At 29.7% G+C, this 144,179-nt stretch overlaps 5 protein-coding genes across 5 annotated transcripts in view; 2 read left to right on the top strand and 3 right to left on the bottom strand.

The window, feature by feature from the left end:
- Positions 1–59,338: 59,338 nt before the first annotated feature.
- On the bottom strand, positions 59,339–60,466 carry LOC148234254 (general transcription factor II-I repeat domain-containing protein 2A-like). Its single transcript, XM_088188386.1, has one exon. It carries the CDS (start codon positions 60,464–60,466, stop codon positions 59,339–59,341), a length of 1,128 nt encoding a protein of 375 aa, XP_088044512.1.
- Positions 60,467–63,377: 2,911 nt separating this feature from the next.
- On the top strand, positions 63,378–64,185 carry LOC148234255 (uncharacterized). The gene is made up of 2 exons (XM_088188328.1): positions 63,378–63,410; positions 63,545–64,185. The coding sequence occupies exon 2, from the start codon at positions 63,559–63,561 to the stop codon at positions 63,916–63,918; it is 360 nt and encodes a 119-aa protein (XP_088044454.1). The 5' UTR covers positions 63,378–63,410; positions 63,545–63,558; the 3' UTR covers positions 63,919–64,185.
- A 16,092-nt stretch (positions 64,186–80,277) lies between these two features.
- On the top strand, positions 80,278–81,000 carry LOC148234256 (uncharacterized). The gene is made up of 2 exons (XM_088188288.1): positions 80,278–80,310; positions 80,447–81,000. Exon 2 carries the CDS (start codon positions 80,461–80,463, stop codon positions 80,842–80,844), a length of 384 nt encoding a protein of 127 aa, XP_088044414.1. The 5' UTR covers positions 80,278–80,310; positions 80,447–80,460; the 3' UTR covers positions 80,845–81,000.
- A 13,743-nt stretch (positions 81,001–94,743) lies between these two features.
- LOC148234257 (uncharacterized) lies at positions 94,744–95,425 on the bottom strand. Its single transcript, XM_088188332.1, has 2 exons — positions 95,394–95,425; positions 94,744–95,257 (listed from the first exon to the last, which is right to left on the bottom strand). The coding sequence occupies exon 2, from the start codon at positions 95,241–95,243 to the stop codon at positions 94,884–94,886; it is 360 nt and encodes a 119-aa protein (XP_088044458.1). The 5' UTR covers positions 95,244–95,257; positions 95,394–95,425; the 3' UTR covers positions 94,744–94,883.
- Positions 95,426–142,492: 47,067 nt separating this feature from the next.
- The window catches only part of LOC148234258 (uncharacterized), an 8,964-nt gene continuing 7,277 nt past the window's right edge, over positions 142,493–144,179 (bottom strand). The window contains exon 6 of the mRNA XM_088188142.1: positions 142,493–143,300. The gene's annotated coding sequence lies outside the window, so the exon portion shown is untranslated. The remainder of the gene's footprint in view (positions 143,301–144,179) is intronic.

The raw sequence follows: 144,179 nt of genomic DNA on the forward strand, positions 1-144,179 counted from the left end.
AAAACCGTTTAAACTAAAAATATCCAAAAATGAGAGATTTTGGACTTTAAATCATTTCTATGTCCGGGAGTGCATACATTAAAATATAGAAACTGCGTTTAAGATTTTACTTTAAAAAAGAGGTAGCCAACCCGCGGCCCGTGGGACGTATGATTCATCACTCTTTTACAAAATATATTTATTTTATAATGGCCAATACACTATAGACAATTTTTCACTCTAAATTTTCTAAATTTAATATGGGTGTATATAATATTATATGTGGCCCGCGGAATTATGATGCATTTCCAAAGTGGCCCACAAGGTCATTTGGGTTGGCCACCCCTGCTCTAAAAGACAATATATAATGCTACTTGCAACAACAAATAGTAACATTTAATCAAGTATCTACCGGTTTCGTCCACTGATGTTAATCGACGGGACCACTATTAACTACCTTTTATGATTTCTGACTATTAACGACGGGTCCATAAGTATCTCATTTCAAGAAACTAAAGTGTTTTGAACTACGAATGAATGTTGTATTTTAAGAAAAAAAATATTTTAATGCATAATATTTTTATTACCCCAGCTGACTTCCCATGTGAGGGAGAATCAAAGAACTCTTTGTATAAACAAGAGATGATAATAAACCTTGACCATAAAATAGTTTTAAAGCGTGACAGAGCTATAAGCATACCATTTTTAACCCATAAAAGACCGAAATATAATTTTATATATGATAATTCACATATTTCCGTTTAGTTCAAAAGTTATCAATTTTTTTTGTTATAACTTTGTATTGCGCAAAGTTCTCGCGAAACAGCCAGTTTTCGTAGATCACGCAGGTAAAAAACGACCCGTCGACATAAAAAAGTGTGGCCTAACAATTAATTACGCCCATAATGCTTCCATTGATTCAAATTTTTGCTTATTTATTATTATTAGTAGTTATAAATATAAATATATTTAGTTTATTTCTTACTTATTTTATTGTATATATGATATTTTATTCGTATAAATAAAATAAAATTTGCAAACGAAAAAAATGGCCCGCGGACTAAGAGAAGATGCACAGCGCTTATCTAGTGTATTGACTTTTTATCTGTAAATAAATTTACTAAAAGCGAATTTGAAATTAAACTACTATACCAAATGACCTATATTTTAAAAATTCTGCATAATGGTAAGCGATTTCTTAAATATTTTTATAACACTGTCTTGGGGCACTCGACACGATTTTTTTTTTCACGAAAGTTTGAGTACATAAATTTGAATAAAGCCTTTAATTTATAAAAAAAATATTTGTCTTATTATATTTTATAAAATGTATAAAACAATATTTATATTGAAGTTATGCAATAAATGCATTCCACTGGAAAGAATCTCAACGAGCCGCGTTAGTCATATTCCCTTGTGTTTATTTTTAGCTCCGTTATTTTACGACTCAATAAATTTGTGTGAACTTGACACATAAGTGTGAACTTGACACATAAGTGTGTCAAGTTCAACTTTGTCATTGGTTCATAAAATTATATATTCATATGTGTATTGTATACCTATATACATATGATATAATAAAATATCTCTTTTTGTATTTTATTACCCTTGTACACTACTGATGATAACTGCTATGTTTACATATATTTATACGGTGAAACATTTTGAAAGCACATACGGAATTTCATTTTAATTTGTTTGCTATTAAGAGTTGCATCGTTTAACCGAGTCTGTGATGTGTTTATAATATTCGAAATTAGTTATTTCTAATCGTTATTCAACTTTTCACATCACAATTTTTTTTATTTATTTATGATAATTGGTAACTATCATAGACTTATTTATTTACTTGTTTTTATCTGTTATTTTAATCGTTAAGGTTTATTATTATTAAAAATACATTTATGTTGTGGACCAGGAGAAGAAAAGGGCTGGATGAACGATTTGGTAAATGAGTAGACTTTTGTATTGGCTCTGACTGTCTGAGTTTCAAGATATACATTCAACCTGTGACGCATTTCCTTATGACACATTCAATATGGTAACAAGTACCGTACCGTTTTCGATATCGAGTACACCATCGATTCGTCGCTTCGATCAAATGAATGATATAACTTGTGACGACGCATTCCTCTGTGACAAATCGAACGACTGACATTCGAGCAAATGAAATAAAAATTAATACCTTGTTTGCTCTGATTGCTTCACTATAAACAAACGCATTTATAACTCGATTCTGGCGATTAATAAATTACGTCACAGCAAAGCAATTGTGTCTCAATCATATTGAAATATATAATATTAGGAATACATACATATATTATAAATCAGAGTATATAACATTTATAAGTTCAAGGAAAATTTGTGAGAAGTCGTATATATTGATTGCAATAATACCGGAATTAAAAATATCGGTAATACTTAGAGAGAAAACAGTCAATAATGGTATTACCAGTAATGACATTATTGTTATATTTTATTTGACCGAAAAAGTATCGTTAGCATAACCAAAGCATTCGAATACCCAGGAAAATATTGTTTCGATGTTTTAAGTAATTTAATTACAAATTATTTTAATTAAAACACTTTCATTAATTATAAAAAAAAAATATTTTTGAAAAGACGGGCTGCAAATCTTTCTTCTTTTGGAACATACATCTAGGACAACTTGTCTTTGATCGACTGCTTCTGAATGTATAATATTATTATACCAGGAGCAAGAGCACCACTCGCACAATTTATTCTTATAAAATATATTGCTTATTATTTTTATTAGGGACGATTATCCGATTTTTTTTTAAAAACATATATAATTATGATATTTATGTGATTTAGGTGTGATTTATTTATAATATTTTATTTTATTTATTGCACATTTAATATTTGTTTTAGATATCTCAAATTTTAAACTAATAAGTAATATCTCGTATACTTATTTATTTATCTATATTCATATATAAAAAAAAAATTATTTAAATTTAAGTTATTATTGTTTTTGTAAATTATATAGAATTAAAAAATACGTAAATACTGCATAACCATTTTAGTCCCAGACATGTTGACCAAACATATGCGATTTTTTCATTGAAAAATCATTGATTTATATGCTTTAAATAAATTATGTAATACATATGTATGTGTTTTACGAATCTTAAAACTTTTATTGTGTACTTTCAATAATGTTCGATAGTAAAAAGCATTAATATTTTAGTTGTTACTACAATAAAAAATATTAATAATAATATTTTTCATATTTATTTAGTACATAAGATAAATCAAGTTTAGTGTAAGAAGAACACCCGTTAACACATATGTATTATTACTTATTTTAATTATATTCTCACATATACATATCCGATATATTCACATATACATATCTTGAGTTTTTAGATTTATTAGAATGGCCCGATCAAACAGTATACAGGCGGCCCTCGACTTTCGCACAATTCGCTATTTCGCAAATTTAAAAAAAAACATTTTTTTTAAATTAAAATATTTTTTTAATTAAAAAAATATAAACATGCTTGAGAAACAGAAAAACTTCAGTGTTGATACCAACAAAAAGAAATCAAGGACCCATAAACTTCACACGATTCGAGACAAAGATGGAAATTATTAGACGTTCTGATAGCGGTGAATCTTTTGTTTCAATCGGACGTTCGTATGATAAAAACAGGTCTACGATATGTTTAATTTTGCAAAATAAAAATAAAATTAAGGAATACGTTCAAAATTGTGGAAATTAAAGATATATTTCCACAATCTTTAAAGACATGTTTCCAAAAAAAACACGACATAATGGATAAAATGGAAAAATCTTTGTCATCATGGATCGATGACCAACATCAAAAAGATGTCCCTCTGAGTATTTCAATTATTCAAGCAAAAGCTCTTAGTTTGCACAAAGATTGGAAGGATAGATTAAAAAATATTTTAACACAGTTTTTCAAGCAAGTAACGGTTGGTTTTACAATTTTAAAATGAGGTATTCTTTTCATAATAATAAATTTACTGGAGAATCGGCTGATGCGGATAAAGATGCTGCAAAGGAATTTATTTACTAATTATCCAAAACTATTGAAAATGTAGAATATTTCTCTAGCCAAATATTTAATGTAAATGAGACAGGTTTATTTTGGAAAACTCTTTAACAATGAAAAATATGAATGAAGCCTTCACGCATCTTGACAAATTTTTAAATAATATGGAAGATTGTGATCCCAATAGAGAACGCATATCTAAAGTGCGTAGGGCGATCAATAAATACATAGCATGTTACAAAATACTATATGAGGAAAAGAAAAAGAATAGTGGAAAACAGTTAACTCTTGATAACTTTTCAAAGGAAACACCCGCAAACTCCACTTAAACATGTATCTTAAACGCCTTTTAATAATCTTATATATACTTGATAAATACATATTTTAAGATACTCACAATTTCAATTTTTTTTTACTTTCCTCTACTTTCGAACATTCAACATTCGCACACATTTTCAGGAAGCAATTATGTGCGAAAGTCGAGGGCCGCCTGTATTATAGAAAACTTGTCTTAGTGTACATACATGGATTTGTTCATTTAACTGATGTTACAAACGTATCCCAATTTTAAAATATGGCATTAACATTAAAATCGTCTAGAATTGTCCATCGGAGATTTAATTAATGAAGTACAGAGAATCAATATTTTATATGGTTTATGGATAAATTATTCTCAGTATGTATTCAATCCAAAAAATCAACGGGAACTTGAAGAGTGTTCTGTTAATTTAGGACAAGAGATTGGCAGTGTTTTTTGAGTATGATGGGTAGCGAGTTCATTTAGTACTGTATCAGCAAAATATTGTTCATTGTGTCTACATTTTGAAGTAGCCAGTATAGATAACATTCGGTGCAAATTTATCAAGTTGGTCTTTTAAGGCAAACTTCATTAAAACAATTTTTGATGGATCCCGCTTCAATGTTTTTATTTGAATTGTAAATTATTTTGAATTCCCTTCAAGAAAGAGATATGACTGTCATACACACTGATCAATTTATTCGTCGTACAAAGCGTCTTTTAGGAAATATAAAAAATAAAAAAGGGGAAAAAGTCGTAATAGTTGAGGACGCCAGTGCGAAAATGAAATTTGAATAGATACACCTTACGGATAATAAGATTATTATCCCCATTTATTCAGGTGAATTTCTTACAACAATATGAGAAAGCGTTGGCTGGTAACGAAAGAGGAATCTCCCGATATTATGGCAGAATTCATGATATTAGATCCTAATAATAGGTCATTAGATATACCTTCAGATTTTGGCGATATTGAATTAAAATCACTATGTAGAAGATTTTAAATTTCTTATCCCAAAACTCATAATGCGTATAGAGATTATGATGACAATAATGGATGGTGTTCCACCAGATTAAAATTCACTCAAGTGTTTAAAAACAATGCCATGTAGTTTTGCAGAAAAGATTTAGTTGTATGAATTTAATTAAATCAGATACTTGATCCAGCTTAATTATTGAACATACTGCAAACCAAATGTTTATTAAACTCCATGGTCAACCGATTACGATCTGTGTACAAAAATTGAATCAGAGACACGCGTGTTGTTGAAAAGGATGCAGTATGAAGTTTTATGAATTATGAAACACCATAATTTCAACATGTAATAATATTTATTAAATAGCATTTTATTTTTTATTTAATTTTTTTCATAAATAATAAAATTACTAGAATATGTTTACATATATATATTTTAAATAACTAAAAAAGTGTGAAAACGAAATAAAAATAAAACACTGCCTTAATACTCTTTGACTTATCCAGTTGGTACAGATTTACCCTGATGTAACGCATTGCGCTTTTGCCTGTCAGATTACAACGAAAGCTTAAAATAAAATATAACGTATCTATTTTTATTGCCTCTAATACTAGAGGAACTTAAACTATTTAAAATATAGATTAGACCATCAGTTCAATTAAAAGAATTTTGATAACTTTTACACGTCTCTGTTCAACCTGCCGATTTATGAATTTTCCTCTAGCTCACATTTACCAGAATCCATTATTAATAAGCCTAGATAAACATAGTTATACAAGAAATAATATGCTCGAATTACCCATTGTGCATTTAACACGGCAGACAAACATAAATATACAAAATATATATTCAAATGTCAAATTGTACAAAGATAAGATAAATCAATTTATCTTATCTTTGTAGTAAATATCTTATTGCACTGCGTTATTGTGTAATCGATATCAATGATATTAGTGTCTTAAATACTAATTACATTTTTATCTACAATAGCCGTTTATTTTTCAGAAGTAACAATAATATATACACCCTCACAAATAACAAGAAAATTACGTTCTTCAAAAAAAAATATTTTATATTATAGGATTATAAACAAGAAGTTATTTTTTTACATTTAATGCGTTTGGTTTAATCCAAAAAAAATACACTTTGCTCGTGTAACGCGTTGGACACATCGAATTTCTCGTCAGATTTTTTCCGGTGTCGTCGGACGATGACAACACTTTATGTTTAATAAACGACACCATTAATCAATATGACGCGCAGTGGACGCTGCGAATTCTCCTCGAAAATGTGTATCATAATTTAACAGATATTATCTGAGCTTATAGCATATGACAACTTCAATTAATTATATTTTTATAGCTGCTTATGTATTTATATATATTTTTTATAATTATTATTAGTATTATATTTTAATTGATGGAATTAGGTCGCGGTTGACAAACGCAAAATTGAATATTTAACAAAGGGAAATTAAAATTCGTGATTACAAAAGAAGCAAGTTAGGCGAATTAAGTTTGACACTTTTGTACATTTTTCTTTTCCTTATAATTCGTGTACAATTTGTATTCTTTCGAATTTATTAATATACATTTACAGGACGATTCAATAGGAAGTTTACATTTAAAAAAACAGTAACTTTTTAAATACATTTGATATTCATTATATTTGCAATGTATTCGGTAAATCACAACTATTATAGATTATCTGAGCTAATTAATGCTGGAATAAAATAGCACTGATAATTTGTACTATCCATTTTTACTTGGCTTTACAATATGTATAATATTTACAATACAGATTACGATTACTTTTATGTATTTAAAAAATCTGTGATTCTCGTTTGGTTTTGCTTAAGAATATTAGTACGATTTTTATCTATGAGCTATAATAAAATATTATTATGTTCGAATCCCCTTTGGTCGATAAGGTCCAGTAAAATTTCATTAGAAGTCATAAACAATATTCGCATCATTTAAGCATTAAAATATATATAAATCAACGTTCATTTTACATTCATCTGCACATTTCAGATATATCACTAGCCTCAGCCTCTTTAGAATCCAATACATAGATTTCTAACTTTTCTTACTTGTTCAATCTTTTCCAACGATTGAACAAGTAATGATTTTACTATTGACCAAGATTGTTGTATTCCATGTATCTATGTCATTTATCAATTTATTATCTTCTTTAGCAATAGTTTAGAGACCAGCAAACCACCTAGATCCATTGTTTAAATTAATTAAACAGCTACATTATACCGTTAATTATTGTTCCAATATATCAAATTTCATAATTATATCATTATCTCTTTGAATTTTTACTAAGTAAGTTTTGTTTTGTAGAACTTTGTGACTTACGGATTTTTTGTTTGATTGTTAATTATTTTTTTTATTTGGCAATTTTAACTAATTAAATAACCATTGTTCATCAAAGATGCGAAACAAAAAAGATCAATCATCGGCTATGGAACTCACTGTGTTTAATATAAAAGACATGCTATAAATATATGTAATAAACACTGTAATTGATAGAAAAACATAGAATAAAAAATACGTAAATACTGAATAATATTATTATATTTTGATAATCATACATCGATAACAGTTTTAGGTTAATATCCCTATTATGAGCAATATTATATTCTCCGTTTCTGCTTTCAACCGTTTCTGTTTTCGTAATTCTAAGCCATGTACATTTAAAATATATAGTTTTAAACAAATAAACACGGATTTGTAAAAATGGATTGTTTTTTCGGTACTACCGGTATTATAGAAGATGGTTTTTTACATTAATACCAGTATTACACACAATCCATAGCAGTGAAGTCAGCATACATTACGAATAGCGAATTTTTAACTTATTAATTATATGCGTCAATTTAATAATATTCTTAGCCAAATTAACTCAATAGTGGTATTCTTGAGGTCACAAAAGCAAAGTCAATCTATGTGTAGAATATCTTATAAGACAAGGCTTTGCATTAGCTAATCGGATCTTAACAAAAAGCATAAATATATCTCAACGAAATAACAGAATCCAAATATTTTTTTTTCTAAGTGCTTTTACGTACTAAAATAAACTACATTTTTTTATTACTTACAAAATCAAGGTAATAAATTTTAAATATATTTATTGAATTCTAGAGATATTGGTTTTAAAAAAATATAGCTTTTATTCTATAAGTATTTATGTACATACGTAACGTATGTGCTTTGAATTCGTACGGAAATTTTCAGAATCATAAATCACGTGAAACAAAAAGGCAAAGGTGCATGAATATTACATTCCCTGGACAAACAAAACGAAAATAAGATTTTCAGTTTTTCTTGGATCGTAGAATATTTTTTTTATATTTCTGTATTTTCATAGAATGCATTATTGTTTGTAAGAGTTAACTACCTGCATAATTTGTTATAATTTAGAGGGCATTCCAACGATCATTTGAACAAACGAAGAGAGATGAACTCGTTTTGAAAAAAATTAATACGTAACAAAATAATTGCGTTAATAATTGTAAATGTTGCACATACCACCTAGCTAATAGCACATCCGTTCCACCCATAAAAACACTGAAAAACTACTTTTTGTTTTGGCTAGACAATACATTCTACCTTACGCATATTACTATTGTTCTTCGACTCTAGGTTATTGATCGCTGGAGTTGCTATCTAGACAATTTCTGTCTCGAACTGGAGCTATCTGGAGCTGTCTCAAACCAGCATCATAAAATATGTCACAGAAAAAAGATGCTATGGAGCAGAGACAACCCAAGCAACTACATAGGCAATAGAAAAATCAGCAGATCCCGACAGATTCCAGCTGCTCCGCCGAAATCACAACCGACAAAAATACAATTTGACACGCCAGCGAAAACTCTTCAACTTTCGAGATCTGCCATTTCAAATTCACCGCCTGATAGTAACATATACATTTTTTTTATACATGAAATAATTTATATATGTTCATAAAATAATTTTCCGGAGTCTATTTGGCTGCAAAGTTACCCCTTCGGCATCAAAACCCGAAATTATTATTTTGCTGTCAAACGTTATAATATAGTTTTAGACGTCTTCTTTCTTAATCGAGCCTTTGATTACGTTTATTTAAATAACGAAGTGCCTTAAAGTTTCATTTTTTAAATGTGTAAATGGTATTGTTTTTATTTAAAAAAAATAATGAGTAAGTAATTACATGTCTTAAATGTACATAAATATAAAAACTGTATTAGCGCCATAATTAAGTCATCTCTTAAATTATTTTACAATTTCATTACTTTTATTTCTCGGTTAGGTTTTATTACGTCTTCTCCTAAATTATATTAGGTTGCTGTACATATTTTTTTAATTAACTTTTAGAATAAGTTAATTAAAAAAGAAGAAGCTTTATACAAATAATTTATCAAATTATATTACTGAAAGCTGGTACATTATGAAATAGAATTAAATATATTTTTTCAATAGCAATAAACATGGGGAAATTTGAAAAGCAATTACTCTTACGTAACTTACCTTAACAGCTGACGTCACCTAAAATAGAAATATTGATTGAAGTATTTTTTTTTTAATGAAGTCGCACTTCGAGTTGGGAATCAAACATCGTTTTTTCTGTTGTATTTTTAGTCGCTGTGCACATACTAGCTGCAGTATCTTATCATATTGAGATACTGAATACTTAATATGTAAATATATATAACAAGAATAGCTCTCTCAAACTGATAAACTTATAAGTTTATTTGCATTAATCTTTATTACTGGCAACTCTAGATATGGACTACCATTAAGTATTTATACTACAATGTACTCTAAATTAACCGGGTACAGATAATCAATGTTTGAAATAATGTTTTTTAAATTATTTTAAAACATCCAAAAAGTCATGTGGTAAATGCAAGTATAATTCTAAAATTCATAAAATCAATTTGATATTAGTAAAAGCAAAAAACCTAAATTATTTAAGGGGACTGAAATAAAAAAAGATATTGTTGAATATTTAAAGTAAAAATAAGCATAGATGATAAAGAGATATTCAATTGGTTCAAAATCAAATGTGATCATGAAGTAAGAGTATTGTTAATAGATAAAGTGTATAGAAAATGAACGTCAAAAGTATTCAGTAACACTTGTTCGATCGTGGAGAAAGTTTATTCTTTACTTGGAATAAGTGTAAGTGATATATCTGAATTATTGCAGAATAGTGAAAAATTTAAGTGCTTTGAAAATATCGATCGAGAAAACAGCAAAGAGTGGTTTGATCGTTTTTCAAATGATCCGAATTTGCAATGCTTGATTGATGCGGATATCGTTTCTATTGTCAATCAAACAGAATAGGAATAGAACGATGATGAGAATACAAGTAAAGAAGATACTAACAATTACATTAGTCTCAATACGGCATTGACTTCTATTGAAACTTGACTGGACTACATCGATCAAGGAGGATTCAAATATAACGATATAATAGCTCTTAGTAAAATTCGTACAGATATTAGTCAATTTTGGAAAGATTCTTAAAATCATACAAAAATCGCAGATTTTCATTATAAATAAGAAAATTAAAATATGTGTTGTATATATTCTAAAACCAAATTAAAATTGATAGTTTGGATTTTCCACGTTTTTCAATTAGCCTGGCTCTTCGAGAGGTTATATAATACATTGTTTCATATTGTTTTATATTTATATTTATATTATAAACACGTTAATATTAATAAAAATACCATAACAATATTGTGAATAACCTTATAACATAATCATATGTTTATATTGGATGGTTTGTTTGTATTACTTTTTTTTTTTTGGAAGATGGACGCGGACGGAACGGTGTCACGTTGTGGCGGAATAGGTTGATCCAAATATATTTTAATTAGGCCGGAAAACTATTGACCTTTATTCGCATATCTCATAAAGCATGTCTTATTTGCATATGATATTTAATTTGATTTTATAATGCGCGACCCAACTCAACCTAGAATTCGTGTTTATAGTGTTTACGTTTTGTATAGTTTGCTACTGCAAATTATTTCTCAAGTATCTTCTGGCCCATCTTGAACGTAAACACATGCAACCTATACACGCATCCGCTCTAATCTCTTCTGATATAATACAAAATTTATTATTTATGATGGGAAAGTGGAGAAAATATCAAATTTGCCTAAATACACATAATCTCGAGCCTCGCGATACACAAAACACGGTTAGTCGGTACATATTTTGACAAAATTTTATTTATCGTTATTACCGGTTTGGTGTGCCTCCGTGCGCGGGGTATTGTTTTATTTAGGTCCTTTTATGACAAAAAAGTAATATTTTTAAAGCTATATAATGTACTAAATTGGGCAGAAAAATTATATACGCCTCAAAGCTTGTGCATTCTTCGGAAAATATAATTCATTTATGTGAACAAAAATTTTGTCCGTCGTATTATTATACCACAGGTACATATGTATGTATGAGTGCGAGGGTGAATCAAAAAGTTTCTTAGATTGTTTGAATTCCATAAAGTGAAACAATAATATATTTTTTTGTATTAAATTTGCATTAAAAGTATACTGATTGCATAATTATTCAACAATTAGTTGGAATTTATTCCTCAAAAAATACTATAAATAAGTTTCCTAAAACGGTGCTTAATTATTTCAAGAAATTTTATAAAAACATAAGGTGACACTATAAAATAAAAAATATTGACAATTTCAAACGATAAACAATAAATTGTTCACGAAATTTGTACTTTCATTTCTTCTGCAAAATTAACAAAATCAGAAGAATACTTTTATAATTTCTTAATGAATAGTTTATTTTTTTATTTAATTGCATTTAAAGAGATTTTTCTTTAATCGATTTTAAAAAGAATATAAACAAAGTATCTTCACAGATAAAGTAAAATATCTGGGAACAACATAGATAAACCCAGCCACCACCTCTCTTAAATGAACAGACCAGTAACGTAAAATTAAAAACAGTATATAAGCTAATGCCTGGAGTCCAATCTTAAATATAATAAGCATTTTTTGGAGCCCTATATTATATATTTAATAAAAAAGAGCGCGGTAACTATAAAAATAAGTAAAATAAAAAAATATATATATTAATATATAGATACAAATTGTGTATGCGATGACCCATACATAAACAACAACAAGACAACTTCATTTGGTACAGAACTCAAACAATGCCCCTGATGAAATTTTATAATTTAACTTTTGAACCCATCTCCCATTTCACACAATTACTTTATTTGTTTAACGGGTTTGCGTTGTTTACTTTGCTCCGCGTGCTAACACCAGATTCGCATATAATTCGCGACATTTAATTTTGAAATAAACATACGTTAATATATCGAGTCCATCAGTAAAACGAATACACTATTTATTGTAGATTTTCTGCCTTGATTTTCAAACATAGTCATTGTTTATTTAGTTAGTTAGTTCCCAATAATAAATTGATAATATAAGGGCAAAAAACCTAAGCGATTGCGTGAGTATTTAGTAGTTGCAAAATCAACTTTATGAGTAAATTTCGTACTGCACTGTCTCAACAAAAACGGTAATAAAATAACAGTTTTATTAAAAAATATGTATAAATGCCACCTAATACAGTAGGTTCTCGAGTTACGCGGTTTCTACTTACGCGGATTCGTAGTTACGCGGTTAAAAATTTCGAAAATTTAAAATTTGTTATAATATCGATATTGATATAGATTTGCGCGTAAATTTTTGTTCCTGGTTGATAATGCACCGGGACATCCACCGTGTGATCACGAACATATCAAAATAGCATTTTTGCCCCCAAATACGACCTCTATAATATTATACAACCTATGGATCAAGGTCTAATACAAAGCTTTAAAAAATATTACTTAAGGACAATTTTTAGAAATGCCATAAAGGTAACTGAAGGGCAAACAGTATATCACTCACACAGTTTTTGAAAGAACACTATATTTATGAAGCTGTTAAAAATATTGGTGTTGCCTGGAATGAAATTGTAAAGTCTACCATGAAAAACGTTTGGAAGAAGCTTACTCCTCAATTTTTTGAAGTTGTTGAAGACCCCATGCAGGAAGATAACATAATTAATGATCTTGTTGAAATGACAAACCAATTAAATTTAAATCTAAATGAAAATGATTTCATTGAATTGTTAGAAAGTCATAGAGTGGAATTAAACAATGAAGATTTAATAGAACTTGAAGAATATAGAAACAACGGCGGTGATTCAGAGGAGGAAGTCAAAGAAACAAAAGAATTTGAGTACAAAAAATGAAAGAATGCCTCAATTTGATAGACCAAGGAATGGCTGGTTTAAAAGTACAAGATCCCGACATTTATCGGTTTGAGAAAGCCAATAAAGCAGTTCAGGACGCTATTTCCTGTTATAAAAATATCTATTATGAGAAAAAAGATCTAGTGTACAATCTTCACTGGATAAGTACGATTTCTTATTAGATAAAAGAAATCCAACACCTAAAAATATTGAAATGGAATAGTATAGACATTATGACATGATATTTTAATGAATATGTATGTATAAATATTATTTTTATGTTTCTCATTTTATTTTGTTAAAAAAGTTAAGATTATAATGTATGTAGACATTTTACACATAGAATAAATTTTTATAATGCTTTTATTTTCATTTTAACCTAATGTATACATACAAAAAGACGGCATTTAGTTATTTTTAAGTATCGTTCGGATGATTGGGGGTATGTATTAATATTTAATACATATCGGATGAGTATTCCTCTACTTACGCGATTTTCGACTTACGCGAATTTTTCTGGAACGAATTAACCGCGTAAGTCGAGAACTTACTGTAGTTTGAAATGGTTGTCGACTAATTTTCTATCGTAACCACCACCAATTTCAATTATTCCGCGTTGCTGTATATAATTTAGTTTCTGAAGTGAATTTTTTTTCATTGAGCGTAAATTGGTATTAATAATATAAAAAATGCAAACAAGCAAGACGTGAATATTGGCACTGATTAATTAGTTTTTTGTATTAATTAATTGCAATGGGGTTGAAGCACGCAATCGACCTACCACACGAACCTTCAAAATCTCAATAATTTTAAAGGCTTTCGAATTTTAATCCGGCTTCGAATTAATGGTTCGCCATCGCGCTGCAAAAATACGTCTTCGCCCATTAAGCGTTTATGGCGTAACAATTTAGATAATATCACTTTACGACGCTGCTATGACTTTTATTAAGTTCAAGGGGACTGCTCGTAATATAACTATAAAAATATATATTCATTAACAAAACAAGAAGCTTCTTTCTATGTTCTTAAGTATTTTAACAATTTTAATAGATTTTTTTTAATAGTTTTTTTCTGGTTTTGAAGCCAAATGGGCGACCTTGCAACTAAAATTGACGGCAACAAATTTGATAACAGTTTGTTTTATAAGCATATACAAATTACCATATATGTATGTATATGGAGAAATATAGATGCCTCTATAATGGCAGCTCTTGGAAGTCGGAGAGTCTGGCGTACTATGATTCTATGGAGTCAATCCTATGTTTTCAAATGTAACATCTTTTATAAAACTGTTTTGACACAACTCTGGCGAATAGCAGATGATAATGTTTGCGAGCGAATTGCATCACATCCTAAACAAACACAATAAATGTGTTTACGGCTTAAAATATAAATAATCAAGGTCCACTCCGGCAATCGGCAACAAAAAAAAACAATAGTATTAAGGTAGAGTTGAACGTGTAATCTAGAACGCATTGTTTCTATAAAAATATATAGTTTTTTTAACGGTACTTATGCTATTAACTTCTTGGGACGGATGTGTTATTAGGTGATATTTATTACTAACGCAATTGTTTGGTTACGAGATCTCTCTCATTATTATGTGAATATACTATGCAGTTCTGTGTGTTTTCAAGACTTTTCATAAATCTTTTCGTTTAATTGAATGACCTTTAAACAAAAAAAAAATGAGCAGATGGTTGAAACCTCCATGGCTTGGTAAGGTAAGAGATGGCTTATCAATAAAATTTTGATGAATAATCCAAATCTCGGTTATTTGTGCCACAGTCGCAGTTGCGTTGCCCTCATAATAAATGCATACCCCCAATAAATGCCAACACAGCAGAAAGGGATTTACTGGGATTTCACTATAAGCCGGTTGCCCTTCTCTTACATAAAACTACAACACCACCGGGGCTCCGCCCTTGGTTGGTCTTTCCCACCACAGAACACACACACACATATTTATATATATATATATATATATATATATATATATATATATATATATATATATATATATATATTTATATTTATATATATATATATATATATATATATATATATATATATATATATTATATATATATATATATATATATATATATATATATATATATATATATATATATATATTTACTATATATGTATATTATTGATACCTCTGAATTATGCTATTGATTTTGTGTTTTTATGTTGCGTTGGTGGTGACTGAATCCCAGCACATACATTTACAAAACAAATATACATATCTCTTGAAGAAATCTTTGAAAATAGTTTAAAAATACACTACATTTGCTCTTATCAAATATGTGTCTCGGTCCCTTACCCAATTGTTGAAAGATCGGCAAGGCAGTTTTTTTTGGAATATATTATTTGATGACGTCCTCTCGACACCTTTTTCAGTCACATACGTAGACGATATTTTGCTGCTCGTTTGCGCTAAACGTCGATTGTAATAGAAGGCCATAGTAATTTAACCCTTAAATCTCTTCCAGTTTTGTGAAAAACGAAAAAGTGAGTTTTGCTTTGAAAAAATCGCAAGAGATGATTCTCAGGGGTACTCTCAATCTATTTCGGAATTATAATTTCAAACTAAATGTTTTATCGATTGCTTTCGTGTAATATATTTTAATAAGGGATATTCGCTATTTTATAAATATAATACTGGATTATCCGTATCTATATATAAATTTTATAACAAGTTGAAAATATTGATTACATAATTAACTACACAATTTTAATTATTCAAATACACAAGAAGTAAAATTAGACATATTTACTTTAAATAATCTTAAAATATAGCTAGTCAACAAACCAAAATAATATGATCTTTTACACAAAATACAAATAATAAAATCAGTATATTTTTATATCACCCAATTACTATTAACATACTTTTCGACCGGATAAGATTTTTTTCTCATAAAAGCCATCATAAAATAAGTTACAGAGATATTTAAATTATTAAAATACAAGAGTGTGTTTTACTAAGCTAAACTAAATTTGTGGTAACAGTGCTGTGGTAACATAGCTAAATTCGCAATTTTTTCTGTTTGTCCCAAAATATAGTTTAAGATCCTTACTTCCGATTATATAATATCAGCAGATGTCTGATTGCAATAAGTCTCTCCACATATATTAAGTTGAATTCCTATCTGTGCAATGAAATATATATATGTATGTGCTAAAAATTACAACTTTGATAACAAACACATTTAATAAAAGTCAATGTAAAATTCATCAGACTTGCTTTTAATATAAGCATTTTTTAAATTTCTAAAAATGTATTAGGAGAAAAATGAGAAAGATATCAATAATTGCGCAATTGTATATTCTGGCTTCATTCATTTTAACACCTGGTATTTACCAGGTGTTAAAATGAAGCATATTGAAAACTCTATCCAAATTTAATTAGTCTCGTTTATTATGCCATTTTAACCACATTGATGTGCAACTTATTAAAATTTCACAATTGAATTTAAATCAATCGTGGATTTATAATATTTTACCTGATTATATGATGGTGTTTGTTGTTACAAATCGTATTTTTATTGGCATATTACATCATACGTTTTTTTACTTTCTTGTTATATTTTACCTCCGTTGCTAATGTTCGAAAAAATTAAAAGACAAAAACGTACAGGTACACTTTCAACTTTTTACAGAACATATGTTTTACCATTATAAACTTAGATGGAAAAACTTGGTCAATATGGTTAGCTTTCCCCCGTGACATTTACATAAGGACGTCAGCTGTTATATAATATAAATTTTAAATATTAACCTTAGATTCGGATTGTGTACCGTATATACATAATATAATGATAATAAAAGTCTAAATATTAATTTTTTTAAATACTATTAGTACAAAAAAATATAAAAAAACATACATTTAAAAATATGAATGTTTTACTTATGCAACTGAAAATATAAATTATAATGTTCTTTGTAAATATTTTTTACGCATATATTAAAACTTTTAACAATTCAATAATCTTCAATCAACGAAATTATTTTTTCATATAAAGATTTATTTATGAAAATTTCTATATTATTTTACATACATACACATGTCAGTATGCCGCTAAGACACAGGTGGTTATAATTGGAAACCACTACTATTCGCCTCTCAGCCATACTCCGTGGGGGTGTTACCCTGCGCTTCTAAAGAAATATTTACCATTTTATTTTTTTTATATAATAATGCTAATTTTTTTTAATAAATACAAATATTTTATAGCTTTTGTAAACAACAATTAGTAGGAGCATAGTTATTAATGACTATAATAATTCTATTTATTTAAAAGCACTTTAAAATTCTGTGCAAAATTAAAAAAATCAGACACATAAATAGCAAAATTATGGAATGAAGTAAGTGGTATTGTAGGTTTATAAAATTTATTTATTTAATATTCCAGAACTGGCGCTAATCCCTGAGAGAGAGAGAAGTGAGAGGGGTGTCATATGCAACAAAGAAAGAGATGAAACATGCTATTTCGTGTAACTGTACTTCGTCCAGACGACATGGGAGTCTTATGAAGTCCGTTCGTAGTTTTGTATTTTTTCGATACTTTTTGCGTACTTACTTGCATAAACTAGAAATTTTATCAAATAGAAGTTCACACAAAAAATTCAGATAATTTTTTTTAAATAAATTTATAAAAACTTCAAATATGTCAAAAAAAATGCTTGGCATTCCTAGCATACACCGCCTAATTTAGCTTGGCACTAAAAGGGTTTAAATGTACACTGCTGATCAATTAATAAATAAAATTATGATGAATTTGAAAAAATTTAAATATATAATTTAAAAATATAGGGATGACACAATAAATTATTATAACGCAATCATTGAATCAAAAATATTTTATAATCTAAATTAAGAATTAAATTGCACAAAATACATTAGTTAATTCCTGCGAGAAATTAAATATAAATAGAGCGAAATATTTTAGTATTCTTCGCGAAAATTCTAATATCCTGACTGCCCCCTATATTATTTTTAAAATAACACGCCCCCTAAAATGTTTTAATTTTGAGTGCCGTTGGCTTTTTGATGTCTGAATTAAACCTCATTTTAATGGACTTGTTTATGACTAGTAGTTTGTGGAACAATGTTAGTTGTGTGACTACAATATATTTATTTTGAATAAAAAATATGTTAAAAAATGTATCAAAGATAGTAATATACTAAATATATTTAAAGAGCTTATTTTTCATACGTGCTTTTGTCGGTATTCTATTTTGACCGCGCATTTTTGTTGGCGGGGTTTTGTCCTGCGCGCTTTTGTCGAATCGCTATATAATCTAAAAAAATATTTTATATCTGGAAAGTCTTATCATAATAATAATGAAAAAATAAATGACAATATCTTAGCATTAATATTATTATCCATTAAGAAAAGCTATTATGGTATACTTTGCTAAAAGCTTTTCAATATAAATAAATTTATATAATCAAAAAATAAAAGCTTTTAGTAAATTATAAACATAATAACTATTAAATAACATATTAAGACGACCACTGATATTATTATTTTAAATATTTTATGAGCAATTAAATACAGAATTTTTTTGTTATAGATGTGGTACAAAAGCGTTTTTCAGTCAAATCTCCAGAAATATCTAAATAAGATAAAATAATACAAATATATAAAAGTTACCTTATTAGGAATTTTATCATTTAAGAAAGGGTAAACAATGTTAAATCATCCAACTATTAATTATTTATATACATATGTATATCCTTGCCTAATTTAATGTATAACCATATAAAACGATTACGTTTACGAAACAAGAGATAAGTACCTATTTAGTTAAACAATTTAGATGTGTGTATATATTTAGAATTCAGTTAATTTGGTATTCGCATTGTTTGTCGTAATGGTGAATTTATAGCTTTAATAATTAATGCGATTAAGTGTCTAAGCGACTATGAAAATTCATTTGTAACGCAATATCGCAAAAGCGTAATTACTTGACATAAATACATATTATGTACAATATACATACATAAATAATTAATTTTACTTTTGCAGTGCAATATCAACGATATTAATTAATTGTTAAGATATATTGCAAATTTTTCATGGCAAACAATAAATTGTTAATATACAAATGATTATTAAAATATTCCTTTTTATATTTTATTTAAATATAAAGTAAGCATATTTAATAATTTAATCGTGCCCAGTGCGAGGGAGCCGAGAAAAAAGAGAATCATTGCTATGTGTTGGCTCATCATAATCTTCTTATTTTCGTGCGACTTGGACCACTTAAACCTATCCAATGACAAGTGCAAAAATGTGAGACTGCATTGTCGTTGAATATGTTCATTGCACGCACTGCTAAAGGATTAATGAAAAGGATTCCTCCGTATTTTTCTCATTATTTTCAGAAGAGATTTTTTCCATACCCATACGTACAATTTCATTTACAACTGGCGGCTCCTGTTTATGAGCAAGCCCCAATCACCCAAGCTGAGTTGAGAATTTTCTTGCTTACTCCATCCCTCTCTATACCGATGATCTTGAGGCAGTTTACGGTATGGAAATTATTTTTATAAAACTCTCGGAGGAGTATTTCATCGTCTTCTTCGAAGCATCACTGAAATAGCACTTTGGAGTAAAGGAGTTGTGTTGGAAAGAAGGAACTTAACCCTTCATGAAATCGAATTCTTTCAGTAGGACGTCATCCAGATCTAAAGGAAGAGTAAGAGCATTATCCATATCCAACAAAACTTTGAGTGAAAAATTATCCACTTAACGTGAAGATACGGACATAACATTTACCTGATTCTTCTGCAACTTGTATTTTTTAAAAGCACGTATCATAGATTATCGCAACGATTCACGGTCAGATGCTTGAAATTGAAATTACCGACTGCATTAACACACAACAAGAGAGTAAGACTGTTTTTCGATACAGTTGTGATTAGAGTCTCCAATTACTCGAACCATCAACTACTCGAGTATCAAATATTAAAATTTTAAAATACTCGAGTACTCGAGTACTTTCGAGTATTTACCAAATGTACCAAAATAGCTATTATTCAAATTCGTGCACATATAAATAAATAAATAAAATACTTAGTATGTTAACTTTTACAATTATTTTAACTTCACGAACATACTTTTTAAAAACAATAATGCAAAAAGTGTCTCGAATTTAATATTACTGCTAATTTTTGGTTTTATTATTCCCGTTATGGAAAAAACCCTTTCCGTTGCTGTTGATGTTGGTCTTATTGTCATTAACGCGTTGGATAAGGCTTCTAATTTATATCTGTTCGCTTTTTATAGATATAAAATTTTTTGAACTCTCTTTTTATGTTCTCTTCTTCATTCCCTTCTCTGCTTTTCTCTTATTTCCTTCGACTATTGACAAAATAGCATTTTATAATTCTTCTTGAATAGATTTTTTTTCTTAACAATATACAATATTCTACTCCTTCTGATTATTGCGAAGAATTTAAATCTATATCCTTCGAAGATGTATTTGGGTGAATCCCTTTCACTCTAGAGCGTAACGGTTCGCAAAGAACTAACTTTACTTTAAATGCCTTTAAAACACACAATTGTTTTGATTTATATTTTAAGCTGAGGGATCAGTATAAACAATTGACAACACTTTACGCTACAACTGCATAGTCATAAAACCTAAAAAAAATTTTGTTGATATTTCATATTGTTCATTGCCATAAATTAGATAAGTCGGGACTGTCGGACAGAAAACACAAAATAAATTTCTCTGTCGTACCCACTAACATAGCCGACGACCGGAACTATGCAACTATGGAACTATGAAAAAATTATACCTGATAGTAACCGCTCTAACTCGGGACTTCGGGCATAAACGCCAAATAAAAGCAAGACGTTAACCTTTACCGGACCGAGTTAAAGTTATTTTTGTTTCTGAAATATTTCAAATTTTTTTAATTTCGAGTATTAATCGAGTAATTTTCAAAATACTCGATTATCAAGTACTGGAAAAATAGACAAAAATACTCGAGTATCGAGTACTCGATTACTCGAATTGGAGACTCTAGTTGTGATGTCGCAACTTTTTTACTTACATAAACGTACATATTGTTTAATGATTTTGGTTCACCATGACACTTTTTTCGGAAAGGTTATGTTTAGCGTGTATGAATTTTGTAGAGATCTGTATTTTCCTTTAGTCTTATATTACATTTTAGTTAATATATACATTCAAAGTCTCATTTGCTAGGTTATATACTACGATAATAATACATTATTTTATAGATTGATTAAATATATTATTGCAACACATTTATGTAGTATATATGTATGTATGGGAAGTATACAAAAAACCTCAGATCAAATTTATCTATTTTTTTATTAAATATGATGATGGTAGTTTTATTCTTAAGATTTTCTCACAGTTTCATAAATTCTGTAAAATCTGTCAGAGGAAAACAGCTGTAATATAATTCTTAATATATCAAGTAGGGTATTTAAGAGAATGTAATTTCACTCCAAAGTAGATATAATAAATTTATTTTCAAATCCCTCTAAATTATTTTTAAATGGTGCTTAGTTAATCTCTGAAGTTTCTTCAAATTAAATTGTAAGAATATATAATAATTAGGTATTTTATATTGGAACGAGTAACTTCACACGTCATGATGATAGACTTCTAAATGAAACGATGAAATGAATCAGTAATAACGGACAACTTTTTTCTACTGCTTAATCATATTATTTTATCATAATGCTATTACCAAGTAACCGATGAATTTCATTTACGTACAGATTTTTTTACGCTTATAATTCTAGCACGTCATATGGATTCTAACAAAAACAGTAGTGTTAACAACTGAGTAAAAATTACATTTTTATTAGCTTTGTATGTGTATATTATTAACGTGCTTTTAAGAAAAAAACGTTAGTCTTTATTCTGATTTAAGCATTTGCCCCAAAGGTACAACATATTTTTTTCACAATATCTTTCGTGCATTCAAGGTATAAAATGGCATGATATAACACGCTCTTCTTTTTGAATAACGATCGTTGTTGAGCACAGTGTCGTCCATGTTCATTGTGCGAGCGTTTAAGTGCAGAACGCCCAAATAATAAACATGTTTTTATCATGCCATTACGATCGCTTTACATAAATTAACTGTCTTTTAAAACAGAGATGTTAGTTCGCGGGCCGCATGCGGCCCATTTAGCGATTTTCTGGCGATGCCGCAATCTCCTTTATATTATACTTTTCTTGCCGAAAAGCACCACTTTTATCTCGCAACATTTACAATTTTAAACCGTCCACGTACAATGTAATAAGGTCGATTACGATTATGCATGTATGTGTAATATGTAAATATACCCACGTAGGCTGGTCCAAAAACGATTATAATAAATGCTGATAGTAGCATTATGAATTATTTTTATATAATATAAAAAATAAGCCTATACCAATAGAAGTTATTTTTAATAAATAATTACAAAAATTCTTAATTCCGCCTAGTATATTCAGGAGAATTTAGTAGAGTGACAATTCACTAAGAAGCGAGTACATTCTACGTATGTATCATACAAATACTATGTAAAAAATATGTCTTAAATATTATCTAAAATACTAAATAATAATAAACTGATCCTAAATAAAATAAATAAAACCCAACAATCTGTATTTTTGTATTGAAAATATTAAAAGTTAGTAATTTTGTGAATCGGTTTTATTTGCAGGTGATTTGCGTTTTATAACTTTCTGCGAAGTACGAATTGTCATTTTACTAAACTAGAATTGTAATGTTGATCTCCCCTTAAAAAAATGTAAGTTATGGATCAGTTTAATTAGGGTGTAATAACCACCTGCTATGAATATTCATTTACGTATTTTATAGAATATTTTCAGTCCGTCCGAAGCTCATTTTTGTATTGAAAATATTAAAAGTTGGTTATTTCGTAGCACTGTTTTATTTGCAGGTGATTTACGTTTTATATCTCTTTTCGAATAATACAATTTTACAAGTAGTAACACAATTTTACTTGTAAATTTGCATTGGCCCTCTATTTGAAAATTTTCTGCTTTATCAAAATATATTTGTTTTTATATTCGGGCAAAGGAAATACATATAAACATAGGATTATGTTGAATAAGGATCCTTGTAAATCGTACTTTGTTGTTTAAGGGAAACAAGTATATTATTAAACTCCTTACTTTGAAATTAATCTTCATATTGGTTTAGGTTTTGATTTATATTGTTTTCTTGTAATAATTTTTAGATTCTGAATTAGAGTATATTTTTTTTAATTTTAATAATATGTAAATGTGTAGCGAATATAATTGATTTTAATAATATAATAGTTGTAGTATTGTTAATTAATTTATAAAATACAAATTTACTGCTTTTTACATAAACATTAATGTCCTCTATGTATTTTATTTAAACGTATGTTTATTAATTTGATATTTATACTTATATAAAAGACACTGAAAAGTGGGTAAAAAAATGTTATACTAATTATAAAAAAACGAAATATGGATTGTAAAAATGGAAGAAAAATGTAATGTAACTAAAAATTAGATACATATTTTTTTACGTTCAAAATAAAATGTATTATCTGACTTTATATGAAATCACACAATAAATAGTCTTAAAATGTCATTTAAGATAAAATTGTATTTTTATTCCTTATTTTAAAAAACATTCGTAGCATTTAAACTGTGTATTTTTTTTATTAATAGCATTGGATTTTAAGTAGCTACTTACCCTAAAAAAATACTTTTAATTATATGTTCAATACAAAAAACTAATGCACGCAAAATGAAATCAAATACATTTTCCCTATTTTCTAAGACATTTTAAACGGGTTTTTTTCTGTTACTTTTTATCGACTATTTTAAACTTTTTATCATACCTGCTGTAGAAAAAATATAATTTTCCACTTTTAATTTTATTTAGTACATACCAAATAAAAAATATAAAATAAGAATAAAATTACATATTTCTCCTTTCTCCTTAAAACATTTTAACCATTTTCGTAAGGTTGCTTATTATTCATATTTGAATTTAAATGCTTCATAAAAGTTTCCGTAAAGTATTTCTTAAGAATAAATCCTATAATTAAACATTAAAAACTCACAATTTTGGTCGAAGTTCTAGCAGATTCGACAAGCAATCACATTTATTACGTCACTTAACAGCAGTATCACGTTTTGTTGAAAATATATTTTTTCAATAGACACTTCACAAACTTTTTTATTTATTTATATTTATATCCATTGATATCGACTTTACACAGAGTGCGTACGCTTCGAACCGCGTCGGCGAGAAGCTTTCCCAGGGGGCAGTTCGTTTCGTTTTTCGTAAGTTAGCGTAAGTTTTCGCGGCTTGGTAACGGAACAGCAGCACCGCGACAGACCGTGGCCCGAAACGGACTAGCGCCGTGCGGGTTGAAAACGAAGAGGGTGTCTTTATGGCGCTTGCGCACACGGAAAGGCTCCCCCTTTTAGAGGGTTCTACCCTCAGCCAAGGTGGTGTGCTTAGTCAGGAGGGACGTGTGCGGAGGTGACGCATGCTTTGCCTCTGAACGAACGGACCGTGACCGTCGGTAACTTCGGCCCGAACTTTCACACTATGCACTGCTTGCTATATATGAGAGATGGACAATTACATTATATCATTACATAGGAAAACAACTTAAAATAAGAGACGTAACTCAAACAAATGTATTCTCAATTATCTGGGCGCAGATTATCCTTACTGAAAAAGAGCTTGTGTTGCAAAAATTAATCTGAAAATCATAAAATAAAACCTTTTGTGATTGTAAGAAAAAAAGTAATTTAGGGGACTGGTCGATTAATGGATTGTTACATGTAGATTATTTCAACCAAAAACGACCATTAATAGATAGAGATCTTGTAGCATTGATTCAAAAGCAATGGGTTACTGAGAGATTTCTTAAAAAGTAAAGGGTCGCCACATAAAGCAGCATTGTAAATATATAATGTTCCTTCTCATCCGAATGAAAGTATATAGAAAACGAACTATTTTTTACCGCCTAATGCTACAAGTTTAATTTAACCCTTGGACCAAGGTGTTACATCATTAATGAAATGCCTTTACCGTGCCGGTTTTCTCAATACTCTTGTTGAGAATAATGATGGTTTGAGCAATTTCTGAAAAAATAACGACATTGGATACTATTCATAGAATAGTTTAATCTTAGTCAGAAGTTAAACCAGTAACACTTTTCCACAGAAATATATGTATTGGATATAAGTGAAAATATAACTTAGTCCAGTCAAATAAGGCGAAATAAAGGCTAAACCTCGGAATGAAAGATACCAAGCTGAAATTTTGCACAGACCTTCGTTTTGATGTTTTAAGGACAGGGTGAAAAGTCTCATAAAATATCGTGTCTGCTAATCAAGATATCAAAGGTCAAAGGTCACAAAATTTGTTTTTATGCAAATATCTCGCGTTCTATGCGTTGCACGTCATTAGATGCTTCACAAAACTTGTAAACCATAAAATTATCTACAAGTTTAGTTATAATATTTGTTTTGTATCATTAACCGTTTTTGAGAAGAGTGAAGCGCGAAGAGTGGGAGGCGTACATCTGTTTATAGAATCCAGCGAGTATTTCTACCTGCTTAACTTGGTATAAGCTTTGAAAAAGTAAACAATCGTGAAAAAAGTGGTCTCGGCAAGTCGTTTGAACCATAATTTTATTACTTTCTTCATTGTATTATTAGGAATTAAAAATGAAATATTGCTCGACAAGAAATTTGTGCGAAAAAATTGAAAGAGTTGAGAGATGTCCTTACGGAGTATGTACCAGATGATAAGAAGATCATTTCCAAATTAAGAGAAAAATATTTAACTGATATTATAGTTATAACGAAGATTGGATCATTCCCTATTTTTTCTTTTCGCGATGCTCAAGCTTAAGTTTTATCCATAGCTTGGTATGAAAATAAAAAAGGCACTTCGGAAGAAGAACACTTGCGCGTAGTGGAAGCTGCTGCGGCGATTATTAGAGAAGATATTCGATCTTCTGTTGTTGAGACCAAGTCTTATCCGCCCCGAGTAAAATATTAATGAAGAAATTCCGAAAACTTTATTACATTTTCTGCAAGAAGTTATTATAAAGAACAGAAAAGGAAAAACGGGGCACTTTAAAACGAAATACACAGCTATAAGTCATGCTATAATGACTTCCATACGAAAACGGTCCTTTTCTTCGCAAGTGCCTTAGTACAGTATGCAGCAGATAATGCAGAAAAATATTTATACTCTTGATGGCTATAATACTGTTCATATAATGGGAATGATAAAAATAATAACTCCAAAATCTGAAGTTATATCTGATGACTGCATAAAGAAATTTACAACAAAACCAAGTGCAAAGGAGTTAGCAGCACTATCACATATACCCCTTCTAGTGTATGAAAATCATGTCGTACCCGGATTGAGCAAGAGATTCAAGTTCAAAATTTTAATGATGTAGAAGAACTAACCGAACAAATATTTAATGTAGTCGATTTGTTGTGGAAGTACGGAAAGTGGAAAAATATCTCACTGTTGCCAGGGTGGAATGGATTTATTGAACAACTTACAAAAAACAATGAGAACTTTGTAAGGATTCTCGGATTCTGTTTCTTACTTTTATTTATCATCCTGTGAGTAATATGGACACAATTTACACTACATTACAGTGTGCTATAAACACTGCCAAGAAACATGAACAAAGAACATGCTTAATAACTTTTGATCAGCCGTTGTACATAAAAGCACGTGAAATCGTAGCAGCTTCAGATGCTAGCTCAGACTTGTCCAGAGTAGTTGTGAAACTAGGAGGCTTTCATATGCTTATGTCTTTTATTGGATGCATGTGGTATATAATGAATGGAAGCGGAATCAAGGAAGCTCTCAGTACAATTTATGCATCGAATTCTGTCGACAAAATGTTGGATGGTCCCGTTTTTGCAAGAAGTATCAGAGGCCATACGTATTAATTTTTGCATTATCGATGATGATTTTTGAAGATATGGAGATTGAAAGTTATAATGCTTTAGATGGGTTCATTCAGCAGATAACAATTTTTTCTACGATGTTTTCTACGAAACTGTGGAAGAATGTACAGGTAACTCTGGCTCCGTAGTTTACATAGCGTTATCCTATAAACGGATGCGCGCTTCCCACTCCCCGCACTATATCTCGAAAACCATTAACCATACGAAGAAATAAATTATGACAAACTTGTAGAAAATTTTATTTTCTATAAGTTTTGTTACACATTTAATGACATGCGACGCAAAAGAGGCGAGATATTTGCAAAAAAAACGATTTTTATGACCTTTGACCTTTAATATATTGATTAGCAGACACGATATCTTTTGAGACTTTTCACCATATATTAAGAACGCCAAAACAAAGGTCTGTGCAAAATTTCAGCTTGTTATCTTTCATTCCGAGGTTAAACCCTTATTTGACTGGACTAACTGTAAAACTATCGAATTATTTTAAGCTTAAAAAGTGAGATCAGTTACAAATTATTATATGCTATGAAAATCCAATTCAAGAGTGAAGACTAGTTGGATCAGTAACTTTATTATATATAACACTTACAATTGCAAAATCCACGAAATATTACTATAAATAGAACTATATTATTTTCACTTGCTTCGTAAACTGAAATCGTTAAGTTAACTAAATATATTATCTAGAATATATACGAATCTCTGTTTACAAACATATTCGGTAAATGAATGTTTCGGAGTAGGGACGGTCAATCGGAGCATTACTCTTAAAGGAATCGATTAATTAGTTTCTTGTGTAGCCTTAACTTCTAATTCGATAAAACTAAAGGTCGAATTTTCCATATATTAAAATAAGCAGCTAAAGAGTTTTTCGAATTCAGTATTTTCATCCCTTAGTGAACCCCAAATAAAAATTTAAAAAATATATATTATAGAATATTTAGTTTATTTTTTGTGTTTTAAGCAATTTAATATAAAGTTTAATCAATCACTTAATTAAATTTTGTTTTATTATATTTTTCATAGTATAATTTTTATAAAAAATAAACGAAATTAAAATATTATTCGTTATTAAAACTTCGAAAATTGGGAAAAACGAGTTTAATAAAATAATGAAATTCGAAAAGCGGCTTTTTAAAAGTCGGTTTTTCTATAAGCCCTACACTATACCAAAACTACAATAGCCACAGAACGGTACTAATTTTGTTGAAACTTCATTAGACTACATCGACCGAAGGGGATTCGAATATAGCGATATAATAGCTCTTTGAAAAAAATCGTACTGATATTCGAAAATTATTGAGAGATTCTCAAAAACAACCGAGAATCACAGATTTTTTAATAAATGAAACAAATATAATCTGTATTGTAAATATATTATACATATGTAAAAGCAAATGAAATTTAATAGTTCAGATAATACGTGATTTTATCTGTGCCCTTTCTACTTTTGGCATTAGCCAGTATAATCGTGAGTATTGTACTATACTTATATTATCGCAATTTAATTTCCGGATTGACATTGCAGAATTGAAGTCATATAAATAAGTTTTATCAATACTCCTTAGTTTATTAATGCCTAAATAACTTTTTGTGCCTGAGCAGAGTGAGTGATTGGGGTTTAAATAATTTAAAACCTAAATTTATCAATAAATTAAAGCAGGGGTGACCCACACCTGAATTAAAGTAATCTAGGATACGGCATAAATGGAAGTAAAATATGTGTGTATTTATACATGTGTATATACATATGTATGTGTTATATGTTAAATGACTATCATCTGTCAAGTCATAATAGTCAGTTTGTAGCTAAACAGCTAATAAACTAATAAATCAATTTGGGGATATGTACATATATAAATTTATTTATAACTACTAATATTTTAATTTATCAAACACTTGCCATATAATTTTGTACATTGTTTATTGTTAGTGTTAATAACGCGTAGCTCACATCACACTTGATACAATTAATTAACACAGCGATGTTTAATTTTACACTAAACGATACACAAACAAGCAAATTATCAAAATAAATATGTTAAAGAGCAAATTAAATATGGAAAGATATTTAATTAATTTAGCTTGTCAAATTGATGGAAAATTATTTCGAAGAATTTCTAATATTGAAAGGTGCCTAAAACAGAAGTAATTGTAATCGAAGCATATATTTATAAGTTAGTGTTCAACTTATGAATATTTTTAAATAATAACATTGCAATAGACAATCTGAAAATATTTTTATGTCATTTTAATAAGTATGTTTTATATTTTACATTTTTTACCTACTGTAAAGTTTTAGGGCACTGAAAATCTAAATTCTAATGAACCGACATGAACTTAACGATCAAACATTAAACCGTGACTTATTATATTATAATGATTTTTCTGTCTACAAACTTTCTTAAGTGTACACTACAAGCAACATATTATTGAATCTCATTTCACTGGCATCGTTAGCTTTTCATTTATATAACAATACAACGACTAACTTACCAATCAAATATCCAAATTGTTTCTTTTATTTAAAAATATATTATGCCTTACAATTTTATTATTTTTATTTAAATATTAAATAAGAAATAAAAAAATATACATTTAACATATAATACTACTTTATTTTTGAATTTTTGTGATACATCTCAATAATGTACAAAATTAACATGTCTGGTTTATACAATGATCAACGTCTGAGCTTTCTGCGTAAATTTAATCAAAGATGAAAAAATCATCATTTATTATTTATATTATGTATTTTGTATGAAACGCGAAGATTAAAACCACAGAGATGACACTGATAAGTAAGCTGATTATTAACCAGATCACTGAAATCAAAAACCACGACATTTCAAACGCTTATGCTCTTGAATTATCGTATACTGTGGTTGTTGGTGTTTCATTTGATGTCGGTATATGTAAAAATAAAAATAAGTTACATACAGTATTTTAAATATAAATAATTTTAAAGTGAGATTACGTGCACAACAGCAATGCAGCTTCGGCGATGCTTTGGAGCAGAATGACAGAATGTTATAGGTATGCAGTTAAGAACAAAGACCAGCAAACTTAACTAATAATATACCGTAGAAAAAACTATTCTTCCGATAACATTGTGAAACAATTAAGTAAGAGCTAAATTTACATGAATATTATCCATACATAATAACTTTTCCAGATGTGATTGTATACGTATGTACAATATATACATGTATTGAATTAAAATACGTAATAAAATAAGTGAGTTGTAGGAAAAAATAATAATTTTAGTCATAAATTACAATACACCTGTTATTAGATTCTCGAGGTGCATTTTGTGTAATTTCATATTAACGCAGTCAGCATGAAAATGAAAAATATTAAAAATAGGGCCATTTTATATGTTGTTTTTCAATTACGAAACAGACTACTAAGAATTACTATTTTACATATTTTTTAGAAACAATTCTACATTTGTCACATATAGAAACAAATATCGCAAAATTCCAAATAAATATCAAAGCAAGGATATAGGTTCCCATGATTATTTAAGAAAGGTAACATACGGTGTTTACGAAACTTTCTTGTTGAGCTTTTAGATAATATTTTTTTTTCTATTCTACATACGTAATTCCAACTAAAGCAGGTGTAATAAACCATTTTTTTCAATACACCCTTTCATCGTCGTTTAGAATATATTTTCCCTAAGATGGTCTAGTTTTTGCTCTTAAAATAGAAGCACCACCATAATGTTTTGTGTATTATGGTGGTGTTTCTATCACGAAAGAAAAATTAACATTACAACAAAATTTCTTAAGCCACTTAGATATTAATTAAAATCGGTTCTAAATCCTTCCCTGATAACTTAAAATTCTTGCTTATTACCGATTGAGATCTTAACCTTGCATTAAGGTTAACGTTTTATACCGATATAAACATCTTTTAAAGCTTGTTGCTTAATGAAATGAAATAATTTTCATTATCAGAAATATTTACGAGCTAATTATATGAAGATATAACACAACCTCAAAGTATGTATTATTTTTAGTAATTTAATGTGTCTTATTATTATTATCAAGGTTAATTTACCATCACAATATATTTATTTTAGTGCCTTATTGATAAATAATGCAAATATTTTACTCGCATTTATCTAAATATTTTTCAGATTCGCATATTTAATACAATTTATGTTTTAAATATAATGTATCATATTATATTTTATTTATAAACTATATGAACGGCATTATTTTCAATGTATAGATTTCTTTGCCTAATAATTGATCAGTATAAATTAAAACTGGTGGCAAAATCTGGGGGTTGTAACCAGCAATGAACCGCGGGGATTCAAGTGGTTAAGCCCTTAGATACGATAAAGTTCAGTAAACCCTATACAACGCTAAAGTGAAACTAGCATTATAATAACACACTTATTTTGTTCACAATTTAATTATACTGTTTTTAAAATTATAAATACTGTATAAAATCAGTAAAATAAATTTTGCTAATATAGAATGATGCACGTAAAACAAATAATAATTAATTAGCTACTGTCATGTTTATTAAAGCTTTTAAAGTATGTTTTACGATCTATGGGTCATATGTGTATTCATAATAAATAATACTATTTTTATATTTTCAATCAAGATATCTTATTAAAAGATAAAATTAATAATTAAAACCTGGACCAACGCACTTTTTGAAATTGGATAAAAAAGTTTTATCTAATATGATCATGAGTGAAATATGCTTTTTATTGTGAAAAAACATTTCACGTACTTACACAAAGATTTAATATATACATACATATAACATGTGCTCACATATATAGCATGTATTATATTATAGCATATTCGTAATGGGTAACTCGTTTTGTCATAAAATAAAAAAATATTTTGCGATGTCATAAATACTGCAATTGAAATCATATTCATATAATAAAGTAATGGTGGCCGTATATTAAATTTAAAAATAATAAGCGTTTGGTAAACCAATATGGATATAAATACAGAGGATGTGATAATTTATGATACAGATAAAAAATTATTTCCTAATGAATATAAATGAAACAGATTTTTTCTTATGAACTTTATTTTCGTTTTATTTATTATTTATTAAAGCGCACTTATGACCTATAATAATTAATTTAAGTACGTGTATTCATACTCGTACTGTAATTCTATATTGTAATATTATAAATGTAACTAAATATTAATGATTTTCTACTTGAAAATTAAAATTAAATTTGAGATTAAAAAAAAATGTCAAGATCCTTTTCAGATGTATTTCAATTTTTTTTTCAAAACCGCATTAAATGATGTTTTACCCAATCACATATTTACAATAAATCGAAATCATCTTTGTAAGCATATAATAAAAAGTCATTGGTTAATATAAAAACCACATTTTATATTGAAAATTCTGAATAACAAATAGAAGGCGATTTTCAGAGTTGTTCTGAAATGACTCAAAAAACCTAGAAGTAATTTTTTTTTTAAAGATTGAATGATTTGTTAAATGATTATGTATCATGCCATGTACGCTATTTAGACCTACAAATTATAATCTTCAAAGAACTTATATCGCCAAATTTTTAAAAAAAAATTTTGAGTTTTAAATTGTCACATGTGTATCGTTGATGAATTAAAAAGAACAGAGGATCAATATAAAATCATTGTGGTACTTTTGAGTGAGCTAAATACTAATCAAAGCAACGATTACTATAGCTCAAATACTGACGGCGACTACGCAAGAATGTTGACCACCGAGATAAGAAAATATCTTTTAAGCGAAAGTGTTGGCATTTTACCTATATTTTATTTACTTGATTATCCTGAATGTCATACAAATTTTTATATAGATAATAATTTATTTTAATCATAAACTTTTTATAAATATTTTATTTATTAAAAAAAATCCTATATGCATTAGAAATGTAAATACATATACTAGCATGTATAATTTTAGGCAGTTTATTGCTCTACGAGAGTTTTTTTCCTTCATTCTCGTAAAACGTCCGAGGCATCTTCGTGTCGATGGCTTCTCGAAACGTAGAGAACTACCGTAAAACAATAGTATCGTAAATCATGCGCGAACGTGGTTCGTGATAAATTCGAAATTGTGCTCTAACCGAATTTTCTGCACGTGTAAACGTCGCTTTTCCACTATTGCGTTAATAAACTGACGGAACGACATGAATCATGTCATTTTTACATGCAACTTCTGACAGAAAACCCAGATATATTTTTGTTAGCAAACTAGGGCTTTATAATCAAACTTTTGGCATTTTTGGTATTAGTTGTGAAAATCAATATTGTCGTATTATATATAATATAATAACTTTGAGAGCTGCATCGCGCTTACCAGTGCGATGCATTAGTGATATCAGTCATTCATAATTTGATTTATTTACATCCATCGCTGAATTAACCTGATACGCTGCGAAGAGAAAAATCAAATATGTATATACTGCTATCCTTTACAGATCATTTATTATTTAATACACTTGGCTGAATTTCGGTCTCTATATCATATTTTACTTTATTAGTATATTCTCAGATAGATCTTATTTATGTTCTTGCCAGTAGTGTTCTCAAATAAATATGTACAAAAATATTCCAAAATGTACGAAACACAATGCCCGATGTTAATTATCATATAATAAAATAAATTATTTTGAATTATTATATTTTCAATTCCAAATGACCGTAAGCACTAGTTGAAATATCTGTATCGTCAGCGTACATAGATAAACGCATATTTTTTTATTTTTTGATGTCGTTCGTATACAATATAAAAAACAACGGACCGAGCAAACCTCCCTGAGGATATCCAGCAAAATTTTACGCGGTATTTAATGTTCATTATTTAGTACAACAACACAGTTTCTATTTCTAAGTTATAAGTGTAATAATTGAACGTATTATTATTTTATTATTTATATAGTTTGTGAATCAAACCATACTTTGTCAAAAGCTATTTATAAATCTAACATTAAAAGGCCATACTCTTTTTTGTATTAAAGTTTACTAAAATCAGCAGGAACCATTACTTTATTTCTAGCGAAGTAAAGCAACTAGCATTATTTATTGGAAAATCGCTTAAATAATATTTAGTAATATTTACAATTAAAGTATGATATATTTCGGATATTTAACATGAACAGGATTGCTACCTCTGCATTTGTAATGCAACTAGTAACAAATACTAAAATACAAAGAACATTATTTAATCGTAAAGACAAACATTACCTCTTTTTTTCTCAATTTGTTTAAAATTTAAAGTTATTTGCTTCTAAATCTTATTCTGATTGTTAATTTAATGAAAAGTATCGTATTTCATAAAGATAGAATAAGTTGTTGGTTGCATATTGTAAAAATTAAACCAATAAAATCTATTGTTTAAAATAATTGATAAAACACAAAAAAAAATTGTGAAGCACCACATTTTTTCCATTGATATTATGATTAGTGCCTATGACAAACAATCGCTTTTGAACAAACATATGGCGTTGAGTCATACATAACTTGTGGGGTTCACTTTGTGATTCATATGCGTGTTACTTACAGTTACTAATACTAATTAAAAACTATTTGGGGGCTAACAACTTTCACAATAAAATAATAATATTTTTATAGAAATAAATTGCATTTGGTTTTAATATAAACTTATGGGTTCATTTAATATTATATCTGAACAAATATTTATCGAGCCCGCTTGCTTTTTCCTGAACACATAAGCCTTCTTATCGTGAACGTGATATTGTTTTTCAACGAAATATAATCTCAGTTATTCAATTGTATTTACAAATATTTATTATTGGTTAATATGTACTATTCTTTATACATTGGTAATATATCTACTGTAGTTTTATATTTACATAAAAATATATAACTGGTTACATTAAAAATGTTAAATAAAATATTTCAGGCAGAATATTTTAAGTAAGCTGCAATCAGGCAACCGGGGTCCGACTCTGTAAAAAATCATAGCAAGAATATATTTATAAAAATTAACCTCAAATAATGAATCTGGACTAAACTAATGGTTTGAGATGTATGTACTGCTGTATTTCAGATATAAATTACTTCAGCTCTTTTTATACAAAGGAGCAAAACATTGCCTTCAAAAGCACCCACTTTCTAGGTAGTACTTTCACAATAAACATTTTTTCAAAGGGACAGATTGTAGTTTTTTGACGCGGCTCCGTTTGTATTAAAATTTGCTTGCAAATTATTGTTGACTTTATTGTTTTTTGAATGTTTAAAAAATATTAGACATGAGAGGAAATATTCAACGAATTTAAATTAGTAGCAGTGAATTTAGGTATTCGATTAGAGTTTTCAGATCAAATACATAAGAAAGAAGCAAAAAAAATAACAAAAAATCAATAACAGTACCAGCTGAATTATATAAATTTAATGTATTTATAGATGATAATATCAGTAATTTGACAACTGGATTTAATGCAACAAAATAAATAAATAATACATTCAGTTTCATGTGGTTATTTCTAAAAAAAATCTATAAAAAGGTCGCGAATTTATCCCCAAAATAGTTTTTTATAATATGTCATTTCAGTAAAATCATATTGGAATACATTTTCATCAGTATATATATATATATATATATATATATATATATATATATATATATATATATATATATATATATATATATATATATATATATATATATATATATATATATATATATATATATATATATATATATATATATATATATATATATATATATATATATATATATATATATATATATATATATATATATATATATATATATATATATATATATCATTATTATATAATGATATATACATACATAAATGTTATAGTGATTGTGCATTTTTAGGTGAACTTATATTTTCACTAGTTAAGTCAAAATACATTTTCAACAGTAGATATATTTCTACTAGCGAAAATATAATTAATCTGATAGGCTGCTCTAAAATGTCTGAATCTCAATTTAATAGTTGCGAAACGTTCATTTAGGTCAAGTCCAAAATACAAAATAAGCCAACTCATCTCTCAGGGAAAAATAAGCGGAAGAATAAGTACAGACAAACATTGCATCTCACATATTGCTCCATAGTTTTTTTGCATTTCTATATTACACTATGTTTTAAAAATATGATAGGTATCCTTATCGATATTACTATGATCAAAGTATATTAATTCGGATAATATATTCATATGCTGATCAAAGTATATTCTAGTTTTCTTTACTGCTCAGTGTTGCCATATAATGAATTTCCAGTCTAGATAAAAAGCAATAAAATCGTGCCATCGCAGTGAAAGGGTTCATTTAACAAGCGTTTTAATTAAAACTTCATAGCAATATTATGAGTTAAAATCAAATAAAGTACATCTAAATCAAGTTTTGACCAATAGGAGAGCGCAAAAAATAATTATCATTTCCCAGAAGTCAAAAATCCACGTCAAAAACATTTTTTTATTATGCTTGATTGTAATTTTAAAAATTATGATAATATTTTTCAACGTGTGTATTTAAAAATAGTCATAATTAATAGTGAAATAAATCATATGTAATATGTTTTACGACTCAATAGGCTTTCGTATTATGTATTTCTAATTAATGTGGCTATACATAGTTTTATAGTAGTCTCAGGGTTAGGGAAATTGTTTTATTTACAAATTCGCGTTGCGTAGTCTAAAATAATCGCTCGTTTGGCTCGAGTGCTTTTTGCGCGACCCCTTAACTAACAGTTTAACCGGTATGTTGAAGCAAAAGCCCCAACAAACTACTAGTGCGTATTATGTAGGGGCGTGTTATAAGTTTGCCCCTATATGTATATTTTTTATATTATTTTCTATACACCCGAACTCCTAAACTGAATATGACACGTGCCACGTACACACTTTTTTTACCTCTCGCTTAATAATAGGATAAGCAGTTTGCCGTCACATTAACATTAGCGTAGGGATTAGAAAATGAATTTAAATTATTGAAAATTTATATTATTTCATCCTTTGGATATAAATATTTACACTTACCTTCGATAATACGTCGTGTATATGTACAAGCAAGGATGAAAAATTGTTGCAAGGGACATTTTAAGATTGATTCGATTTGACATTTGGATTTTTATCTTTAATGTCCTTCGCCCATTCGAGGGATAAATAAATTAAAGTTACGTGTCTAAACTTAAACTTTCTTTGTATTTTTACAAGGAATCCAAAATATCATTAGGCTGCAAAAGCTTCTTGCTCGAACCGACGAAGAGCGTGATTTTAGCGAGCCCGGTTATTCTTCGCCTCGACACTTAGGCAACAAACGACGTCATTAATACATTTACATACAACAATCAAACCATGTATTGAATTTGTACATCTGTGTAATATTAATATAGTAATTAGATTAAAATACAAATTTAAGAACGATGATAATGGAACGAAAAATGACTTTATATTGGGAGGGCTTACATCTTTCTCAATTGCTCACTTGTACTCACTGCGCTTACATCATGTCTTAAATGGCATTTATAACTTTTATCTATTCTTCTTGATCTATTGACATATTTAGAGCAAGGTAAAAACAGTGTATTGGAATGGATTGTAGTAGATACACTGCAAATTGGCGAAGAACAAGTGTTGATTTTCCTTTCTCACCGATAATCAACGTCACGTCATAAATACGTTATATTAAAGACAGCGATTAAATTTACAGAAGTGGTCTACTACTGACTTTTATAGGATATATACACGGCGCTTGGTTGAAGTATTATATTGCTTCTTGTATCGTCGGAGGTCGAATGGTCTAGTGTTGGGTGTTGCTCCCTATAATGTCTTTTGCCGATTGCTCTCTGTATAACCCCGTGTATCTCAACCGCGTCCAAAACAGTGAGTAACAGTCTTTAGAGCCTAAAGAAATTGTAATAGAAAATAATAAACAAAAAAATATTAAATTGCTTAGTTTGAGCCATTTTCTATTCTGAAAAAACATATTTTTCCCAACTGGAGAGAAAGGAGAGTTTGTCGCAGTATGAGTCATTGAAAGCACAAACCATTCGACTAAAAATGCTAATAAGAAGCAAAACACGATCAGAATAAAACACAGTAAGTGATTTTGTAAACTAAATTCAATGCTATGTCAGTCTTAAAAAATAATGCTTTACTTGAGTTGACAATAAAAAATCTTAGAGGCGTTGTACGAGGGTAGTTTGAAAAGTTTTAAGTCTTAACTAGAGTCTCCAATTCGAGTAATCGAGTACTCGATACTCGAGTATTTTTGTCTATTTTTCAAGTACTTGATAAACGAGTATTTTGAAAATTACTCGAAATTAAAAAATTTTGAAATATTTCAGAAACAAAAATAACTTTAACTCGATCCGGTAAAGGTTAACGTCTTGCTTTTATTTGGCGTTTATGCCCGAAGTCCCGAGTTAGAGCGGTTACTATCAGGTATAATTTTTTCATAGTTCCATAGTTGCATAGTTCCGGTCGTCGGCTATGTTAGTGGGTACGACGGAGAAATTTATTTTGTGTTTTCTGTTCGACAGTCCCGACTTATCTAATTTATGGCAATGAACAATATGAAATATCAACAAAAAAAAATTTTAGGTTTTATGACTATGCAGTTGTAGCGTAAAGTGTTGTCAATTGTTTATACTGATCCCTCAGCTTAAAATATAAATCAAAACAATTGTGTGTTTTAAAGGCATTTAAAATAAAGTCAGTTCTTTGCGAACCGTTTAGCTCTAGAGTGAAAGGGATTCACCCAAATACATCTTCGAAGGATATAGATTTAAATTCTTCTCATTAATCAGAAGGAGTAGAATATTGTATATTGTTAAAAATAAATCTATTCAAGAAGAATAACAAAATGCTATTTTGTCAATAGTCGAAGAAAATAAGAGAAAAGCAGAGAAGGGAATGAAAGAAGAGAACATAAAAAGAGAGTTCAAAAAATTGTATATCTATAAAAAGCGAACAGATATAAATTAGAAGCCTTGTCCAACGCGTTAATGACAATAAGACCAACATCAACAGCAACGGAAAGAATTTTTTCCATAACAGGAATAATAAAAACAAAGGTTAGCAGTAATATTAAATTCGAGACACTTTTTGCATTATTGTTTTTAAAAATTATGTTCGTGAAGTTAAAATAATTGTAAAAATTAACATACTAAGTATTTTATTTATTTATTTATATGTGCACGAATTTGAATAATAGCTATTTTGGTACATTTGGTAAATACTCGAAAGTACTCGAGTACTGGAGTATTTTAAAATTCTAATATTCGATACTCGAGTAGTTGATGGTTCGAGTAATTGGAGACTCTAGTCTTAACATGAAGATAGCGTTACTTGCCAAAAATATTCTGGTAATATAATTGTGCATGTGTTGAAAGATACTTAAATTTCAGCCTGTATAAACTGATAATTGTTTTCGATTATCGTGGCGCATTGGGGTAACCTTAACAGGCCACGATGGTCTTAATTTAATCTAAAAAATAAAAATAAATATATAAATAAAATAAATTGTACTTTCAGTTTCAACTACCTAATAGAGAAAGTCTCGAAATATCTTCACTTCATATCTTTGTCAAGTTGCTTCGAGGTTTGAACAATAATTATGGGGTAAAAAACAACAGGATTTTGAAATAGGCAAAAAGTGACAATCAGTGAACGATTATTTTAAGCTATTGTCATTCTTTTCAACAATCGTTCGCCAAACAAGATAACAACTGTTTTCGAAAAAACTTTAAAACTGCTTTTATTGAAAGATAAAGGAGCTTGTTCAAGATTTTCTAAGAAATATAGACAACTTTGGCTTATCTTAATAAATTTCAATTAAGTATTTTATATAATAATTTAATATGAATTTGGTTACTTATAACAGTTAATATAATTACTTAATTATTCAATTGTACATTGATTTAATTTAACTTTTATATAATATAATATATTTTTACAAATTATTTTTCTTTGTGATACCTTTAAGTATTTTTTTATAAATTTAGGAAATGATTTATTTAATTACGTATAGATACCAATTATTTATTTACATAGGAAATATTAAATAAGAAATTATCATTATTATATAGGAAATATTATTGTTTTAAATTATTTTTCAATACTTTTCACTAAAATGCGCATTCGAGATTATATTTTATTAAGAGAAAATATCCATAAATACAAGATTGAAATGTATTATCGTAATCCATGAGAGAATTTGTGGTTTATTAAAATTCATCGAATAGAATTTACTCAAAAGTTAAACGATATGCATAATTCTGTCGATTTGTTTTTATTGTCAAATTCTGTAAAACTAATAAAGTCCCCTTGTAAAGGGTTAATATATATTCTGCACATCGTCGGCACTTTTGAACCTTGGAATGCGTGGAGTTGATACAAAATATTTCCCATTAAATAATGAAGTATATTGTAATACTTTTTCAATACAAAATATTATAATAAATTAAAGTAATTAAAAATTATGAGTGTGAATATATGTAATTAAACACATAAGTTGTCTTAATTTATAAATAAATATACAATGAAGCAAACGCTTAAAGACGTCTTAAAGATCAATTATGATAATCAACAAATAAATTAAATTAAAGTACAATTAAATATATAACTAAATTCATGTATATGTAAATCTGATTAGTATTATAATGAAATTAATTCAAAATAAAATACATAACTAATTATTATTTATTGGTGCTATTTATAAATTGTGATATATTCTTCTAATAAAATATGAATTGGTTGCAAATAATTTTTAAGAACATTCTCTAGATTTGTATATTTCAGGATTTAAATACGTTGTACAATCATACGTATGTACATCGACTGCCGTGTTTAAACATTTTTTACCAGAGTTGCAGAATGTACAGAATTCAGCCCTTTTCGAAATAATAGAGCGCCACTGTCGCAATTAAGCTCATACGAGTACGGTATTAAGATTTTCTAGGTGGCAGTATGCGGCTGGCGTGTGTAATTGACAATGTTCGCATGCGGATATCGCCCGGTTGAAATTTCGTTAATGCAGCATCTGCATGAAGCAATTTCAAATGTAGATTACAGAAGCGCCTGGGAATGTTATTAAAACTAACAATGGTGTCTGTAGGTACTATTAGTTTTATCGGCCACGCTTATGCGAGACGTTGACGGAACTCGATGGAAATCGAGATAGTTACTTTACTCCGCTCTACGCTATTTCATTTAAACTACATAAATTAGCTGTCTTAAGGTCAGCCAGTCAAACTTCAGTATATATCAAAGGGGTAGCGAAACAGTGAATAACACAATATTTGAAAAAAATCGGTTAGATTATTTTATTTATTAAATCTGACAAGTAAAAAATGCTTTCCACGGTTAGGTGTAAGAAATTGAATTAAGTAAAAATAACGAGCATTAAACAAACTATAATTATAAAATTAAACATTTAAAAAACATGGTATACACCCATAGATGAAGCATATCCAGCTATGATGAGCTTGATAAACTTATGTGGACATTGCATATGTTCGATATGTTACAGAAAATAATATAATATAATAAAAGAGATTGTGATTTTAATACCTCAATTTAATAATGAAACATTGAATGAAAAATTAAGTAAATTTAAACCAGTATCTTTTGAAGAAATTCACAACCTACTTTGTAAATTAAAAGAGTAACCAGTATTGATGAATTAGATGTAAATATAATTAAAGAAACTTGAAAAATACTAGGAACTGAACTACAATATTTAGTAAATAATGCAGTCTCCGAAGGAGAAATACCTGATAATTTGAAGATTGCTACTATTATACATATACCTAAAATAAAAAAATAGTAGATGGGTTGAGGAAATGAGACCAATTAAAATGGAAATAAAACTATCCACTGAGAGTTAAAAAGGATGAATAAACGATTGGAGCACTTTTCTTGGATTTCAAGAGAGCTTTCGAAACAAGAGACAGAATAAAAATGTTAAAGAAATTATAGAATATCGATTTAAGTGAAATAGTTTTAAGATACTTTATTAATTATTTAAAAAAAAAGATTATATAAATTATGCGTATTCTAAAGAGAAAAATATATTTCACGGTGTACCTCAGGGGTCTAAATTGGGACCATTGATGTTTATATTATATATTAATGATATAGTTAGTAATGTAAAAATGTATAAGAAACATCTTACTGTTATTATTTTTTTTTTAAATATATTTTTCTATTTTAAAATGGGCTGAAATTATTTTACACCACCGAGATTTTTACTAAAAATGTGAGGCATAGTAACATAAAGTTTGGGAACAATCGTTCTTGAAACTAAATTTTCAGCTCAATAATCTACGGAATATTGGTAAAAATGTATCGCTGGTTATTTAAAACAATGTTCTTGCGCATTTATGAACATTTTTATTAGCATATAAAATAAATAAAAATAGCATTTAATTCAAAAATACCATTTAATTCATACAAAACGTTTTTTAGTCAAATATTGGTCAAAATAGTTATTATTATAATATAATATGTTACCTGAAAATATTTTTAATTTAATGAAATGCAACCCGAACCGCAATATCAGTATCGATGTTGGAAGTTTGTTTCTATACTCTGATTTCATGTATAATAAAACCAAAAAAGTCTGCTTACATATATATGTTATGCAAAACGAAACAAATATTAGAGTGCTTAATTTTTAAATGCAGGGTAATAAGATCTGAGAAGTAACCAAAAATTTGAGCGTAAAGTTTTATTGATATGATGGAGTTTTACACCGCAGATAATTTAAACCTATTCCGTCATAATATAATACTTTCTTTTGGTCAAAAAAGGCATATATAGAATGACGTACTGAATTATTTATTTATTTATTTTATTAATTTATTTAGCTTAATAGCTAATCTTTACATCTAACAAATTTAGTAAACACATATAAAAATATATAAAAAATACATAACAGAAAGAAAAAATAAAAATATACAATAATAAAGTCTTAATATTATAATTTATTTCTATATGTACGAAGGTGTATTTTAATTACATTTATGAAACCCGTTATATTTTTGAAGACTATTATATAAATCAAAACCTCCGTACATAATTCCCCTAGCCGTACTCGTTTTCTTATACTTAATTATCTTTAAATTTTCTCTATTTCTAGTATTATATTTATGTACATCTTTATTTATTATTAAATACTTATTAAAATATTTTGGTAACATATTATTTTCTAACTTATATATATTAATATTATATTTCTTGAACATTCAACCATTCTAATCTATCAATCATACTTTTAAAATTAGTTAATCTATTTTTATTTAAGATTACTCTCATTGCCCTATTTTGTAATTTTTGCAACATTTGTTTATCTAATTTATTTAACATATTTAATAGTGTTGCACAATAATTAAAATGGGGCAACATTATACTATTGTAAATTATTTTTTTTGTATTTATACTTAATATATTTCTTAATCTAGATAATAAACCTATTTTTCTACTAATTTTTTTTAATATGTAATTACAATGTTCTTTAAAATTTAATTTTGTATCAACAATTACTTCTAAATATTTTATATTATCCACTATTTCTATACTAGAGTTATTTATTACTATTTTGGTACTATTATCTGACACATTTTTATAATTAATAAACATACATTTAGTTTTATTCTCATTTAATTTAAGTACATTATTCTTTAACCATATTTCTTATATACTTAATTCATTATTTAAATTATTTACAATTTCTTTAATGTTATCACCTATGCAATACATTAATGTGTCATCCGCAAATAGATGAATTTTACATTTTTTCACGTTATTAACTATATCATTAATATACAAAACAAATAACAATGGTCTCAATTTAGACCCTTGTGGTACTCCATAAGACACTAATTTTTCTTCAGAATATACATTATTTATTTTAACTTTTTGTTTTCTTTTATATAAGTAATTATTAAACCATCTTAAAACTATTGTATATCACTTATACCTATACTCTCCAATTTTTTTAACATTATTTTTCTGTCTATTGTTTCGAATGGGACACAAATTCACTGGGAGCTGACTATGCCTGTAAATTTTGTAAGAGTAACAAATACAAATGACAGCGAGGAACCCGTTTCTAATGACCGAGGGAAAATCGGGAATGTATGGAGGTCGTGTCGCATATTACAACGGGCGCAATTAAAGACCGAAGAATAATAAAAATATATTTTTTTATATAGCACAATACTTTTTTAATAATAGTAATTTTCTGTGGTAATGTATATTATTGTTTGTAAATATATTGCCTCAATTTTTAATTAACATAACTTGTACTCGAAACGCATTTATTTATTTTCATAAATATTTTTTTTGAAAAAAATATTTTATTTACACAAACACTTACAAGTGTTTGTGTAAATAAAATATTTTTATTTACACAAATTTGTATTATTTGGTTGTATAGTGTGGCAGGCTGGTGTTTCTGTGAAAAGTAAATTTAACAACCAGCACATCATAATTTTTCCTGCCTCCCTTCTTTCAAAAAAACTTTTTTTACCACAAATATTCATAATGGTGTCTGTTGCGGAGGCTTTACTTCTACACTTTTGCTACGCTACTGGTATTTATTTTTATGTTTTAAATATAAGCAACTATAAAAATTATAAAAAAATCGAATATAATTTGTACAATGTATGTAAAATGAACTGCTTATTGCAAACTACTGGCGTAGTACCTTAACTTTGGTAAATTTTGCACATAAAAAACGATTCTTGATGTAACAATAAGTAAAATGACAACCCTGATTCAAATAGTTACAACATATACGTAACATTGCGTATGTTGTTGTATTATTTTTACACTGTGTGTAAAGCACTAATAATTTATTTAATAACATCTTCTACAAGATATAATCTACCTATGCAAGAAAACTAACAACAAATTTGATCTAATAGGATAATATGAAGTATTGTTTCGCCCTTTATTCCTATTTATAATATAAAATATTTAGATAAAAAGCCATTACGAGTATAATTTGATTTTGTAATTAAATATTTACGAATAGCCAATTTTTATTTGAAGCTCTAAAATATCAACTAAGAATGTGTAATAATTATTAGTTAATCTTTTTAGTTATTATTATTTTTTAAGGCATTAGAAAAGTTTACAATCATCGAAATAAAATTCGTATTTAATATTTAATGGTAAATTAATACTTGTATTTAGAAAAATTTTCATCCATCCAATATCTATAAAAAAATAGCTTCGTTAAACTATCATCGTTAGCTAAATAGCACTTGATGGAACTCGGTCTACTCTAGTTGGCTAAATTACAGATTTTTTATGGGCTGTATATTGAGATATGAAACCCGAAAATAAATTAGTCAATATAATAAGCTCTGTCACCGGTTTTATAAAGTGTTCTATACAATAAAAAAAAATGTGTTACGCGTGACCTTACGAATTCGGCTGATTTTGATTTACTGCGTGACATTTTTTGCAATCAATCACGCGTGCACATATTACAAAAGCTAATCGGATTATCTGCAAATTACATATGGTTAGAATTAATTGGATCAGTGATTTACTATTTAACGAACAGGCATTAATAGTTAAATTACTAAAAAATGGACAGTTGGTAAAATTATCAATTGTTTAACAGTGAATAATTATTAAAGGGTTTGATTTTATAATATTTGTATGTTTTAAATTCAATGGATAGTTTTATTTTAACTGAATGTTGTCACTATAACAGATAATAAAAATATACAGTGCAATGAACATGAAATGAAATAGCTACGTAAAAATACAATAATAAAAATGACTTAATCCTTCGATAATATTGTAATAAAACTGCATCAGTTTTGGTATTGTTGGGCGGATCTATAGACTGGCAACAATGACATGGCGGTAGCGAGAGCAACAAATGGAATATGACAACCGGCGGCGCCTCGTCCGCTAATTTAATTACTATTACCTTCATCTGTATCTAATTGCTACCTAAACTCCATATCCATTTAATCTGATCTCCAAAAAATTGTCATTGACACAATCTAATTAAAAAAATATTAAGACTGTTTATAATAAATGTTTAAAAGTAACTCAGCATATATTTATAATAAACTAAATATTTAATTTATTACCATAAAATAATACTTACTGAGTTTATTTTTTAATAATTTAAAAAATATATATTATGTCTGGAATGTTTCGTTTAAAATAGAAAATTAAGGAAAGTTTACAGAACAGTGGCAAACTAGAGACTTAAGAGCCTCTGCTAAATAAATATTGCGCATATTTTGCAAAATATCTTCGGCTTTCAGTTCACAGTTTTAATCCATTCATTAAACATTGTTTGTATTGCAACTATGTACAAACAAAACATAGTTAACCAGTAGATCTTGAAGAGCAGCTGCGTATACATATGGATGTATAAAATTAGTTCACCACGCATCTTTATCTTGTGTAATATACAAGATAAAGAATATACATATACCTACAAATAATGGCAACGTCACAAATGAGCGCGGACAAAGGAGCGTGCGTCAAAAGAGCGCTGCATTATAAGCGCTGCGTCATAAGAGCGTTTACCAAAGTAGCGCTGTAACAAAATAGCGTACGTCAAATGCGCAGACAGCCATATGAGCGTTTGACAAAAGAGAGCACGTCATAAGAGCGCAAAAATAATCAAGTAATGAATATTTTAGGAATTAGGTATACAAAATGTATGTAAATTGTGAGAAATTTCAAAAAATAAAAATTCACGAGATATTATTATTTTATGTACCAGAGCGTTATGACTATTAAAATGATTAATCAATAAAAACATTATTATTTATTAATTATTACGTACCTACTCAAGTATGGCTCCCCATCCCCATATGTACGATATACATATATTTTTAATAAAATGAAACGCTGATTTTGAATTTATCATTAGATTTGTTCTGTAATGTTTCATTAAATTGACAAATAATTGTCGACTCGACTAGCAATAAATGCGTACAGGTATATTAATTATATGCGATAAATAAAATATAATATTCAATTTTCACAGCATCGCGGTTGGATTTTGGGGTCCTTCGGCTTAAGAAATTGATGGAAGGAACACGAAATTCACAAAAAAATAGTTTAATCGTAATCGCGAAAAACTTAGGTCTCTAGTAATAACATATTAAAACTAAATATCAGACTAATAAAAGAACCATAAATATTCACCAATTACTACTTTAAGTCTTATTATTGTAAACATAATTTTAATTTTAATTTTAGTATTAAAAAAAATCGTAAGTAACTCCCTTTTTGATAATTATACAATATGATTAAATTGAATTCAGGAAAAAGAGTGTTTTAACTATTTTTAGATTTTAATAATATTTTTCATATAAATAAACTTGAAATCTTCGACATTATACTTTAAATAGGTCAACAACAACAGCAAGGTGACCTTCGCGTCACTCTCGCATTAAAAAAACAAACAACTTGTATTAAAATAATTCGAATTAGAGATAAATATTTTAAAAATAGACAAAGAGGTGAATGACCTTTGTTATTTTTAATGAAGCATAACCTTGAATTGTCTGGATGCATCTAGAAATATTTAAAAAAAACACCAGTAGCTATGCGACCGCGTTCGTAAACAGTCGAATAAATTGTTTTGTTACATTTTTATCGAATAAGTGTTCTCGTTCATATTTTTTAAAAATAATATCCGTTTCGATGTTTTTAATTATAAAGTGATAGTGTAATTGAGTGTATGTGTTAGAATTAAGCAGTGTATAATTGAAATTAGTGTAGTGTGTATAATAGTGTTTATTGCATCGGCGCGGCGCGTGGCGCTGGCGTCGTTACAGACGCCGCGCCGATGCCCCCCCCGCACGACCCGTCACGCCGAAGGGCAAGGTAATGTCTTTGGAATTTTCTGTGTCTTTCGAATATATACTAGTTAACCCTTTGTGCTCGTAAGTCGACATCCGAGTGTATTCCAATTTACGTCGACAAAACTTGAAATGCATTTATTGGCTTTGTGTTGGAGCTAATTTTGCCAATTTTAATTTATTAATGGTAAAAAAACTTCCGGTAAACACATTTTAGTAATATTCAATTTTTAACTTATGCAAATAACTCAATAATAAGTTTATTGTAAAATTTTTAATCGGAATATGGTCGTTTCGCGTGGTGTTAAGACCAATAATTGACACCGATAATTTACGGTGTCAATTAAACTCATTTTTTCCTTCGAAGGGTATCTATATTTTTATCATATGGGATTATATGCTCTAATTGTGCATAATTCTTACTTAATATTGTGTGTCTGTTATCAAATAAAAACGATTGTAGTATGACGGAAAAAAAGAGCGAGATGCAAGCAGAGCTCGTTATTTCGCTCACACTATTCAAATCAGCGATTGACAACTATCGACAACTCAAATAATAATATTAATTATTTATAAATACATATATTGATTTATTTTTACAAATTATTCATATAATTAAGAATGACGATATAAGAATGTTATTACTGTGACAGTAATAGTAGTAGGAACGATATCTAACCACTTAAAACAAGATGGATTATGCTTATTTTAATCTTGAATATTATGACAATTAATTGGTATGGTGCGCCAAGTAAATATTGTTAACCTAATATAATACCTCTGCACCAAGAGATCCATTTACCCGAAACTATAAAATATATATCGCTATCACTAATTAAATAATCACTAATAAAAATCACTAATTAAAATAAATCAATTTTCTATAATTGAATGGGGATACAAATACTTTGTTGTACATTAGTGCGCCTTTTCTTCTTTCTGTTTTCCATCGCTAATGGACAGAGCACGCTCGTCGCAGATTAGCTAAATGCATTTGTGGATGCGGTCAGCAGTTGCAATTTCCTACGGATTATTGGATTATAATAAAAGTTGCAGGCTGCTAACAACTATAATTGCATTACGGCTGCACAATTGCACACCAAAAGACGTTAAAACTATCGCCGTTTGCTCGCCTCATCCGCAAGCTTGTACATAATTTGAAATAATTACGTCAAAATTAACCATGAACCCCGAAGTTACGGTCATTAAATTATGCGTGGAAATCAGACGACTGCACTGTTTTAGTAATGGTATGACAATTTAATTTAGTATGATATATACAGCTTAATTTTAAAAAAGATGTAAGAAAAGAAAGAGTAGGACTGGGAAAATGAGTACAAGGAAATATAAATATTAGAAGAAATACATGACAATTTTAACATGCATCACAAAAATAGCAATAAAAATAGCTTTCTTGCTAGTGAATGAAACGCTACCAAAAAAGCTATTACTTTAATACATAAATTAGGTTATCGTATAACGTGTTGTATAGTATAATTGAATGAATATATAACAGTTAGTTAATTTGAAACATTATTGTGTACATCTACTACATATACGTCGTTATTATTAAAACAATAATTAAATTACAACACATCACATGGCTCATGTGTTGTTATAACGTGTTTAATGTGTAAATGTAAATCTTGCAGTAAAGCAGAGCCCAGGTGCTAAGACTTCAAGATCCTTTCTATAACATTAACATGAACTTAAGCGCTTACGTTAGCAAGCGTTTGATTTGTTGACTAAGTCAGGTAAAGTTTCGAAATTAACTACTTACATTAATATTTATAAGTTCGTTTTTGCTTTGCAATATCTTGGATTTTTTATCACTCGATCAGTGAGTCAGCCCGAGGTTAATTTCATAAATTAACAGTCATGGGAATTAGCCAGGGGTGTACGAGTTCACTTCCATTTTATTAAGTGTGATTCATAATTAAAAAGGGGAGAGGTATATCACTCTCAGGTAGGTTTAGGGCGATAAGGGTAGATAGAAAACGGACTTGATTATTGAAATGTGATATTAACGAATAGTGTAATTTATAATTTATTAAATATCGATAAACCTCGTTCGTCCATCTTTATATATCATTCTTAAGAAAATTATCTAGTGGTACTGTTAAATATTTTTGTTAGATCAAACTTATTTTGTTTCTTATCGAATTTTTAATGCATAAAAAAAGTAGAGTCCACAAAGTACAATAGTTTGTATATTTCGTTGATTATTAATTGGAAGACCTAGGAACGAATTCCATATGAACCCTAATGATTTTTTTTAACATTAGTGTCTCGGAGTTCAAACATAGTGATTTTTATATATAATACTTATAATTTCAAACGATCATCACGTTCTATATGAGCTCAATATTCTATATGATCTCGTCATTACAATGACGATGAGCTCATATAGAATATTGGTATAGATTTGTGACTACCCAATGAAAATCAATATTATCAGTCAGATGAGATTCCTTTATTTATATAATTATGCTAATTAGTAGAGACAGCGTCACGCAAAGGAATAGTCGCGTCTCTTACAGTCTAAAAATAAGTAAGCTGATCAAAACTCATATTCATGTTCATTATCATTTATTTTTATGTGGAGGTTTCAAACCCCTGCATTATTTGTTATATTGAGGTGATTCTAACGACCATTTCAAACAAACGAAAACACGTTTTAAAAGTGGATCATAAATAGTATTCTGTACAACAATTGAAAAGAGATCTTGTGACCAAGTAATTGCATTAATAAATGGAAATATTTCACAGACCACCTAATACAGCTAATAACATACTCTTTGTTTGGAAGGGATGCACGCTTGACAATATATTGTGCAAAATACTATTGTTCTGCCACCCTTGATTACCGATCACTCAAATAGACCGTATCTATTTTTAAGTGCAAAAATATTTTGTGATTGTGTTCAAGAAGCGATGCTATTAATGACGCAATTAAGCCTCGAATTGTAAAATATTTAATTATTTATATGGAATTAAATGCTTTATGAGAAAACTGTCGTAGTTAAAATCATATTTACTTACAAACAAAAAATATAATGTAAATAGTAAAAAGTCATAACTCTTTAAAAAAAATTAGTTAAAAATATATAATAATAAAAATTTATTATTGTTTTATTTTTTACGAACTAATTCATTGATTTAGCGATAAAAAATTTAAGATATTGCAAATCAAAAACTAATATATATATAAATAAAATTAGTTACTAAACTTAAAAAAACAGAGGTAAAAAATGTTTTATATTATATAAATATATATATTAAAATAATGAATAACTTCTTTTCACACGTTTATATTATATACAGAAATTGTTTTAATTATTTGTTCCTTTTTTATTTACTTTTAAACTAACAGTTGCTAACTCTCATTTAATTTTATTGTGATAGCAATATTATCTATAAAAATTATGATTTGTTTTATAAAAAGATTCAGCACCCACGAAATATGAATAAATTCTCCACCAGCCGCAAAGTATTTTTAATAAATTGAGGTATAAATTTGCAACCAGGATTGAAATTTACATCAAATTACATATGAAAATTGTCGGTCGAAACTGTGGTTTTCCACATAAATAAAATATTTTAACCACCACTAATAATATTAAAATAGTGATATTATTCATCCGTTATATTTATGTTAGTCTTTGGATAGTATACATGTCACGCAGGTAGTTATCATGATACTAGATAACTAACTGCGTGACACAATATTTACAGTAGCAATCAGACAGGAAAACTCCTCTTCGGGAAAAGTACAATGAGAGTCCCGTAAGGCAGCATTCTGGACCCCATCTATGTCGTGACGCATTGTGTCCTGACGCCGATCGCAATCGAGCGACACACGGGTACACAGTGATGTGCTTACTCATATAAAATGTATGAACCGGTACTATTATGACGCATCACATCCCGTCACCACACAATGTTGTGTCTCTCCGATCGCCGTCAGGACACAATGCATGACGAGCAAGCGCGTACGGTGAGCTTCATAAGATTCTCATGTCATCTGGACGAAATACCGTTACACGAAAGAGCATGCTTTATCTCTTTCTTCGTTGCATGCGACACCACTCCCATTTTTATTTCTAGGGGATCGGCGTCAGTTCCGGATTGTTAAATGAATAAATTTGATTAACCTACAATACCACTAACTTCATTCTATAATTTTACTACTTATGTATCTAATTTTTTTTAATTTTGTGCGGAATTTCAACGATATATTTAATAAATATAATTATTATAGTCATTATTAAATGTATTCCTACTATTTTTGTTTCCAAAAGCAATAAAATATTTATATTTATTATAAGAAAAGAGCATTATTATATAATAAAAATAAAATGGTAAATATTTCTTTAAAAGCGCAGAGTAACACCCCCACGGTGTATGGCTGAGAGGCAAATAGTAGTGGATTCTAATTAGAATGTAACGGTAAACCGTCGAGCTCGATAGGGAATCTTATGATGCGTACGGTGAGATACTTTAAAGGCGTGCGTTCTGCGCGCCCTTATCTCTCACTCACTCTCGTCACTTAACACGCGAGCGACCGAAAGGTAAAGTATCTCACCTACGCACCTGGTCACGACACACAGATCTACAGTGATGCGCTTCTACCCATATAAAATGTATGAAACCAATACCATTCCGACGCGTCACGCCACTACACGATGTTGTGTCTCTGCCTTTTTTTATTCACGACATTCCTATATGCGGATGACCCAGAAATATTTAAGTATACGTGCTCACTGAGCAGTAAAATAATTACCAGAAGGCTGAAAAATCGCTCGCGACAACTGCTCGATTACAACAGCAAATAGAAGATTTTAATAAACGACCCCAAAACTTAGAGAATAACTGTCTGAGAAGTTTAATAATCTGCACCCCGGCAATTACTGCTGGGACACCTGTAAATCTCCGGAGAAAATATGAATCGCTGGTCGTTAGCTCCCGAACATTTCTTATAAAACATAGGTTTTAATAGCAACGTTATTTGTAAATAAATGTTAATTAGCTATAGGTTTTTTGATTCTTTCGAGTTAAGTGTAATTTGAAAAATATATGCATATAAAAATATATTTATAAACAAGGTTTTATTAAATTTTATTTTTAAATACAAGTAAATTAAAATTAACTAATATCTATATTTATATATATATATTCATAATTATAAATTAAGGTAATTTTGATTAAGCGTACTTAATATTAGAAAAGTAGATTTGTTGTAAAAACTATATGGAAAAATATGAAAAATAAAGAGCTTGTAATAATAATTTAAAATTAAAAGTTTGTTATACATAAAGGGATTGTTAAATACAAAGTGATCCACTTTCAATCAGTCAAAAATAAACCGCAATCAAAATAGAACGACTACGTTATTAAAGGCAAACATAATGATTTAAAATGCATCCGTTGACCAGTCTAATCTATTTTTAAAATTCAGGTATTTGCAGTCGAATTTAATTACAATACAGAACTGTTTTAATTAACAGGATTGCATTTATATAGCTATGGATATAATACTAATATACATAAAACACAAGTGGAAGTAATCAACTATTCCTTAATTTACAGACCACTTAAAGTGGAGTCCAGCGCTTGAATTCAACGTTTTGGTTTACTTAGTTAAAGGGTAGCTCTTGCAAACACCAACTTCACACTTATATTTATCTCCATTAAATATGTAACGTTTTCAATGCAACACAGTGAGAATTTAAAGCATTTTAAGTTTAATAACAATCATTATTAAGTAACCACTGTGTCAAATTTAAATCTGTTAAAATGTATTTCGATGGAAATTAAGCTAACATTGCGAACGTAATTTATAATCACTTAAAGCAAAATAGATTATTAATAGTTCATATAGTTTTGCGTTTTATAAAAACGCAAAATTGTATCTTATATAATATTTGATCATACAAAAAATATATTACCATCCTAATGCTACAATAATTCAAAATAATAGGTACAAAACGATAGAGGAAATAGCAATTTTCATTAATAATTTAACTTTACAATTTGTCTTATTTTTTGTGTAATAAAATAGTACGAGTTATTATTTTCGACCATTGTGATGCATTGGGGTAAGCTGTTTGGTCACGATGGTATTAATTTAATTTAATTAAATAAATATCATGTGAGCAATTGTGCGATTATTTGTTTCGATTTATATTGTATATTGTGACACGACTGTGTTTTTGTACAATATGATAGAGCTACAAAAAAACCTTCATTTATTTCCTAGCTATTTTTTTGTAATTTTCTCCTTGCGACATAAAATATCTAATATTTAATAATATGTACATTTTATCCACGATACTGCATATATCTGAAATATTTTTCCATAACCAAATGTGTTTTTTACTACTTGTGTACATTTATAAATGTATGTATATAAACATAGATAGATCGTAAAAGAAAGGCGATTGCATATTCTCAGGGCCGTTATAAAAGTGACTCGAATGAGGGTAAAATTTAGGGGTTATAAACTTCAGGGCCTGAAAACGATAGCGAATATATATTGAATTAGAAAGGTTTATTACCACAAAAATAATGGCGATTAAAATAAATAACCTCTATATAAAATATAAAATCTACTTTAAAATCTTGCATTGTGTCAGGGACGGTCCTACCATGGAAATCGGTAGGAACTGCGACTGCTTCAGGCGCTGAATTCGAGAGTAAACCAACATTTGTGATACCAAAATGTGTTTTGATATTTTATGTTCATACTTAAATTCAAGTTTAATCTTGTTGTAGTCGCCGATTTGTGGAAATTTTATTTTTATAGTATTTTTAGGTAATATAATAGCAATGTTAGTATTAGAATTTTTCTATGAAGTTTTTTAAAGTAAGTATTGCAAGGTGTTTTATATATTAGTTTTATCGCTTTATTTTCAATGACTTAATGAAATTATAAAACCAATTACTTTCATTTTTTTGCGCTCCGCAATATTGTTAGTGAATCGAAGCCTCATTGTAATAGCTATACCGCAGTATAATATTAATATTTAAGCGCTGTTTTCCTTGTAATTTTAAGTTAAATCTGTTTAAAAAAATATTATACGCAGCAAGAGAACATTTAGTATGAGATAATAGTAGCTGAGGGTAGGTTTTTCTGTTGAGAAAAATATCAATTGCTCCTTTGAATGCAAAAAGTCGGCTTAGTCATATAATTGCTGTATGGTATGGCAAGACAGGACATTCGATTTCTATGTCTGATAATAAAAGTCCACGAGAGCGAATAATGCTCACCGTTAACACAACCAATGATGGTTTTATATATTTATCACAAAAAAACCTGGTGGTTAATATTACAATATATATTCAAAGGAACACATTGAATTTTCACAAACCTCATAGTTTATTCAACCACTCGAAATCATTTGCCTTGCCATTTAATTTTCCTATTGACGTTACTCACAATGTGCTCAATACTTCTAGCAACTATTTTAAGGGTCTAATTAAAATAGGCAGCGGATTGTAGTTTCCGACTCGCGCCCTAATGTATTGCGATCTATAGTTTGCGCATCACTATATACTATACGAAATAAACAATTTAATGACGTTTAAATCTTATTGATTAAAAACTACCATTAAGATATGCTACTTGTTTCAGAATAGACATACATTTTAAAGCAAATTAATAACGAAAAATTAAGGTGGAGTTCAAAAAATGAATGGATTTCACTCTCTAAACTAAACACAATTTACCTTTTCGAGGTAGTGTTGACACTTTGTACACACCATACAACGGGAATATTTATCCTTTACACAAAATGTAAAAGATAAATATTTGATATTGTTATGATAAAGCATCTGTAGTGTGAAGGAAATCATTTCATCCATAACAATTTTTCTTATGATTTAAAATTAAAATATATATATATATTTTACGATACTCTTAATTTTAAATTCGACATAAATCTAAGAGGGTCATTAACCATACAAACCTAAGTCAAATTCCAGTGGACCTAATCTCATAGATTTATTTATGGACAAAATCATTATTTCAGTCAATACTGTTAGCAAAGCTATGCAATCAGAAATCATAAATTAGTAATTTATATTATGATGTTGACGGTCGGAAGATTGATTTTATGAATTCGTCTGGCAGTAAATTAATTTTATTTTTATTTTTACACGAATCCCCTGCTGGTAAAGTTGTCCCACATGGAAATCAAGCCGAAACCACTTCCTTTTATTATTTTTTACACATTGAATTTAGGTTTTCCCATGCGAATATTCACATTTAGGTGGTCGCTACCGAATCAAACTGTATATTAAACGCGTTCTGTGCGGAAAAACGTTTAACCGCTTCATACGGTTGATCGTGACTAAACTACCAAACGGCGCTTTGTAATCGGAGCGCTTTTTTCCTTTCCTCTTAAACACCGTGTCGAATCTGGCCGACCACAATCGTTTCGCAGTAAAACAAGATTCAGCTCTCTTTATCAAAATAAATGGATACGGACCCGTTTTCTTTTCACACGCGGTTGATTTTGCCCGCATCGAATAAATCCTCGTTGAATGTAACTGGGGGCGTTCATCACTATTTTGCAACAGTAGTAGCAGCCGAACCAACCTTACTACAACTACACGGGACTATAAATGTTGTATTTTGGATAGTTATACTCCAATATATTCAATCCCGCGTCTTTTTTTATATTGATATTATACACTTGTTAACTATTCATCTAGAATCGTTTCCTAACTTTATATAAATACACCTTTATACAATATACTCTTGATTATCCGGACTTCACGAATAATTTAAAATCACAGATAATCAAAACTGTAATTTATTATTTGGTTTTAAAATATTTTCAATATAATGTATGAATTTATAATACAGATCCTTATTTTTTTATTTACTAAAAAAATATGTAACTCTCGTTTGCTTTTGATTATCTATCAATTATATAAAAATATCAGTACAATTTTTTCTAAAAGCTATTATATCGTTAAATTCAAATTCTCTTAATTATTTTATTAATATAGATATTTTTACGCTAAACAAATTTAAACAAAACATAAACAGAATATAAAAAAAAAATTTCCTAATGCAGGTATATGTTTTTTTCCATTTCCTAAATGGAATAAAGAAACTAAAAAAGAAAAAAATTCCCGCTACATTTTTATTTTTGTAGATTTTTCTAAAAATATTATACAAATTCGCACCTCCGTACAATATTCTCCTGGCATATATAAAAAAAATATATATTTCTTATTAAAAACTTATTAAAATACTCTGGTAACATATTATTTTCTCATATATAATTACTAAAACATTCATCCTCAATATTTCTTTAATATCCAACTATTCATATCTATCAATCATACTGTTTCGACTAGTAAATTAATAATATATAAAACTACTCTCATTGCCATATTTTGTAATTTTTACAAAATCAATTTTTTATAATTTATTATACATATATAATATTATTGCATAATTTGGGATAATACAATATGATTGTAGATTATGTGATTAAATGTCGTATTAAGTATCAAACAGACGTATTTTACATTTTTTCTTTTAATTAAATATCTCATTAATATATAAAACAAACAGCAATGATCTCATTTTAGACCCTTGCTGTGCACCGTGAGATATTATTTTCTCTTAAGAATATGCAGAATTTATTTATTTATTTTCTTTCTCTTTTTTAAATAATTATTAAACCATCTTAAGACTATTTCACTTATCAGTGGCGTAGCTATGGGGGGGGGGGGGGAGAGGGCGCCAGATATTTATTCAGTCTACATCTTTGAAGATATATTGAAATCGGCTTAAAACACTAAAATTATGTGAATTTTATTTAATGGCCATATAGTGATACAATCTTTTGATAAAGTAGAAAAGCACTTTGTTCTCAAAGAACTAACTTATATTTTAAAACAAAAAAAACTCTTATGTAAAAATCTATCCCTGTGATCTTGATTCCGAGGGTAGTGAATAAGTTGTTATTATCTTCATTAATAATTTTATAATTATTATTATTTTTTATTGCATTAGCATTGTTAACATTATAGATTTTTCCTATTCAATTTAAATTTGACATAATATGATCTTAAATGAATTGGTATTAGTGTTAATCTTTGTATAAAAAGATCGGAATAAAATATTTAAATTATAAGATTGTATCATTGTTATATAATCATTAACCCATCCTGTACGGAAGGTAGAAAAATCGCGAGCGTTCCGAACCGGGGTCCTTTTTGTCCCCCAGACTATTCTCGAAATTATGATACTTTTTCAACAGAAAATTGTTTACCTAATCATCTATCATGTGTTTCCATGCATATTTACTTTCATAAAACGAATAAAATATCTTTTTATTAACATTTTTTGCAAATTATAGTCATATTTTTCGGCGACATTTCTGGCCAAAGAACGATCGGCAATTGAGGGGCGTCTACAGCAGGGGTGTCAAAGTCAAAAGGCACCAAGGGCCGAATAAGGTATTTTGAGCACGCCGGCGGGCCACATCAAAAAACTTAAGAATCACGGTAACATTTTGTGTTATATTTAATTAATTTACATACTTACTACAACGGCTACATTAAGCTATTGTCTCTTAACGCTAAGTATAATAATTTTGATCGAAATTTTGAAGGATGGGATGAAAATAATATAACATTACATTATCAAAAAAAATACAATTTATTTATTACAAATACAATTTTTTATTTTTGCCCTGAGGTTTGATGCCTCTTTTTCATCACAATTGTTTTTAAATTTGGCTTAAATGTATTTGTTGTTCCCACCTTCATTAGGGATGACAAATGTTTATCATTAAGCCTTGTTCTTTGGGATGTTTTTGTTAATTTCATAAATGAAAATAACTGTTCGCACAAATACGTGGAACCGAACATTGCCATAATTTTTATTGACAGTTTTTTAAGTTCGTTTAGCTTTTGGGAAGGTATGAATAAAAACCAGGTATCCCCACTTCTAAATACTTAGCTCTGAGCGTAGAATCTGACTGCATTTCTAATAATTCCATCTGCAAGTTTTTTTTTTTTGCTTTTACAACGTAAAAGTTGAACGGTGCTGAGAATAATGAAAATTGTTCATCCAAAGATGAGAAATTACTAAATCTATTCTGAAATTCTTCCAACAACAAATCTAGGTGACTTTCGTATTTAGAAAAGGTAAATATGGATTCAGTATTAACATTGTTTTTGAGTTCTTTGCAGCTAGGAAAATGAACCAAATTTTCACGTGACAACTGTGTCTTCCATAACTTTAGTTTTGTAATGAAGCATTTGATATCATCGTACAACTGAGTGATGAGTTTGTTTTTGCCTTGTAATTTCAAATTAAGATCACTTAAATGTGCAGTAATATCTACAGCAAATGCTAGATCATGGACCCAGCTATCATTCTTTATTTCATCCGTATTTTTACCTTTAATCTCCAAAAATAAAATGATTTCTTGTCTTAGCAAATAAAATCTTTTCAACACTTTATGACACGATAACCATCGAACTGCCGTGTAGAATGGAACATCTGTGAACTCATTATCCATATCTTCTAACAGCTGACTGAATTGACGATGGTTGAGAGCATTTCCTTTGATAAAGTTCACTGTTTTTGTAACCAACCTAAGCACGAGGTCCAATGGTAATGTCTTTTTACACAAATTTTGTTGATGAACAATACAGTGAAAATGGACAAATGATGAATCTGGATACAAGTTGTTAATTTTCGTTCGCAATTTGGCAGCAACACCATTATGCCTGCCAGACATATTCGCTGCACCATCAGTAGATAAGCACACAAGTTTACTCAAATCAAAATCATAGTCATCCAAAATCCCCTCGACTTTTTCAAAAATGTCTTCGCTTTTCGTTGTATCGTGCATTGGAATCAATTCGATGAGTTCTTCGTAAACATTGAATTCAGTGTCACAGGCCCTGATAAACACTGCGAGCTGTGCGATTCCTGTGATGTCAACAGTCTCGTCCAACGCAATAGAATAATGCTCAAATTTGCATGATGCAGCCTTCAATTGTTGTTTCAGATCATCCGCCATTTCATCAATACGTTCAGCTACAGTGTTTCTAGTTAATGATATGTCCTTAAATAACTGCACAATTTCGGCTGAAATATTCGCGGGCAGACGGGTCGCTTCTAATGAGACTGTTTTCGAGCGAATAGCCCTTAGTTGTCGAAATCGTCGCGAACTATAGTAATTTGAGGTTAAAAACATAGGGATGTTCAAGAGCGCGCGCGCGCGCTCGCTCGCTAATTATTGTAACGCGACTTTTACTCAGTTTTAATTACAAATTACTAAAAATCAATATACTTAAATAACTCTGATCAAAAAAACCTTTTGCGTGGACAATTAATGAAAATACCGCGGGTACCCGCGGGCCGCAAAAAAATTGCTTACGGGCCGCGAGTTTGACATGGCTGGTCTACAGCGTTTACTTATCGATGCATGTTGCAGCGTTTCTCAAACACTGACTAATAAAATTATTATTATTTAATTATTTTTAAATCGATTAAATTTTTAACAAATTAAATCAATTAAAAAATTAGTAAAACGTTATATTATTTATATATAACTTATTATTGTTAAAAATAATAATTGCACAAGAAATAAAAATAATTCACATTTTTTAAAATAATGTATTTTTAATATAAAATACAAAATAACAATAATAATATATTTATATTTAGGATAATAATATAAATATTTCATTTATTCTACGCTTGAATCTTGTAAACAATTTGGACATGACAATATTTTCAACTGGTGTTTGTGAACTGTACATATCGCTTTTTTTTGCAGGTGGTGCAAAAAATCGAGTCTTTCTGTCCTAATTTCTAGGGCAAAAGCTGCACCTATTTCTCCTAACCTGTTCAACGCGATTTTCAGGGAGTATTGTCAGTGGAGTAACAGTTTCAACGTTAGTTACTTGATCATAACGTGTGAAACCATATTGAATATGTTTATGAAACGATATCCCACTATTTTTTGAAAATTTATGTTCTCCTTGGCAAGTTTCATGGCTAACTCTGTTGACAACAGTGTGACCGATTGTTTTTTTTCGGAACATATGAAACCAATGTGATGTCATCGGTAAAGTCAAAACGACTAAATAATTCCTCTCACTAGCGTGAACGCAAAAATTCTTGCGGTATTTCACGCTTATTTTTTCTAATTGTTCCTGTTAATGTTGTCTTCCAAAAGTCTTTGAGCAAGGGGCACTGACGAAAATAAGTTGTCAGTAATGACACCACGTCCAGTTCCAATATAAGGACTAATTAGATCAGTCACTACCCTTTCACCTTGGTTTCTCTCTCGTACTTGCTGCTTTCCCATGTATGGTGGTTGTCAAAGCGAATTTTACTGTATAAATATACGAATGTGTCCCTTGAAATTACCGTAGAAAAAAATAATTACTTAAAAAGCTGGTTAGGTGTCCATATTTCCTTTAGTGGTAGTCTACGGCCATTGCATCTTCTAGAAACTATCAATACGCTGATGAATGCTTCTATTTCCGGTTGGTTGGTGTGGTCTTGATTGTCATTTCTAGAGACCCGATTAGTCTCCACTACTACTTATTTCTTGAATCATCGCTGCAGTCATGAAGAGAGCAAAGGTTTCCTTTATTGTAGTCACATTGCTAGCCTCTGTTCCAAGTCCTGAAGAAGATGTTACGATATTCTGGATTCGCGTTCTGAAATTGTATCGTAGAGTTGAATGCCATTCTAAACCAGATCTTGACATGAACGTGGTGTCTTCTGGTGTAAATTCATCATCTTCGGTTTCTTCATCTTTTGATGATGAATCGTCAGCTTCGTTATCGATTACATCATTTACGTCAGTGGCATCTGAATCCAACTCTTCAAAGTCGATATCACTGTCAAAAGATTCATCGACATTGACATCATCTTCACATTCGTCTAAAAGTCTTTCTGTATCTTGTCTGGCCGACATATCCCAGTATTTTATCACAATTTATACCGCAAAAAAATCACCAAATACGTATAATACAATATATAGAAAATAACAAACTGTATAATAATACTTCCTACATGAAATAAAAGGTATAGGATGATGGAATTACAAAAATAAAAATAATAAATCAGCTTTGCAAACAACGAAACACGGCAAAAGATAAGGAAACACTGATTTGCCAGCACGTGGCTTTCTCCAGACAATGATTCTTCTGAGAAGGTGATGGTATACCAACAGCATATAGCTTTCTCGTTCTAACTCATGTACACAAATTGGAGCAGAATAAGCAACGTAAATATTTAACAGCGATCAATCTATCCCTGCGATCTTGATTCCGAGAGTAGTGAATAAGTTGTTATTATCTTTATTAATAATTTTATAATTAGTATTATTTTTTATATTAAAACATACTCTTACGCCTCTTTGCAATATTGAAACAAAGACAGATCGATAATATTCTATGTTACAAAAATATTCCCTACCATCATCATAATCGTATTCGCCATATTATGTGTGTTCAATATTTTAATTATATATTGAATATCTTCAATTTTTATTAATTAACCATAACTAATTAACCTAATCGAAACACAATAATACAATAAATTTATTTTCATAATAATTGTTATCTTTCTTTTTAAATTAAATCTTAGAAAACATAATCAAGAACGTTCCGTGGCACACTGCACTTCAAAAATAAATAACAGTGATGACGAACGACGAATGTCCTTAAAAGAGAAAACGAGACAACGGCAACGGCCTATATCTTTTTTCCTTCTCATATACACGTGTACAATACATCCCTTATCCCGAGCAATTCTACTTGTAATTTCGTCTTCGAACAATGATTGTTTTGACTGACCTATCGGGCAAAGTGGCCGTCGTAGTGGGAACTAATCGTCACCGCCTCATACCCCTTCCCGTTCCATTTTCTGCGGTAAAATCATCAGAACTCGATCATTCAGAAGCTGTTCGACGCGCGAGGTATTAACACGTGCGCTCTGCTTTGGTAAATGATTTTAAAAAATACTACATATAGTTTAGCTCTGTTTCTTTTTATAATTAATGTAGCAAATCTAGGTTCTAAATTATTTAAAATATACAATTTTTAATTTATTTCAATCATATTTTTTATATTTTCAGATTTGTGAGCAAATATGCCGGGGCAATTCAAGGGTAAAAATTTTCCGCAAGAAGAGAAGGAGGGCGAAGATCCAATTGAAGATGTGGATCCCATTGAAGAAATAGAAGAACAACATCGTCGATTAATCGATTTGATTTTAAACATCAATCGATTACGTGCATTGCAGCAGCAAGGTGTACAAGAACCACCACTTCCTACCGATTCATTGGAAGTACCTGCAGAAAACATACAACCAGAACCTGAAGTCATCATTGAAGAAGAACCGCAAATTCTTCCGCCACACCACGGTGATGAGACTGAAAATCAAGTTGTGCAACCGTTAGATGAAGAGGTGGAATCTCCCCATGCTGACAATGGTGAAGAATTAAAATAATATAAAATGTTTCAGTTAACAACAGTTAAAAAAAAGTTTCAATTGTTTATTTTTCCTATACTTTGCGGTTATTTTAATTGATTTGCTTAATATTTTTAATTGTATTTTTGTTAATGGTCATTTAATTAATATTTTTCTCTTTATTTGTATTTTTGTAATTAACGTAATTATTGTAATATTAAATACTTAAAACTTGAAACTATATATATATTTTATTTGTATTGTTATAATAAACCATTATATCTATTGTAATGTAAGAAAAAAATAAACGATTCCTTCTTAAAACTGTATATATTTTGATTTGTCAATTGATTTTTTTGTGGAAAAGACTAATAGTAAACTATTTAATAATTTTAGTACACCATTTAATAAGGTATAATATCAATATAACATAAAAAAATAATAGTAAAATTTTACATTCATTTCTTCCGCGGAATTAAGAAAATTAGGGGAATAATTGGTTTACGCTAATTTATTTTAATCTCACAGAAACTTGAAATTTATTAAGGAAGGTTCATTTCTTATTTCAATTTAATAAACCTGTTCTATGTTAAGTTTTATTAATTGCTTAGAAATTTAACAAGCAGTAAAATATAAATTACATATCTACTCGTACATAAACCTATATTGTTTTTCTAAGTCGGCTGACACCGACGGATTCGTTGTGTCTGTTACTTTGGCCGCATTCATCAGGCAATTATGTATTTTGGTTTATTACCTCGCCGGTGGACGCCGATTAAGAGCACACGGTTTCTCACTTGACCGGAACCCTTTTGCAACTTCGATACAAATGGCCTCACAGTGGTACATACACAATAATTAGAGTAACCATATTTCACAAGACTCAAAACGGAACGCTTCGCAAAAATCCCTCTATATAAAAAAGTGTTGTACGTTCAAATTTTTTACAACTTTACCCTCGAAGAACCAATAATATCGCCAAGGAGATATTTTTTTAGAAAGTACATTCAGCTCGAAAATAATACTTATCGAGCTAATTTGTTTAATGCTGAGCACCTGGATCAATGGATGATGGGATATGCCGACAATTCCAAGATCGCTTGGACGATCATTCGAAAGACGAATACTTTTCGTAATTATTATTCTCCAATTTTCTGATATGGTGCGATTTGCTTGAGGTACCGTTTCTCCGACACTATTATTTAAATTGCCTATATTCCACCTTCGATTCAAGACAACAAGCCTAATTTCATCATTGGAAGATGATAAATCAATGATGAAATCCTCTTAATCACTATCATTACAAAACATATGATCAATAAAATCATTATATTCAGCGATAGCGCTGTTTTATCACAATAAAATTTAAAAAAATAATTTCACCATAAAATTTAAAAAATAAGTAATTAAAACAAAATTATCAATCACTATAGTCTTACTTAGACACAAATTATGGACACCAGAGAACTGTCGAAAACACAATAGGCAATAAAAAATTCACCGGCGCGTGTCTACCGAAGGACGATCGCCAACCATTGCCTTCAGGTGAAATCTACGGCACATCTGATTTTAAATTTAATCATCTCTCCGGTTTGATTCAAGTAAAAAAGATATGCTTCTTGAAACTCTTGTCTGCAACACTGCAAAAACGCCATTCAAAACATGCTTAGAAAATACCCAAAAATCGACGTTATATTTCATTAATAGAAATGGTGCGTCTGACGCACCGAGTAATATAAAGCCAAGCGCTGGTGAATCCCACGCACCTTACGATCGGAAAGGGTTAAAATTGTCGCAAAATAGTTTATAACTTATTCTAAATGTAATGAGCAATTTTATTACAATGTTGCGTTAAGATCCCGAAACACAGTTATTATTAAGTTAATCAACTTAAAAAAAAAAAAATGAGTGAACACTGTATAGGGAGCGTTACAAATTCTGAGAATAATAAACGTACATACATATAACGAAACAGCGTCGCGACGCCTTGACCTTGGCCATTATTCGCCACGCAAGCGAGACGATAGTTACAGGTTTCCGGCACGTGCACAAGAACGTGGTGCTTTACCAGCTTTACATATGTATTATTTTAGATTTTAATTTAGATTATTATGTTTTTTATACATACAAATGTATTTATTTAAGACGTTTCATCGCCGACCGATTAATTATTTTTATCGTAGCCTTATTTTTTTAAATCGTTATTTATAAATCTTTAAACTGTTTTATATTTTTTATGTTTAATTTTAAATTTGATTCATCTAAATGTTTGGCATAATCTAAGATTTAAATTTTCCCCATAATAATGCAATGTTCAATAATTGTACATGATATTTAAATAAACAATAATGCAAAACCTTTCTTTCTTGTAATATAAAGAATTAGTTATCTATTTGTCTACAATCTTTTAAATTTACACAAATAATGTGTTTGTGGAAAAATGTCGTAATTCTATACCGAAAGGATAATTTAGTATTTTTTAATAAGCATTGTTTTTTTGTATAAAATCAACTTGTGCATTGAATATAAATGTTAAATATATACACTAAGAGATCTTGTTAAAACTCAAAGGACCCTAACCGCCCCTTCCTGACCGATGCTCGAAATAATTGTCTTTGTAATTCAGAATTTATGATTATAGCATTGACAAGTTATGAAATACTAATACAGTATACCATAGTAAATTATTAACAACCTACGCTTTGAATACATAAGTTAGTATTATTGTAACAGTTATATTAAGAGTTAATAAATTTAGGTTCTAGTTTATTTCATGTAACACTTTTCTTAACATTTTAATAAAAATATTTTATTTTATTAATACAATTGTGCTACATTTATTTTACCATGTAGTAGGTATATCATAATATAGAGATAACGAGCAACCGTAAGCGAGCAAATTTATATTTATTATACGTATATATAATATATAATATACTCCTACGCCTTGTACTAATTACTATTAGGAAATTGCACGATCGTTGGATAACCGTTTTATTAGTATTACAATATTTTATGTCATTTATATTTTTTAATCTTAAAATAATATATTGTACATAGTGTGTTCGTAAGATGAAGATTTTCGAAATGATACATTTATTACAATTTGTTAAGACGCTTCTAATAAACATTTGTATTACTTTATCATAAATCTAACCATTTGATACTTCGATCCAAATGTCCATTTCGACTAATCGAAACGGCAATTTAAAATTATAGGTTTTTTGCTGTTTGTTGTTTACTTTCTGAAAAAAAAACAACATAATAAACAGTAAAAATTTTATGTTCGTTCGCGTTTTGGTCGCTTTTGACAGTGATAAAGCATCTTTATGGGTAACATGAATTACGGCACATGCTGCTGCACTGTAACGAACAGTCTAATTTGTGTGCGTATTATTAACGAGGTTTAATATATTCGATTTACCTGATCCCTGAATTGTCCTTGTGATGAATTGTGTGTAATAACGTTTGCTGAATTATGCATAAACACACACATTCGTGAACATGTTAACGTTCATAATGGAACAAGAAGAACACATATGTATTATATATAAAATATAATGATTAAAATATTTATTATTTAAAACTTTAGTAATTCAAAATAAAACCATAATCATATTTATTTATTATATGTATTCAATTATTAAATGAATTTATTTGTTAAATAAAATAGCAATCTGATTCAGATTATAATCTGTTAACTGAAAGTAAAAGTGGTGCGGGGTTTTTAGAGTCTGTACGTCATATGATAATTTCACCCATAGAAAAGGTTGACCTTGATATATGCAAGTGTGACAACGTAAATGCAACAGGATATATAATATATAGCACTTACGATGCGACGTTTAGATAAGTGCAATTATTTTTTTTATTTTTAAATATACTTTTCCGTAAAAAAATGAAGATGAAATAAATAACACCACTGTACGAAAAATAAATAAAAAATAATTGTTTTGCTTTATAATCGAAAGCTTAAAAATCCTTCAAAAATAACAATGTACGACTAAAGAAATATCAGAACTAGTCAACAGTCGTAGAAAAACTCTTTGTTTTAGTAAGATCAATGAACTCTCATACGAGTTTTGATCCAGCAATTCTTTTTAAGGACGACGACCCCCCTTAGTACCGATGTTCATCGAGCACACGCAAATATTTAACAATAACATAGAGCAATTTATTTCAAAAAATATTTCCTAAAAATTATACTTTTTTTTTATTTTCTTCATTGTAATACATAAGATTTGACATAGAATTAGCAAAAATTGAAGAACTAAATAAATGTATGACTAATTTCTACCGCGCGACCTTGAAAAACCAAAGGTTAAGAACTACTGATCTTGAGAATGCTACAATTTAGGCTCCATGTATTTGCTTCAGATAAAATTTGGGAGCCAGGGGGGTAATTCTGGCCTCAAAAGCAGTAGGGTCATTAAGATTATGTAATAATATTCTAATGCCTGCACTTCACTCTCCGAAAGTAGGCGACGGTTGGCCAAGGACGGAGAATATAATGTGTTAATTCGGAGTTACTTCGGTCGAGTTCGGTTCTCCCCGCTCTAAAATCTCTCGGGAGTTCTCCGAGGTTACCGCGAACGGGAGGTAAAGTACGGGTAATTTAGGTCGACTTCGCCAGCTTCGAGCGCCTCCGAAAATTCCGAGAGCAAAGAAATAGTAGTCGGATGTTCTTTCGAACGCAAGCGGCGAAATACTTCCCCTTTCGCTCTCTCGCGTGTTAAGTGACGAGAGTGAGAGAGATAATGATATGGTTTTTCGCAAACTGAGATAGAGCGAATGTCTCGGTTCAACTTCAATATGAGCGTCTTCACGATCGCTGCACTGTGTGGTATTTTCTCGATCTGGACGGCCAAAATTATTTCTCCACTTTAGTTGATTCCATAAGTGCTCTTAGTCAATTATATAATATTATTAGTGTTAAAAAATACAAGTATTTAAAGTATTTCTTTAATTGTAGGCCCGAGAAAGAGGAATTCCGTGTAGAACGGTCGTGCGAATTTCGCCGCGTAGCGTAAAAAAAAATTGTATATGTCACAAATTTGCTGTTTTTTATTAAGAAAAAGTATTTGACTAGCATTTTATCATACTCAGTATCGTGTTTTTTAAATATGTGTATATTTGGTGATTCTAAACAAATTTTTATTTTATTTTATTAGTACGCGATCCACAATTTGACGTTTACTGATTTTACCACGGTAACCATATTATTAAAAAATTACAATCATTACAAAACTGTATTTTAAATTTGACGTTAACATTTCTTTAATTGTAGGCCCGAGGAAGAGGAATTCCGTGGTGAACGGTCGTGCGAATTTCGCCGCGTAGCGTAAAAAAAAAATTGTATATGTCACAAATTTGCTGTTTTTTATTAAGAAAAAGTATTTGACTAGCATTTTATCAAACTCGGTATCGTTTTTTTTAAATATGTGTATATTTGGTGATTCTAAACAAATTTTCATTTTATTTTATTAGTACGCGAACCACAATTTGACGTTTACTGATTTTACCACGGTAACCATATTATTAAAAAATTACAATCATTACAAAACTGTATTTTAAATTTGACGTTAACATTTCTTTAATTGTAGGCCCGAGGAAGAGGAATTCCGTGGTGAACGGTCGTGCGAATTTCGCCGCGTAGCGTAAAAAAAAAATTGTATATGTCACAAATTTGCTGTTTTTTATTAAGAAAAAGTATTTGACTAGCATTTTATCAAACTCGGTATCGTTTTTTTTAAATATGTGTATATTTGGTGATTCTAAACAAATTTTCATTTTATTTTATTAGTATGCGAACCACAATTTGACGTTTACTGATTTTACCACGGTAACCATATTATTAAAAAAATTACAATCATTACAAAACTGTATTTTAAATTTGACGTTAACATTTCTTTAATTGTATGCCCGAGGAAGAGGAATTCCGTGGTGAACGGTCGTGCGAATTTCGCCGCGTAGCGTAAAAAAAAATTGTATATGTCACAAATTTGCTGTTTTTTATTAAGAAAAAGTATTTGACTAGCATTTTATCAAACTCGGTATCGTTTTTTTTAAATATGTGTATATTTGGTGATTCTAAACAAATTTTCATTTTATTTTATTAGTACGCGAACCACAATTTGACGTTTACTGATTTTACCACGGTAACCATATTATTAAAAAATTACAATCATTACAAAACTGTATTTTAAATTTGACGTTAACATTTCTTTAATTGTAGGTCCGAGGAAGAGGAATTCCGTGGTGAACGGTCGTGCGAATTTCGCCGCGTAGCGTAAAAAAAAATTGTATATGTCACAAATTTGCTGTTTTTTATTAACAGCTTAACGACCGGTATTTATTTGCCGAACTTTGCTTGGTGGCCGGGCGATTTCTCACGGAAAAATCGCAAACAATTATCTTTTTCAGTAAATTCCCTATAACTTGTAAACCAATTAAGATATTGTATTCAAATTTAATATGTAGCTTCCTTATGATTTTTCGCATAAATACCTGTCAAGTACGTCATTTAACCAGTGTTTCTAAACCTTTGGGTCTAATTTGTTTGAAATAATAGTTTCGAAAACAAATTTATATCATTGGCAAACATCTTACAAATACAAAGTAAGTGAGACTCTTCAATAGATTAGTATTAATTACCTGATTTTTTATCACTTTTTAAATTTAGAAATAAAAATTTTGATTTGTTATTTCTGGGCCACCAGGTCTAACCATTTGTATGCCCATACTCACGAAATGAATTTACGGTACACTTCACTAAAAATATTTTGCTTATTGCACTTTATTAAATTAAAAGTAACATGTATGCTTTCAATATATTTAATATTCATCATTTCTATTATTTCCATAATAATAATTTGGTACTATATAGGTGATATAAACAAAAAACCAAACATTAATTCTCAGAACAGCTTCTTTCTAATTATATTGTATGCCCCGCAATTTCTTTGAGCGAAGGCCTACGCCCATTTCTAAAAGATTCATTGTTGACAATTTACTACCTGCACTTGCGATAGATACATTGGCTCTAATCTTAGGAAAGATATTTTCTACTTAATTTTGTATTGGTTATTTACATGAAACACAAGTTAGATCAGCCCATAATATTCGCATACACTACCAGGAGTTTAGCAATTCACCAAAATATTATGATAATATTTTATTTAAGAAATTATTATTAAAAAAAATAGTTTACGATTTTATCTATTGTTATTGTTAATTTATTATTCTTAATCTTATAACACATCTAAGCACTATATTTTTGACCAGCTTAACGCCCGGTGTTTTTTTGCCGAACTTACCTTGGTGGCCGGGAGATTTCGCGGAATAATAGCAAAAAATTACCTTTTTTAGTAAATTCCCTATAACTTGTAAGCCAAATAATATATTTTATCGAAATTTAATTTGTAGCTTCCTTATGATTTTTTGCATAAATTTATTGTAATTACGTAATTTAACCAGTGTTTTTAAATCTGTGCGCTGCATAATTAAGTGATATAACAAAAAAAAACTTGTTTACAAATATAATATTAAATATTTACTATAAATTACAATCAATGTTATTCTCAAAGGTTAAATCGCCACTACCTGGCCCGTTTTATCAGCTTACCTTGTGCATACCTTTTAAGAATTCATCTATTAGGGTATTTGACACTTTTTTTATTGTGGAATTCCCAAATTCGGGAATTCCACACAGATAAAAAAATGCATTTTATAATCGAAGTAATGCAATATATTTAGTCTCCTCTAAACTATCGGTCGAAACGTATCGCGAAAATTGCTCTTCTCTCTGTGATCCTTTGTGATTGTGATTTTGATTTAAAAATTTTATTTTCAATCCCGGCAAAATGGACGAAAGAAATTAAGCCTTTTTCGAAAATTTTGAAGACGCGTTGTTTAACGCCCCCAGTGATTGTGAACATAGTGAATTGTGCGAAAGCAATTCTAATTCAAGTGTACGTGAACATAGACCGCGTGTGACAAATTTGCACTCATCCAGTTCATTTTCTTCATAATGACAAATGTTTTTACGACGCCAAAAAATTTAGTGAGTGCAAATTATTATATATTATAAATGGATATTTTTTATAAATCGTTTATACAAAAAATTTTAGAAGCATTTAAACATACATGTTATTAATTTAATTATCACATTTTTAAGCTAATGTGGTGTTCAAAAAAAAATCGTGCACTAATCAACGTTGTCAAATTTCAAAAATTTCCTTAATGATTATTTAACTATTTTTGTAAATACGCAATTCACTGTTTTTATTATTATTAATTAACTTTTACTATAAATTATCACTTATTAATATCAGCAACAATAAATAAAAATATAATATTCCATAATGCAAAAAATATGGTCACTGTAAGTGGGAGCGGCTTGGAGAACCGTTACCAAACAACACACTAGCCCAAAAATATTAGAATATAACAAACTAAAATAAGCGACGACTCGTTGCATTGCGACGCAGTGGGATAAAACGACTCTTTTTACGAAAAATTAAAGTAAAATATAATTTATTTTATATTTTATATTAGGTAGAAATAATATACTACCATCTCGCATTATAATATAAGGGTAAACTGTATTGTATCATAGTGTATTTTTAATAAAAGAAGACGCGTGACGCAGGACGCATGGGCGAGTCCTCGGCCGCTGCAAAAGGTTCTCTCAGGACTCGTGGGTGAGTCCTCGGTCGTTAAGCTGTTAAGAAAAAGTATTTGACTAGCATTTTATCATACTCGGTATCGTGTTTTTTAAATATGTGTATATTTGGTGATTCTAAACAAATTTTTATTTTATTTTATTAGTACGCGATCCACAATTTGACGTTTACTGATTTTACCACGGTAACCATATTATTAAAAAATTACAATCATTACAAAACTGTATTTTAAATTTGACGTTAACATTTCTTTAATTGTATGCCCGAGGAAGAGGAATTCCGTGGTGAACGGTCGTGCGAATTTCGCCGCGTAGCGTAAAAAAAAAATTGTATATGTCACAAATTTGCTGTTTTTTATTAAGAAAAAGTATTTGACTAGCATTTTATCAAACTCGGTATCGTTTTTTTTAAATATGTGTATATTTGGTGATTCTAAACAAATTTTCATTTTATTTTATTAGTACGCGAACCACAATTTGACGTTTACTGATTTTACCACGGTAACCATATTATTAAAAAATTACAATCATTACAAAACTGTATTTTAAATTTGACGTTAATATTTCTTTAATTGTAGGCCCGAGGAAGAGGAATTCCGTGGTGAACGGTCGTGCGAATTTCGCCGCGTAGCGTAAAAAAAAAAATTGTATATGTCACAAATTTGCTGTTTTTTATTAAGAAAAAGTATTTGACTAGCATTTTATCATACTCGGTATCGTGTTTTTTAAATATGTGTATATTTGGTGATTCTAAACAAATTTTTATTTTATTTTATTAGTACGCGATCCACAATTTGACGTTTACTGATTTTACCACGGTAACCATATTATTAAAAAATTACAATCATTACAAAACTGTATTTTAAATTTGACGTTAACACGTTACCTATTTAAAAAGTTATAATGGTTTAAAAGGTTTAGGTCCTAGCTTTCGCGACTAAGTCCCGTCCCATTTTTAAGAATAATGCATTTTTAAGGTATGCAATGTGTTAATAACCGCATAAATCCGCAGTCAATTTTACATGTATCATAAAGAGAAAGACCTAAGCTATATATTGTATATAAAATCTAGATTATAAAGTGGTGGGAAATATAACTAATGAACTCAAAAAAAAAAATAAAGGAAAAAGTATTAAAAAATGGTACTTATTCAAAATAATATTGTGTGTTTAACCCTTTGGACGCGTTAATCAAAAATAAATATAATTTTTTTTTTTTTTTAATTCTAATTTTACTTTGGTTTTGTGTTTAAATGTTCTGATTTTTCAACTTTTATAGATTTAAAATGATATTTTATGTTTATTCACAAAAAAAAGTTTTTTCTTAAAAACATTTTTTTATACTGATTTTTGTGTAAAGAGATAAAAAAATCAATTAAGCGACTGTAGTCGACTATCGCGTCCAAAGGGTTAATATGACAGATATTGCAAGAAAGAGCTATGAAACGTAGAAACAATTATCTGCTTTATCACAATCAATGGTTTTTTTTATCTGCGCTTAAATTTTCATAGTCGATTTTAATCGAAATACCACACCGTGCGCAATTTATACATTTTGGGGGCAGTGTGGACGCTACTCGGAAGTCAGCGACCTTGACCACATTCGGTAGACCTTTGGGTTCGGTAACTTCCAGAGAGGGAAGAGGTACCATAAAAACATGTAGTATAAAAATGTTTGTGTCAAACACTTATTTGCTGGATTATACACAGAGAATGCAATACCAGTTGTATCGATACCGATAATACCGATATTGGGATAAAAAATCTACATTCGATAATACTGGTATTAGAAAATGAAATACTGTTTTTTACATTTCTATTTTTTTGCGATCCGTACGTTTAATGCCGAAGCATTAGTAGAGGTAGAGAATAAAATTATGCTGATTGTAGGATGTTAACCTATACCCTGTGATGAAATGGATAGCTCTCAACTGATATATACATACGTATGTAACATTTTGTTATATATTATATCCTTTGTTTCAGAGATCAGAGCCCTTCACACGAGTTTTGATCCAGCATACTTATTTTTAGACTTTAAGACGACGCGATTACCCCTTTTAGTGATGCTGTTACTACTAATTAGCATAATTTTATACATAAATAGGGGAATCTCCTTAGTTCGTCACCATTCCGACAATTAACTTTTAACCACATGGTCAGTCATCTGATCGATAAATACCGATTTTCATCAAGCCGTAGTAAAGTAGCCGCGAATTTATAATAATATGTATACATGCAGCTCTCGAGTTACGACCACCTCGACTTACGACCATTCGGAGTTACGACGAAAAAAAAAGTTTTTTCATGTCATATACATAATTTCAAGACTGTGGTTTGATAACTGTTTCATTCCAGAAGTAAAGAAGAACTGTGATGAAAACGACATAGCCTTTAAAATTTTATTGATTCTTGACAATGCTCCAGGCCATTCTCCACACTTAGGGGAATCACATCCAAATATAAAAGTGGTTTATTTACCTCCAAACACCACCAGCATTCTACAGCCGATGGATCAAGGGGGTATTGCTAACTTCAAAGCCCATTATTTAAGAATCACTTTTACCCAAGCAATTGCAGGAACAGACAAACATCAGACATTGAGAGAATTTTGGAAAAATTACAACATCTTTCATGCAATAAACAATATCTCAAAAGGATGGTCCAAAGTAACGACGAATTGTATGAACGGCATATGGAACAAACTCTTAAAAATATATAATGACAATATGTATTTTAATAAAGAAGGGGAAATAGATGAGATAGCAAATATTATTGTAAAATGTGCTCAACAACTTAATATGGAAGTTGATAATGAAGATGTAATTCAACTTTTGGAAAATGATGTTGAGGAACTCACAAACCAAGATTTGATTGAGATTGAGGAACAACGAATTGCAGAAAAAAATGTAATGGAGCTAAAAGAATTAGATGAGCTCGAAGAACCACCATCAAAATTTGTGTTAAAAGACATGGCTGCAGCTTTTAGCCAAATCAATGATGCTATTAAAAAATTTGAAAATATGGACAAAGACATCGATAGATCTTCGAGAGTACACGGCCTTATTCAGCAATCACTTGCGTGTTATTATGAAATTTATAGAGAAAAGAACCAACAAACTGTACAAACAAACCTGGACGTTTTTTTAAGAAAAACAAGCACTATCACTGCACTCGCTGAAAAATCTCAAGAATTACCAATGGATATCAGTAGCACAGATGATAAAAATACTCTAGATCAATTCTTGTGATTAAATTACTTATGTATATATTTGCTAAAAAGTATTTAGTTAACAACTTGAAGTCAGCAATAAAAGTGGTTTTTGTATTTCGCATATATGCATTGTTTTTAATTATTTTTTGCATGATTTTCGACTTACGACCTTTTCGAGTTACGATCAAGGTGGTGGAACGGAACCCCGTCGTAACTCGAGAACTGACTGTATATAAAATAGAGGTAAGTATTTTTCAATGATGGTATTTCTTTTCACAAGTAAAATACAGTAAACTTGACAACATGCACAGATTATAGCCACTTCGCATTGGACATGCTTAAGTCGGACATGCGCGTAAATAAATATGAACATACGAACAATCGCTTGAAACGAAAAAAAATCCGAGAAATAAAACAGTCAATAATGGTTTTACACATTATTGTTTTATGATAATAAAAAAACCATAAAATATTTCGAGTACCATGTATAGTGCATTATTATAAATTAGCAAAACCCAATCATTCGAATAACCCAGTAATTATTGTTTGAATATATCACATACTCCTCTTTATCCCTTTCAATGTTTACTAGTATCCAGCAAGGGTGATTACGTTTTATGGATTATTTTGTTTGACTATGAATTATTTTGTATTACTTTACAACTATATTTAATTTTCATAATGTGTTAGGTACCTTTAAATGTTGCTTATTCAGTAAATCTTATAGATGACCTCATTTAAAATCGAACTGAATGCTTTATTGCTTAGTTTATGCTCATATGTGTGTATGAATGTGTGTAGTAATTGAACTGGTAACAAATATACCAAAGTTAATTCTTTGCGCTCGTAAGTCGACATTGTATTTCAAGCGTTGCATTCGAATGTCGACACCGCCGACACAACTTTTAATACTGTTTATATTATATTTTTTGCTAGGAAGATGATCGTATGAGTTTTGATTAGTATACTTATTTTTTAGTGCAAGATTACCCCTTATAATTATATCAATAAGGGAATCTCCTTTGCTCGGGATCATTTCGTCAAATAACTTCAAACCATATGGTCAGTCATCTGACTGATAAATATCAACTTTCATCGAGTAGCCGCAAATTTTATAATCATATATTTATTTACTTTGTAATAATTTAAATTTTCCCACTTTTAATTTATTAATGGTAAATATATTTCCGCCAAGCACATTCTAGTAGTATTTAAATTAAAACAATACTCTTAAATTTACGAGTATAAGTTAATGTATTATTAGGGGTACTAGAAAGAAAACCATTATTTTTACATGTTATGCATTTGAGTCCAGTATGTGTCCAGATAGAATGGAGCAATTCTTATGATTTTTTCTAAAATACTGATCCTTGGCTTTTTTGTGTCGTAAATTGTATTTTATTGTTTAGAGTAAAATGTCGCAGCCCGAAGCATATGAAGACCACGTTAGGCATTGTATGCTGCTTTATTTCGATCGGGGCTCGAATGGCCACTGAACTCTTTACATAACTTTATGAGGCAGTTCTAAGAGTAAACATGTGTCAATTTTGGTTTCGAGATTCAAAACGTCGAGGCATAAACGCGATCCGTTTTTGTCTCAAATCATAACAGGGGATGAGAAGTGAATCATACACAAAAAAACAGTGTATATGAAGACCACCTTTTTTTACAGAAGAGAGTAAAAACTAATTTTGTTCTTCGAATTAAAAAATACTTTTTTTAATACGTTTTAAATATAAGCATCAAGTATGCAAACATAATGAATGTATATTAAAAATAAAATAATACATACAAAAAAAGATATAGAATAAAAGAAAATTTGGACATCGTTAATTTTTTGGGCATGTTTTACATTGACTGTTTTTTCCTACATTTTTTTTAATATATTTATTTACAATTTGCTTATATATATCGCTTCAGTTAGACATTATTAAATATATACATGCATGCGAACAATAAAAATACTAAAAAACATAATATAAAAAAAAATTGAAAAATACCCCACAGTGCGAGGATCAATTGAATATTGTCATCACATACATTTTGGTGAGAAGATTTAAATGATTTAATGTTTCAATTACATGATGTCATATTTTGAAACGGAATTTGTTTAATATTTGGGTTTTGTTTTTATATAATGTTATTTTAAGTCTTAGCTAAATAGCGTAATGAAGGGCGCCGGAACATCTATTAAAATAAATTTCACTAGACCGTTTTTCTTGATTATGGTCCACTCCTCATTGACATTATGGTTTTCTAGACAAGCAATAAATTTAATAAAATTGGAAAATACTCTATTATAATACTTTAGCATATTAAGCATTGGAACGATAGCTGTTGGCAATTGCAGCTTTTACAATACATTGGAATTATCGATACGCGTATATACGTCTCTCTTCGGTACTTTCGCGCGTTGAAGTATAAGCCAAAGCAGATAAAAAATCTAGACAATTGGGTAGCATCGACGGAACTGCTGATTCCATCAATGCTATATTGTCCATAGGAATGCTCAGATAACGTCCAGTTCCTTCGTCATAAAATTCACTATTTCGCCTGAAATCCATTTCGGCGAATTGGCGCTCGCATACATATGTTATGTTATAATACATTGTATTGTAGGTTAGGTGTGCGCATTGATCAACTTGTAAAATATAAACAATCACTAATGTGTAAAAACGATACGTACTCCAGAATGTCGAGTAGGAGCAAAATGTGCTCGATGAATCACCCGGATCCATTTGGTTTTAGTCGCTTCATCTCAAGAAAGTTTGAAGACGCCTAACTTTGGGGCCATTCTTGCAGTTTCCGTTGTAATTTAAGACATAACACGTATAAACCATGATTTGAAATATATCAAATTACACTGAATAACACACGACGACACGGATAAATGGTTAACTGCGATATTTAACCGGTGTTCGGGTAATAAACAAGCGCACGTGATTATGACGCGTCGCGCGCTAACGGACAGTTTAGTTCTGACCGCCGCTTACCGTTGCGCTCAACGCCAATGATTCGTGACGTCACGGCTATGAGACAATCCTGCAAATTAACCTAAATACAGAAAGGTGTTAAAGAGATGCGAGACGTCGTTATACAGGCAGAAAAGTTGCCTAGTGCGCGCTCAGCCTTATCCTCTATCTAGATAAAACTTCAATAATTATATATTATTATTTTTAAATTGCATCATTGACTAATCGCTAATGTTTAATTAGCAAGTTATTTTGGACATACTTTGAAATTTATAAAAAATATTAGTTGAGAAATCCTGTTTTTGCTTTTATGCTAGGTGGTACAAAAGTGGCGCGCATAAATGATTCGCAAATTCCATTCCAACTGCAAACAGTACTACAGTCAAACCGTAACGCGTTGATCGAGAACTACGTGTGCGATAAATTATGTGGCATTTCTCGAAACTCGTCAGCTGCTGTGTAATACAAAGTTCAAACAGGCTACATGGTCATTTATCGGCTGGAAAGGCAAATCATTCACAAAACGGTCATTGGACCCAGCCGCATTTTATCCGGATGGGATAAATTTATGGAGCGCTACAGAGATTTTCTCCATATGTTCGCAAATGTGTCGCAGGTAATGCATTCAAATCGTTCAATGAGGAAATGCAAACGTGTCGTATATTTTCGTGATAGATCGCCGAGCGCCAGATATTTATTCGGTCTACATCTTTGAAGATTTATTGGAATCGGTTTGAAACACTGAAATAATGTGAATTTAATTTAACGGCCGAGTAGTGATACAATCTTTGGATAAAGTAGAAAAGCACTTTGTTCTCGGAGAACTAACTTATATTTTAAAACAAAAAAAACTCTTTTGTAAAAACCTATCCCTGTGATCTTGATTCCGAGGGTAGTGAATAAGTTGTTATTTTTATACATTAATAATTTTATAATTAGTATTATTTTTTATATAAAAACAAACTCCTACGCCTCTTTGCAATATTGATACAAAGACAGATCGATAACCTTCTATGTTACAAAAATATTCCCTACCATCATCATAATTGTAATCGCCATATTATGTGTGTTTAATATAATAATTATATATTGAATATCTTCAATTTTTATTAATTAACCATAACTAATTAACCTAATCGAAACACAATAATACAATAAATTTAATTTTCATAATAATTGTTATCTTTCTTTTTAAATTAAATCTTAGAAAACATAATCAAGAACGTTCTATGGCACACTGCATTTCAAAAATAAATAACAGCGATGACGAACGACGAATGTCCTTAAAAGAGAAAACGAGACAACGGCAACGGCCTATATCTTTTTTCCTTCTCATATACACGTGTACAATACATCCCTTATCCCGAGCAATTCTACTTGTAATTTCGTCTTCGAACAATGATTGTTTTGACTGACCTATCGGGCAAAGTGGCCGTCGTAGTGGGAACTAATCGTCACCGCCTCATACCCCTTCCCGTTCCATTTTCTGCGGTAAAATCATCAGAACTCGATCATTCAGAAGCCGTTCGACGCGCAAGGTATTAACACGTGCGCTCTGCTTTGGTAAATGATTTTAAAAAATACTACATATAGTTTAGCTCTGTTTCTTATTATAATTAATGTAACACAAATCTAGGTTCTAAGTTATTAAAAATATACAATTCTTAATTAATTTAAATCATATTTTTTTTATTTTCAGATTTGTGAGCAAATATGCCGCAGCAATCTAAGGATAGAATTAAGCCGGAAGAAGAGGAGGAGGTCGAAAATGCAATAGAAAATGTGTGGCCCTTTGATGAAGATGATCTACAACGTTTTCGATTAATCGATAGGATAGGCGTAAATCCATTTCGTGAATGGCAGTATGGTGTACCTGAAGAAGAACTGTTTCCTATCGATTCTTACGAAGTACCTGCAGGAAACATACAACAAGAACCTGAAGTCATCATTGAAGAAGAACCGCAATATCTTAATTTTGACATATACGATGTGCCTAGCCCGCCATACCACAGTGATGAGACTGAATATGAAGATGCGCAACCGTTAGATGAAGAGATGGAATCTCCCCGTGCTGACTTTGATGAAGAATTTGAATAATATAAAATGTTTCAGTTAACAACATTAAAAAAAATTTTTAATTGTTTATTTTTCCTATACTTTGCGGTTATTTTTATTGATTTGCTTAATATTTTTAATTGTATTTTTTTTAATGGTCATTTAATTAATATTTTTCTCTTTATTTATATTTTTGTAATTAACAACGTAATTAATGTAATAATAAATACTTGAAACTTGAAACTATATATATATTTTATTTGTATTGTTATAATTAACCATTATATCTATTGTAATGTAAGAAAAAAATAAACGATTCCTTCTTAAAACTGTATATATTTTGATTTGTCAATTGATTTTTTTTGTGGAAAAGACTAATAGTAAACTATTTAATAATTTTAGTACACCATTTAATAAGGTATAATATCAATATAACATAAAAAAATAATAGTAAAATTTTACATTCAATTAAGAAAATTAGGGGAATAATTGGTTTACGCTAATTTATTTTAATCTCACAGAAACTTGAAATTTATTCAGGAAGGTTCATTTTTTATTGCAATTGAATAAACCGGTTCTATGTTAAGTTTTAATAATTGTTTATAACTTCAACAAGCGGTAAAATATAAATTACATATCTACTCGTACATAAACCTATATTGTTTTTCTAAGTCGGCTGACACCGACGGATTCGTTGTGTCTGTTACTTTGGCCGCATTCATTAGACAATTATGTATTTTGGTTTATTACCTCGCCGGTGGACGCCGATTAAGAGCACACGGTTTCACACTTGACCGGAACCCTTTTGCAACTTCGATACAAATGGCCTCACAGTGGTACATACACAATAATTAGAGTAACCATATTTCACAAGACTCAAAACGGAACGCTTTGCAAAAATCCCTCTATATAAAAAAGTGTTGAACGTCCAAATTGTTTGCAACGTTACCCTCGAAAAACCAATAATTTCGCCAATGAAATATTTTTTTAGAAAGTGCAATTCTTGTATGCAAAGAAAAAAAAATGTAACATTAGGATAAAAATAATATGTTTATAAATAAATAAATAATTAAAGCGACATCGTTCCGCGTGTTGACTTTCAAGCGTGCAACATCACGAATTTACAAAAAAACTCTGTTAGAGCCGCTTGGTGATGTGATGATAATGTTGTACGCTAGAAAGAGAACAACCACCTATTTGATAAGTTGATTATTTTCCATTTCATACAATTTTTACATTTAGAAAGGAAGCTACAGATAAAATATCTTCGTTTATATTTTTAAAACACGAGAACTTAATCGACTGATCGGTATCTTTCTGATTAATCTAATTATTTCGTATACATTTCAATACGTGAACAGAGACTAAAATATAAAACATAAGTGCATTATCTTTACAAGGATGTTTATAAATTTCGGTTACCAACAGCTAATTCCTAAAAATTCGTATTTTTAATTTCTGGTATCCTTATGCACTTCTATAAATATATTAAATTGGTTTTCATAATAAGTAAAAATTTTCTATTGTTTTTTATTGAAATGAATGTATAATTGCAGTTTCGTAAATATTCTTAAGATATATGAGCATTTTATTAAGCAATGTTTGAAGCTCGATCGACCAGTAATATTTTGCTAAATAAATACGTTCTAAAATGTATCTTGTTATGGGTGCGCGAGCGGTAGCGAGCGAGCGTTGTTTAGAATATTTAAACCATATATGTAAGGTAAATTAATTTATGTAAATAAAGTAGTTTTAACATATGTACCAATACAAGTCGAAGCATTTGATATAGTTCTGTCTTTGAATTCCTTTTAATTAAAAATTATCATACATAGGGTAAGAAGATACTCGAGAGTTTACCTAATTTATTGCTTCAGTGTATGTATGCTGCTGTAGCGGTGGCCAGTATAAAAGCAATGTGTACTAAATTATCAATACCTAATATGTACAACCTAGCTCGATTTTAATTAATCTTCATAACATTTAGCCGTGAGATTAGGAAAAGTTAGGCGATAGGCAAGATCGATTGGAAATATAATTATATAATAATTACTAAATCCGATCTCAAAGACTTATACTACTCGTCTATCGTGCTGGTCAATTGCTTATGGTTATGAATCCCTGGCCGTTACGTTGGCTTTGCAATGATTTGTTTAGTCTCGCATTTGATTGCCGAAGAATAAAATCATCTAAAATTGTTGATATATTCACCTTCTTATTTTATGTCATTTATTTTACTGTAAACACGATTCAATATGCAAATCTTAACCAAGTTATATGGTTAACGTTTTTAAAATGACTTAAAGCTGTAAAGTAAAAAAAAATATTATTTGATTTCTTATTTTTTATCTTAAATACTGACAAATATCATAATCGCGCTGTAAAAAAAATATTTTGTAAAAATATTGATTATTTTACTTTTAGTAGCAAAAACTGTAATTTTACTATTAAAAATAAATAAAAATAAAAGATAAAAGAAGTGTCTGACTACACGTATTGACCAAAAGAGCTCCGTTCGAATATCATATAAATCTTCGTATTTAAAAAAAATCTATCTTGTCTGAGAGATCGGAATTAGTAATTATCATATAATTATAATTCCGATTAATCATTACTAATGATTTTGTAAAACAATAAAACTCGTTAGCTCTTCTTGTTGGTAAGAAACGAAACTCGGGAGCTTCTCAAAAGAAGCATTACCTCAAATCGAATATAAAGAAGATCGTAAATAGTTCTAATTTAATTATTTTGTAATAGCAAATGTGTTGATTTGATGTAATGAAATTTTACCTTAAGCATCCCTTTTTTAAACGTAAATCTTATAGTACAATGTAAATGGTTAAACTTATTATTTATAATCTTAAAATGTTATCTGGGATACAAACTCATGACGATTCGTGAACTTTGACTCCTGCTGCTTTTTGTCTCGTATAAAACTAAATAAACAGAAGTGGTGACCCATAAAAAAAGGTCAGAAGCAAACTGAAATAAAAAAAATATACCTGCGGAGAACAATGACAATCATTCTCTTGCTCTTTTTATTTTATTGGCAGTGCGTTTCTTCGACCGGATGCGAACAGCCATTAAAATGTAAATAAGTCTTGGATAATTAAAGATTTGACGGTTTAAAATAAAACAATATTGTACGCATGTAGCTAATACGCTTGTGTATTTTACTGTACATATGTATGTGAATAATAGTTCATATTTCTATATTATTAAAACATGTGCCAGAATGGTTTAATCCGTTTGATGCTAAACCGATAATTATGATTTAGAAAAACGGGTAATAAATATTCATAATATTATAGTTATTTTAAATTAAGCTTATATTATGATCACAAGTCAAAAGCATATGTGTATTGACTTTAACATTTTTTTTTATAAATTACAACAAAAATATGAATTATATGGTAAAGATTAATATTCAATATTTTCGATCTTTATTAAAAAAATAATATACCAGTTAATTCTGAAACTAAGAATAAATCGTTTAGTCAACAAAATTAAAATATATTATTGTACATAAATTGATTATCTGGGATAATCGATTATACATACTTTCAATTTGGGAGGAATGTCACGGATAATTAAAAAACACGGGTAATCCAAATTATCAGTTTATATGTGCTTTCAAAATATTTATAATTTATTTATTTATTTATTAAAAAAATCTCTCAATAATTTTAGAATATTAGTAGGAATTTTTCTAAGAACTATATTTCATTATATTCGAATTTCGATTCAAGTCAATGTAGTGCAATCTTTTTTTACAGTGTCTAGTGCATCTACTAATTAAAAATTTAAATTATTTTTAATTTTTTGTTAAGCCTCTACTACACTCTCTCGAAGTTGTCCAAACCGAAGCTACAACTGAAATCGGCCGAGATCGCTGACTTTTTTCCGATTATAGCTCCTGTAAGTGGCAAAAAAGGAATCTTTGACGAGTCAGGTGGTGCTAGCCGCCCTACCGATATTGTAAAAGGGTTGGGAACCCCTGGTCTAGTGTATTTGTTGGTATCTCCTTCACTTGTATTCTCACTATCATTGTCTACATTAAAAATCCAGCTCATATAAATCGCGATTAAAACACTCATTTTAAAATTTACGATAATTTATATATTAAATATATTTCCACGCTGGGAATAATCTTTCTCAACGATCAAGCAAATGTTACTTTGGACCAAAATTAAGCTATTGTTATATATTATAGTCTTGCTTTGTGAGATTATCGTTCTTCGTATGAGTTTTGATTAGCATACTTATTGTTATCGGTTGTGAGGCGTCTCTCGATGATTCTCAACGAGGCCACCAATTCTATGTTCTTTTGTATCTATCGCGAAAAGTTACGAGGAGGGTTTGAGGTCTTCTATCAAAAGTCTCAGTTTTCCAGATTTATTGATGAATACCTCATAAAATAATTGTTATTTCTATGCAAAAGCTGTGACTGGGTTAAAAATCGATATTTATTGGTCAGATGACTGACCGAATGTTAATTTACGTTAATAAACGATATGCTCTCGAACCAAGAAAATGTCCATATTTATATAATTATGCTAATTAGTAGTTACATCGGGTCATCTTAGTCTAAAAATAAGTATGTATGCCGATCAAAACTCGTACAAAGATCAATGATCTAACAAAGCAAGAATATAATATATGTATAACAATGCTGTATATATACAACTGCAATAATAATAATAAAAAAAACCACAAATTGCATTACGGTTTACTATACGCGTTTATCGCTGTTATATGTTTTCAGTTTAAATATAAATTAATAAAAGCATTCTCCTTCTAATGACGTCACTGAATTAGATTTGATTATCTCTTTTATAGTATAAGTTATAATCATTATGTAAAATAATTGACAAATTATAAGATGAATACCATGTATGCGTTTATATCCAATGATAGCTCTTGGCCTCTTTGTTATTTTACAATAAAAATGTGTAAAACAACAACGATAATAATACTAGATCATTTAAATAATGCTCTTCACCAAATAGAAATCTACTCTAATTCCTTTTAATTGCTATATTTTCAGAAATCATTAATTGCAATTCTCTATTGAAAAATTAGTAATAAACCAAATTTGATAATTGTCCGTGAGTTTGTTTTTACGTATCCTAAAATGTTAAATGCAGAATTTCGTCTTACAATGGCACGTGCCTCCGAAAAATAAATAGTTTCCTGGAATTAGTTGTGTAGCAAGTAATAAATTATGCTTCGTCTAGACGGGTTGTATATAAATACATTTTGCAATTTGTAAAAATGAAAAGATTTTTGTCTGCATCTGCAGTACTTATACGACCAGCAGAAAGTTAATGATTGATATATAGGATGTCCCAAAATTAACGAACGAAATTTAATTCAACAAACTCTCTTCGCTGTGGATGGTCATTAGGCTTCAATTGTTGTGTTAATTGAATTTTGTAAGCATGGAGACACAGATATTTTGTGAGTAAATGTTGTAATGAGCTTCTTGAAATTTGCAATTATTGTCCACGACGCCGAATTGATGTTCCGGGATTTTCCCCAACATTCTCACGCACTGTTTCGATATTGACATTTGAACGGCTTGTTTTTGGACGATCAGTGTGTTCTCCAACCGATCCAGTCTCTCTGGTTTTTTTTGTGTATGAAACTTTCGAATTGCGGCCGCCAAATTTTCATTATTTTTGAGATATTGTTCAATATTGAAAACACGTTGTTGTATCGTGTAACGCTTCATTTTTACTGACCTTAAGCTCTCAGCTGTTAAATATTTTTTTTTCAAGGTTGCCAACATTTACTGCACAAATGACGGCAAATTCAAATCTTGCGTTAATTTTAAAACACCTTTATAACAAAAAATGATATGTATCAATCAAACGAAAATTATTTAGGAATGGTACATGTTAAGGGTTCCAAAAATCGGTCTTCGGGTTTTTATAACTGGTTTTAACCGTCTTCGGAAAAATAAGATATTTCATATTTCAAATATTTGTTATTATCAGGACTGTGGAGTCATTGAAAATTTTTTCCGACTCCGACTTCGACATGTTCATATATTGTATACAAAAAATAATTAATAATTTTTTTTATACAATATACGTGATTTTTCTTTATATGTATATTGGAAATGATGCAGGTTCTGAATTTTAATGACAGGTGTGTGAAAGTAATTAATAAATACGTACTATTTATAATATGTCATATGTAAATATGACCAGTGTAGAAACATGACTCTGGATGTCATTCGCTTGGATTAGTGCCGTGCCATTGTATATGTCTACGTGTGACCACACCGGCCGATGGCTGGTTGGCTGTTGTTGGGTATTTGCTTAAGTGCATAATAACTTTTGTTTACTTCATATTACCGAGTTAAAACGTATGGCTTGAAAGGGCTAAAAAGAAGTCGGAGTCTTACTTAATTTTTAAACAGCAATTTTTAATGCTTTTAGAACATTTACCACCTTTTATAATATTACAAATATTTTCAACTATACTCTATTTGCGTTGACACAGTCATCCATTTCATCATTATCCATAATGGAGAAAAAGATGGCATGTTTAGGTTTACGCCCCCACTATTAGATCTAAAACCCACGATACGGATATACGTTCGATATATTTATCATAACTCCGATTGATTAATAAATATAAAAAATATAGTAATGATTTTAATTTCTATAAATTTGTTTAAAATATAAACAGGAGTATTAATAAGTGTGCTTTAAAGCTAATAGTAGGGGCATAAACCAAAACATGATATCTCTTTCTCAATTATGAATAATGATGAAATAGTTAACTCTCAAACTGACTGTGTTAACGCAAATATGGTATAAGATCTAGCAGAGCTTTACTAATGCACTACTTTAACGAATTTATTCACAGATTTTCTGCAATGTTTACATTGCACAAAATTTATATTGAATTATTTTTTATTTAATTTAAAAATAATCATAAAAAACATTATATCAAACCAAAAACGATTGTTTTTTTTAAATGACCAAAAAATCAGTTGAACGGTTTTGATTTTAGCATGTTTGAAACCCCTAGTATATATGTACCACTAGTGGTACATACGGTTATTTTTGGTGGTGCTCAAAATAATATTTTAATAAATGTGTTCAAAAAGGTAATTTGATGTAAAATAATAAAATATGAAAAATAAAGTCTGACATAGCAAAATTTATTGCACCTCTGATTAAAATATTCCTATAGTTGAACGATTTAGTTTTGCATCGACTAGTATTTTGTAATTTTATAAATATATATATATATATATATATATATATATATATATATATATATATATATATATATATATATATATATATTTATTATGTTTCTGGAAGTTTTAACGTAAAGGTGATTCAACTTTAGATTTTGAACTCCTTAAAAATACAAATTCAAGAATATCTTTATTTTAGATTTGATGTTTTTAACTGATTATAAAAAAGAATATCAATTTAATGGTAAACTCTGGACTTTTTGCAGCAGCCGATCCTATCGATTACTTATAGGCGGTATCTTGGCTTGTCGGAAGTTGGTTTTTAGGTGCTCCAAGATTTCGGCTTCCTCGGCGTAGACACAATTAAGTGTAACTTTACAAAAAATGCAACGGTGGTAAATCGCATGATATTAGCAGTCAATTGCCGTTACAAAAACGTAAAATAATGTGACATGGGAACTTTTCACGAAAAACATCCAAGCACCCGATGTGTTGAAAGTTGCGCCGTCTTGTGTCTTCCACGTCAATAGATTCGATTTCGGCTAAAAATAATTAGTAATAATTTACCTATAGTAATACCCCATGAAATTTGCAGTCCGACTTTTATCGTTTTTGAAAAAGCAAGTCACAATGACGCCGCCTGACCACAATGCACACCAAACAGTCAGCTTTCATGCCCCATATGTAGTAATTTTACTTTATAACATACCTGTCCATGGTCTCTGGGGTTTAGTTTTAGTGTTATTTTAATTATATACGGGTATATTGCTAAATATTTTTTTAATCATTTCGTAAATTTTGATAAGTAATTCGTACCGATTTTTTTCTTACGTAGAACAATTAAACAATTCTTATATGTATAATGGTGGTTAAGCGATCCATTTCGTAAATGTGTTGTTACAAACTTACATTTGACACGCGTGGTTATTGACAGCTGTCTGACTTACAGTGCTGGCAAAATATAAAACACAAATTGGATCAGTCCGTATATTTATAAAAAATTCAGTTCAATTGAAGTCGTTACATGGAACATTTTTATTACTGAAAAATATTATTTTCATAATGGGAGTCATTAGTATTGCACAGCATAGATGACAAACCATGTTCACGCGTGCCAACAATATTAAATTTACTTGGCACTAGGTTTGTGTATAATGAGAATTATGGTTGTATTCATACTTTTACATATAATTTGTTTTGATTTTTATATAATATTATGTATTATGCCAAACTGAAACATGGAGTGTAATTTCGTACAAATTGATTCGGTTAAAAGATTTTTAGTCCTAGGTAGACGCACTACGACCTTAGCATACAAATGAGCAGTTGTATAGTAGAAACGATTGTATGTTATGGTAAAATATATGTGATAGATTTTAAAAACATGAAACGTTTTAATATGAAGTTGATTAAACCCATACATATAACAATTAACAATATCACTTAACGCTGACCTACATAGCAAATTCTAACATTATAATAATGTATATATACAATACTGAACTTTAAAATGAGTTTGTTTTAAAAAAAATAAGTGTTATAAATTAGTTAAGAATGGAATAACGCTAAGTATTGATATAAACAAGACTAACTAATTTAATATAATTATATGAACAAGCCATCAAAATGTAATTTATGCAACTTGGTATTCATATTGTTCAAATAATGGTCTTATAGTTAATTTCGGTATGCACCTAAATTACTCTATATGTATACTATGTTTGCCAGGTTGCATAGTTGCATTGGAACTTCGCCATTGAATTTTGCAAGTGTCACACGATGAGGTAGTTAATAAATTAACAATGCTTACATGATATTAAATAGGGATATATATATTATACTACTAAACCAATACGAATAAAATAATAATGGTAATATTATGTATATTTTTTATTATAAATATATGCACATTTATCAATAGTTTTAATCATATTTTTTTTCTATGAATGCTAATATATCTACTTGAACATATCCGATTCCAAAATTTCAACGGAACGACATGCTAAATGGAGCAAATCGCGTGTTAAATCCGGCATGTTTAAACACTCAAATCGTTCGCCATTACTGAATTTGCTGTTTGTTTAGTTTTAGAGTTTACAGATAGCCACTGAAAGGATTTGTTGTTGGTATGAACAAAGGTTCAACAATTAATTATTCCGAACGTCAATAAGAGCTAGTTATATTCCTAACAAAACGCGGTGAATCAGATTGTTTACGGTTGCAACGGAATCGTTCGGGGGTTGGAGGGGGTGGTTAAGGGTGGTTAGGGTTGAGCTTTCACCGTTTATTCCAGCGGGCGACACCTTCTCTCCCATTTGTTACAGACAGAAGCGAGATCGAGTGGAAACCTCTGGCTAAATATTTGTTTAGCATGCCGTAAAGGATTTGCTGCCCTTTCAGCGCCCTACGCTAACGGATCCACCCTTTCACGAAAGGAAACATTTAGCACGAGGAATTTTTACTTGATATATACGTGTTTATCTACGCGTGTACGCATTGGAATATCTCAATTTATTATATACAAAGAATATATTGCGTTAGATCCTACAACAAAATGTGATGAGCTCCAATAGAAAATTATGTTTTACATTAAAGAAACAAAAAGCTGAATAGAATGGAAACCATAATTAAAATTGTTTTTTATTGTGCGTCTGTTAATATATAGGCGCCGCGGGGCAATTGGGGCCGTATATTGGCAATAACGCGGCGAATGTTGGCTTCCATCGTCTCTGGTTTATCGATCTAGACCAGCGACTTCACATATCACCTTAGAAAAGAATCTAAAGATGTTAAATCACACTATCTTGGAGGCCAATTTACAGGTCCATTACGCTAAATTATGTGCTCATCGAATGTTTCCTTCAATGAAGTAAAGTTTTCCGATAATAACCGTTTTTGCAGCGCAGGTAGTAACAAAAACAACACACAATCGTGTTTACGTGCAACTTATACGACTTTCTTCTTATGGCTCGGCTCTAGCACGCGCGAATGTATGTATATATGATATATGTGTAAAAATTGTAAGCCGTGGCACACATTGGTCTAAATACATCGCCATAAAGAATTCATCAAGAATTCCTTAAGGTTTTTATATCTGTTTATCATTGTTTTCTTTGTTTATTAATGATAATATTAAAATTATTCGTGAATATAAAAATATTTCAATAACAAAATTTAACTTTAATTATATACATAACGCCTAAACCCGATTTAAACACTACAATAAATTGGTCGATACCTTTTCCGAAGGTAAAAAAATATTATAAATTATTTTAATGACACCTGTCTCCACAGCTGACGCAGAAAGTTGTTTTAGAACTGTAAAACATAAAAACAAACAGTCAACTCCACAGGTTAAAATGTTTCCGTTTTTAGCTGTATTCATAAAGATTATTCACAATAATCAAACATTTTTATCATAAAGTAATAAAAAAAACATGTTCATAAAGAAACAAAGAGGAGCTAACTTCACTACCCTCGGACTCAAGATCACAGGGATAGATTTTTACAATAGAGTGTTTTTTGTTTTAAAATATAAGTTAGTTCTTCGAGAACAAAGTGCTTTTCTACTTTATCCAAAGATTGTAGCACTACTCGGCCGTTAAATTAAATGCACATCATTTCAGTGTTTCAAACCGATTCCAATAAATCTTCAAAGATGTAGACCGAATAAATATCTGGCGCTCGGCAATCTATCACGAAAATATACGACACGTTCGCATTTCCTCGTTGAACCCTTTGAATGCATTACCTGCGACACATTTGCGAACATGGAGAGAAAATCTCTGTAGCGCTCCATAAATTTATCCCACCCGGATAAAATGCGGCTGGGTCCAATGACCGTTTTGTGAATGATTTGCCTTTCCAGCCGATAAATGACCATGTAGCCTGTTTGAACTTTGTATTACACAGCAGCTGACGAGTTTCGAGAAATGCCACATAATTTATCGCACACGTAGTTCTCGATCAACGCGTTACGGTTTGACTGTAGTACTGTTTGCAGTTAGAGTGGAATTTGCGAATCATTTATGCACGCCACTTTTGTACCACCTAGTATAAAAGCAAAAACAGGATTTCTCAACTAATATTTTTTATAAATTTCAAAGTATGTCCAAAATAACTTGCTAATTAAACATTAGCGATTAGTCAATGATGCAATTAAAAAATAATAATATATAATTTTTGAAGTTTTATCGAGGTAGAGGATAAGGCTGAGCGCGCACTAGGCAACTTTTCTGCCTGTATAACGACGTCTCGCATCTCTTTAACACCTTTCTGTATTTAGGTTAATTTGCAGGATTGTCTCATAGCCGTGACGTCACGAATCATTGGCGTTGAGCGCGACGGTAAGCGGCGGTCAGAACTAAACTGTCCGTTAGCGCGCGACGCGTCATAATCACGTGCGCTTGTTTATTACCCGAACACCGGCTAAATATCGCAGTTAACCATTTATCCGTGTCGTCGTGTGTTATTCAGTGTTATTTGATATATTTCAAATCATGGTTTATACGTGTTATGTCTTAAATTACAACGGAAACTGCAAGAATGGCCCCAAAGTTAGGCGTCTTCAAACTTTCTCGAGATGAAGCGACTAAAACCAAATGGATCCGGGTGATTCATCGAGCACATTTTGCTCCTACTTGACATTCTAGAGTACGCATCGTTTTACACATTAGTGATTGTTTATATTTTACAAGTTGATCAATGCGCACACCTAACCTACTGTAGCGAATGTAATTCTTGGGGCTACGTAATTAAACGATCTTTTTTATAGAGCTGGCGAGGACCTGGGGTGTTAGACCGTTGTTATATATTGATTGAAAAAAAGAAAAGAATGTATATTTAAACTAATAAAAATTAATTTAAAAAACACCCGCTTCACAAGTTGAGCGGTGGTGTGTCAACACTGAGAACCGCCACACTACAATATAATGTATCATAACATAACATATGTATGCGAGCTCCACTTCGCCGAAATGGATTTCAGACAAAATAGTGAATATTATGACGAAAGAACCGGACGTTATCTGAGCGTTCCCATGGACAAAATAGCATTGAAGGAATCAGCAGTTCCGTCGAAGCTACCCATTTGTCCACATTTTTTATCTGCTTTGGCTTATACTTCAACGCGAGAGAGTGCAGAAGAGAGACGTATATACGCGTATCGATAATTACAATATATTGTAAAAGCTGCAACTGCCAACAGCTATTAATCCAAAGCTAAAAATGATAGTAATAGAGTATTTTTCATCTGCTCATGTATTTATGTTACAAAGTTTACTTTCTTCGTTTAAAGAAGTTGTGCATATTTCATCTGTACAGAAGATGAAAGCCATGGAATTATTTAAATTCATTATGAGAATTCTAGTAGATTTACAGAATATAGGATTTAATGTAGTCTGTGTCGTAAGTGACAATAATTTTATAAACCGTAAAGCGATGTCTTATTTTTCTTTACCTCCTCATGTCAGTATAGTTTATAAACATCCTTGTAAATATAATGCACTTATGTTTTATATTTTAGTCTCTGTTCACGTATTGAAATGTATACGAAATAATTGGAATAATCAGAAAGATACCGATCAGTCGATTAAGTTCTTATGTATTAAAAATGTAAACGAAGATATTTTATCTGTAGCTTCATTTTTAAATGTAAAAATTGTGTGAAATTGAAAATATTCATCTTGTCAAACAGGTGGTTGTTCTCTTTCTAGCGTACAACATTATCATCACATCACCAAGCAGCTCTAACAGAGTTTTTTTGTGAATTCGTGATGTTGCACGCTTGAAAGTCAACACGCGGAACGATGTCGCTATAATTATTTATTTATTTATAAACATATTATTTTTATCCTAATGTTACATTTTTTTTTCTTTGCATACAAGAATTGCACTTTCTAAAAAAATATTTCATTGGCGAAATTATTGGTTTTTCGTTTTATAGGGTAACGTTGCAAACAATTTGGACGTTCAACACTTTTTTATATAGAGGGATTTTTGCAAAGCGTTCCGTTTTGAGTCTTGTGAAATGGTTACTCTAATTATTGTGTATGTACCACTGTGAGGCCATTTGTATCGAAGTTGCAAAAGGGTTCCGGTCAAGTGTGAAACCGTGTGCTCTTAATCGGCGTCCACCGGCGAGGTAATAAACCAAAATACATAATTGCCTAATGAATGCGGCCAAAGTAACAGACACAACGAATCCGTCGGTGTCAGCCGACTTAGAAAAACAATATAGGTTTATGTACGAGTAGATATGTAATTTATATTTTACCGCTTGTTAAATTATAAGCAATTAATAAAACTTAACATAGAACAGGTTTATTAAATTGCAATAAAAAATTAGCCTTCCTGAATAAATTTCAAGTTTCTGTAAGATTAAAATAAATTAGCGTAAACCAATTATTCACCTAATTTTCTTAATTCCGCGGAAGAAATGAAAATAAAATTTTACTATTATTTTTTATGTTATATTGATATTATACCTTATTAAATGGTGTACTAAAATTATTAAATAGTTTACTATTAGTCTTTTCCACAAAAAAAATCAATTGACAAATCAAAATATATACACCGGTTTAAGAAGGAATCGTTTATTTTTTTCTTACATTACAATAGATATTAATGGTTAATTATAAAAATACAAATAAAATATATATATAGTTTCAAGTTTTAAGTATTTAATATTACAATAATTACGTTAATTACAAAAATACAAATAAAGAGAAAAATATTAATTAAATGACCATTAAAAAAAATACAATTAAAAATATTAAGCAAATCAATTAAAATAACCGCAAAGTATAGGAAAAATAAACAATTGAAACATTTTTTTAACTGTTGTTAACTGAAACATTTTATATTATTCTAATTCTTCACCATTGTCAGCATGGGGAGATTCCATCTCTTCATCTAACGGTTGCACAACTTGATTTTCAGTCTCATCTTCGTGGTGTGGCGGAAGAATTTGCGGTTCTTCTTCAATGATGACTTCAGGTTCTGGTTGTATGTTTTCTGCAGGTACTTCCAATGAATCGGTAGGAAGTGGTGGTTCTTGTACACCTTGCTGCTGCAATGCACGTATTTGATTTATGTTTAAAATCAAACCGATTAATCGACGTTGTTGTTCTTCTATTTCTCCAATGGGATCCATATCTTCAATTGGACTTTCAAGCTCCTTCTCTTCTTCCGGATAAATTTTACCCTTGAATTGCCCCGGCATATTTGCTCACAAATCTGAAAATATAAAAAATATGCTTGAAATAAATTAAAAATTGTATATTTTAAATAATTTAGAACCTAGATTTGTGTTACATTAATTATAATAAGAAACAGAGCTAAATTATATGTAGTATTTTTTAAAATCATTTACCAAAGCAGAGCGCACGTGTTAATACCTCGCGCGTCGAACGGCTTCTGAATGATCGAGTTCTGATGATTTTACCGCAGAAAATGGAACGGGAAGGGGTATGAGGCGGTGACGATTAGTTCCCACTACGACGGCCACTTTGCCCGGTTGGTCAGTCAAAACAATCACTGTTCGAAGACGAAATTACAAGTAGAATTGCTCGGGATAAGGGATGTATTGTACACGTGTATATGAGAAGGAAAAAAGATATAGGCCGTTGCCGTTGTCTCGTTTTCTCTTTTAAGGACATTCGTCGTTTGTCATCGCTGTTATTTATTTTTGAAGTGCAGTGTGCCACGGAACGTTCTTGATTATGTTTTCTAAGATTTAATTTAAAAAGAAAGATAACAATTATTATGAAAATTAAATTTATTGTATTATTGTGTTTCGATTAGGTTAATTAGTTATGGTTAATTAATAAAAATTGAAGATATTCAATATATAATTAAAATATTAAACACACATAATATGGCGACCCTTCAAGATTTCCTGATGAGGTCGCTGGTCACGCAGTCCAAACGCAAGCACTTGAGAGCGGCCACCGTCTTCACTTCGGAGATTGGCGGGGACTCGGGGGACTCCGACAGTTCGTCAAATCGTGCTACATATAGGAATATAAATCTACGCGAAGTAGAGAGAATTTTATAATTTTTAAGCGATAAAGACACAACGGAACGCGTATACATGTTGATCGCACAACTTCGCGTGAAGACTCAAAGAAGTCCGTACAACAGAACTACGCGTACCCTTCTGTACGCGTGCTTGAACGACTGTAGCTTGGTACACTTAATCCGTACAAGGCATAAAGTCAATAGGCTTGACCCCGGCAACCTCGAAAAGCACTGCGTTCGATGACGTCTTATATGCTGTGTGATAAATCGCAAAGGGGCGGTCTGTGTCCTTAGCAACAATATCTGAGGGAGACCTTTGGCCGCTTTTTTGGCTTACGTGCTAGCTGCGTACGTCACAATCAGGACGTAGATGGAAGCTCGACGTTGAGGATGTCGTTGAAAACGACGTTCCAAAGAAACGGGCATAGAACGTAGACCTGGGGCCATCCTCTCTCCACATTTTTCACATTAGTGTCGATAACGACCAGGTGGTCGCTTAGGAATGACCGGAGGATCTTGAGGAGGTCAGAGGGTATTCTTTATCTGCGAAGCCTATTCACGATGCCACGAAGCGTTGTCGAAAACCCTCGAGGAGCACTCCGACGACGAAACTCTGCTCTGTAGCACTTTTGGCGTATTGAATTGCGTCCTCGGTGCTCCTGCCGTATTGTTTAGACTCTAAACTTTAGAGAACAGGATGAATGATCCAAATCTTATATGTTGTGCGAATCTTTTAACAATGACTTTCTCGAAGACCTTGCCTATGGTCGGCAGAAGCGTGATCGGCCAATATGCCTTCAGATTACTTCTAACCCTGTTCCCAGGTTTGGTGAGAATCACCATTTTACCGAGCTTAGAACAGCTCGGGAAGACTCCCTCGTAACGACAACTTTCGAAGACGATCTCTAAGATCGGTCCTGCTATCTCCCAACAGTTTTTAATTATGGCTACGGTAACGCAGTCAAGACCCGGAACGACCCCTTCCCACATACCCTTCAGGGCCTCTCCGATCTCGAACCGCGTCACCGGGTTCGATTGCTGTGTATCGATCTCCTCGTGGATATCTGCGTGATTGGGTCTTCTGTAGTCGGGTCTTCGGGAAACAGTACCTTCATAACGTTCACCGTTGCTTGCCGCGAATCTATTGCGGATATACCATAGCGGTCCTTTACGTTCGTGAGCGAGACAGCTGTTCGGTTGCTCATCTTTAAGCAGCGGTACGGGCTGCCTCACGTATTTTCGTCGCTCTCTTTTGACGAAATCCCTCCAGTGGGTTATTTTTTCAGTTCGGCCGGTATATTGACTATAACTTGGTGGATATTGGTTTTTAGGTGGCACAATGTTTCGGTTTATTGGCGTACACACGATTTAACGTAGTTCTAAAAAGATATCCAACGGCGTTATATTTTATAATTATTTTCTTATTTAAAATAATATATTAGACTTATAAGTCAATGGGTATTTATATTGTTTATTAAAATATTAAATAAACAATTTGTAAGATCAGTTTGTTTAGCTGAGTTTTGTTTATGGGTAATATTTACACAAATATAGTTTAAATATTCATACGATAAGTAATCATTTTATATTGTTATTGGAATATCTAAATATGAATAAATCAAAACCATAGAACAATTAAGAAAATATTTAAATAAACTAAAGTCAACTAAAAAACATAAAAAAAGTTATTATTTATACGTTAACATAACTCATGCGAAATCATACTAAAAAAAAGGTTGCGCTAAAAGTAATGTAAGTGTAGCTAAGGCATACTAGTGGCCTTATTCAAATTATTCGTTACGGAAATAATAACCACGGCTTGTGTTTTAGTGTATAATATATGTAGAAATTTGTGCGCTTCTAATGGCGAACGCAAATGGTCACTTCACACGTGACCGATATTTCCCAAAGGCATCTTTCACCGTCTCGATGAGTTGTTCCGGAAAATTTTAACTGACACATAACGCTATTTTTCGTCCTCTCTACCACAGTTGACAGAACGATTAAACTTTTTGCGCGGTTGCGGTTCTTGTTACTGTAATGATAACATACAATAGCGCTGACCAACTTCTCTTAGTCCGAGGGCTATTTTTTTATTTTGCAAACGTTTCGGGGCCAAAAAAGTATTTTGTTGGTAGAAGCTAAAAAAGGTCACCTTGGACATTTTTGTTTGTATATCCCATGCTAGGGAAAACGAACAAAAATGTTTGAGGTGAATTTTTTTAGCTCATTGTTTTTAAAATTTATTTTAAAAACATTAATTGGTTCGCGGGCCGCCAGTTGGATAGCGCTGCCACACATGATAAAAAAAATCTGGCTAAGAAAGTTCTGAGGAAAATTCGCCTTTAATGTATTTGAATTTGGTATTGTTTTTTAAGAATATTAAACCAATTGCTTGATTCTTCCATTGAAATTAATGATCTTAATAATAGTTTATTCTTTTTCGACAGATTAATCGTCGGAATCTGTTAAAGTACAAGGATTTGGAATATTTCTGAAGAAAATTTTTTAGACAGACTGAAAAATGTTTTTTTTATTATCTTTTTTGTATTTCGAAAAATATATTTAACGGTCTAAACGCGCTCCGACCGAAAAGAGCACGCGCGGGTAGCACTGGGAAGGGCTGTTTATGAAAGTGTTCCAAATTAGGACTCGATGAGGTGATCCATGAAAGATTCGGTGGTTCTTTGGGGCTCCGTGAGATGTTTTTAGGGAGGTCCTGCTAAACCAGGTATGAATGCTGAATAAAAAGAAAACAATTAATTATTTAATGTAGAAATAACAGCGAGTGGACGTCTTCGCTGGCGGAATATGCTAATCAGAAGTGCTCAAAAGCCCTAAGGTTTTTTTGGCGGTACGCGACAATTGGGCGACGGACAAATGGGCGATTCCGGTCAATTGGGCGACGGTTAATTGGGCGATGGTTATTTGGGCGACGGTCATATGGGCGACAGAAATTTAAAAAAACTTGCACGCTTTGCTTTATTTTGAATATAAATAAAATATACATTAAAACGAAAATGTATATTAAATGAAAAACAATTTTATTTTCAAATTATTAACTCATATTATAATTATATGCAATACCATGTAAATATTCTATGATATTTTTTCTATTGTACCTCAAAACTTTTATAAAAAATCTTTGGTCTATTCTTTTCATAAAGATATCCATTCCAAAAATATTTTTCCTTGTCTTTTTGACTTAATATGTCTGAATTATCCATTTATAAAGAATATAAACTGTGGTAACTCAAATTAGTCGCTCTCAACAATAATCTATAAAAAACAATTATCTATAAATAACACATATAATATAACCCACATGTGAATATAAAGACACATACTTATTTTCTTGCTGTACTGAATTTTTTACCAAAAACACAATGACACTGTGACAGTGTTTTAAAACCACGACAAAAATAATTTTCAAAGACGCAACGAAACTTTTTTCGAATGTTTTCAGTCAAAATTCAAAAGTATACTGAGCGCTAGTTATGGGTTTTTATATTTATATATAACTACCCTATCTAATTTTAAATAGATAACTGTAAAATATGCGATTTTTGTGAAATCCCAAAGTTTATTCTCACATTAATTTCCAAGGCTCAAAACATAAAAAAAATCGCGGAAAGGGCAAAATCCACGATAAACATTTATCAGTGCTAGTTCTAGCTTATTATATTTATATATAACCACTCTATCCAGTTTAAAATAGATAACGGTAAAATATGCGATTTTTGGAAATTCCAAAAGATTGTTCTCACAGTAATTTATAAGTCTCAAAACATAAAAAAGTCTCGTAAAGGGTAAAATCCACGATAAACACTTATCAGCGCTAGTTCTGTGTTATTATATTTTTATATACCTATCCTATCTAATTTAAAATAGATAACTGTAAAATATGCGATTTTTGGAAATTCCAAAAGCTTGTTCTCACAGTAGTTTCCAAGGCTCAAAACATAAAAAAAATTCGCGTAAGGGCCCACTATAAACATTTATCAGGTAGGTATTTATAATAAAATTACCGACTTAAGCCGTGTGCTTTAAGTGTTTTATGATATCGGGTAACTCTCTTAAATTCTTGAATGAAAAAAATCAAACTGTTTAAGTGTTATTTTATGATTAAATAAGCACAAATGATAAGTAAATATATACATACTATATCTTATGTAGGTATATTATATTTTGTTTAGACCGAATAATGTTTTCATCTTTTAATTCTATTATAAAAAATATTACTTATATTTTCGTATGTACGTATATGTATATATATATTTTAATATGTATTAAATTATGTAAATTATTTAATTAATTATAGGATCATGATTTGCTACACATTTATTTGTAATGCATTATTATTGTATCGCCCAAAAGACCGTCGCCCAAAAGGCCATCGCCCATTTGTCCGTCGCCCATTTTGAATCGCCCATTTGACCGTCGCCCAATCGCCGTCGCCCAATTGACCGTGTCCCTTTTTTGGACCCCACAAAGCCTTGGTGGGTGAAGGGACCTTCGCCTTCGAATTCGAGAGCGTTGATGTGCTCAGACGTCTGGTTGTGATGTCCTCAGACGTCTGGTTGTCGTGGCCGCGAGGGCAGTTGGCGTCGTCCCTTAAACAGAGACGACGCAAAAACGCCCCTAAGGCTTCGTGTCCGGAAAATAACTGCGTTGTCTTGAACTCACATCTCATCCAGTGCATTTTTAAGCAAGCTTCCATAGGTGGCAAGTTGTTTTTTGATATTTATTTACGTAATTCTTCATGAGTAAGAAATACCTTATTTTGCAGATACAATTTGATACATTTAAATTATAAATTGAATACGTATAAATTAAGTAAAATATAATAAATACACCTAATATATTAAGTATTAAATTTCTAAAGAATATATAAAATAAATAATAAGCATGGTAAATTAAAATAAAAATAACAATCATATAGTGATATGATATATGTTATATTTAATTACTTAATTTTATTGCATTAATTCATTAAAAACATATATTTTATTTTATTTGAAAAAAATCGTTAAATGTTTAAAATGCAATATATTTTAAAGAATTTGTTCCAAACTTCACAGAAAATGCTCGAGGGATGTGTAAATTTAAATGTTTCAATTAAGATAAAATGGTTATTAAATTCATTGGATATTCTTTTTTTATCTGTATTTAAATCTCCATTAATATTTAAAAAAACATATTTTTTATTTCTATTTTCTGGAGTATTTTTGATATTTGTTTTAATATTTTTTCATATTTTAAATTGGTTATTATTAGCATAATTAAACATTTTATTATAGTATCATATACTGGTATCTCTTTAATTGGTTCACGATTGTTTGATATTTTTTTTATGTTGTTTAGAGATTCTATAAGCAGTATATTGTAATTACTAATTGCATTGTTGACATTATAGATTTTTCCTATTAAACTAAAATTTGACATAATATGATCTACAATGAATTGGTATTGGTGCTAATCCTTGTATAGAAAGATTGGTTTAAAATATTGAAATTATAATATTGTGTCATTGTTATACAATCAATAACGTTGTATACATATATGTTTTGTTATGTCTATGTTGAAATCTCCTTAAACTATACTTTTTCCCTTTACAAAATTTAATTTATTTTTTAATAAGCCTAAAAAATCATTATGTACACAATTTGGAGCCCTATAAGCAACGTAAATATTTAACGGCGATCAATCTATCCCTGTGATCTTGATTCCGAGGGTAGTGAATAAGTTATTATTATCTTCATTAATAATTTTATAATTAATATTATTTTTTATATAAAAAACAAACCGTTCCGCACATTTTCAATCTTGATACAAAGACAGATCGATAACCTGTTATGTTTAAAAAATATTCCTTACCATCATTGGTCCATGTCTCCGTAATTGTCATAATATGTTTTTATTTTTTGATTTTAATGCTACTTGTATTGAGGTAACTAATACGACATTTAATAACCATAATCGACGTAGCTTAAATGCTTTCTCAAATATATATTATAAATTGGACATTGAGCCTGCTTTTGCTTATGATCACTATCCATATCCTTTTTAAAACAATTCACACACATTTGCGGAGAATTTATTTGAGGGCATTCCCGTGCATTGTGTCACTGTTTTGCACAATTGTGGCATGTCGACAGCTCCACTTTTCAGTATTTGCCTTCATGTCTATATCCACAGCACTTTAAGCATATTGTTACTCCAATGAAATCCTTGACACGGAAAGAAATACATTCTATAAATACTCATTCAGTGTTGATAAGTATATGTCTGTCAGCCGGATTTATCGTAAATATTCTATGGCAAGCACCAGTTTTTGCTCCTGGTGGCTAAAGGTCCTTTTATATTTGGTATAGATTTTTTATTATATCAATAAATTATTCATTAGGCATATATTTAAAAATTACCTAAGGTAATTTTTTGTATAATTGCCTCGATTTTATTGTTCATTTTGACTTGATCTGTATTTTTTTCATTGAGACCTTTGAATTACAATAAATTGTGAAAGTGCTTGAAATCTCTACAAAAGTATTATTTATATACAATTAAAGTATCAGGAAAATTCTGCAATACTGCGCATATACAGCAGAAAAGTTTCTATCAAAGACAAAACAAAATAAGCGAAGTGAAAATACTGTCATCCATAACCCGCTTTCACCCGCAACCCCCGCCGTGCAAAAACGCGCGAATCGAAACGCCCTGGACGTTAATGGGTTAAGGCTATGCCCAAAGGTGCTTGCCGCAAATTACACGGTTCGTTAATTCCGCATGAATATGTATGCAGTACCGGCGGCGTCCGCCACGGGGGCTTTATGGGTTTAAAGGGTGGCCAAAAAGGAAATGTGGAAAGAGTGGTGGTGTAAACTTACTAATTTGACTATGCTATGGTCCTACAACTTTTAAATTTGCTTCAAAGATGTCCTTAATAAAAATATAAAAAAATTAAATCACTACGAAATAAGCGTTAACTTGACTATAAAATAGCTTGAACATGATTTGGTTATACGGAACAACATAGTTTTTAATTTTTTATGCTCTTTTAGTAATTGTGGACGTGGAATGTTGTGTTGTATAATAATTACGCTATAACTCAGTAAGCCGTTTTCATCCTGCGAGTGTTTTATCCATAATTAATAATCTTACACTCTGACGCCAGAATGTGGTGAAAGAATCTGGGACGGGCTAAAGATTGCTAGAAGCATATATAACTTTGAAACTAACTTTGTAAAGTTTTTATTCTACATTAAATTTCATGTTTTAAAATTTAAAAATAATCAATAATATTAAAGGTCGACCGAACATGCTTTTTATTTTTCAGTCAAAAATGAGAACATCTTGTCATTTGTGTTTCAGTTTCGGCTCAAGACAAAACCTTTTCCGATTGCGTTGCAAATACAAAATATAATTTTATTTATAGTCGTTTTTTATTCAACAATTATTGCTATACAAATACCTTCAATAATAATCTTAGATTATAAGCTTCTATATGATATTTTCTATGAGCTGAATTAGCTTATTTGTAGATATAATATCAATAGCTTTTAGATTAAAAAAAGTAGTGATAGAGCTATCGTAGTAATTCCATTAACTTGAGTCATCTTTCTTAATTGTTTCAGAAGTGACAGTTAATATTTATGAAGAATTTCAAAGAAGAAAATCTAATATTTTATTTTCAATTGTATTATTTTCATGAGCATTTAAATATTTATAGTTCTATTTATAGTTAAGTAGTTGATAGAATTAAGAAAGTTAATGTGATAATAGCAAGCCTTTAATAATTCATGAAAGCTTGTAATTTCTTCCTCGAAGCTCGAAAATAAACTTATCAAGACTGTTCGATAAACCGAAGTTGCTTAACTTCTAAAGAAGTAGCTCAAGACAAACTTTCTCAAATGCTTTTTTAAAGTCGGTATAGTCTACATCAGGAGTTCTCAACCTTATTATTGTCGCGAGCGTATTCGTTGAATGTTTGAATAATATATTTACTACTTTAAAACAAATTTGCTTTTGGTGTGTCTAGGAGTTTGATCTGCAAAAAGGCAAATGCTTTGTACGCCGACCTCGTAAGTAACCTGCCAGGTACGTATATAAAACATTAAGAAGGCTTAAAAGCAAGCATGCGATGGTTTCATATGAGTAGAAGTGACATCCATAGTAGAGTCTCCAATTCGAGTAATCGAGTACTCGATACTCGAGTATATTTGTCTATTTTTCAAGTACTTGATAATCGAGTATTTTGAAAATTACTCGATTAATACTCGAAATTAAAAAATTTTGAAATATTTCAGAAACAAAAATAACTTTAACTCGGTCCGGTAAAGGTTAACGTCTTGCTTTTATTTGGCGTTTATGCCCGAAGTCCCGAGTTAGAGCGGTTACTATCAGGTATAATTTTTTCATAGTTCCATAGTTGCATAGTTCCGGTCGTCGGCTATGTTAGTGGGTACGACGGAGAAATTTCTTTTGTGTTTTCTGTTCGACAGTCCCGACTTATCTAATTCATGGCAATGAACAATATGAAATATCAAAAAAAATTTTTTAGGTTTTATGACTATGCAGTTGTAGCGTAAAGTGTTGTAAATTGTTTATGCTAATCCCTCAGCTGAAAATATAAATCAAAACAATTGTGTGTTTTAAAGGCATTTAAAGTAAAGTCAGTTCCTTGCGAACCGTTTAGCTCTAGAGTGAAAGGGATTCACCCAAATACATCTTCGAAGGATATAGATTTAAATTCTTCGCATTAATCAGGAGTAGAATATTGTATATTGTTAGGAAAAAAAAATCTATTTAAGAAGAATTACAAAATGCTATTTGGTCAATAGTCGAAGGAAATAAGAGAAAAGCAGAGAAGGGAATGAAAGAAGAGAACATAAAAAGAGAGTTCAAAAAATTTTATATCTATAAAAAGCGAACAGATATAAATTAGAAGCCTTATCCAACGCGTTAATGACAATAAGACCAACATCAACAGCAACGGAAAGTGTTTTTTCCATAACGGGAATAATAAAACCAAAGGTTAGCATTAATATTAAATTCGAGACACTTTTTGCATTATTGTTTTTAAAAAGTGTGTTCGTTGAGTTAAAATAATTGTAAAAATTAACATACTAAGTATTTTATTTATTTATTTATATGTGCACGAATTTGAATAATAGCTATTTTGGTACATTTGGTAAATACTCGAAAGTACTCGAGTACTCGAGTTTTTTAAAATTTTAATATTCGATACTCGAGTAGTTGATGGTTCGAGTAATTGGAGACTCTAATCCATAGTGTTATGAGATACGGAGAAGCTGCAAATTGTTAAAGAAGCTGAGGCGTTGGCTTTCAAGTTTCAGAAGCTCGTGGCTTCCGAGTGTTACCTGTCGCAGCAAGTTTTAAACTGCGATTTGACGAGGCTTTTTCGGAAAATAATCTATAATATAGCAGAAAAGAATATCGAAGTAAACTATGGCCTAATTGCGTTGAAAGTTTTGCTCGTGAACGGGAGCCGCCAATTGTCGATAAAATTAATTACATTAAAAAAGAAATCACGGTTAAGTTAGAAGTCAGTTTTCTTTGGTTTAGATCCAACAATACTATCACTTTCTAATGATGTAGAAGAAGATTGGTAGTTAATTTTTAATTTTTAAAAAGTCACTATAAAAAATTGTGAGTACCGAATCCAAAAACATTTTGCTGTGAACTGATACGCAAAAATTCGTACTGCAATAATTTTGTGAATGCATTGTCTACGTATACAGTTGTATGCGAGAGAGAAGCGATACATGTACGTAAGAATATTCGTTGTCTCGCTTGTTCTTATTGAAGCGGCAATGCTCATTTCAAGCTATAAAACACATCCGGCTATAAAATAAATATTTCGGTCTATTTCACACAAAATAAAATATATGTAATATCACAGTAACTAGTGAGTGGAGCGTATGTATGTTTTGGATAAAAAGTGGATAGCGGGATGTTCACTGCTGTAAACTAAAATGCTTCTTAAATGTTTGTTTTGATCTTAATACAGATCATTGAAATTTCATAGCAATAATCTAACATAAAATACATTTTCCACAAATTCAATTTTTTTTTTAATTCTATGAGTAGTTATTTTTATTATATTTTTAAATCCGATTATTTGTACGTAATTTTCATAATACTGTTCAGTACTTCTCATTATGTGTTTGAATATTTCAGCAAAATTTATTGATTCATTTTTACTTACATTTCAGCTATTACTTATATATATTTATATTTTTACTACGTATTGTATTTTATATATAACTTTATTGATTGCGTTTAAAAGTTTTACAATTGACTTAATTAATTACTATATTAAGTAATGAATTTTGTGAATAAAATTGCATATTCTTACAAAAAGCTTAATAAGTAAGGGATATATAATAAATATGTAATTTTATACATAATTTTATAAATAATTAAAGAATTGTAGGTAAATGTGCTACGTTTTCGTACTGTATTATTAATTTAAAACTTCAAAATCAAATAATGCTAGGAAAATCTATGTAATGTTTTTCTTGCATTTTAATTCAGTAAGTACATATTTTTTATTTCATAATAAATTTAATTTAATGAATGATAACAATGTGTTGTATTTAGGATATAATAATAAAATACAGATGTTTTATAATGCAAAATAAATAATAACACCGAAGCGTATACAATTACCTCAACATTCTCGTTTGTTCTCTTTTCCACAATCAAGGATTATTCTATTTTGATGTTTTCCTAAGCCTAACGGTAATATGTATGTTTCTTTCATTGTAATTGAGCCTCTCAAGAAAATTGAGCTAATAAAATTACGTTGTAAAATTTAATCCTATTGTATGTCCCACACATACATATATTTTTTTCTTTGCATCTAAATTTTAATTTTTAAGATTGTTTTAGCCACAAAACAAATATCAAGATTTGTGAATTGCAAAACAATTTTCACTATGTTTTATATGGCATATAAAACATAATAATCGAATGTTAAGTTATTATTTTGTGTACATCTAATATTTTATATTATTGGTAAAGTCTCGTAAATTTAACATGATCGTCTTACATCGAGATCGATCCAGGTACAAATTTTGAGGCCAAACTCTAAACACCGACCAGATATCACGTCGAATAGTTGGCGCAAGTGTTCGACGGTAGACCCATGGAATAGTTCCTCAACTGTTAACTTAACGAAAAGGTCTTTACTTTGTTCTTCGGAGAAATTCAATTAGTGTAGTAAACGGTCGGTCTACTTACTATATAATATATCTATGCACATGTATACTCAATTTTACTAAAAGAATTCTCATATCTAACTTGGACTTAAGAAATAGGCTACCACTGAGGAATTCGATGAAATATCACCACTTGCTACATTTATACATATGTAGTACACAACAACCTACAATATATATGAAAAATATACGGTTATAGATATATTTTTATTTTAAAACAGCAATATCCTAAAATTTATCTGATCCAAACATTGAGTCGTTACTTCATAAATTATAGAGAAGCAATTGAAATTGTAATTAAAAAATAGCAATAAATAAAACATACGACTTAAAGGCTATTTTAAATACTTGGTTACAAGCTAAATTACATTTTAACAAAACTCACAAATACAAGAACATTTAAAAAAACCGATTCTAAAGTTATTGCAATTGTTTCTTTAGCAACAAACAGAATATGACCGTATGCGGTGTTCCTATTGCTTCGCATAACACCGTTTTCAGTGTCATTCGTTTCGTTCTAATTTAATAACCAGAGAATATCATGTAAATGGTAAAAAGTCTGGTGGATTTCAAAAATCGTGATTTTAAAGCGGGTGAAATGTGAATTATTTTGTTATCGAATTAGTCGTCAAAGCAGTATGTTTATTCTGTGATGACCTTATATTTGTACTAAAAAAGTACAATATACTTCGTCAAAACCAAACTAAAAACTGTTGTTGCTAGAAGAGTCGAGCACATTGCGAGTAACATCAATGCCAATTAAATTGCAAACACAATTATTTCGAGTGATGTCATTTTTCAGCCTCACTTAGTGATTCCCGAACATTTTCGAGTCTTGGTGCCTATTCTAAATCCAGGTTTTTTCAAAACGCCTTATGTCAAATAATAAAAAATGTTCTCTAATAAATTGCATATATTATGTATAAATAAAGGGCTAATAAAATATATAAATATTTCATTTTAAATCTTACGTTAATAACATACATTCTTAGGAAAAGACTAATTTTTTTACATCCTATGGTAGTAAAAATATACGCAGATCAGGTAAGTGCTTAGTTTGATTAATTATGAGGCTAGTGAAAACGCAAGGTGTTTAAGCCAAGATTATTTTTTAATTATTCACCAACAGGTACTTTATAAGAAATATCTATATATACATTTGTATTGTATATCATGTGTTACTGAACCAATTCGGTCAACGGTGAACTTTATTCGCTCTTGTGGATTTTACTGTTAATAGTTTCGTTTATTATCAGCAATGAAAGCCTAATATCCTGACCTGCTCTACCATATAGCAGTTCGATGGCTTAGCCGCAAAGTAAAATTTTATTGAGATTTGTTTGAAATTAAACGATAAAAAATAAGTTTGCCTACCCCTGGTATAAACAATGCAACGTTTGATTATGAGTGATATTTATGAAGACGTATCAATCGAAAGACTCCAAATTGACATGTTTTCAATTTTAATCATTACTGATAAATGCATAATAAAAGGTGAAAAGCGTATACATTGTCATTACGCAATATTTCATCGTAAATCATCTGCGACGTTTTTTCGGCTCTCACCTAACGTTTATTTCTTCCGTTAAAAGCGCGTTTTGATGTCCTTTTTAAGGTTGATATTTCCTCGCAGGCATTTTTATGCACAGTTTAGTGTCTCCTTAACGAGCTCATCAACATTGTACCAACGACACAGTTCAAACGGAACGACTGTCTCCCGCACTAATTTGCGGGTAATTTGCGGGTAATCGCGGTTGATTTACGCTCATCGACAAAGAGTCCCTTGTGTATGGGGTGCGGGTATAAATGAAGGGTGTAGGTTATATTTAACTTTAATTCTAAAACATAACTGAAGAAAAGTAAATAGTTAATGTAAGATTTTTGACATAATACAGGGTCGTCATTTTAATTGTTTAATTTTTTTTTAACATCTTTTTATTTAAAATATACGAGAAAATTATTACTCTTTATATGAATTGCCAATGGCAATAATCATAGTTTTATTAGATATATCTTTTAGTGAATCTATACAGTTCTTTCATCTTGTAGTACACTTTCAAAGGCTACCCAGATGCAGTGCAGCTTTACATGCTAATAATTCACAGAAACAATGTTTTCATCAATTCTTAGTATAATCCGAGACAAGCAAGAAGGTGAAATGCGTCTGTATTAGTCACAGGGTGTATATCGAGTACTTAACAGTTTTTTATTAATTTATTTTATATTATTTTTTACCTACTAATACTTAGAGAAAAACGTTTAATAAATAATTTTAGATTATTTTTGTTTTTACAAAATCGTAAAATAAACTTAAAAATTAGAATATAAAAAAAGATATTTCGCTTTTCATTGAAAATTTAAATATTTCTGTTAATTTTTATTTATTTTATTTTTTAATTTAAATTCTTTTATTAATTGTGAATACATCTTCTTATCAATGATTTATTAAAACTATTTGTTTTTCGTTAGTTTTGTAATTCTGAACAATTTTGTAAGCTGGGTTGATCCCCAGTTTTGTCATGGCGACTACCTGCTGCATAACTGTTATGCATATTTTAGGCACTACCTAAAATACGGGACACGGTCAATTGGGCGACGGCGATTGGGCGACGGTCAAATGGGAGATTCAAAATGGGCGACGGACAAATGGGCGATGGTCTTTTGGGTGACGGTCTTTTGGGCGATACAATAATAATGCATTACAAATAAATGTGATGCAAATCATGATCTTATAATTAATTAAATAATTAACATAATTTAATACATATAAAAATATATATATACATATACGTACATACGAAAATATAAGTAATATTTTTTAGAATAGAATTAAAAGATGAAAACATTATTCGGTCTAAACAAAATATAATATACCTACATAAGATATAGTATGTATATATTTACTTATCATTTGTGCTTATTTAATCATGAAATATCACTTAAACAGTTTGATTTTTTTTATTCAAGAATTTAAGAGAGTTACCCGATATCATAAAAAACTTAAAGCACACGGCTTAAGTCGGTAATTTTATTATAAGTATACTACCTGATAAATGTTTATAGTGGGCCCTTACGCGAATTTTTTTTATGTTTTGAGCCTTGGAAACTACCGTGAGAACAATCTTTTGGAATTTCCAAAAATCGAATATTTTACCGTTATCTATTTTAAACTGGATAGGGTAGTTATATATAAATTTAATAATCTAGAACTAGCGCTGATAAATGTTTATCGTGGATTTTGCCCTTAACGCGAATTTTTTTTATGTTTTGTGCCATGGAAATTAGTGTGAGAATAAACTTTGGGAATTCACAAAAATCGCATATTTTACAGTTATCTATTTAAAACTAGATAGGGTAGTTATATATAAATATTATAACCCATAACTAGCGCTCAGTATACTTTTGAATTTTGACTGAAAACGTTCGCAAAAAGTTTCGTTGCGTCTTTGAAAATTATTTTTGTCGTGGTTTTAAAACACTTCACAGTGTCATTGTGTTTTTGGTAAAAAAATCAGTACAGCAAGAAAATAAGTATGTGTCATTTTATTCACATGTGGGTTATATTTTATGTGTTATTTATAGATAATTGTTTTTTATAGATCATTGTTGAGAGCGACTAATTTGAGTTACCACAGTTTATATTCTTCATATATGAATAATTCAGGCATATTAAGTCAAAAAGACAAGGAAAAATATTTTTGGAAATATCTTTATGAAAAGAATAGACCAAAGAATTTTTATAAAAGTTTTGAGGTACAATAGAAAAAATATCATAGAATATTTACGTGGTATTGCATATAATTATAATATGAGTTAATAATTTGAAAATAAAATTGTTTTTCATTTAATATACTTTTTCGTTTTAAGGTATATTTTATTAATATTTACAATAAAGCAAAGCATGCAAGTTTTTTTAAATTTCTGTCGCCCATATGACCGTCGCCCAAATAACCATCGCCCAATTGACCGTCGCCCAATTGACCGGAATCGCCCATTTGACCGTCGCCCAATTGTCGCGTACCGTAAAAATACGCATCTTATTGTATTCCGACATATCTACATACTTTATAATGTAATTTCTTTACAAAACAATTGACCACCTCGTCCTAAGTCAAGTTTCGCCCAAACGACAACTCGTCTACCAATACAATGCATTTTACGACAATAAAAAATTATTTTCGTTGCAAATACATGTATACAAACCAATCAAGAAGGACTAGTACGGATATCCTCACAGATTCACTAACACTAACACGTTTCACCTTCTTGTTTGTCCCGAACTACCTGGATAAGAATAGTATCGATATTTGCTTTCTTGCATACAGTTTTGTTGAATAAAATAAAATGAATTTATAAATAAAAATATTTTATTTTCACAAGATTATATTATGTAGATATACTTAGGCACAACATTTTAACACCGTCAATTGTCATTTTGTCACTATATCACTAAAATGAACTTGAATGTAGGTATAGCGAAATACATAATGTATATATACATCTATCTCTTCCTCATTTAATATATTCGAATTTTTTATACACATACATACATATAGAGTCGATCACTATTTTTTTATTTTAACATCTATTCTTATAATACTATAGTCGGATTTAATGCAAGAGGAGACAACGATTTAAGGCAAACAAGACCGAAACTTTAGATTACAACTGAAGTTTCCAAAGCAGTGAAAGATGCTTTATAGTATCGATGGAAATGAATATGCTTTCTAGGCATTAGAGTCTCCAATTCGAGTAATCGAGTACTCGATACTCGAGTATACTTGTCTATTTTTCAAGTACTTGATAATCGAGTATTTTGAAAATTACTCGAATAATACTCGAAATTTAAAAATTTTGAAATATTTCAGAAACAAAAATAACTTTAACTCAGTCCGGTAAAGGTTAACGTCTTGCTTTTATTTGGCGTTTATGCCCGAAGTCCTGAGCTAGAGCGGTTACTATTAGGTATAATTTTTTCATTGTTCCATAGTTGCATAGTTCCGGTCGTCGGCTATGTTAGTGGGTACGACGGAAAAATTTCTTTAGTGTTTTCTGTTCGACAGTCCCGACTTATCTAATTTATGGCAATGAACAATATGAAATATCAAAAAAAAAAATTTAGATTTTATGACTGCAGTTGTAGCGTAAAGTGTTGTAAATTGTTTATACTGATCCCTCGGCTTAAAATATAAATCAAAACAATTGTGTGTTTTAAAGGCATTTAAAGTAAAGTCAGTTCTTTGCGAACCGTTTAGCTCTAGAGTGAAAGGGATTCACCCAAATACATCATCGAAGGATATAGATTTAAATTTTTCGCATTAATCAGAAGGAGTAGAATATTGTATATTGTTAAGAAAAAAAATCTATTCAAGAAGAATTACAAAATGCTATTTTGTCAATATTCGAAAGAAATAAGAGAAAAGCAGAGAAGGGAATGAAAGAAGAGAACATAAAAAGAGAGTTCAAAAAATTCTATATCTATAAAAAGCGAACAGATATAAATTAGAAGCCTTATCCAACGCGTTAATGACAATAAGACCAACATCAACAGCAACGGAAAGGGTTTTTTCCATAACGGGAATAATAAAACCAAAGGTTACCAGTAATATTAAATTCGAGACACTTCTTGCATTATTGTTTTTAAAAAGTATGTTCGTGAAGGTAAAATAATTGTAAAAATTAACATACTAATTATTTTATTTATTTATTTATATGTGCACGAATTTGAATAATAGCTATTTTGGTACATTTGGTAAATACTCGAAAGTACTCGAGTACTCGAGTATTTTAAAATTTTAATATTCGATACTCGAGTAGTTGATGGTTCGAGTAATTGGAGACTCTACTAGGCATGTATAAACCCTCGGCTATCCGCTCTTGTCAATTGAAAAGTACTGAAATGTATCGGTATCGTGTTCTTCGCACCCAATGGTTTACATTATTTTTTATTAATTTTCGCTAAAGTTACCGTTACGTAAAAGTCTTATAGAATATTTTAGCTTGTTTTTTGTGAAGTTTACTTGTAAAGTTTTATTAGTTTATGACCCATCGGTCGCTCAATATTATTATCGTATAAAATGTATTTTTCGACATTTTTTTTAAAAGTCAGTGAGACATCATATATTGTAAACTAAATTCGTATAGTAAAAAATATATTGCCATTTTAAAAACTTGCTTTTCAGGACTTTGTTTTGTTCAGTGTTATAAAAATAACTTATTTTATTTATTTTTTTTTTGCAAAGTTTATATAATATTTTTTTCATCATTAGCAATACTTTGGCGCAAAATATAGGTGCAAATATTTATATATCATGCTATAAAAACATGCTTTAGCTTGCAGTTATAGACAACACTTTAATCAGCACCTAATTTAGAGTAGTGTCAAGTCCTGTTTAGTGATTAGGCGACAGAACAATTAAAACAAGATGAAATATCGCCCTTAGACTGATATTTAATAGTTAGAAATTCAATTTTAATCTATACAGAATTATCAAGACCCATTTTAGCATAAAAATAATATGTAATACAATTTTTCATACTAATCTTAAAAAATGCAATAACCTTCAAATACCAATAATTAAGAAACACTTCACACAAAATATCTCGCGAAACCACACTAACTCACTAATCTTGTGTATCGGTGATTACGATAAGAACAACATTAAATTTATTAAAAAGCACAAAATTACAAAACACATTGCTTTAGGGATTAAAGACAACATATCAATAATTCTAGTACTTCAATTAAATACCCAGAAATTATCATTTAATTTATTGCTTCCTGTATTTTAATTTTTCTTTCGCTTAAATTGTAAAGGGTTTTGTATTCTTTCCCATAAATTATAACCACAAACGTCTTAATTTTTTATTATTAAATTTAATTACTAAGTAATTGTAAACATAAAAATGATTATAAGTAATAATTAGCATGTCTGTAAAATTATTTTTATTATTCTAGTATTGGCAACTACAACAAAAAAGGACTAAAAATTAAAAATATACACTACACGCCAAAGCACATCTTGCTTTAAGACATTGAAACTCAAACAGCTAGCTATTTAATTTGACCAGGTGCTTTAAATTATTTATAGCTTCACCAAATTCAATTGTAATAATTATTATTTAATTTTGCTTGTGTTATAATTTATATACGTATATTTTAATACTATTTTTTTTTATTTTTTCTAACTTTTTTAAAATAATCGCTAATCTGTCGAATTAACGTATTCAAATTAAAAGATAAATATAATTAGTAATAAGTTAAGGTCAATGCGAAAGCCATCAACGTATTACCGTATTAAGATATGTGAAATTAGTAAATTATAATTTATTGCGAGTTATATATTCTTGTTTTAGGGTAATTATGCGAACAAAAATATAAAACATTTTATCGCTCTCTCCACCAATCGTTTCAGAAACACCATTTTCATCTCCCTAAATATTTGTCGAAAAGTGCGTTCGGATGTTACGGTACCTTTATCTTGTAAGTTATTCTTGGGTTTGCAATGCCCAGAAATTGACAGATTTATTTATTAACAATGCCACTTAACTGAAAACGTGCTTCGTCGCTCATCATCAAATATGACATAAATTTTTCATTTTCTATTACCATTTTGGTCCACTGAGGAATTGCGTACCTCTACATATATTATCAATGAGAAAATAAGGTGACCAGATTCAAAAAGCTTCAATCCGGGACGGAAAATTTGTTAAAAATATTTATTTACATATATCAAATAAATATTATTGAATTAGGAATCCAGGACTAGGAATGTAAGACAAATATAGTATATAAAAATAATAGCTTTAATTTTAAAGTTAAATTTATATGTGTAAATGTTTTATCAGCATTTATTGTTTTGTATTCCTTTGCAATAAGACTATGAAGGGAATCAAAAGCAAACAAGATTGCGACCGTTATTAAATTAAAATATATTTTGTTAACATTATTCGCATTTTTCTCTCTGTTCTACCATCGCATTATACCAATGTAGTATGTATACATAGGTATACCTACTTGTGCTATGCATACCTACATACAAATAATACGTCTCTCGCGCTCGGTCCGTTTATTCTACCATTTTCGCTGCGAGAACAGGTGCTCGCGTAATTATAAAAGGTTGCCACAGACACTTTATTCCGCAAGTAAATGCTCCCCGTTATCCCCATAAAGTTGTACTAACCCGATTTTGCACTTTTCGGCTTTTTAATATTACACCCGCCGTCCGCAATTTAGCGGTCAAGACGGGAGGTGGATAGGGCTAATCCTACGTCATTATTTATTTTTATTTATGTGTTTCTATGTATGTATATATGTACTATGTATATGAAAAAACGTTAACATAAAAAATAAATTACATAATTCTGTAATCGTGTAGGCGTTTATTTATTAAGGCAGGTTTTTCTTATTGTTTCGCTAAATGATTGTAAGAGTGATGTTATGGTTATGTATTAAATATACTCCATCAATTACTCATCGCAGATTGTACTATTTTATTTATAGCGTCCATTGTCGTATTTTTTTCCAGGAATTGATCAAGCAATTATTTATTTATCAGGAGTTTTGAAAATACAGCCATTTCATTATTGATATAACACATGTTCCATGAATTGAATTAACCTTGAAACAATGAGAAGGAGTTGCTTTCTGTGACAACTAATTACTTATTAAAAAAAACTCTCACTTCAAGAACCTATTTGGTCAGATCTCTTTATCTATCAATCACCAAAAAAAATTCATAATATGAGTTTCAGATGCAACTCCACAAACCGGATAATCTGTCCTTAAATAATCAAGAGTACACTGTAATATATTATAAAAAAAAAATAGAATGGAATCATCGACACATGTATTATAAACATATGTTTTTTTTTGTGTGCGGCAAAGGTTGTGCCACTCGTGTACAACTCCTTACAAAAGAAAAAGGTTTGTATTACACCGCTAAACTATGGTATGGTTTGACTGCGAGCGTATTATGTTATCCTTAATGTAATTTATAACGAAACGAATAAATAATGAGAACGTGATAACATAAATAAAGAAAAAAATATTTGGTAAAATGAATATTTTTAAATACTAAGAGCTTGAATATCCCTGATAATTTTGTGCTAGTGCGTGTTCAACCGCAACTCACTTACAGAAATAGAGGCGGAAACTTCTTGTGAAGATGGATTACAATATGTGGGCGGTATCACTAACGATTTGCTCGCCAGACTCAAGAATATTGTTATGGTGTAAAGATACAAGAAGTGGTGGGGACATTATAGATGTATAGTGGGGAAACTGGTTTGTTTGAAGCAGCCACAGTACCTCTATAAGTAAAACAAGTTTTGGAGGCTATTTAAAATGGCCACTAACGCTGTAGCAAGGTTAAACTAAAAATGTTATTCAGAAACATTTAACCAACATATGCAGCGAAAAATCATTCATTATTTAGATCAGGGGCTCTCAACCTTTTGGTATCTTTTGGTATCGGTAAGGCGGCGGGCGCACATCTATTTTTTCAAAGTAAATTAATATAGGTCAAAAGTAATACGCAAAAGTGCTTATTTAGAATGATGGCGTCACGCTCAAAAAGCAATGGTTATGTACTCTCCGCTGCGTCACGTTGTTGATTTGGTCCTAATGACTACGAAAGTGTCCAATAATATTGCGCTACATGAATACGTTTTTAAATTTAAACAGGTTAATTGCGAGTGAGCGGCAGCAAGCGTGCGTTGGTCAGAACAGCGAACATCCCATGAATCTATTTAAAAACAATATTGTATATATTGATAATAAGATGTACCTTATATAAATGATTTAAATGCTTTTACCAACGCTCGCTCGCACTTGACCGCTTTCGTAGCTGTTAGGGCCAAACTATTGTCAATCTCGGCAATGTGGTGCATCGGGGAGTACTAAATACTTTTTGAGCGTGGCGCCGTCATTCTAAACAAGTATTTAAAATCATTGTAAAATATAAAAATCATTGTTTATATTATGTAAAATGGTAAGCACGTTATGGTTGCTCGCATACATATAAAATAAATAAATAAATAAAAGCTAATTTAAATACATTTAGATGAAGATCAGAAACTATTTATATTTCTTCTTCAGACTCTAAAGCAATATGTGTTTATAATTAAATTAAAGGTTGTTTCTATCGTAGTCTCTGATACATGGTAAGTATCAGAAACTACGATACTTACTTTAAGCGAAATATTTTTACAGCATTTTCTAGTGTAAAAATGTTACCTGATTGTTAGTATTTGTAAGGTATTAGGTGTATTATAAATTACTCGTTTTTTTTTCTTTTTCTTTCCCTAATAAAATAAAGGGGAAAGAAAGTGAGAGAAGGAGGAAAGAAATCAATAACCAGGTAAATGGCTTTATGCCAAGGTACTGGGAAATAAAATATTAGTCACCTGTATATTACTTGTAGAACTTTATTTTTAATTACTTGCAACTGAAAATAAATGACGTCATTTTACATTTTAATTGTTGGTATATTAAAATTTATTTTTTGTGGTAAGCGTGTTTTTCTATTATATGTCACTTTAGTGAAGTTTCACATTGTGTTTGTGGTCCACATGTAATCTTAGGTATTTAAGCTGTATTTCCATTCTAAATTACAACACTGTTCTCTTTAAAGAGGCGGTGGGAAAATTGATCTACGTTTTGTAAGCATTTATAATTTACTTTTATTCTGCTTGATTTTAGTTTTCCACCTTTCGTGTATATGAGCTTGCTTATTTTATTAGTATTACATGCAATGGTGATATAATGTATTTCTTAAAATCCCATAAAATATTATTGGTATTATAAATTGTATGATTATTGTTAAATTAAAATGTCATTATTGTTAAGATTAATGCTATTTTCTGAATCGTTATGAAACCAAAGTATTAGCGAGTCTCAAATATTCAGAGGAGAACCTCTCTCTGATTGCATCGTACATCCGGTTATTTATGGGGTGGCATTATGGTCTGAGATTGTATGGCAACAACATATGTAGAAATAATATTCATGTTCCAGTTTTGCTTGAAAGATGCTTACTCCCAACGATCTAATTTTTGAATCCATTCTAATGTTTTTTATTAAAGATTTATATGAGTTTAGTAAAATTCCGGAAATGTGTCTACCTTTCTATACCACTTATGCATGTGTGGCATATACTTTATTTACTTACCCCCTATATGAAAATCAATGAAACTTTTAGTGTGCCAAAATATTCTTATCGACTCCGCTACGCAAAGGATGTGTCTATTTGATCTGGGGATCGTATTATATAGCCGGAACTTTTTTTTATACGTACACAGGTGCCAAGAAGGGTAAGTGTGAATAGCAAGTGGAAAACTATATTATCGCCGGCTAGAGCGTGGCCCAATCTTGGCTGTGCAAACTTTGTCGGTCCTCTCTCTCGTCTCTGATGGTAGATCCGCGAAAATGCCGCGGCTGCGTACGTGCTCCCAAGAATTCCAACAACTCGCAAGCAAAATCCCAAAATCCCAACCGCCGCACGTCCTCTTCGTCCAGATGTGACGTCGGACTCAAAACTCTTCCTGGCTCACCTCGGCTTTGCCACGGCGAATATTTCGGATACCTGAGATTATATAATTCCTGCCGTGAATGATAAAACAGACTAGCTGCAGCCTGCTCTGGTGGCAGCTTTTTTTAAAGAACGCAGCAGCTGAGTTGTGGTCACGCACCGTGACTAAATTTTCCTCAAACGCTGCCACGTGTGTATACAAATTTATTTTTAGTATAAAATATATAAGATTCATTGAAAAATTTAAAGTAATTTACAGTTTTAATATTCGTATTCAAAAACATTGCTTAAAAATGAAAAATAATTAATTTATTGACCATTTTTCGTTATGGATTCTTACAAACTATAAATAATAATAATTTAAATTACAAGTATAAATTTCTTAAAATTTATTAAAAGGTACAGCATAAGCGTAGCTTAGATAGCCGTATATGATATATGCAAAATTAAACTATTACTAGCTTGTCTTTCACTAAAACAGTGCTATAATTTATTGATGCAGGAATAATAGTGATTGTAGACAGTTCGTAACCTATGGCGTTCATTGTCGAAAGAATATTTTACCCTATCAGGGGCTCCTCAAGGGTGCAACCTGGGCTCTCTGCTCTTCATTTTATTTATTACTGACGTAAATACGACAGTTACATCTTCGATGCCGATGATTTAAACATGTTTAGATGCATTTAATCTCGTGTCACAACTTTGAACACGCATATATAACTCAAGCATTTGTAATTAACGTATTGATAAAAGAATAGTAGCAATGATTAATATTATTATTATTTTTAAATGATTAAATCGTAGTTAAGAAAATATTAAAATGCCTTATGTTTAAGTGGCGTATATGATTTTTATATAATAATTTTTTTTTTAATATAAGAATTTGACATTCCCACGATTAGTTTTGTAATTCGCGATCAGATTTGATTTGTTTGGCTTATCTATATTTAGTAATCTACGAAAGCAAACACGCTTGAAAATTAGAAATCGGTTCGAGGAAACAAATCCTTTCAGGTAAAATGGAAACAAGATATTTGGTGTTATCATGCCTGTTAAAATCGCAAACATTCTGGCCGTTGACAATATATAATGTGTATATATAATAAAACATCACTTATCATTTACCATTTTACATTATGTATTTTATCATGAAATTGTGTATGTTAGACATATTAATACAGTTTAAAACTTATTTCGTGAATCTCGTGATTTAGTAAAAAATAATCTGTTGATAATGAATGGAAAACATATATAATTATATTGACTTTCGAAAGCATTTAAATCATGCAAACTAAATAAACATTGTTAAGGAAGTATATTTATGTTTTAGTAGTCTTTTGTATAATTATGACGCTCTTTTTCACTCAAAGAATTTAACTTTCATGCGATAAACTTTGTACATTGCGTGTATTAGATATATCAATACTGTTAAATACACATTTTGTTAACCACGTAATATCTTAATATGATAGATCATATGGTACTGGTAATAAAAATATTTTTATTAACAGTACCATATGATTCCAATACTAATTTTTTTAAAAGTAAAAGTTTTTGGCTTTCTGTTGGATTTGAACCAATTCAAATATTTAATGCATTGTAAAACTATATTAATAATGTGTTGTAGCTATATCATATATCGTATTATAAATGTATTTATTATCCCTTCACACGAGTTGAAAGAATGTATTGCTTAACCATAGATTCGCAATGTCATTGTATTGGATTTAACCCACAGTTTAACTATAACAAATTTAATTGAACCCCGGCGTGTTTCGCGAAGCTGTACACAGAACCTTGCAGTTGAGTTTCTACCCTTTCTTTGCGTAAGAAAATAGGACCCCTAGAGCGTATGAAAAAAAATCTCAACCGCACTTTAATAACGGTAAGCCTAGCAGGGATAAGCGATGAGATTACAATATCAATAACGTTGGCTGACATTCACGCCGCGGGAGATAAGCAAGGAGCCCATGACGAGAGAAGCGAGAATACAATTTTGTAACTCAATATCCCTTTTTCTGTAACGGAATCTAAAGAATTCGCATTTTTTTGCTGTTTCATATTTTTACAGACGTCGCGCCGTTGCATATTATTTCATCCACAGCGTAAGCATTGAGTAAATACTAGTACTATTTATACGCTATATTATTTATATAAACATATTTTTAATTCTAGCCGGTTAAAAAAAATGATAAGTAATTTTAGAGACTGACCAAAAATATTTAAAAAATATATTTTCATAAGTTAACACATAAATAAAAACTTTCATGAAGTTATTGTGAAATTGCGTATTTATAAAAGTACTTATATCTATGTGTAAATCAGATGTCAGCACTTTTATATATTTATTTATTTTTAAATTTAAAAATTCTATTTTTTATAACTGATATTTATATCCTTAAAAATATGTAATAATTATATATTGACATTTAAAAAAAACGTGTTTTATTAGCCGCGCAGCGAAAGATTGAGATGTTTTTATAATATATTTTTATTTTGTTTAATGTCAAGAGTAACTTTCCTGAAAAATAAGGGTTTGTAAATATTATTCATACACTTTCATTTAAAATATAGTAAGATTTGGTATTCGATGTCTACTTAATAAGAAAAAACAAATATTAAATCTAAATTTAATTATAAAAATAAAAAATATTGGAAGCATTTTAATTTAAAATTAAACAAGATTTCGAGATACGTTTAATTTTTGTTACAGTATTAAAATTAGGGCATTTTTATATCAACTAAATTTAGATACAATGCTCAAGGTACAACTGATGTATGTGCTTTGTTTATATTGTAAGGTCGTAGGAGCGAAAAATCCTTGTTCACAAAATAGTTTATTGCGAACTGAAACAACGTTTTCGTTGTTTCATCTTGTGCAATTTTCAAATACTTTGTAATGTATTTTCTTGACATATAAATTTATATAGTATTTGTCATGCTCAATGTGAGCTTTATTGTGAAAACGCAGCGCCTTTGTCAATCATTTTTGTTGAATACCACAAAATAAATTTTGTACAACCGTAACTTTATCAAAAATTAAGAAGATAATTGTAAGAAATATCAAATAAGCAATACAACAAAGGGTTGATGCAAAGCAATTTTAAGCACTTTAAAATTAACATTACCAATTTAAAATTAAAATTAAATTAAATAATATTCTACTTGCCAGTGAAGTGAAAAAAGTATTTTGAACGAAATTCATAAGGAAAAGTATTTTTTCATTTTTTAAATGTTGATCTATGAGTTTTCATTTTTAAAAATTTAATAAATAAAAACTACAGGTTGTAGAATAATGAATTTTTATTTCATTTCACAATTAAGAAAATCATGCATTAAAAATAATGTCTTAATACGCACCATCCCATCGCACAAGATGATGATTCCATCAGAGAGAGCGCGATGCATTAAATTATAATTAAATCAAATTACATTTTATATGTTCATTTAATTCATATTGGAGACATTAGTTTACAATCACTTTTATTTGAGCTTACGCGTAAATCACACAAGTCCCAAAAAAGTGAAACTAGGGCACAATAACGCCCGCAAAGTGACGGGAGAGCACCGTTCCGTTTCCATTTCACATATTAGGCAATTTCATAAATTCTGCGTACACGCACGAACGTATATTACACATGTACATTCCAAGCCTTCGCTTATCACCTCAGCTGCAATCACTAACTCAGCATCCCCTAGGCCAGGGAGTAGCAATGGTGTGAGATCTAAGGTGGATCTTAAAAGGTTAGAGTTTTGTGTCCTGGCGTGCGATATGATAACCAAGAGTCACGTTAAACCTTTTAATCATGCCGTCGAGGCGAATAAATACACATTGCTCCTGACAGCGGCTTTCGCACAGACAGCACACATACATACACACAAATACCTATACATATAATACCAGTGGCGGTGGCGAAAATTCACAGCAATAGAAATACTGCCGCAGTCTTCTTATACGCCCGCCCAGTGTGTAGTATGTATAATACGTACCTTCCTTTTCTTATCCCTGTATGGTTATTTTTGGTTGAAATAATAAAGATAACATTAACCGCTGCGCGCATACGTATGAAAATTTACAAATATATGTATATATGTGTATGAGAAAATATTATGTTAGACGGTGAAATTTTCAGGTGTGCCGCATATTAAATTGTAATAATCTACGTTATTGGTTTCAGCGCGTTTAGTTACGTAGAAAAATGTTTGGCTGGTGGCATGTTACCACATTGTATAGAATCTGACATTATTTTAAAATTAAGGCAAACGCACATCTAACAATTATTTAAAAATAACTTAAACAATGCCAATCTGTGTAGTTTTCTTTTCTTATTTGTGTAGTTAAATCTTTGACGCTCACCCAGAGACAACCACAAAGCAAATACACTGCTACAGAAAAATGATGTCAAATTCTTGTGTATAAAATATATAAAATTATAGATAAAAAAAATCAATTATATATATGAAAAGAAGACATTGGTTTATAGAACTTAATAGAGTGGTTCCAATTCAGCACAATGGTTTTGTAGGAAATGTAAGTATAAGCGCTATAATAAGCAACAGAATACTATTGGACGAGACATTATTATGTATTTGGATCATCACCAAGGTGGGCGGCACAAAAATTCTATTTGTGAATACTGGGCGTTTGGAAGAGCTTGATGACCAGATGTTGGCAGTCGTGAATATTTTTAGTCACGCTGGCTGGTTGAAAGTACTGTGCTGCCAAGACAAAAGAACAGTGGTGGGAGAACGTCGCTCAATATTGGTAAAAGAGCAGGAAAGACCAAGACAGATGTTGGTGGGTATTTAGTCACGCTGACTGGTCGAATGTATTGTGATGGCAAACAAGATAGTAGTAGAGGGAGAGCGAAACGCAAGATTGGTGAAAGAGTATGCAAACATAATTAATAGATAGTCAGATACGATAACAATAATTCATCCTAAAACGAATGCAAAATAGTGCTACTTATAACGTCCTATTTGCCACTTGTCGACAAAATGCTACTACCCTTCAAGAAAATGATGAGCCCTCTCCGTCAAAGATAAATAATTCATGTTAACTCTGGTCAAATTTATTCGCTGCATTTTGCCTCTGACCTCGATCGGAGGCGAAAAGCCACCGTGGAACGAGGTTAATGATCGGTAACTTCCAAAATATACGTTGCTCTTGTTATCTTAGCAAAATTGCAGGATTAAATGGTTCAGTGAGAGTCTTACTACTACAACCGTCGTGATTAACTACGACTTGACCGTTACATTCGAACAGCACCTGTGTAATTAGATCATATTCACAAACAGACACACGCACGCATGCATGCACACCCACCCACTCACGACAAACACACATGCGTGTATATAGATAATTAATTAATCAATTAAAACACAACCATTTAAAATATGGTACAGGTTGATTTTATCACCGCCACCACCTCGCTTTCACATGTACACGAGCACGAAAAATCCGTCAGTCGAATATTAAGACGACTTTTGCGCGTGCACTCAATTCTTTCAGTATATGTGAGCAAGCGCAGCGGCGATGAAACCAACATGTACCGAAAAGATTCTAAAATATAATTTTTTCCCACTGTGGAAATTTAGTAAAGAGTTTAAGTGATATTTTCAAGGTGCAGAAATAATATACTTTATAAATATAGGAAAAATATAGTTTGAAAAGTCACTTTTAAGTGGTGCATGTAGTAGGTGTAGATGTAAATGTGATGATTTTTTTCAGAGAAAATAATAATTTTTGTTAGCATGGAAATACATCAAAATTGATGTATTATACACAGAGGTGAACCAAGACTCTTAACACCTGTGTGAGTTTTTAACTACCTCAATAATCACAAATTAAGTTATCAAAATAACGACCACTTAACTTTCACGCGCCCATGCTATACCGTTTTATTAGAAAATTTCGCAAGAGATGGATGAGTATATCCCGTTTTCGAGCGAGATGCACAATGCGTGTCACAGAGCGAGAGAGTTTTGGCAAGGTGACTCACGCTCTGCCTCGCTCTGACGCACACATCAGACGGTGTTTTAATGATGCGTTACATAGTTACATCGAAGCGCAGAATATTCCTGCGCTTCTCAATTATTTTTTGACTTAACAAGTATATTTATATTTTTACTTCGTTAAATATTTTTTATATAAACTAACTTTAATTTAAATAATATTTATATCGATGACCAATATAGTGATTCCAATGAATCGAATCTAAAATTTGAAGGTATAGAACTTTCCTCGGATAAGTAACGAATCGTCAGCGATAGAATTATTCGTGATGACTTTTGCCCTCTAAGGTCTTCCTACGTCGTCCTCGTGGTAATACTCATATTATTGGACGAAGACGTACGTGTAACTTTTGTTCTGATAATAAAATTACGAGTGTAAGTGTATTAAATGCTTATAGTAATAAAATGATCTGATTTCTAGGCATGTACAATTTTTTTGTTATATTTTTATAAATGTATGTTTAATTTTAAGCAATTTAGGTTTAATTTTTATAGATATGTTTTTATCAATATATTATTACGTGTAAAGAAAAAATTAAAAAAAATATATTGTGTGTTATTGCGAAAGCTTGAGAAACCGCGCGTGCTTCAGATCATCGGATCTGAGTAGGAAATGCTTTTGTGTGCGTGTAAAAATGACAAAAAGGCATAGCATGGTCCTGTTCTACGCTCAATTAAAAATATTTCGGTCTCTTGACAGTTAAACAACAAAAAGAGAAATTTACCACAAAATTATTAACTTATTTATGAAAGTTAAGACCTCACTTGGCACACAACGGAAGAGTGACGTCGGTATCACACAAGATTAGCGTCAACAATATGAAATATTGCTTAGACAATAAATAGCACAACCGTTTGTACAATAAGAATGTTCAACCCCGCGTCTTTTATTGTTATTATTGTAAATATCTTCATCTGCAATTTGAGCAATATAAAATATGTGATTCTTGGCCATATTAAGGCAGAGCCATAGAGGGACAGAAGCATATTATGAAAACACATTGTGTCATAATATATTGGGGCGCCAGTCCACCACACGCTAGAGGTCCGTCATTCTAGTGTGGGAGAGTAACGTGAGCTCATTTCGAGAAGTAAGAGACTTTCGGGATTAAATAGTTTTCAAACTTTGAGACTCAAAAGTTTGATTTAATCGTTGAGAGTAAGTCACGAGTGGCTTTATAGTCGGGTCTCCCGTTTTTCAACAGTTTTGCCGATAATCCCATTTGAGTGTCACAGCAAATCGGCGCCCCATCCTGTTATTAATTAATACGCATCCGTCAAGCAGGCCACTCCGAGTATAATCCGGAGAAGACCGGCAGTGATCCGGGCCCAGCCGAGAGTCCGACCCCGTCCGGCCAAAGTGGTCCGTTAAAATGACAAATTAAACTGGCCTGGCGTATTTTACATGTGGCCCGATTGATTTTATCGGAACGCTGAAGTCACTTAAGCCGGGCAACGCTAACGACCCAAGTCATTCTGGCCGAATGACATGTGCAATAACCCTGGGACTGATTAATATTGCCTGCCCGCTCGCTTTGATTGACGTTCCCGGCCTGTCCTTGTCGAGGATACATTGAAATGCTGTTACGATATCAAAAAAATATTATACTATACGCATGAGTGTGAATTTATTATTTGGGTGGATGGCAAAGGCCACCTAATAAAATATAATACATAAATATCATATAATATTTACACTCAGTTACAAAAAGATTTTTTAAAGAATGTAATCTGATTTAGGTTTAAAATATGACGTGTAGGTTTTTTATGTAATGAAAAAAATATGTATTGATTAGTAATTAAAAATAAAAAAAGTGGAAAGTCAATAACAAATTAGCATGAAAACTCTTTGGGGTCAGCATTGGCAAATTTAATCAAGCGCTTCACAGCTTCTAGTTTAATTTAACACTATTATAATAATAATGCATACTTTTTATAGTGTTTTGCTTTTTCCAATTTTCCTATTTGTCTAGGTACATTATTTTTTACCACATTTCTATTATACTTAAATCATTAAATTATCTATAACTTCTTTAACATTATCACCTAAGCAATTGATTAATGTGTCGTCTGCAAACAGATGTATTTCATATTTTTTCTTATAATTACTTATATCATTGATATATAATATAAACAGCATGTTCCCAATTTAAACTTCTGTGGTACACCGTGAGATCTTATTTTTTTTTCTTTAGAATACGCATAACTTATTTCAACTTTTTGCTTTTTATAATATTCTCTAATTTATTCAACATTATTATTCAGTCTATTGCTTTGAAAGCTCTCTTGAAATCAAAAAGCACTGCTCCAATTAATATAAAATAATGTCATGGGTTTTTCGTTAGTATTAAGTTATTATTAAAAATGGCTTATTTTTATTGGGTGAGTATTTTAATATATAATATATGGTCAGTATTTATATAAAAATGTAAAATCAGTCGATATCAGTAATGAGCGGTCAGTATATATAATAAAATGAATGGTCAGTATGTGTAATATTTATATTAAGTGGTCGGTATTTTGAGAAGTATTTTATCAGTTTCATTTTGCCAAATTTTCAGTATTAAATTTCTGCCATCATTAAATTGATTGGAATATAATTAATCTAATTGACTTACAACGTTAAGGTAGATAAGGGCAATTAAAAAAATTATTAAAACAATATCTAAAAGGTGATAATTAGTTACTTTGAGCACTAATAACATTTAAAATAAATTAATTGAAAAAATATTTATTCTACTATATTCTACTTATAAAAACATATTTCAATATTGAACAAATATAATGCATAAGTTTATTTAAACTCTCGAAAAAATATTTTCAACTTTGTCCTGAAAATAGTCTGTAACTGCAGTTTTTACTTCGTGATTCCTAAATTTCTTTTCTCGAAGCTCTTTGTTTATTTTTGAAAATATAAATAATCTAAAAGGGCTAGGTTTGGACTATATTCAAAGTGGTTTGGGTAATGTTTGAAAGCCACAATCGAGAAGAGTGGCCCATGCAACGTTACTTTTGTGCACGGGCGCGTTGTCATGCAAAAACATTACTCGTTTAGTCCGTTTTCCTTTTCTGTTCTCCTTTCCAGCTTGTTTTAATGATTTTAACAGATCAGAGTAGTACTGTCGAGTTATTGTGACATTCATATCAATATAATCAATCAGCAGAATACCCTCAATATCTCTAGACGATCTGCTGATATCTCTCGTTTCGATTTGCCTTTGACGCTCTGTACTTCTGCCCGTGTCTGTCGGAGTGGTTGTCCCGATGTCATTCCAGGGTCTGTCCCGATTTGATTAGGTGATACATCGGGGCACATATATTGATCGTTCGTCACAGGAATTTACGAAATTCACCTGATCCTTGCGGTCAGCGTTGAAAGGTTTTCGTTTAATGTTTAATCAAATTTTACCATAGATATATTGTATAACCCAGCTTTACTAATGTACATTTAGGACAACCTAATTAAAAGCAATCTATCAAAATTATGATTACATTGTATACCAAGTTTGTATGACTATGCCATAAAGATATAGTAACTCGATTAACATGTAAAATTATACTCTTCCAGTCCTAGTTTTTACTCTTAATAGTTCAGTTTTTATACCGGTAATTCCATTATGAAACATATCAAAACTTGCTTAGACAAAATATTTTAAACTTATCTTTAATTACTATATTTTTGATAATGATGGATTATTATTTTTAGTACATATTTTTGGGCTCTGAACTTAAATATGGACGTTTTAAATTACAAAAATCACGTTTTTATTTAAATATGTAGAACGACAAAGGTTTTTTTATTTTTAATTATAATTCTTAAATTAAAAATATATATTAATTATTTTAGTACATGGCATGCCCTTGAATTTGGATATCATTTGATTAAATTTTCCGCTATATGGCGCAATATAGCGTTGGGGCTTTTATAGCTAAGTGTATATTTAAAAGCTTCATTGCCCGTGGTAAAATGACGTGCACTGAAAACAGCTTCTATAAACTGAAAATTTCAGACATAATATGATAATCAAATTTCATGAAGCCATAGCCCACCGTACGAGAGTTTTTCTGGCTAATCTAATTTTATATTTACCCTTCAAATTAAATCTATTTGTGTTCTTAGTAATTACAATTTCTTCAAACTGCAGTAAACATAAAATTAGAGAAGAAATTAACATAATAAAAGATTATTAAAAAATAAATATAAACAATACAAATACGTTTGCTATAATTTTATTTTAAACCAAAAATTATTGAGCACAAAAATATATCCAAAAAAATGCGTACGCACCGCACGCCACTGAGTAGCCAATTCAAAACATTTACTAAAATTTGTGAATTAGGATACAAATTAACAGACCATTTAATAACTCTGCAGTTTAAAAATAATACAGCTAAATAAATAATATAATTACGATTCAATGCGTGCTGTCATTCGATTAGAGCAGTGTACGCCACAGCTTTCACTTTTTATCCAAAAAACATAACCGTATTTTAGGAGTTAACAACCAGTTACTGTAATATTATATATTATTATTTAATTTATTTCGTGCAAAATGGGCCAAAATATTTATTTTTTTAATCAGATGTGCCCCATACGAAAAACCTTGAAATGAGCATTGCCGTTTCAACAAGAACAAGCGAGACAATGATTATATTTTTAGTGTTTCTCAAGTGTAATAAATTTAATTTATTTTACTTCTTTTTTGTATTATAGTGTTTTAAAAAATTATTTTAACACTTTTTAAATATTAAATTTCGGTAATTTATTTTTCATATTTTTTTATATATTTTTCGGCTTTTATGGATTTTTTTATATCAATTTTGAAGCTCTAAATATTTTCCTATAAAATTATTCAACATATTTTTTGTTATCCTTATTTTCTTACTCTTTAATTTATTGGTATTATTTTTTATAATAATTATATACATTGAATCAAATAAAAATAAATTATATAAATATGTAATTATGTAACTCTATGTGACACCTCAAAACAATGAAAGATCGACCGCCGTACATGTACAGCCATACCGCTCAAAGGTTTAATAATTTTTTTTATTTTTTCGGTACTACCGGTATTTCATTTTGTAAACGCGGTAGTACCGACCGTCAATTTTTCCCTAATACCGTTATTACCGGTATTGCAATCCCTATTTATGGCGTACGTAAATCACGTCAGTGATTCAAACTCATTAAGTACTTAACTCAAATATTTGAGAAAAGTACTTAAAACTTTACTGTGTATGTATGTATGTAATACTTTTATTAATATTATGCTGATGGTTATACCAATAAATATGTCTATTATTAGTCTGATTAACGTAAACCACCTTATGAAAAAAAATCGTTACAATTCGGTTATTTTTTTATTTTGCTATCAACGTGCCTGGAATGAAAATCCGAGCCGGATAAATTTTACAGCCTGAAACCGAAAAGGGTTTTTCTTTTTCTGGCATAATATCGCCTTATCGGTATTTTTTCACTCCCTCGTCGGTCGGACCTGGTCCGCACAAAATTGAAAGAAAAAGTGGCTTACCTCTTAACGATCACATTTAACGACTTGCGAGAGTTGACGTTGAGACCAATAACGACGTTATTATTCTTCTGAGTACAAATGAATTTTCCCTTCCTAGTGCCCTGACGCCTGGCCTTTTCAAATGTAAAGATCTCTTTCAAACCTTCAACCACCTAACCCAACCCAACCACAAGACCACCAACCGAGCAGCCGTCTGGATCGCTTTTTATTCCGTGCGTAAATTTGATACGGGCAAAAATATTTCATTCGAAAGTGTTGTGCGACGACGTAATATAGAATAAAAAAGTTCTGCGGGTATGGAGAGTAATAAATTAGACGTTAAAATGTGAGAAATACACATACGTACGAGTATTTAGCCGCCTGTATAAATAATAGTTGAAAAATACATAAAATCCCCAAAAAGTTTCGATAGATCATTGTTTAAAAAGGTACTAAGTTTAAATATACATATATGCCATTTTCATTTAATAATAATATGTTATGCGATTTGAAGCTATACTTATATACAATATTTTTTAAAAAATAAAATAAAATTAAATTAAAATAAAATAAAATTTGAAACGACAGAAATTAAAGTACACTAAGGTTCATATGAGACTCGATCCTAGGTCTTTCAGGTAAATTGTCAGAGACTTATACCACTCTCGTTTATCGTGCTGATAATTCATTTCTGTCAAATAATATGAGAATAATTTTTAATATTAATATTGTTTATGATTATTATTTATATTTAAATAAAATAAAATATACCTACATGTTTAATTACAGCCTTTTTGCATCATCAACAATAATAATACTCTCGATGTTTCTAATATGTATTTTTGCAACCGTGAAATAACCACTTAATGAGGTCCGACAGACAATTATTTTTTAACTGATGTAAGACTGCGTATAATAATATAGAATATCCACCATATTGTGAAAGCTCAAAGTTTGCTTACTGGTTCATAATAATATTTGAACATTGGGCGATGGAGCATCAAAAGAATTTCATAGATCAAAGCAAACAATGGGTAGCGATTTTTCATGCTATAAATATGAAGCTTTTCATATTGTCGGGTGCCTGAGAGCAATTTTTAAGGAGCGAATATAATAAGAATACATTTTAAAGCGATATATAAAATAGCACCCCTTTATAAATATTTTAAAAGAAAGCAAAACACTTCGTATAAAATAATAATTTGAATACTTTTTGATAATTTTCCCTGTGAAATTAGTTCAATATTGACGTTAAGTAATAAAATTACCAAGAAACATTAACAAATTAAATTAAATCTTTAAAACATATTTTTAAAATATATATTACTATATAACCATCTTATTTTTCGTTATTACAATGATTATGAATTATTAAATTCGTTGATTACTAAAATTAAATTAATATATATTCTGTGCATATTTTCAAGCGCGTCGAGTTAAAAAAATATTTCCTGTATAAAAATGAAATATATTGCATTAATTTTCAATATAACATATTACATTAAATAAAAGTTATTAAAAATAAAAATGGAAATAATTCATTTTTATTTATACGTGATTAAATTAATAATTTTCCCAAATTTATAAATAAGAAAAACGAAGCAAACGCTTAAAGATGTCGTAAAGAAAAATAATTTGCAAAGATACATATATTAAAATAAATAAACAACTAAATATATATATGTGAATATAATAAATATAAACAAATTACTTAATAATAAAATACATATTTAATTAATATATAAAATAACGTAATTTAAATATTTTTGACATTTATTATTTTTTTAATAAATAAATTATCAGCGATCAATTGTAGAATCGGTGAACTTTCCGTTCGACAAATTACGGGGTCGGTGAATTTTCCATTCGACGAATTAACCAATCGGTGAACTTTCCGCTCGGTTAATTGTACTCTGTGAACTTTCCGTATACCAAAACAAATATATGTACACAAGAAATATATATAATGTTTTGCTAAACGATGAATAGTCCTTCTTCTCCTATATTAAATCTTATTAAATCATTTTAAATATGTTTTAATTTTCCTAAACTACATTGATATTCGCATTTGAACGTATTAATGCAGTTACAAAGAGCCTGTGAAATTATAAGCGAAGTTGCAGTTTCAGACTAATTCTTTTGCTAACAGAGTTGCTCACAAATTTTTTGATGTAATAAAAACAATAAATAGCAAAACATCTCGCATTTTTTCTAGCACAGCAGCAAGTGACACTAAAACAACCTTTTTTTTATTAGTTTTCGATCTATCCATGCTCAATTTTAGATTAAATATCCAACAGGAAAATTTGTTAATTTTTTTTCCTTCAACAAAAGTTTCAGTTTATGAGTTACAGATGCAAACCCGCAAACCGGATTATCTGTCTCTGGTTAATTTAGGGTACATTGTAATATATGATATAAAAATATATTGGAATCATTGGCACATTTTTTGTGCGTGCTTAAAACCATGGTGGTGCCATCGGAGTCACGCTCGTGTACTACTACTCTAGACTACATCGTTATATAAAAAAATTGTATTACACTGACAAACTAGGGTATGGTTTGACCGCGGGCGTATTTTGTTAGCCTTTATGCAATTTGTAACGAAACGAATAAATAATGAAAACGTGATAGCATAAATAAAGGAAAAATATTTTGTAAAATGTATATTTTAATACAATAGGCTTGAATATCCCTACCGCGTTTTGTGTTGGTGTGTATATAACCACAATTCATTTGCAGAAATAGAGGCGGTGAACTTTTTTAAAGATGGATTACAGTTAATAAGTGGGCGGTATCACTGTCCATTTGCCCGCCAGACGCGAGTCATGTATATTGTCTCATTATGTGGTCGGACAAGATACAAGAAGTGGTGGGGTCATTGTATTATACAAGACTGAGTATGGGTTAAAGTGGGGGAAACTGGTTGGCTTTGAAGAAGCGAGAGTATGGACAAATATATGATATATACTAACCTACATGTAAAAACTGGTTTTGGAGATTTAAAATGGTCGTAAACGTCAGAGCGACGTTAAAATTAGAATTTAATCGGGACTCTATTATTCTAGCAAACATTTAATCAACATATAAAGTGAATCATGATAATAGTATTTTTCTAAGAACTATTATATCGTTATATATGAATCTCCTTTAGTCGAATTTATTAAGTAAACTTTCGACAAAAGTCAGTGCCGTCTTGCTATCACTCACTTCCTTTTCTTTATAAATGACAATAGAAACGACATTTAATACATTTTTAAAGCATTTCATTTTTTTCATTAATTTTTATGTTTCAGATATATTAATTGCCTCAGTATATTTAGAATATAATACATATATGTACATATATACACTTTATGATATAACACCTTCGCGCATGAATTTAATTTAACTTGTAATATTAGATGGTAAACTTTTGCAACCATAATACCGTCGTTCGTTTTCAATATACCTTCATTAGAAAGAGAAGGAGCATTATATATTACACAAAATTGTTTTCTGTGGTAGCACTTCACTTTTTAAAAACTTTAACCTAACCATTAAAGATTTATCAATTCATCCATGCTCTTTTCTGATTATAATTATTGACATAAATATTATTTTATCTTAATCCTCTTAAGTGATATAGTTTATTTTTCATCTCCAATTACCAAAATTTTCGTTTATTGAGTTTTAGATATATTTTTGCAACACTTGCTGTATTATTTCATTGGGATGAGGAGGTGCATATTTTAATAACCACTTCATGCCTAAATATTTTTCAAAAGTTGTTCAAAAAACTGATATAATTTTCTTCTCCCATTTTTTAGGTAAATATAAATAATTCACCATGAAATTTAAAATATTTTCGAGAACATTTACTTCATTGTAGAATTTCATAATATATTAATAATAAAATTTACGATATAAATATTGTTTCATAATACATAATTCCATTTTTGAAAATCAAAAATCTCACACATGTGCGGTACCTAAGCGGTTAACAATACTGCTTTTGTGTCAACCTGTTGCTTTTAAAAAATCCCACTCTTTAAAGATATCTTTTTTCAAGCTTATTTTAGGTGATAATAATAAACAGAAAGATTTTTTTATTTCAGTCCCGGTAAATGATCTAGGTTTTTTTTACTTTTCTTTTATATGCTTTATATGTCACAACAGAATCCCATTATCATAAAAATAATTAAAATTAAATATAAAAATTAATTTCAAGCATAATCTAGAGTAAAATATAAATTAAAAATCATTTTTATCAATTTGTAATATACAAAACTGTTATAAGCACTGCTTTATGATTTTAAAACGAGTGAAAATATTTTTTTTAAGTATAATTATCTATCAACTATATGAACGATATCAAAAGTGTTGCATATGCTACCAGGATACCTGTTCTTAGGTTCACCAAATGCATTGCTTTTTATGGTAAATACCTTTGAAACAAATTTGTGCATCTTTACTTTCTAAATATTCTTTATAGATGCCACATAATATATTTACATAATTATTAATAATAGTTTTTTTTATTAAGTTGTCTATTATTTCGTAGCAGTATATTTCATATCTGCAAACGTATTAGATAAATCATTTAAAGACCAAAGTGTATTCAACAATAATTGTTTTCACAAACTTTTTCTCTTGTTCATAAACTTAATAATAAAAAATCGACACCTAAAATAAAAAAAATCCTTTAAACTTAGATCAGCTCTTCCTTGCATTTCGTTGACGACGGTATTTCTTTTTCGATTATTGTATCGTTGTTCACCTATAAATTCTCGTTCGCTTCGCGCCGAAAAGAAAATTCCCGGCTGCGATCGCCGGATAAATGTCCTTATCCAATTTGCCAGGATTTCGTCGATTCTCGTCGTGTAGTTCAATATGGCTGTGTATATATCTCTGAATTGATACACACGAGTTACGTTTAACCCTCTCCAATTTTGTGATAGCGCTTTTCTACAACGCTTTTGCAAAATTACAGATAATCCTATTAATTATTTTAATTTTATTAATTTAAAACTATCTTGTATAGAAGTTGTAATAGATAAAAGCAATTTTACATCAGTAATATTTGCATTTCACGTCACAAGATTTTCGTTGCAATACAATACGATCTTGATCAATGCCGTTTTTTAAAGGCGTATACGTATTTCGCTGTTCAAAGAAATGAGTACATCTATAATATGGAAGCTTAAATATTCAGGGCTAGTAAGCTTTGCAGCCCTGGATAATTGAACCTGGACTCAAATGAGCTGTATCTGGAACTCCGCTCATTGCCCTGCTCGCATACGAAAGGCAGGCGATGTATTATACAAAGGGTGAAGTAAAGAAGAAGCCAGAGTGCTGACTGCGAGCAAATGGCAAAATCGGTGGACGCTCAGACTCATCACGCACCTGAAGGATTAGGGCCAAAAAAAAAAAAGCGAGCTGAACTACCACCTCATCCAAGTACTTACCATACACGGTATCTTCGGTTTTTACCTACACAAAATAGGTAAGAAAGCAACTCCGAGTGCAACTACTGCAACGGAGGCGAATCCTATGACGCTGCCCACGTGATCTTTGACTGTCCAACATGGAGAGAGGAAAGCCAAAACTTAAAACAAGCTATAAGACAAATAAAATATTGAAAGAAGCCGAAGGGCTATCCCAAATCCTGAATAAGGATTCTAGGCAGAAGAAGGAACGCTCAGTTCCAAGCCACTGATAAAGGAGCAATAGTCTTAGGACAGCTGTCCTATTGCTAGCTGCCTCCCATGAAATGTTTTAATACGTTTTATCAACACTTGTATAATCAAATATCAAAACCGATGTTCATTACAATTTGTCTTATATTTAATATATATTATCCTAGTTCAAAGTATAAATAAAATAACTAATAAGTTTATAACAAACCCGCAGCTTTAATTAAGCACGGTCGTGCACATTTATAAATTTTGAAGTTTAAACTTAAGATATTTTAATTTAAACTCTGTCTGAATTGTAGACATTTCTTGTGTACCAACTATCCCATCTTTATAAATAAAATACTTATCAGGGCATTATGGTGAAATATGTATAGTGTTGAGAAAGTTTTAACAAGACGCTTTGAATTATTTATTGGATATTATTTTTATAGTACGCCGCTACTATGCATGTAAATTTAACTAGTTAAATAAGCAGAAATAAATCAACAAAATTGCAAAGTGCTCATTTTCAGCGGAGCCTTAAGCAAAATATTGCATGTAAGGAAAATTCCTTTAAATATTATACTAAACATAAATCTAATTAAATGATTTTTATTTAGTATAATAATAATGCAGGTGGAACAACAAAAGGTGAATTGAGATAATGAAACTATTTTTTATACAATTTATTTTTTTAAATTAGTTAATTACGGTATATTTCTATTAACAATTGTGTAATATGTTCAGATAATAGTATTTTTTTTATTTTATTTTAATAAGTACAATAGTTTTTCTTTATAGTCCAATCTTTATTCACATTAATATTAGTTACATATATTAAAATCATGTATTAAGATTTTTATATTTCGATGTATTAAAACTTTTATAAATTACCGTATAAAAATGTTTTTAACGATTTAACGACACATTTAAAAGTATTCTTAAACTTGACTTGAACATTTCGTATCTTTTAAGTTCTTAATAATTTTACTGAATTTTATTATATTTAATAATATTTTTTGTCATTAAAGTAATTGAAACAATGCGCTCTCTGCAATGCCCGCGCTCTAGTAAATTTTTCATTTAAAACCTATAATTTATTGGTGTCCGGAATATCGTTTTTTGCACGATTTCCGGCGAACGAAGTTTTTCACAATCGCGCTCAGCCATTTTCCGGCCTCCGATCTATTGTTAATTAATCAATTCAATTAATAAGCGGACGTAATGACGATTTAAAACGAAAATGTTTAACATTGCGCTCGGCGATATAGTATACAATGTATGTTCGAATGATCGTCATTAATCGTCTATATGCAAATCCTTTCAACAAAAAAACGTATAATAAATTTGTCATAAAGCCTACTACGTGTGCGAACACGTAAATACGGTTCAAACCTGCGAACTGTAAATATTTAATAATCATAGTTTTTGGTGCAGATGCTTAAATTTTTATGGTTATAGGCAAATGATTTGTATTTTTTTTGTTATATTTTACAGTTTTTTCTTACACCAATTGGCGTATTAGTCATATAACAATTTCAATATCAAATTAAAAGAAGGTTCATCAAAATAAATATGTATATCAGTACATATCGTGATTTCAGTAGAATTTGCCTTTTTTATAACTATATATTATTGTGGTAGTGAATAAATAAATTTGTGTGTTTTTATAAAATTATATTTTTTATGTAAAAATATACACTTGTGCGATTTTATGAAAAAAAAGTACTGCAAACCAAAAATATAGATTATAGATATCCAGTGTATCACTCAATCAATGACGAAAAATATAATAAGAGACAATATTATATAAGACTTATTATTTGCGTTTACATTTAGCTTGTGAAAGAAAGAGAAGGAGAGAGAGAGAGAGAGAGTGTGAGAGAGATAGGATGTAAGGTACTTTAGGGCAAAATTTTACATCGTTATCATTCCGTCATTAGTAAACTGGCTGTTTGCTATTACTATTGTCGAAATAAAATTAATTCATCTTAAAAACGGTGCATTACGGTAATAAATGAAATAAAAAGTAACAATGTCTACCTTTTCAGCCATCTAATGTAATAAATCATATAAGAAGAAAAGGCTAGGAATTATTTATGCCAATTGCCGTTTCTTCTTGCTTTTTTATTACACGGTTATGTTTTGATTATCTATTCAAGAATAGTACTTGTTTCTTTATTTATTATCTAGCTTTAATATTTAATTTATAATCTAACTGACAACTTTCAGTAAATGTTTTTACTGCGGTGCAAAAGTAATTGTTAATATATTTTCTTTGTTATATGATTTAAAGTTTTAAGTAAAATTATAACAAGCATGTTTATAGTGTTAATATTTATTAATTAAAATATCATTTTATAATTTTATGTTTTGAGCAGCTTAAAGAAATTGTAATAACTGAAAACACACATAAAAGTAATTTAATGGGTAAATCATAAATTGATTTAGTCACTAAAAATTCACGCTTAGCTCTGGCGTAATAATATTTGCTTAGCATAATATGCCTAGAATTTCTAGGAAGAAGAAAGTATTTTTAGTGCACGACGTTATTTTATCACAAGAAATGAAGTCTTAAATTATCCAATGAACTGTAAATTACATAACGCCATAATGCACAATATATCGTAAAAACGAAATCATGGGTTATGCACGTAGTAATAAAATTATCATAAATTTATAATTAAAGGAAAAATATTTTATAGAACAATGTTTTGTCGTTTTTCTAGTATTAAAAGTTACATTTTGTAATTAAAAAACCATTATTATAATTCAAAGCGCAAAAAATATGTGTACATAATTTATCTTATTAGTCATAGCCAGTTTTAAAATTGTAATTAAATTTTGATAAAGCAGTGTTTAAAAGATATTTACCTATATTTAAAAAAAAGATACAGTTGAAATCATCGTGTAATTTTAATTTAATTCAAGTTATTGTATCATTATGGCAAAACCATGTAAAATTTCTACATATTTTCTTTATAATTTTGATAGATTGCATCAAAGTAAGTTGTCTTAGATATTACTAAAATTGCGCTGTACAATATCTATGTATGTTAAAGTGCAATCAAATAATAAACAAAAGCTGACCCAAAAAATCTAGTTTATATCGTTCATATCAAAAAACTTTTTTGGTATTTTTAAATAGAAAATACAAAAAAAACATTTATTTTATGCCGTTATGCTGTAAAGATATGGTTTGTTATGCTGTAAAGATGAGGTTATTGATAGTAAAGATATGGTTTGGTCATGGATCTCTATGTTGAGTATTATATTATATATGTACATATTATTTTTAAATGTTAAGAAAATATGTAATTAAATCAAAAAATAATTTAAGTCCACCTATACATAGAAAGATTTTTTTAATATAATAAAATAAAATAATATGTATAAAAAACAGGGCTGTGGAGTCGGAGTCGGAGTCGGAGTTGGAGTCGTGGAGTCGTGGTGTTTTGGCCGGAGTTGGAGTCGGAGTCGGAGTCGTGAAAAATGAGCGACTCCAAGCATTTTTTTAAATTATGAAATTTATGAATTTTTAATTGCGTAATAATGAATGTGTATAGCGTATGAATATTAAACGTGTAGAAAAACACCAAAAATACCTGATAAAATTAAACTTTTTTGAGTCGGAGTTGAAGTCGGAGTCGGAGTCGGAGTGGAGTCGTGTTGTTGGTAAATATCGGAATCGGAGTCGGAGTCGGAGTCGTGTTTTTTTTTAACGACTCCATAGCCCTGATAAAAAAAACTAATCTTATTGTAATAAAAAAAAAATGTAAAAATATTATTATTAATAATAAAAATATTAAAATATAATTTTAAGTAAAGTTCATAACCATTTTTTATCAAAATTTTGTGAAAAATAAAAATGCTGTTTTTTTTTATTTTAAAAACAATTTTAATAAAACAATTCAAAATAAGATTAAGTAATATATTTCCATGGTAATCTATTGCAGTCATACAATTTTGAGCGGAAAGGCACGTCATCTATGTTCTTACGTCGATACTAATAATTAAACCAGTGATCTTTAACTCTAATCAGCGTGTGAGCTACTTTTAAAACTTATCCAGTGATTTGATTTTGAAATTAGCAAATAATGTATCTACTACTTGTAGGAAAACTTATTTTATTATTTAACCGTCTTAATACGTTTTTTTTTTTATTTTTAGCAATGATATTGAAAGCTCGAATGCAATTGTTGCCAACTTAACTTATTTTTAAATCGTCTTACCTTCTCCTTCTTTGTTGTCGTATTTAAAGAGAAATCTTTTTCAGTTGTTTTTGAATGAATCGATGTATAATGCTGTTCGACATTACGTTTTTCCCACAGTCATACATGCATAACAAATACTTTTGCCTTTATATTCGATAAAAAAATATGGAAGTGGTAAGTTTTTATTTTTACTGCTAGAAATAATAATAATTTGTGCTAAAACACTTTCATTAACAAACCTTCCTAAAAACCGAAATATTTTTCAAGGTTAATTGTGTTTAGAACTGAAAGAGTTATAAAATCGGTCATGGTCCCGGACCAGAGCCCCCTTAAATAGGAGCCATGATATATACTTAAAAATTAAGTGATCTATAGCCTATTAATATTTAAAAAAAAACATTGTACTTATTGCAACATAACATATTATATGAATATGATAGTTATTTTATATTTAAGTGTATAAAGAAATGGTAATGGAATTAACCTTATACATATTACATTAAGAGTATAGTAGAAATTGTGAATTCAATACCTAAGCTTAGTATTTTAGTACAATATAATAATGAAGCATTGAATGTAAAATTTATTAAATTTTAATATTATATATAAATTAAAAAAATAAATCAGATGTAATTTGAATTAAAAAAAAATGGGAAATAATAGGAACTACGTTAAATTATTTAATAAATGAAACACTCCTCGAATGAGAAATACCTGAATATTTTATATTGCTACTATTGTACCTATTAAATAAAAAATAGTAAATAGGTTGAGGAAATAAGATCAATCAACATGTTGCCTTTTATAAAAAAAGTAATGGAAGAAGTAGTAATTAAACAATTAAAGGATTTTATTGTTTTTCAATATGTGAACAACAATCTGGATTTAGATACAAAGATTCCACTGATACTGCATTACAAGTAGTGATAAATGATTGGTTGTTGGCAAAGGATACAAACAAAATCATTGGAGCAGTTTTCTTGCCTCTTTTTACTCATTGTGCGACAATTTAAGATATGTTTAATAAATTATATAAACAAATGTTGCAAAAATTACAAAATAGGGAAATGAGAGTAGTCTTAAATAAAAATATATTTACTATTTGTAGAAGTATTATTAATTGATTAGAATGGTTAAATGTCCAAGTAATATTGAAAATGAATGTTTTAGTATGTATATACAAGTTAGAAAATAATATTTTACCAGAGTATTTTAATTAGTATTTAATAAGAAATGAAGATGTACATAAATGTAATATTAGAAATAGAGAAAATTTAAGAATAGTTAGGTATAATAAAAGGGTTTTTCTAATGGAATATAAAAACACTCTCGTGCATTAAGAATTAAATTTTAATAGTAAGTATTTTTTTTTAATATTAGTATGACCTATATCTATAGTTATCTATGTATGGTTACATCTTTTTACACCACATATTTTATATTACAATAAACGTGCATTGATAACGGATTATAGGATGGGATAAACTAAAAATGAAATGATATTGATTAAATAAATTAACATGTTTTGAGTTAAGTCTTAATCTTTATTTATACTATAATGATTACATTCTTGTAAAGCAAAGAAATTTAATTAATATGATTAATAAGAATATATAAACTAAAGAATATTTTTATATCTTAAAAAGTTCAATAATAATATTTTAATTTTAGGCTTTGTTAAATTTTGATTTTATTTGTGCTAATATTTGAATAGTTTATTTAACACTATTCTGTGAATTAATCTCAAGCAAATATATAATATATATAAAATTAAAAAAAAATATATATAAAAGTTATTAATAAACCAATAAACATTTCATTACAATTTAATACTGAAATAATAATTAGCAATTCTTTAACAGTTAAAAAAATATTCATTGTATTTAGGTTAATATTTTATAAGTATATAAGTAGTTTATAAAAAAAATGTTACGTTTAAAAAGAAAAAAAAACACAAAATTTGTAAAAAGCAACCTAAACTAAAAATGATTCATTGCAACGAATCTTTTTCTATAATAATTAATTCTATAATAACTATTCACAGTTACAATAAGGAAATATATTTATATCCTAATGTTGTGCAATATACAACACGAAAAACGTTACATATGAAATAAAAAATATATAATTTTTTATTTATTTTACATCTTAATTTGCTGACATTTAAAAATTTCGAAATATATATGTTGTACGTTGAGTATCAAAAGTTACAAAAGTTATAGTTAATTACAAATTACAGTTTTATCAAAAATATAAATTTGGACAAGTTTTTTCTTAATATAACTAATATATAATATAAAATTAGATTTATATTTTTGTGATATATTATACATACTACGTGAATAATATAAAATATTTTTAAAATAGTTGCCTTATTTGCGATTTATTTTAATAATATTTAAAGGTATAAAATATACTTTATTTATATTACTTATGGTCCCAAAGTTAAAAATTTATCCTTTATCGAAAAATATTTTATTTAAATAAACGAATCTAAATCTAAGTTATTCTCAACACAATACTGAGCACAGTTCTGATTAAAAAATAATTTGTAATACAAAACATTTGAAGTATGGTAATTAAAAGAATTACGAACAACACATAATAAACATTATTGATTTTCTTACTGAATAAATTTTACTGACGTTTAGCGATTTAAATAGTAACCAAAATTTTGTTTTAAATGGTATTTTACTTTTTTGTTTTATTAGGATAGTTAAATTGAAGATTGTTAGTAGTAGAAGGAAAGAATTCCAGCGGCTGGTAGTTTTCATAGTATGGTGCGTTTACTGATATATCGTTATATAATTTTTGCACAGGATCATCAGCAATGCTCTTTTGACCAGATTTCTTAATGTTGTTCTTCCTTCTTTTGCTCCTCTCTTTTTCCTTCTCCATCCATGCTGGTATATAGTTGATCATAACTTCAGATCGATCGTTGAGCATGCCAGCTCTGCCGTGAAATATGGTTGTGTAAATTAGTTGCTGTGCTAGTACTCGTTGTCGTGTGTCCATTTGGTAAAGCATACGCGAAACTTCGTTTCCGACAAAATTGCTATTATGTAACGGATCGTAAAGGCCTCTATTCTAAAATATAAAAAAAAATTATAAATATATTTATTAATCAATAATTTATTATAATAATATATATTTCTAGCAACTCGTTCTAAGATAGTGCCTTTGATAAATTCATACGTTAAATGAATCGTCATATTAACCTTAAAAAATTACACACAAGCTGTAAGTATTTTAAATGTTTTTGTAATAATGCGTATGCTTTATAAAATACAAGTGAACTATAATATAGCATATAATGTTATATGGATAACTGTTAAACATAAAGGTTATGTGGACTGTAACAGGAATTAATGATTTAACTGAAGAGTGAAATTTTTTTAGTCCATTTTTATTGCCTTCAAAGTTTAATATATCTATGAATAATTCGTTAAATTGGGTTCATATTAAAAAAATATTTTTAACACGCACCCAAAAATAATGCACGATTAGATGCAATATGTAAATGCTACAATTATGACAATGAAAAGCTCTTTAAAAAGCATAACGAGTTAACAAATCAAAACTGTTACTAACGTAGTCACCAAAGTAAATATTACTTTGCACAAAAAGTAAATACAATGACATAACTGTTGCTAAAAATACTTTTTCGAGACATTATATGGTGATGTTATGATGTTGGTTATATTATATATCACAAAATAATTAGTGTAATAAGAGTTAGCATATTTTAATTACCTTATCCATCTTTAACGGTGTAGCACGTCGTAAGACGAGTGACCAATTCGACGAAGTAAACCGTACTGGTTTTAGTAAAATATTATCTTAATGCGATCATTGATTTGTACATGACATGTTTATACACATACATGTACGAAAGAGATGTTATAAGCAGACATCATTTACTTAAGATTTTGTAGTTAGTGTGTGTCGAATCAAAACATCGCGATT

The sequence above is a fragment of the Plectrocnemia conspersa genome, unplaced genomic scaffold (genome assembly GCF_051122295.1).
Source record: "Plectrocnemia conspersa isolate PC_06_02 unplaced genomic scaffold, ASM5112229v1 ptg000006l, whole genome shotgun sequence".
Lineage (NCBI taxonomy): Eukaryota > Metazoa > Arthropoda > Insecta > Trichoptera > Polycentropodidae > Plectrocnemia > Plectrocnemia conspersa.

Bases quoted from the DNA above. Each gene is read 5' to 3' on its own strand.
- LOC148234254 (XM_088188386.1), bottom strand. From the start codon at position 60,466: ATGGCGGATGATCTGAAACAACAATTGAAGGCTGCATCATGCAAATTT.
- LOC148234255 (XM_088188328.1), top strand. From the start codon at position 63,559: ATGCCGGGGCAATTCAAGGGTAAAAATTTTCCGCAAGAAGAGAAGGAG.
- LOC148234256 (XM_088188288.1), top strand. From the start codon at position 80,461: ATGCCGCAGCAATCTAAGGATAGAATTAAGCCGGAAGAAGAGGAGGAG.
- LOC148234257 (XM_088188332.1), bottom strand. From the start codon at position 95,243: ATGCCGGGGCAATTCAAGGGTAAAATTTATCCGGAAGAAGAGAAGGAG.